The sequence below is a fragment of the Carassius carassius genome, chromosome 30, assembly GCF_963082965.1.
Source record: "Carassius carassius chromosome 30, fCarCar2.1, whole genome shotgun sequence".
NCBI classification, from domain to species: domain Eukaryota; kingdom Metazoa; phylum Chordata; class Actinopteri; order Cypriniformes; family Cyprinidae; genus Carassius; species Carassius carassius.
The window spans coordinates 2,014,182-2,140,032 of record NC_081784.1 but is presented as its reverse complement, the minus strand read 5'-3'; the positions used below and the strand labels follow the sequence as shown (position 1 = coordinate 2,140,032).

Sequence of the window (125,851 nt, the reverse complement as noted above, 5' to 3'; positions counted from 1 at the left end):
TTTTTCTTGTTTTGGAGTGAAATATGAGCTGAACATGTTCATGTCAGATTTAATGAGATTTTCAATGAGCCTTTAACAAATTTAAAAAGTAAAAATTCACGACTGCATGACTGTAATCGAAGCCTAATCTTGAATATATCAACACCGAATCAAGATCCATGTCCGTCAGCGTTAGGATTCCCTCTGTTCAGAGCCTATGCAAAAAAACAAAGCCGTGTAGCTCTGTATTTCCTCTCTGTGTGTGTGATTATGTATACGTGTGTTTCTGTGCACATTTAAGCGTGTTTTAACGCAGTCCGTAGACTCTGGGCCATCAACACTGGATTTCAACCATTTACACCTTGAGCTCAAGACTGTGGATGAAGATGTAGAGATACAGGTTTATATGAGGGTGAATCGCATGAAACCGCTAAAGAAAAGGTCATATTTCACCTCAAAATCAACATGAAAAATAAGATATTATATTTTGTATTAAGTAAATGAAGATTGATATTTTTATCTTTCATGACAACATTATTTTCTTAATAATTTAAGCTCATTTTTTTTTCTCCTCCAGAAGACTGATGCCAGAATTCTGGGGGGAAAATGGCACTTAAAATGTCTTTTAAATTAAATTTTAAATCTCATTTGTTTTCATTAATCTACTGTGAAAACAAAGATTTAAATATGTAAATTGCTAAATGTTTATGTATTATGGTAGTATTTGTTGTACATCTTCTAATTTTTGACCCTGGAGCACAAAACCAGTCTGAAGTCTCTGGGGTATATTTGTAACAATAGCCAAAAATACATTGTATGGGTTAAAATTATCGATTTTTCTTTTATGCCAAAAATCATTAGGATATTAAGCAAAGATCATGTTCCTTGAATATATTTTGTAAATTTCCTACTGTAAATAAATCAAAACCTAATTTTTGATTAGTAATATGCATTGCTAAGAATTCATTTGGACAACTTTAAAGATGATTTTCTCAATATTTAGATTTTTTTTGCACCCCCAGATTCCAGATTTCTGAAAATGTACACTTATGTCTGGTTTTGTAGTCCTGGGTCACATTTGAGGATTTTAATTGTAAAAAAAAAAGTATTTGTAACCATAATACAGTGAAAAAAACACACACACAAAAAAACACTTTGATAAACAAACAAACTCAAAGCTCAAACATAAAAATTCAGTAAAGTTATGGGATTTTTGTGTGTGTGTATGTGTGTGTGTGTGTGTGTGTGTGTGTATACATATACTATTTTGGGGTGAAAAATGATGCACACATGATTTCATGAGAAACTGCATACTGCCACATTTACAAAAAAACAAAAAACAGTGTTTTAAATCTATTTCTTCATGCTGTATTGTTAGTAGAGGATGTATACTGTGTCATTGCTCAGAGTTGTGGAGCAGGATGAAGTATACGGCAGTCAGAATCAGAGTTTGGTCAGCTTTTTGGTTGTTTTTTTCTGGTTTGAGTCTCCGTCTGTAATCTGAAGCAGAAGCCTGTCGCTCTTGACCAGCAGAAGAATCACTCAAACACACCTAGAGCCGTTCATTAAGATTATTTGACAATGAGGAATAAAAGAGTCGCTGTTAATGAGCTGCTCATTTCTTCATTTCATTTGGACCCTCGTTTTGTTCTTTCTGTAAAAAAAATAACTTTAACCTGTCTACAAAACCTGTGTTTGTTCCTCTTGTGCCAAAATAGCCAAGACTGCTTTAGTACTCCTGTCTTGATTTCCTTTTCTGTGCATCAGGTTATGAAGTATTGACTAATAACTAATTAAACTGCCAAGTCTCACCTAACCTGTCAAGAAAACATGACTTTATTTCACCTCAAATACAAAATGGAGAAATAAGGAATTATATCATACTTTAAGAAAATTGGGATTTTTTTTTTTTTTTAGCATTTTATTTTCATGTACATTGCACCCCGAATTATGATAACTATACATTTTAAATAAATCCTACACTTTATAAATATCATGCATATGCATGCACATAAAGATCTATTGGTCTTGATGGATTATTCTTTATTTACATGCAAATACACATGACGGCTAAATTTTTAACATGCATATGAATAATAAATTATATATACATATATAAGACGTCAAAGAAGGGAGCAAATATATATGTAATAATTTAGAAATAATTTATATAATTTAAAACATTCATTGCATGTAAAAAATTAAGCCCTCATATATATATATATATATATATATATATATATATATGTATGATTTATATTGCAATGATTTGGACATGTTTTTATGAGATTTTACCCATGAAATCTGGGAGTTGTGGGGAAATATTGACCCCAAATGTAACATCTAACATCAAGTTACTTTTATCATGAGTGTACAGTATGAGTACAGTATGTGTAATTGCCATTCCATTGTATTTTTGTAAACTGCTATTGTTTATCTGCACTGCCACGTGACCAGCCGCTCGCCGTCCCATGATGCACTGCTTATTCATTCTCAGTTCCCATAGATGGATATTCCTGTGAAACTAAACTCAGAGGTGGAAATGTATCTGTGAGAGCTTAATGCCAACTGTGAAGAGTAGGAAGACGAGGCCTGTGATGCAGATGTGTGTGAATGAATCTGAGAAGTGTTGGTCTCATACTCTTCTCATACTTTGGAGCATGTGGAGACTGCACTGAATGATGTAAATAAATCTGATTTCTGTCCTGATGACTTTCTGCCAAGCCAATCTTTCACCTCGCTGTGAGTTTGTCCCCGTCTGCTACACAGACAAACCCCTCGTTTTTGTATGCTAACCTTTGTTAATAAAATGTTTATAAAATGTATTTTCGCCAAAGATATGCAATTGCATTATATATGGTATTATTGAATAAAAGATGTTGGTTTACTTAAGATGGTTTTGTCCAGATGTGTATCTGAAACTTGATATTGAGGAACATTTTAACACTTCATCATCGCTTCAATAGTGAGAGGCCACCTAAAGGTTAAGTCTGTCTATATATATATACATATATGCTGAATATAGACACAAACATACAAAGTCTTGTAAAGAAGCATTTCAAAAAAAGAACAATATATATACAGTATAACATTTTATACAATTGCATGTAATAAATTTATAAAATTACTTCTAGCTATAAATGTTACAAAATTCTATATATTTTTTTTTTTTTATAAAGAACATTCTGTTTTTAAGGGATTTATTTTATTTCTCTTCTTTATTTTTTTTTTTTTACTACATTCAGCTGCAGATGGAGAGAGAAGGAAAATATCAGTAAAATTCACAGTCCTTGTATGATAGACCAACTTTCAGAGAGAAAACCTTTGAGAGGAACCGAGGAAAAGTGATAACACAGTGAACAGACAGACTTTCTCAGAAGCTTTTCATCATATTCTCAATCATCCGACTTGTCCTCGGCTGCTTCAGTGGCACATCTGCTTCAGTTCTTCATCTGTACATCTGTGTCCTTCATCATCATCATCATCATCATCATCACTCTGTTCTTCTCTCACAGCTTTATCTGCATCATAGCATCAGTTTCTTCTTCTCCATTCTTCTCCTGTTCCTCAGCAGAGCCACTAGATGGAGCTGTTTGCTTGATTTTTCCATGATCTTTTCATTGATTTCAGGTTTTCCTGTTTGAAATTAGACACAACAATGGAAGCCTTACTGTTCTTGGCAAACAAACTGATGTCTTGTGGTCCTTAAAATGGAGAACATTTTAGTTGCATTCACATTAAAACTTGAACGAATGAATGAATGAAATGTCTTCGACATATCTATAAACAATTAATTCTTGTAATAATTACTCAACATTTAATCCCATCTTTATTGGAAACATTTACTTAATGATCATCTCATCTCATATTTTATTATTATCTTTTATTCTCTATTATTTTATTCAGTCATTTATTTGTTTTGATCGTTCTTTTTTACATTATCTTTATTTATTCTTCCATTTTTTATTTTGTATTTTATATTCAATCAATCAGTGTGTGTGTGTGTGTGAAGTTATATACACTACTGTTCAAAAGCATCAAATTGATCAAAAGTGATTTCTGTTACAAACAAATGCTGTTCTTTTGCACTTTCTGTTCACCAAAGTATCCTGAAAATTACAATTTATCCCAGTTTCCACAAAGACATGAAGCAGCACAACTGTTTCCAACATTGATAATATTCAGAAATGTTCCTTGAGCAGCAAATCAGCATAATAAAATGATTTCCGAAGAATCTGAAGACTGATGCATCAGCAATTCAGCTTTGCCTCACAGAAATAAATTACATTTTAACAGATATTCACATAGAAAACACTTATTTAAAATTGGAATAATATTTCACTATTTTTTAAATGTTTATATACAGAAATAGATGCAGCCTTGAAAAGATTTATTTCAAAAACAGAAGCATGCAGAAATATAACGATATTTATTAAGATAAAAACAGAACTTATATATTGTTACAATGCTTTAAGTGTATATAAATGTGTATATAACTATGTTAACTTTAAGCACAACTAACTACTTGCAGCTTAAAAATTATGTCACTTTTTAGGAATAAACTACCTGTATTATATTGTTATAATTTATAAAGATTTCATATATTTTGTCAAATATGATTGCTATGAACATTCAGTTGAATATATATATATATATATATTTTTTTTTTTTTAAGCTATCTTTTTTATTGGAAAAAATGCAGCTGAGAAAATGTTGAGTTTGTATGAGAGCCATCTGTCTGAATTTGACCACACAGAATTCCTCATTTGACACATGATCAAGTGTGTCATTATAAGAGATGCCGTCCAGTACTCACACTCACACACACACACACACACACACACACACACACACACTGAGGTCATGAGAGCGCAGACAGTTGTCCTCTTGTTCACCACATACAAATGCTGCAAGAATGCAAGTAGATGACTGTTTTGTGTTCATCTGCTACTCCCATTTGCTCTTTTTACACTGACTATCACTCTATAGACTAATACAATCAGACACAAAAATCATTTCTCAATTATTGATTACAATATATAAGCCTACTGATAAACTGAACATTCACTTAAAAGATCCGACTCATAAGAATCACTAAGAACTCAGAACAACTGCTAACATTAAGTTTAAGGTAAAAATAACTGCCATGAAATTATAGTATCTTACTCCTATGCAATAAATTGTTCTTTCACTACATCTCTTTACCTCTGTCTTTATCCTCTTCTCTTCATTTTGGCACTGTATCTATCGCAGACTATGCTCATTTATAATGTGTCATGTAAATTCGGCCTTCCGTCACAATCAGGAAACTTTCACCGTGTCTAGAACTGGCGCGAGCTGCCAGGCCCGTTTCTACGAGCTGTGTGTTAACAGAAGCAGTGCTGTCTACATTGGATGCGGCGTCGGGAACGCTACACAACAAATTACCAACAACTGATCGTGCGCGCGCTCTGTTTCTGACGCACTTCAAGCACTCGATGGGCGGGGGAAGATTGAAGAGCCGGACTTCTTTTTTTTTTTTTTTTTTGTTGCTTTATTTGGTAGTATTTCCAATTAATGTTTTTTAAATAGTAGCCTATTATAAAAAAAAATATGCAAAAAAAAAAAAATTAACTCGTTCACTCATTCTGGCGCCCCTATGGATGAGTGGCGCCCTTAGCATTTGCCTATACCGCTTATGCCGTGGGCCGGCCCTGCATTTCATATTCATAAACAAAAATTTACTGGCTCTAAAAGTCTGTATTCTTTAAAGTGGACTTAGATAGGAATATGTGGAAACTGTGAGTATATTCTTGTATATTTTTTTTTCTGTTTATTTGGTCTTTGTTTATAATTTTAGTTGAGCTGCTTTAATGTGCTAATATTTGTACTGTTTAATAATAAAAATAAAAACGCATGACTCTTATGAGCCGGTTTTTTTTAGTGAATCGAAATAAATGACTAAGCCGATGAAGTCCGATTCCCGAACACATGACTCGTGAGAACCGGTTCTTTTTTCTGAATTGAACTTTGACCCCAAAGAGCACTAGGACGATCCAGTGTAGGTTCACCCAAGTTCAAATCATATTCACTGTGTTTATTGGCATTCATATTGTTAAAATTGCAATAGTTTATGTCAGGAACACAACTGGACACAGATGCAGGTTACAGTGCGAGACCAATTTATTCAAAAAGTCAAAAGAAAAGCTCCCTCCAAAGAACAAAAACAGGCAGGGAAATGAGGAAAAAGGTCCAACAAAAATAAGAGACTTCAATGTCCTTGCAAAAATGCCCGGCAGGGGGCGCCCAACGGCGCGGCCGCGTAGAGAGCGGTGAGGGGAGGAAGCCACGAGAGAGCCAGTGACGGAGCAAACAAAACTCTTTAGAAGTATGCCGGTGCCCGGTCTACAGTGTTGGGAAGGTTACTTTGGAAATGTAATAGGTTACAGATTACAAGTTACCCTGTTTAAAATGTAATAGTAGTGTAACTTTTTCAATTACTTTATTAAAGTAATGTAACTAATTACTTTTGAGTACTTTTTGATTACTTTTCTAAATTTGTGAAAATTAAAGAATAATAAATAAAAGCATACACATCAACATAAATACAGTTATCTAATAAGCATGTGACGTATTCTGTGTAATAAACTCCTGAAACATTGGTGTTTTTTTTAAACTGCTGTCTCTTTGTATATGATATGATGATAGTTTTCTCAAAATAAGTAAAACGCACATGAAGTGACACAGAGCAGTTCTAGAAATTGTGTTTATGTGCTCGTGTACTCCTATATTGAGGCAGCAGAGGTTGAAAACACTGCGAGCTTCAGTAGGCCTATGTGTAGTAAATGAAACCATGTCTTTGCCATTAATTTACAGGAAGGACGGACTGGGAAAAAAATTCAGACTGGACAATTCAAACTCATACAAACAAATTCATGGAAAAAACTATTTTTTATCTATTTTAAATCTTTAATTTGGGGACATGCAAAATAATCAAAAGTTCTCTCCTGAACTGCACCTTCACTTCCATTCTTCTCTTCAGTCTCTTTATTTATCTCTCTCATGACTTTAATACTCAAGATTGAACAAAACTATACTTTACAATACAATACTCTACAATACTACAATATCTTTATAGAAAAATCCTAATACTGTACACGAGTCATATTTTTCCCTTACAAAAGTTAACCATGCTTTTATTAGCCTATATAAAAGTAAAATAACCTTGTTTCATTTTTTTTGCAAATGGATTTGTATTTATTTTTAAATAAATACATTTGTAAAAAATTTTTAAATTTTTGTTTATCACAGTTAAACAATATTAACCATTTTCTCTGGATTTATAGTTAAATATTAAAATGTTAATTTTCGTAAGGGTTGTGTTGTTGTCTGTCGTAGCTCCCCGTAAATCTATAAAAAAAAATTGAATTTTTTTCAGCTAAATTACTACTGTAACATTACAACAGATAATAATTATGTCCTTTATATAGTATTTTGAGTGATGACTGATGAGCAACGTGCTGCTGCTTGATTAAATAAATAAAAAAACAAAGACAAAAAAGCATCTTTACAGATGAAACTGACCTGAAACCCTGAACAGGAGTTCTGCTTCTCTGCTCCAGCTGTGCGCTTCCACAGTCCACTCTCTCTCTCATTGATTATTCTGAGTCTGATCCAAACCGTTTGGCGGAGGCGCAGAGAGCGTGCGAGTCATGACTTACAATTCATGATTTATTAGAGATCAAATGGCGGATTCGCAAATGATCGCTTTAGTACATTCGGCAGGCAATTATACAATAATGATATTAAATAGTGGGGCAAAATCGGCTGCCAGGACACCGGGAATTGTCCCGGTTCTCCCGGTGTCCAGTCCGTGCCTGATTTCCACAGACACGCAGAATGTGCAAGTCATATATTGCATTTTTGGGGCTTAATATTCACAGACACTAGTCCATGTCATGTTTTGATTCAAGTGTACTGACCTACTTTTGATTTAGTCATCCAAAATGTGGCATATTGCGTCCGCGTTAGGCATTCCGTTTTTATGACTGGATTCTACGAACCAGACTGTATTTCCGCATCCCGGAAATTATTAGGGCGGTATGTCTTAGAATAGTCAGTGAAATTTGGGAAATAAATCAGTTAAATCTGAATGTGTGTAAATATTCAAATGTAATCCCCTTTGTAATCGTTAAAAATTTCATAAGTAACTGTAATTTAATTACTCATTTTTTCGTAGTAACTGTAACTAATTACAGTTACAATAATTTTGTAATTAAATTACGTAACGCCGTTACATGTAACTAGTTACTCCCCAACACTGCCGGTCTAGGAAATGAGGGAGGGGAAAAATAGAAAAAACAAAACAAAACCAGTAGCAGCAAACAATGGCACGACAGAACAAGGCTTGACAGGATCAGACAGAAAGACTACACCGGGACTATTGACGAACAACGATCTGGCACCGATAGGCGCGACAGACGAGAATAAATAGAGTAAGAGATGAACAGACATTGAATTCAGGTGAGCGGAGTCAAACCATAGACTGTAAAAAAAGATGGACGACTCGCCTTCGCTCTCTTCCATTGGCCAAAACTGAAGCCGCCAGTGTCCCGATATGGTGCTGACATCTTGGACTTGCGCCTGCGCAGATAGCGATCTAGGGACCAGTTCTGCGCAGTAGCTATGCGCAGTAGCAAGCAGGAAGTAAAGCCTTAAAGCCGCGAAATCAACGGCCCCGCCCCTGTGCCCCGCCCTCACTCTCCCTCGCAGAATGCACATACCCTAATCTGCACTGTTTTGGAAGTGGAGTCCTGCTCCTGTGAACTCTGCTCCGTTCCACTCCAATCTCATTAAAATAAGGTAAATACAATCTCCTCAGTCCTCCGAAGATCATGAAAAAAGCCTGTTGACGCTTCAGTGCCTCCTCTGATTCAGAGAGCTGTCAAACACAGCTGTCAATCACGACGTCACACCACCGTTTTTAGAGCATTAAATAACTATCTAAAAACAACTTATTTTAAAAACGAACACTTGAATTTACATTAGCGTGATACAAACTACAGTAAATGACAAAAAACAGCTTCGGAAAAAAGATATTTGAAGGGTAATTTAATTGTTTAGTTGGTCTCGCGTCCCATTGAATAACATGGGGAGGCGGGGTTTATGACCTATACTAGGACCAGTCACCAGGGGGCGACCGAGACGTTTTGGCTTCACTTTTCAGGGCTTGTGCGGCACGCTTGAGTCAAACGGAAGCGGAAACAGTAGTGATGAGGGGGAGGGAGGAACGCCACAGATAGGTGCAAGACGAACGATCAAAACCAAAACAAAACACCATGTGCACACGAGCTGCAGACATATACAGAAACACACGCACACACCGAAGAACGGGGTGATCAGACAGCGGACATGACAGTTTATTCATTTAGCGTATTTGTGGGATGCGTGCCCAATGCTTTATACAGACTAGAGCTGTGTTGGCTTGCAATTCAGATTATTGTTGTCAGCATTTACATGTTTAAGAGTAGCATTTCTGAGACTGAAATGTTGCATTTGCTGAATAGAAGTGATCTAGAGTGTGTAGACATGAAATATTTGTTTCTACAGATCAAGTGGTAAACAGTAAATAAGAAATTGCTGCATTTATTGACTCTAACTGGTCTATTAGTAGAGGAACAGGCCTTAAGTTGTACATCCCAACATTTAAGATATCATTTTTATCATTTTAGCATCTCATTTTAGGAATAAGGCTCTTATCTGAAACCATGGTTTGACATGATTTAATATATTAATCTAACTTTCCCTAACAAGCTTCAGTCAGACCAAGAAAGACAGAAGGATGAAGTCATGACACTTGATCTTATTCCAGGGCTAGATGATTGGATCATACATTTTCCCCTAATTAAGGGGTAATTAAATGAACAGTGCTCCTTTTCTGCACACAGTCATTTGTGGCGAGCCCACATCAAATGAATGACTGCCTTTTTCTGACAAGTTACCATTGAATTCTTTAATTTCTTTAAAGTAAATGCAGTAAAAAGTTCTGCTTTGAAAACACTTGTTTATTTGATTTTACCTTTTATACATAAAGAGGTTAATCCTAAGGTATAATACTAATAAAGTATCTCGCTTAGTGTTTGTTCCAGTGTTATTTCAACATTATAGGTTGAATTAACCTTTATTCTTTATTTTAGTTTGTATGTGCTTTTGTAATTTATATCTATACATTTTAAATGTCGCTTAATATAGTTTTATGGGTTTATTTGAGTTTTTATTTCTTTTTATTTAGTAAATGTATTGCTTCAGCTTCAACTTATTTAAGTTTTTTGCCAAGGCAGAATTCAATTTTTTTTTTCTTTATGAAATATTTATTTTATTTCAGCTGTATTTTTATTAACAAAAATATTTTAATAGGTTAAGGTTTCTAATAAGTTTTTGGTGAATAAAATGCCAAAATTTGGTTTAAATAATGCTACATTGTCATTCACTCATTTATGCAAAAAATCAAACAACATGCTTATTCTTAATCATTCAATAAAATATATAAAAGAATAAGGGAGCATATATTTTATTGTGTTTTAAATAAGTAAAAATAATCTTACTGACCAATAAGCAAAATCTAGGATAGTGGCAAATTTAATCTTTATTAAATTACAACTAATTAGTATTTGAGGTGAAAGTAATTAGTCTTTGAATATGTCATAAATAGTGTTTTGTCGTACATCTGCCTGACAAGATTGTCACACTGAATGACATTTTAGTGTGTGTCTTCTGTAAATCAGGGGGAAATGTATGATATTTATTTTTTTGCTCAGGAAAATAAAAACAAACTTGCAATTAAATGAAACAGAAAACTTTTACATATTTTTGGGGAACAACAACAACACTTTAAAGCGGTATTACACTTATTGTTTTTATGCTTAAACACTTTTTAACCACTTTGACCCATTTGTAGTTATTTAATATTCATTTCATTTAAGTTTATATAACATTTTATAAACAGTATGAAGTCTTAAACTGTAGAGCATTGCTGTATACCAGTGAAAAACATTTATAAAATGATAAAAAGTATTTGGTGCACATTTAGATTTAGCTGCATGTGTTGTGCTGTAAAGCGAGCCATCAGCTGTGTGCAGATGAATGTGGGCCGATTCGAGCAGCTGCTCACTGACTTCAGCAGAACAGCAAATGCTGAGACATGTGTCCCCAAGGCTCACAAACATTCATCTATTACTGTGTGACGAAACACATTTGCTTTCACAACATGTAGGATCTCGTCCACAAGTGACTTTTAAACGCGCTGAAAATGACAATTGTCATCTCTTGTTCTATAAAGAATCTTTAACATTCCTTCCACTAAAGGTTCTTCAGATTATTGAAATGTTCTAAATGTTCTAAATGAAAGGTTCTTTGAGGAACCAAAACAGTGTCTATGAAATTTTCCCACATATTTTATTGTCCACCACTTTGTAAATAGTATCATAAACTGTATAAGAAAAGTATTAATGCTTACGGGGTTCTTGCCTTAAATGTTTTGTAATTCAAATTTGCAGACACAAAATATGGCGCAACAAGAGTAACATGCTACAATATATTTGTACCTTGTATAATATTTTTACATAATATTTTTACCTTGTTTTATTTATTTTATTCTATTTTATATTATTATTTTATTATTTTAAAGCAACCATAATTGCCTGGCAAGTAGCAGCATCACATAGTGGAAACATATTCTATAATTGCATTTGTTTTTGTTTTTTTTGCATTCATTTTTACTGGGTAATTCATATTTTATTATTTATTTATTTATTATTTAATTTAAAAGCAACCACATAGCAATGGCATGGCAATTAGGAGCATCAACATGGTGGCAACATACAAATCACATTTAAAAAAAAAAATTTTACATTTATGTTTGGTGGGTAATATTTTGGATTTTATTTATTCAATTTATTTTATTACTTTTTATTTTACTTTAAATTTGCATAAACTGCATTTCATTGGCAGGAAGTATTGCTGCATGCTCTATTGTTGTGCATCTGCTAAATAAACCTCAAGATCCTTCTTATCCAACACACTTTCAACATACACAGCCGATGTATGTGCACAAACATGAGCTCATCTCTTATCTTGTTATTGCCCTAGAGATGATGTTTCGGGGCTTCAGATGATGCCTGGAAGAGAACATCAGAGAGAAGATGAACACAAATACAGACTCGACAAAGTCCAGTAAAATTAACTCTTATGTTTTTCACAACACACATTGCTTGTAAGCAGCTTTAAAGAACATTTTAATGTTAATGTTATAATCTTTGTGCCCTATAGTCGCATTTAGCGAATAATATAGTTTACATTTTGCAACAGTAAATGCAGTTATGAACACATAGAAACAGACTAATAGGATTGCTAAGGATGCTTTTGGCCAGTGTGTCTCAGTATCTAGAGAAAGGCAAGAATTCCCTCATTGCATCAGCAGATGTTCTGGCTCTCTGATTATAGCTTAAACATTTCCTGCGATTAAATATCATACCTGTTGGGTGAGACTCAGAGTTTGTGCTTCCACTGCTGTGTCCTTGTGTTTAACCTAACCTATTGACGTTTCTTATAGACCTCCTGCGTAATGAAGGCGGCGGCCACCTGACCGACGGCGATGACATCATGGGTCAAAGGTTAAAGCCTCCATCACAATAAGTGAAGGGGGTGTACAGTAAGTGGGAAGCTCAGCTCCAGTATTACAAACATCAGTGCAGAACGAGACTGAATGATGAACACTGTTGGGAACGTTACTTTAAAAAAGTAATTAGTTATAGTTACTCACTACTTGTTCCAAAAAGTAACTGAGTTAGTAACTGAATTACTCTATAATAAAAGTAACTCGTTTCCAGGGAAAGTAACTATTTGCGTTACTGTAAAAAAAAAAAAAAAGTTGCTATATGTCAAAGAATTTTTTTTTAGCAGTTTTCACAAGTCAGTTGAAATAAGTAGAACAGACAGGTGTTCGTACATAACTTTCGAGATTTATTGCACGTCAACAGACAGCAAGAGTTTTATCCTGCACTCTTTGTAAGAAAAGTGTTTTTGGCCACTAGCTTTGTAGATGCGTGTGTCACACATTACATGCACGTTCTTGCCTTTGACTACAATTAATTTAAAGTAGTGTTTATATCTCCACCTTGAAAATGCCAACTTTTCATCGGATTGCTCCTGACTCGCAATTTCTCCTGCTGCTGCGAATCTTTGTGTAGATGTTGCGTGTGTGTGACTGTGTGTGTTTGGCGCCGCTGGCGCGTGTGTGTAAAAACACTGGCTCTGATTGGCTACCATGAAACACATGACTCTGCCTTAGCCAATCATAATCGCTTATCTCGTTATTAACCCACCTGCTCACTCGCTGTGTGAGCCAGGGGTGCGTTCGGATTGCATATTAAATCAATGCATAGTAACGCACCGCATTTCACGTTCAGTAACGTTAACGGCGTTGTAACGACAGGAAAAGTAATTAGTTAGATTACCCCGTTACTGAAAAAATAACGTCGTTACCTAACGCCGTTCTTTTAAACGCCGTTATTCCAAACACTGATGATGAATGACCTCATGTCGGTCCATTTCCTTCTTGCTTGATTGCCACCCGAGGCTAAAATTGAATTTTAAAAGGAATTCAAAATATCTATAAAAATTATAATAGTGTCTCAAAGTAGAATGAAAAAAAAAAACAGAAACTGAAATAAAACAAGATTTAAATACGTTTTTATTTCAGCTAGTTGCCAAGGAAACATCTTAATGTTAATTTTAATGTAGCGTAAATTGATGTACTAAAATAACTAAAAATATACAACAAAAAAACTGAAAATAAATTGCTAAAAAAATGCTAAAGCTGATAAAAACAACAAAATTACTAAAACTTTAAAATTACTTTTAACAATAATGATTACAATTATTATCTCAAAAAACTTAAACCACAAAAAAAAAATTACTTGATATATATACACGGAGATAATTTTAATCATTATATATATATATATTAGAGACCTGCGCGGGACACAATTTTCAGTCCCGCTCCCGCAGTGTTTAGTATCGCTCCCGCCCGCTCCCGCCCGCATCTGTGATATTATGTCCCGCTCCCGCCCGCAAATGCCCGCAAGACGGCAGGCAGGATCAGGGGCAGCGCTAGGACGTTTTTAGCCCCGAATAATTTTGTTAAATTGTGTCTCTCATAGAGCAAAACAATTAATCAGAAAAAGAAATGTGAATAAGATTACAGCAGCCGTGATTACCTAATCATGTGCATATTACAGTTTTATTTATATTTTTCCATTTTGCATTAAAGCGATGTGCTTTTTTGCAGCGTTGAGCAGCGTTGCGCACTTGATATACTTGATGCTGCTCTGATGCACTACATTACGCAATGCTCTGTTTGTTGTTAGGATGACTAAAAGTTCAGCGGTCTAGCTCATCAATGTCAAAATGATTAAAGAAGCGAACGAATGCCTGGTAAAATGCAAGTAAATAAAAATGTATGTTTTACAATAGAAATGATCAACTACCGACAGTAGCCTATCCGGTGACGCAAATTACTCAACTTTTTAATTTATTTATTAAATTTTGCTTTTTTTAATTGAAAATATGCTATAATTTCCTTGATTCATTTATAATTAAAAATAAAATATTATTTGCAAATAGTTACAATTATTTCACTAACACAACTTAAGCCTTTCTTTTTCTTAATTCCCTTAAAATCGCGTTTATATTAATTAATTCCTTTAAATAAAAATACCCAATTTTAGTTTGTGCTGAAAACCGAATATCCAATGACCTTAGAACTGCCCCTGGGCAGGATGGATGTTCACTTTCTGTCTCACGAAAGGTCTTGTAAAAAAAAAAAAAAATGCGTGCACACATAATTCCTTGGTAACATATTTATTGGTAAGCCTGCATATGACCATACAAAACATTAAATAGGCCTCAGTAACCAACGCCAACAAAGATACACAATCGGCCCAGATTCCAATAGGCTTAATTATGTAGTCTAACTTAAAAACAGGCATGGCCTACACGAACATTTGAAAAACAAAATAACATTTAAAACATTTAAACATAAAAACATTTAAAAACATACAAAACACGAAACGGTCCCGTATTACGAACAGCATAATATTCACAATAGTAGCCTAGGTGAACCGTAACCAAAAACAAAAATATAAAATCTGTTCGATTAGGAAATATTATTATCTATCTAATATATATAATTATATTAGATAACGTTCTGGTCACAATATAGGCTAGCCATGAACATTCGTAAAACATTGAGACTAAAAAACTATTTGGGCTTTGAGTACAGGTGTTAAACTGAAAATAGCCTGGGCTTACCTTTTAATAATAATAATAAAAATAAAAACTCAGCAGGTCGCTACCAGCATAAATGAAAATGATAAAAATAAAGGTAAAAGAATCAGCTGCTGCTTAGGCTATCGGGTTCTTTGAATAACCATGAAGGAAAAGTAGGTTGTTTACTGATGAGGGCTTCAGCACACTGCGTCTTTGCTCCAGTATGCGACCACAAATGCTGAAAGCCCGTTCGGACGGTGCGCTGGAGGGTGGGACACATAGTACATGGCGTGCCAGTTTGGAAAGTTTGGGAAATTCAAAGCAATGTTTCTTCCACCACGGGAGGATATCTTTGGGTTGGTGTGATTCGGATCCATCCAGTTTTACTTTCAAATACGCCTCTATCTCGGAATCTAAAGACTTCTGCGAGTCAGTACACGTAGCACCTACATCTTCCCATTCTTCAAAATCACGAAATGTCACCTTTTTAGGTGGAGGTGGCTCACAATTTTCCTCAGCTTGGACATCAAACCCCAAGTCCTCAATCTGCTCTTTCACAGCTTCAGTCACATATTTTCTTTCATTTTCATCGACCATCTTAAGCTGACGCAGTTTGGGAGTCAGGAATGTTGCTATTTTATAGAGCATGTTAATTCCATTTGGAGCAAGGCTACTCGGTGACAACAGTTCGTCTAGACGTTGTACACAAGCAGATGCGATAACATTGAGTAGGGGGTCAACCTTGGCTACTTCGCAATGCTCTCTTAGCTTCACGGACCAAGGCAGAACAAGCGCCGCACTTAATGCCGTATTGTCTGACTCCAGGTCATTCGTTGCATCTTTGAAGGGTTTGAGAAACGCCACCAGGGATTCAAGAGTGTGTTTATTGATGCAGCCTACTTTGTCATACTGCTTATTTTCCAGCAGTATTGTTGTGACCTCATCATACTGCTGTGAGACAGAATCCAGCATGTCCACAGTCGAATTCCATCGTGTCTCCACTGACTGTTTGAGAGACTTCCCCAGCTTGACTTGCAGGCCAGAATGTTTAAAATAGCTGACCAGTTTCTTCACGTTGGTGATAAGCTGGGCCGCTTCGTGGACTTGGCTCATCACAGCAGGTGAGAGAGCATGTGCGAGAACTGAATTCAGTACATGGGCACTACAATTCAGTCTAGTGAACCCACGTAAGGAGGCCACCATGTTAGCTCCTCTATCCGTGACAAAAACAATTTTTTTTCCCAAAAGCGAACAATCAATTCCAAAGACTCTTAAGTTCTGAAATAATAAAGCACAAATATTTTCACCTGTCTTTGGAGTGCATTCATCAAATGGGGCAGAAAATAGCACTCGAGATTCTAAATTGTAGTCTGAATCGACGTAATGTATGGTGGCTGACAGGAAAGAGGTTTTGCGGTATGTCTCTGTCCAAATATCAGTTGTCACAGCACATCGATATTTAATAATTGTCTCAGTCATGTCATCGACAACAGCCCTTCTAAATCTGTGTGCCCTGTCATCTACATGGCGTGACACAGTTGTTGGATGAGGCAGAATATCTCTCACATCATATCTGCCTATTGTGGTTGCTGTGTCTACCAAATGTTGTGTCAACTGAATGAATCCCTCACCAGCAATGCTGTCATATGGACGGAGGTCAGCAGAAACAAAGTCCACACATTTGTCTATTGTCTTCGCCTTTAGAGCACTTGACACTTTCGGCGTGTTTCCTCTAAACTCCAACAATCTTTGTCCTTTCAAGACTGTACATACATGACGCTTCAGGCCTGATGTTCCAGATTTGTGTCCGTTGTATGTTAACACCTTTTGGCATTTATCGCAGCAGGCAAAAGGTAGTTGATTCCCCTCTCCATCGTGCACAACCGAAAAAGACTGCCAAATGTCTGATTTGAGGTTTCGTGATTTTTTTGTAGTAAATGTGCCTTTCTTTATATTAGTACTTACATCTGAAGCGCTTAGGGCTATATCTGAAGCACTAGAGGTGCTCTGAGTCTGTTCCTCGTCCATGATGTCTATTTTGAACTTGAATGAAGTATTCGAACACGGAGCAGCAGGAAGGAATTGTCTCTAAACAAGTGTGCGCGAGATTACGCCCCCCTCTACCCCAAACGACAACATCCACAAGTTTAGATTGCTTAAAACGTTTTTATTGCTGACAAACAGAATCTCTCTCACAAGTACAAATTATGAACGCTACTTTAACCATTTATATATTTTACTTTACACTAATATTTAATTTGCGGGAGTGCAGCATATCATCCCTCCCGCCCGCACCCGCAAGTGCACCGGATCATCCCGCCCGCGCCCGCAATGACCTTTCAAAATTTGTCCCGCGCCGCACTGTTTTGTGTCGCGACCCTCTAATATATATAACCTCTAATATATATAAACTTTACTTCGCAAATCATCATTTCACATTTTAATTTAGTGTAACTTGATTTACTAAAATAAGCAAAAATAATAAAACTGAAAAAAATAATACAAATAAAAAAGCTACTAAAATGATAAAAAAAAAACAAGAAAAAGACTAAAACCTGGAAAAACGAATTTGAATAAAATATTAATTATAATAAACAACTAAAATAGTATCTCAAAGAAAATTTCGACAATAGTATAGCCCACACAAAGAAATTAATACTTAAAATAAAAACATTTATTAATTAATAAAAAGTCTTGAAATTAAAAATAATCTTTAACTGAAACAAAGCATAAAAACTTGAACCTTTTCTTTTATTCCAGCTAGTTGCCAAGTCAACTCATTTAAATAATAACTGAAAATAACTGAAACTAAAAGTGAAATAAAATTAATAAAAGCTATATAGTTAAAAAACAACAAAACAACAAAAAAAATGACAAAACAACAAAACTATGAAAACTTTAGACAGAAAATGAAAAAGGATAAATAAAGCAGCTCCACAGAAAACAGTTAATAAAAACTATAATAGTCTCTCACTAATACAACACTGTTCTCAGTTGCTGGATAAGGCTTGGGTTCCTGCTACAGATAAGACACTAACTGACTTCTGACTGAGACAAATCTAGTCATGATTGAGTGAAGCAGCACAAGAGCAGAGCTGTATTGACTGGACTGCACAGGCCTGAGTGAACGCTGCTTTGTTTCAGCTGCTGTCTGCGTTCTTCCCCTCTGCTGCTGCTGAATGTAAATGGACACATTGTTCTGCTTTTAAATTTGGATCTGAGCGAACGATCTTGAGAAATGTCTACGCGTCTGACCACAAATCAGAAGTAGAGCATTTCGTCATTTGGCAAGACTGAGACTCACAGATGTTTCATTTCAGTCGTTTAAGATGGTTATCAGCATAGCTGGACACATTTGGAGCATTTTCTAATTTAATATTATTACCATTATTATTAGTAGTAGTATTACCATCATCAAGGAGTGGTACCAACAACACCATCATGGGATTATAAAGATCTATTTTATTTTATTTTATTTTATTTTAATTTAATTAAAGTTATTATTATTATTATTATTATTATTATTATTAGTGGTGCATAAATGACACAGTTAATTTTTAAGTTGTGGTACAACTAATTATTTTTCCAGTTAGTTTTGGTTGGTAAAATAAATTTAATTTCTATTTTATTTAATTTAAAGCAAACTATTGCTGTGGAAAGGTGCTATAAAATAAATAAAATAATAATAATAGTGGTGCATAAATGACACTTTATTTTTAAGTTTTTGTATAAAGATAAAAAAAATAGCAATTTTTAATTGATTAATATTAGTAATATATTGATATAATTTAATATGAACTTATAATAACTTTGTTCTTTACTTTTTTATGTAAAGGACAAATCTGAATTTGTTGTTTATATTTGGACAGTATGGTTGGTGTTCAAGTACGAAGTTGCATGCAGTACAAATAAGCTGGCCTTTTGTAGACCATTCTTAATAATTATTAGTCCAGAAAAATATTTTAAGCATCCAAACCCCTACATGGACGTTTGAGATCTAACTAAATTAACTTACTGAGAATGAAATGCCTTGCATGCAAATTGCTTTACGAAATGCACTCTTGACAAATAATGCAACGACCCATGATGAATCACGTTTGCACTGCTAGTATAGCAGTTGCACTTCTTCTGGAAGGACCACTTTTGATTGCAAAAAGAGAGAAAGAGTAGATTAGGTGGAGTTAAATATTTTATTACATATCTTTATTTATTTATGAAGCTGCTGTGAAGCAATGGAAAGATGCTATAAATGGGACTATTATTATATTATTATTGGTGCATACTTGACACTTCATTTTTAAGTCGTGTTATGGTTGCTACACAAAAATGTAATACTTTTTGCAATTATGATTGATGATTAAATGTGAATATTTTATTCAAATTAATTTCCGCTGGCTTCTCCTTGCATTGATAGCATTGAGTGGTTGTCAGGGTTCAGTGAAACATGACCACACGGCTCCAGGTGTATGCAGACGTCAGCCATGAGGCATGCACTCCTCTCAGATTGTGCGTGTATGTAACTCACTACATATCTCTAGCACATTTCTGAGCATATTAAATCAATGATAAATGGATGAAGTCATAGCTGTTGGGTGCCAGAAGGACCGTTCTGACGGTTAATGTTCCTTAAAACCCAAGACTGAGCACTGAACAATTCATCCTGTTGTGTTTCTCCTTTAAATATGCATGCTTGAGGCGTAAACCAAATGAATGTGCATTATTTACTTTTGCGGGGACAGAATAAAGCAGTTCAGAGATTCCAGTGAAGGTCAAGTGTCTGGGTGTCCCACGACAAAAACACGAGAGGTTTAGCTCACAACTCTGGAATTCAAGACAAACAAGATACTCGCGCCACAAATTTATGACTTCACCGATACTTTGCCAGCGTTTTCGTCTGCCTCTTGGTTGACTTTCGCCTTTGTTTTCAAAAACTTCTCATTCACCAGCATGACGAGTCAAACCAGCCGTCCTCTCTGTGAGGCTGTCACTTTATTCAGCTGATCCTGACCATAGCTGCTTGTTTGTGTCACTGTATTAGTTCAGGAGAACGGCCAAAACCAAACACACTTAGTTCCTTCTTCACTTTGTATGGGAATTGTGTTATGATCAGATTTCAGTCAACACCTCTGCACTGTAAATAAAGTGTAAGTCTTAAATAAAACAAAGATTATTGGAGTACTTTTTTATGGGAAAATGCAATTTTACATTTTCTGCCAACATTCTGCTTACATTTTTTGGTTGTGTTTCAACTTTTAAAAACAGCCCCAATGAGTCTATTATTGACAATGAAGATTATTAATTGTGGCGGCTCATTAATTTGGGGCCATTTTTATTTTTCAATCGTTTGGTTTTGGAAGTATTTAATGAGAAATGTGTGAGTTCGTGTTGAGATATGACTTTTGATAGCAAACTCTCTTCTATAGATCTCTTCTAAACTCCTAGAGGAGATGTTTGAGGCCTTTTCTTTGGAGGAAATTTTTAGCAAAGGTCTCCATTTGCTTCCATTGAATGTCTCTTGGAGAAACAATTGAGATGAGAGAGAGATGTCATGACTGTTGCTCACAAATCTAAGCATTAAAGTTCAGCGCTTAACTTGTACAGACATGAATGATGCCTTTGTTCAGGAGAAGTGCGGTTATTTTTCTAAGCGAATGAATTTTGGGATTTGGCATTGAATCTTTGAAGTCATTCGGTATAAATGAGCAGCAGCTGACCAGCTCAGTTCCAGTCATCAAACAGGTTTTTCTTTCTTTGCGGTCCTAACGTCTGAGCATCTTGAGCTTCTCCATTTATTCAGATCATCCGAGTAAGAGATCAAGCTGATATGAGACTTGCGTTCTGTCAAGTAAAAGACCCCATTGTCTCCATATAACGCTGTAATTTACTCTTAATGAGGCCCTTGATATGTGCTGTGTGTGTGGCACGGATGTGGCTAGACGTATTTAAGGTGCGTGGCACATGTGGTTTGTGCTCGCTTGTGTAAATAAAAGACATTCCGTTGATTTATTCGAACAAATGCACATTAACACACTTCTTCAGCTTTACTGTGCCTGCAAAACTAGTTTCCATACACAAAGTTTGTGAATACTACTAAAACTAATTAACTTTCTGATAGATTGCAAATGTGTGGTCGTTAAATAAATAATAGTTAATAATAATAATATTACTTTGAAAAAACTCATATTAAATTTCCAGAAAGTGGAAAAAACTGTATGAATGACTGTTAAGCATATTTTGTTTTATTATACTATTATTAATAATCATATGCTTTTAAAAAATAATAAAAATGTTTTTATATTATATTAATGTTTTTCACCTGGGAAAATATAAAATTTTAATATTTTATATTATTATTATTATTGTTGATTTTTGTTTAGTTTGTTTGCAAAGGTAATATTGTTATATTTCATACAATTCATTGAAGTATCGTTATGATTCAATTTTATTACTCTTGTGTTTGCCAAGATCTTTGCCTTTGATAGATAAAATGATAGATAAATAAAAAGTTAATAAATATTATTTTGAAAATCTAATGAAAGATGTAATGTAAATTATTAATAATAAAAATAACAAGTTTGTTACTTTTTAATTTTCATTGAGAAAATTAAGCATATTTAGGCTTTTTTTTAATTTATGCGTTTTGCAAGTTAATTCAATGCCTCAAATTTCGAAATTTGAGTTGTATTTTGAGCTGTATCTTATTATTCTCACTGTTGTAATTCAGTAAAATCTACACAATATTTCTTAAGTCAGCACATGTTAAATACATCCTCATGATGTATAACTGTCAGGAATCAATCAGGCTCATTCACATCCAAGACACAAAGATCACACTCACCCGAATACTAATCACCTGCACCTGTCATCAATCCCAGCAATTACTGAACACTACAAAGGAACACACCTCACCTCCAGTCCCTGTCAAACCTTGAACTAGGAAAGACCCACTAACCTGTTCTCTGTGCATTCCAGACTTTTTCTAAACAGTTCCAGTCTGTTGCCACAGTGATACTTATCTACTTCCTCGTCTTGAGATCCCGCGTTCTCCTCGGTGTGTTCCTTGGATTGTGTTTCGTGCCAAAGTCCAGCCTGCCACTATCTGCAAGAGAAAAGACGATCATTCATGTTCTCATTACAGTACCTGTTTATGCATCTACGTTTATTCTGCTGTCCAACGAGAGCTTCAATAAATGTTATACTGAATCCTTCTTGGTATCTGAGTATACAGTCCTGACAGAAGGTTTGACCATAACCGCAATGGATTCAGTACAACCCGGTCCAGGGATCAATCCAGCTGGAATTCCTCCTCTCGAGTCTGCCGAGCGCGGAGCGGCAGCGATCCCCACTTCCGCATCTTTCGCTTCTTCTCCGCTGTGCATTTCCAGTCCAATGGTGAAACCAGCGCCCTTCTCTGGTCGGGAAGAAGATTGCAATGGGTTTCTTCTGCAATGCTCACTTGCTTTAGAGGTACAACCTTACCATTTTCCTACTGAACGTTCAAAGATTTCCTTCATCATTTCACTTCTATCTGGCCGAGCACTTCAATGGGCAGAAACCATGTGGAATCAGTCAGGACCGGTTACCGATTCTCTTCAGAATTTCATAGCACACTTCAAAGAAGTTTTTGGTTGTCCAATAGGTGATTCATCAATTTGTGAACAGTTATATCACCTTCAACAAGGCCGAATGTCTATCACAGAATATGCATTGAAGTTTAGAACCCTTGCCGCTGCGAGTGGGTGGAACGAGAGAGCACTCATCACTACTTATCGTCAAGGTTTGAACCCAGCCCTCAGATTGCAACTCGCAATTTATGATGACATCATAGGCCTCGAAAAGTTTATTCAACAATCAATCCGAGTCTCCCGTCGAGTTCAAAATTGTTCGGCTGATCATTACCGATCATATGCTTTCTCATCCAGACCTCCTGAGAACCCAGATTCAAGTGGATTTGAACCTATGGTTGAGCCTATGCAAATTGACCATACCCGTCTCTCTCCATCAGAAAGAACCAGACGCATGACCAATAATCTCTGTCTGTATTGTGGAGACAACACCCATTACATCGGTGTCTGTCCTGTTCGTCCACCTCGTTTCTTGGTGAGTTTGATGACAGTCAGTCCCCTCAGTGTTGCTCCTCTCTCGACCACAGTATCATTGATTTCTGCTGATGTTATCATTTCCCTTACAGCCCTCATCGACTCAGGATCAGCGGGCAATTTCATTTCGGGCGACCTCTGCCGGAAACTCCAACTCCCAAAGACTCTCACCCCAACCCCGTTCACAGCCAAGACAGTGACCGGAAAAGTTTTGAATCCTGGGTATGTGAAACACAGAATCAAACCAATCACATTAAGAGTAGGCTGTTTGCACGAAGAGTCATTCACTCCTTTGGTGCTAGAAAATTCCACTTCTGCAATCATTCTTGGCAGACCCTGGCTTATCCAGCATAATCCCGAGGTTTCATGGATTAACGGAGATATTCTGCGCTGAGGTTCTACCTGTTTCTCGACTTGCTTTCCAAAACTTCCAAGACCTGTCCCTCCTTCGCCAAAAACCATCTCCATTGCAGTGACCTCTATCGAGAGCCCTCGAGAAAAACAGTCCACAGAAATTCCCCCTGTTATGCTTCCTTTGCAGACGTGTTCAATCCTGAGAAAGCCTCGCATCTTCCTCCACACAGACCTTGGGATTGCGCAATTGACTTGGAACCTGGAAAATCGGTGCCCCGCGGTCACATCTATTCGCTCTCCATTCCAGAACAACAAGCCATGGAAGAATATATACAAGAAGCTTTAAATCAGGGGTACATCCGTCCATCAACTTCTCCAGCAGCATCTAGTTTCTTCTTCGTGGCAAAGAAAGACGGGGGTCTACGACCTTGCATCGATTACCGAGCTCTTAACAAGATCACCACAAAGTTTCGGTACCCACTTCCTCTCGTACCCACATCACTCGAACAACTACGAGGTGCTAGTATCTTCACCAAACTAGACCTCAGGAGTGCGTATAATCTCATTCGGATACGAGAGGGGGATGAGTGGAAAACGGCATTCATCACCCCCTCAGGTCACTATGAGTACCTCGTTATGCCTTATGGGCTGGTCAACGCCCCTTCTGTGTTCCAAGATTTCATGAACGAGGTACTCCGTGATTTCCTCAACAAATTTGTGATTGTGTATATAGATGACATTCTAATATTCTCCCAAGATGAATCTGCACATCGACGACATGTCTCCAGAGTTCTCCAACGATTACGAGATTATTCTCTCTTCTTGAAAGCAGAGAAGTGCCTTTTCCATCAAGAATCAGTTACCTTCCTCGGGTATATCGTGAGTAAGCAAGGTGTACAGATGGACGATGGAAAGGTTGCCGCAGTCACTTCATGGCCCACTCCACAAACAGTAAAAGAATTCCAACGATTCCTTGGCTTCGCAAATTTCTATCGCAGATTTATTAACAACTACAGTACCATAACTTTTTCACTCACTTCGCTTCTGAAAGGGAAACCGAAGTCCTTGACCTGGAATCCTGAAGCAGATCATGCATTCCAAACCTTGAAGAACAAATTCATCACCGCTCCTCTTCTACGTCACCCTAATCCAGATCTCGCCTTCATTGTTGAAGTCGATGCCTCCATGACTGGAGTAGGTGCCATACTATCTCAGCACCAGGAGAATGTCCAAAAACCTCTTCCCTGTGCCTTCTTTTCAAAGAAGTTGTCACCAGCTGAACAGAACTATGATGTGGGTAATCGGGAACTCCTCGCTATTAAACTGGCTCTGGAGGAGTGGAGATATTGGCTCGAAGGGGCACAACATCCATTCATGGTACTTACTGATCATAAGAATCTACAATATCTCAAAGAAGCCAAAAGACTAAACCCACGTCAAGCCCGTTGGGCCTTATTCTTCACTCGGTTCCATTTCCACATTTCCTATCGGCCAGGAACCAAGAACATTCGTGCAGATGCCTTGTCCAGACTCCATGCCTTTCCAGACACCGTTGACGAACCTGAACCAGTCCTGCCCGCTACAGTCTTTGTTAACCCTATTATATGGGACATTGATGATCAGATCCAAGAAGCTACGGAACGAGAACCTATACCACCGGAATGCCCTGACACTCTCACGTACGTTACAAACGAATATCGCCTACCTCTCATCGAATCTGCTCATTCGTCAGTTGGTACAGGTCATCCCGGAGCAACACAAACTTACACTCTTCTACAACAATGATATTGGTGGCCAAGCATGAGAGAGGAAGTACAGCGTTTCGTCCAGGGATGTCAAGTTTGTGCTGTATCAAAGACTCCCCGTCACTTACCTTCAGGAAACTATTACCTCTGCCCATTCCCCAACGGCCATGGTCACATCTTGGCATCGATTTTATTACTGACTTACCACCATCAGGAGGCAACACCTGCATTCTCATTATAGTCGACAGATTCTCCAAAGCCTGTAAACTGATCCCCTTACCAGGTCTTCCTACAGCTCTTGAGACAGCCGAGAACCTCTTCAATCAGGTTTTTCATCACTTTGGCATTCCTGAGGACATTGTGTCGGATCGAGGACCCCAATTTATCTCACGGGTATGGAAAGCTTTCTTTTCCCTTCTCGGAGTAACGATAAGCTTGACATCGGGGTACCATCCTCAGGCCAATGGACAGACTGAAAGAAAGGTTCAAGAAATAAATCGTTTCCTCCGCACATTCTGTCAAAATCGTCAAGACACATGGCATCAATTCCTCGCCTGGGCAGAATATGCCCAAGACTCCTTACTTCAGACCACCACAGGATTAACTCCCTTCCAATGCTTCCTTGGTTTCCAGCCACCATTGTTTCCGTGGTCAGGTGAGCCTTCCGAGGTCCCTTCTGTTAATTACTGGTTTCGAGAGAGTGAAAGAGTGTGGAATGATGCCCACCATCATCTCCAGCAGGCTATATGCAGACACAAAAGATTTTCGGATGTCCGACGAAATGACACACCCACATTTGAACCTGGCCAACTTGTCTGGCTCTCAACACGAGACATCCGTTTACGCCAGCCCTGCCGTAAATTAAGCCCACGATATATAGGACCCTTTAAAATTCTCCATCAAGTCAATCCAGTCACATACAGGCTCCACCTCCCTCCTCAATTTAAGATTCACCCAGTGTTCCATGTGTCACTCCTGAAACCTCACTATCCTTCTGTTCTTCCTCCCTCCACAGAGCCTGATCCTGACTACACACCTCCCATACCTACCATCGAAGAAGATCCCATCTACTCCGTCCATGAAATCCTGGACTCCCGACGTCGGGGTGGTCGGTTGGAATACCTTGTAGATTGGGAAGGTTATGGGCCAGAAGAAAGATCTTGGGTTCCTCGAGACGATATCCTAGATCCGGCTCTTCTCACTGAATTCCACCAACAGCATCCACATCGACCAGCTCCACGACCTCGAGGCAGACAACCACGACGTCGGGGTCCTAGGTCCGCTGGCGCGGACCCTGGAGAGGGGGGTAATGTCAGGAATCAAACAGGCTCATTCACATCCAAGACACAAAGATCACACTCACCCGAATACTAATCACCTGCACCTGTCATCAATCCCAGCAATTACTGAACACTACAAAGGAACACACCTCACCTCCAGTCCCTGTCAAACCTTGAACTAGGAAAGACCCACTAACCTGTTCTCTGTGCATTCCAGACTTTTTCTAAACAGTTCCAGTCTGTTGCCACAGTGATACTTATCTACTTCCTCGTCTTGAGATCCCGCGTTCTCCTTGGTGTGTTCCTTGGATTGTGTTTCGTGCCAAAGTCCAGCCTGCCACTATCTGCAAGAGAAAAGACGATCATTCATGTTCTCATTACAGTACCTGTTTATGCATCTACGTTTATTCTGCTGTCCAACGAGAGCTTCAATAAATGTTATACTGAATCCTTCTTGGTATGTGAGTATACAGTCCTGACAATAACAACTGTAAAAGTAAATAGTATATATATATATATGAGCAACAAGCAAGCAAAAAGTTCATTTTCTGTAATCATAAAGCCTCGTGTCCCCAAAACCAAAGCCTGGTGATGAAGTCAAGAAATCAAAGCGAATCCAACCACACATGTTCATGAGTGCAGTAACGCCATGACATCAGCGCTCATCTCAGAGACGGTGGCCTTTATTGACTGCAGTAAAGCTCATGCCAGCATGTCTTTTATCATCATCTTGGGAGGGCATGATATCATCTAGCCTAGCGTCATCTTCCTGCCGCCGGATCATGTTCAGAGACGAGCAAAATATTTATTCAAAGAAGAACCATACACACACCTCGCTATCTTGCTGACCGCGTTTTGCTTTATTTTCTCTATAGTCTTCTCCAAACAAATATTTTCCTTTTTAGTTTCTAAATAGTATGAAGATTAAGCCTAGTTTGAAGACTAATAAAACTTCAAAAGAGAAAATTAGGCCTAACTAGATTTCTTGTTTTTTTTTCTAAATAAAAGAAAAATATTTCTTTAAAGTGATTGCCTTGGTGTTTGTTTGTGTGTTTTGGCTATTTGTTTGGCTGTAACTTATGATTATATATTTTTATGTCAATTTATAGAAATAATTAAGCCTATTTTGATAATTTTATTGACAGCGCTTGTATTTATTTTCATGACAATTATCTATATACAATTGCCCAAATTCAGTGTTGTAATACTGTAAGATTTTGTGCAGCATTTATTAAATTTAAGTCAACATATGTTTAATAATTACTCATGATGTATAAAAACTTTACCATTTAAAAAATTCATCTTTTTTTCATTTGCAGTAATGTCATTAAAGGGTTAGTTCACCCAGATAGCAAAATTATGTCATTAATAACTTACCCTCATGTTGTTTCAAACACGTAAGACCTCCGTTTATCTTCGGAGCACAGTTTAAGATATTTTAGATTTAGTCCGAGAGCTCTCAGTCCCTCCATTGAAGCTGTGTGTACGGTCTACTGTCCATGTCCAGAAAGGTAAGAAGACATCATCAAAGTAGTCCATGTGACATCAGAGGGTCAGTTAGAATATTTTGAAGCATCGAAAATACATTTTGGTCCAAAAATAGCAAAAACGACGACTTTATTCAACATTGTCTTCTCTTCCGTGTCTGTTGTGTGAGAGAGTTTAAAACAAAGCAGTTTGTCATATCCGGTTCGCGAACGAATCATTCAGTTCACCAAATCGAACTGAATCATTTTAAACAGTTCGCATCTCTAATACGCATTAATCCACAAATGACTTAAGCTGTTAACTTTTTATTGTGGCTGACACTCCCTCTGAGTTCAAACAAACCAATATCCCGGAGTAATGCATGCACTCAAAAAGTACACTGACTGAACGGCTGTGAAGAGAGAACTGAAGATGAACACCGAGCCGAGCCAGATAAGAAGAATCGAGGAGCTGATGATACTGCGCATGTGTGATTCAGCGTGAAGCAGACCGACACACAGAGCGTCTGAACCGAACTGATTCTTTTGGTGATTGATTCTGAACTGATTCTGTGCTAATGTTATGAGCGCGGGTAAACCGAAGGCTGGAATCAAGGGCAATCATCGCAAATGACGCCATTACGTTGAGCGCAAAAGAACCGGTGAACCGTTTTCTTCAACCGGTTTATTGAATTGAACTTTCCGAAAGAACTACTGGTGAGCCGAAAACCGATGCAACCGGTTCTTGACTCGTGAACGAGTCAATCTATCGTTCGTTATCTGGCTCGGCTCGGTGTTCATCTTCAGTTCTCTCTTCACAGCAGTTCAGTCAGTGTACTGTTTGAGTGCATGAATTACTCCGGGATATTGGTTTGTTTGAACTCAGAGGGAGTGTCAGCCACAATAAAAAGTTAACAGCTTAAGTCATTTGTGGATTAATGCGTATTAGAGATGCGAACTGTTTAAAATAATTTAGTTCGATTTGGTTAACTGAATGATTCGTTCGCGAACCGGATCTGCTTTGTTTTGAACTCTCTCACACAACAGACACGGAAGAGAATACAATGCTGAATAAAGTCGTCGTTTTTGCTATTTTTGGACCAAAATGTATTTTCGATGCTTCACCAAATTCTAACTGACCATCTGATGTCACATGGAGTACTCTGATGATGTTTTTCTTACCTTTCTGGACATGGACAGTATACTGTACACACAGCTTCAATGGAGGGACTGAGAGCTCTCGGACTAAATCTAAAATATCTTAAACTGTGTTCCGAAGATAAACGGAGGTCTTACGGGTTTGAAACAACATGAGGGTAAGTTATTAATGACATAATTTTGCTATCTTGGTGAACTAACCCTTTAATGGGGATTTTGAATGAGATCTTTTGTGAGCAAATTTTTTTTATTTAGCTTTTTACATCAATCTGAGGTTACATCTGGCCAACTTCTCAGTGTAAAATTAATTTTAAGAATTGTATTTTAACAACCTCATTCCACTGTTCCTTGAACAAGTCATTTATTGTTTATGTGTATGCTGATGAATATCTTTTGGCATGTTGCAGTTCAGTTTTTAACAATCTTACCTAAGAACTGTAATATTAGCACAGCTTTTGAGCTGTGACATCATGTGAAATGAAGATCCAGCATTTCCTAAACTCCACCCATTTCGCTCATGGCCCCTCCTCATGTATAGAAACAATCTGATGTTCAAGCTGCAACACATTAAAGGCTGTGTGTGGATGACTTCATAATGAAACCAGAGCCTTTTACGACAGTCATTAACCATGTCATAACCAGGACCAGTGCAAGCCAACCGACAGATCTGCTAAATGATAACCTAATCCTGAAATATTGGTGAAATGCTAAACTATTCATGTTAAAATGTCCTTTCTAGGTATTTCATGAGGCTTTAAAGAACCTGGATGAAAATTTGATTGCCCTAAGAAAAAGAAAGCTCTGGAGTTTCATTTGTTTCATTGAAACATCAGCTGTTTCTCTAGAAATGCAAAGAGAAATAGAAATCAAATTATTCAAACATGTCAGGTGTGTAAAGTAATGAGGATTTCAGTGACTTTTGACTTGTTGAGATCTATTCTGAAACTATGGAAACATGAAACATTTAATCTCACAATTATGACTTTTCTAATTTAGATCTGCATGATATAAACTTAAAATTGCGAGAAATTATGTCAGAATTGCAGGATATAAATTCACAATTTTAACTGTTATTCTCAGAATTGTGAGACATAACCTCACAATTGAGAGTTTAAAAAAGTGTGGGATATAAACTTGCAGTTCTGGCTTTTTGTATCTCGCAATTGACTTTTTCTCACTGTTTCATGATATAAACTCGCTTTCTGATTTCTTTTTTCAGAATTGCGAGACAAACTCACAGTTGCCAATTCTGAGGGAAAAAAATGATTACTTTTTTACAGTTGTGAGTTTATAAAAGAAGTCAGAATTGTGAGTTTATATCATGCAATTGTGACAAAGTCAGTATCTTGAAATAAAAAGTCGCAATTACCTTGTTAGTTGTTTTATTCAACGCCTGAAATAAGCTTCAACTTGAAACTCTTATTAAGACTTTGAAAGGCTCTGTTTTAACATCCATTCTGTCTCACTGTCTTGGAGGAACAGCCATTAAAGAAAACATATTTTTGCTTAGATATTTTGTAATTTGTGCCCATAATGATTTTCTGCTTCTCCGTTGAGACTTTAATATTGCTTTTTCGCATTTCAGAACGCTTCATCATGTTCTCTTCACTTTTACTGTGAGCGAGTGAGAGATTTATAGCGTTTGTTACGACTCCTCGTAAAACCTGACATCATGTGCTATGGCCGGTTCAAATGGCAGTGCTAACGAGATTTGTACATTTTCTAAAGATTTTCTGAAGATTTACTTATGCAAACTCACTTCGCTGATGCTCTGGGTTGGGTTGCTGTTGCTAGGGTATTGCTATGATGAAATGTGTTTTTGAGTGTTTTTTTCTATGGCATTACTAGGGTGTTCTAAGTAGTTACTTGGTTGTTGCTACTGTATGTGGTTTCTGGGCTGATGGGAATGATTTTAGGGCACTGTGAGGGTATTCTAAATGGTTTCTAGTAGCTAATGCTTGGGCTGTTGCTGGAGTGTTCTGGCTTGATTCTAGGATATATTCTAGGTTAGGTTATTGCTATGTTTCTAGGCTGTTATAGATTAATTTAGGGTATTGGTGTTCTATGTGGTTGCTTGGGTGTTGCTATGTAGTTACTAGGGTGTTCTGGGTTATTTTAGGGCATAAATGGGATGTTCTAAATGGTTGCTTGACTCTAACTGGGTGTTCATACACATTCTGGCCATTAATAACTCATTAATTAGAAAAGCAAATTTAACAAATAAATACAAATGTTTAAATAACCTTCTAACAAAAAATATTGATTAGATATTACAAAAAAAATATTACAGTATATTAATACTTCTTTGTAAATTATTATTTGAAGTAACCATGCATTACTTTGCAGTTAGTTTTTGCAGTTAAACCATGGGTAATTTTCGTAAGGGAACCTGAAAAAAAAACCACTTTCACAGGAATGTGCCTGAAAGTGATAAAAGGGCCTCGTTTTTACCTAAATGATTTATAATTTATTTTAATATATATAAAACATTTATAAGGTGTGCATTGTAGCTGACAACTAAATGAACACATTACAATTGTTTAATGACTGCAAGTCTTTCTCCTCAAATGCTATTGAGCTTTAAATTTGCGTTTGAGCCCATGTGAAAAAGTAGCATAATTTACATATGATTTACAGTTTATTTTAATAAATAGCAAACATTCAATTCAATTGTGCATAATAGCTGACACCTAGATGAACAATTTCAGTTGTTTTTATGACTGTAAGTCATTCTCCTCAAATGCCACTGACGTTACAAAAGTGTATAACAATATCGCATGTAACTTTAAAGACGGTCCCTAAATTTGAGACTTTCGAACGTCCAACGTCAAGCCAACTTTATGCCTGTTTTTTTTTTTACTTTCTTTAGTTTGCCTTTCTCTGCGCCTGATTATATATTACTATATTACCAAACTGCAGGGAGAGGAAGAGTAGATATAAGTCATGATGTGATCCGACCACCTCAGAGAAAACCAGTGTTGAGCTGCTGCAAGAGCTTTTGAAGCACAGCAGCTGTGGTCAAAGAGTTTTCGTGTGTTCTGAGCGGGATCGCGAATCATTTGAGTCAGTTCGGGCTTTCGGAGCGGGTTCGCGAATCATTTGAGTCAGTTTGGAGTTCGGAGCGGGATCGCGAATCATTTGAGTCAGTTCGGGATTTCGGAGCGGGTTCGCGAATCATTTGAGTCAGTTCGGAGTTCGGAGCGGGATCGCGAATCATTTGAGTCAGTTCGGCAGTTTGGATCGGGATAGCCAATCATTTGAGTCAGTTCGGGATTTCGGAGCGGGTTCGCGAATCATTTGAGTCAGTTTGGGGATCGCGAATCATTTGAATCAGTTCGGGAGTTCGGAGTGGGTTCGTGAATCATTTGAATCAGTTTGGGAGTTCGGAGCGGGTTCGCGAATCATTTGAGTCAGTTTGGGAGTTCAAAGCGGGTTCGCGAATAATTTGAGTCATTTTGGGAGTTCGGAGCGTGAATCATTTGAGTCAGTTCGGGAGTTCGGAGCTGGTTCGCGAATCATTTGAGTCAGTTTGGGGTTCGCGAATCAATTGAGTCAGTTTGGGGATCGCGAATCATTTGAGTCAGTTCGGGAGTTCGTAGCGGGTTCGCGAATCATTTGAGTCAGTTCGGGAGTTCGGAGAGGGATCGCGAATCATTTGAATCAGTTTGGGAGTTCGTAGCGGGATCGCGAATCATTTGAATCAGTTCGGGAGTTCGTAGCGGTTTCGCGAATCATTTGAGTCAGTTCTGGAGTTCAAAGCGGGTTCGCGAACCCTATGGTTCTATATAGAACCCCAATGAACCATTTTTTCTAAGAGTGTTGTCCAGTGTTGGGCAGTTATTAGTAACGCGTTACTGTAACGCAATTACTTTTGACAGTAACTAATATTGTAACGCATTACTTTTTAAATAAATTAACTCTGTTACTGTTACCATATGGTGCATTGTACGTTACTTTTTTAAAAAATTAATTAATTTTGACTGAAGTGCAGCCTAACCTGTTTGCAGCAGCGACGCATTGTAGGATTGGTGGATGCCAACCACTGTAAACATGAAGATGCACTGTGGGCGTGTTTCCGTTTATTCAAGTATGTGCGGCAGTCATGGCGAGTCAAGGCGAGAGCAACAAAGTGGAAATTCTCAAAGTGGAAATATGATCATTATTTCAAGACAAAAACCTTTTAGTCAAATGTAAGTGTTTCTAATGCTTGGGCTGTTGCTGGAGTGTTCTGGCTTGATTCTAGGATATATTCTAGGTTAGGTTATTGCTATGTTTCTAGGCTGTTATAGATTAATTTAGGGTATTGGTGTTCTATGTGGTTGCTTGGGTGTTGCTATGTAGTTACTAGGGTGTTCTGGGTTATTTTAGGGCATAAATGGGATGTTCTAAATGGTTGCTTGCCTCACGTTCGAAAGGTAAGCGCTTCTGTTTTGCTTTATTGCATTACCTCGCTCTAACCGAAAGGGTCACCCAGGGGTCTCCTGCCGTCTCCGCTGTCCCGCTCTTATCACCAGGCTCCTCTGTTCTCAGTCAGAGAGGAAGTTTTGACAGCCAGACTTTACAACCTTCTCTCCCTCTGTCTTCACTTTGCACATGCTCTGACAGAAACTCCAATCCGGTGACTTCATCCCTCATTCACGAAAGCTTCCCCTCCTCCTCCTTCTCTCCTTCTCTCTCTCTCCGGCAGCATGCCAGCCGTTTTCCTCTTGCTGCGCTCTCTGGTTGTCAGTCTCTTCAGTAGCAGATTAGCAGCCTCTGCCGCGCAGCTCCTTCACAGACGCCTGACGGTGGCTGCTGGGCACCTCGGCACCATCCTGCGCCACATTTGGGATCAGTTCCCAGGAGTCCAAGGAGGCCATCCTGGGCTGCGTCCTGTGCATTCTCAACATGCACAAGAAGGTGGACAACTAACTTCAGGAGGAACGAGTACAGTTAGGACTTTTTATTCCTGATTTAGAAGTGCTGAATGAACCATGTCGGAGAGCATCGTGAGGAAAATCCAGCCGTTCACCATCGGGACCAAACTCTCGACGCCAGCCGTGCCAAAGTGCTCAGACTTTCCCGATGGTTTTCTTCCAAACCGGACGTTTTCGGATAACTGCACACTAAGGCACCTGAACGAACAGGTGTCTCTTTATCTCGGCCACGACAGACACTGCGGACCCGTGGTGAAGCATCGACGCGAAGAGATGTCCGACGACCGGCTGAACCGAAACACAATCTCCTCCTCGAACACTGCATCCAGATCCATCCGTAAGATCACCATCTCCAGTCGAATGGAGGCCACAAAAAACAGACTGACTCCAGGGATGGAGCTGAAGAAAATAAGAGCAAATTCTGAGAATATTAATAACAATAACAACATCACAACCTCCAACACACAGCTGCCTAAAATCGTGGGTGTCAGCTGTGAGAATAAACCCAGCTCACAGTTTAAGGTAAGACACACTTATTTTAATTCATTGGTAAAAATGTTAACTTTTTGAACAAAAAAGAATCAGAATGAAAGTAAATTGAAATATTAATAATCAGGTTGAAGGATTTTTTTTTTTCGTTTTATGTGATGCATTATTGATTTTTAACGAAGGCAAACAAAGAGTATTAAAGTTACTAAACATAAATCACTAGAAAATGTTTTAAATTACATAATTGGTAAGTAAAAAAAATTATCTGTTGCCAGAAAACCTGAAAGGTTGTTCTTGTTATACCTATTATTATTATTAATGATGAAATAATCATACAATTTATTTATAAAGTGCATGAAATACTTAATAAATAAGTGCTTTTATAGACATAATAAATGAATGAACAATGTATGAATGAAAATAATATTTTGATATGTTTTTACTTTGTTTATTAGGTTCAATTTAATATTAAGACATAAAATGCAATATATATATATATATATATATATATATATATATATTTAAATTGTTTTTAAATTGCTTTTGTAGACAATAAATGAATGAACAAATGTATAAATGAAAATAATGTTTTTGATATTTTAACTGTGCTTATTATTCGGTTTAATTTAATATTAAGACAAAAAAAGCAAAAACAAAAATCTTAATATAGATATTTAAATTGATATGTGATTACAAGAATGAAATAATAATTGTCTATGCATCTATTTTGTTTATAAATGCATGCCACAGAGGACTGAAATCTGACTTTTTAAAACTTTACTGTAAAAATGAAAATTAAAAGCCTGTAAAATGTCTCTTTTAAACAGTGATATATGGAGTTAAACATGCTCACATAAACTACTCAGGCCGATAAGTGTTGCATATAAAATGGCATGGTATTCGGGAATCTCTTTTTTGCTGTTGTTTAGCAAAATCTTCTTCCGTAATCAAAACATAACGAGTTGCCATGGAAACGGCGACACACAAATATACTATTGAAGCCCATCTCATCCAGGCCCATGATGTCACCACTCTCTGAGCTTTAATATTAGAGTCCACATGAGTTGATAGACATGCCTTACACAAGCTGGAAAAGGCAGGAGATGAGTGCGGTCGTGTGCTCAGATGATGTGTTTATTATGTAACGCTGCTCTTCCTGGAATCACTGCTCAAGTTCAAGTGATGTCAGAGCTTCGGCTGAAAGGCTCCATTCTGTTAAAATCCTCCTTCAGGATTCAGTGTGTGTTCACTCGGGTTTTGTTTCATGTCAGTGGGTCAGCAGGAGAAAAGCCTCTGTGTATTTATACTTTATAATATGAAGATATACAGTGGGCCCCAAAAGTCTGATACCACTAGTCAAAATGCTTCTATTTTACTCTTTTTCATTACAAATCATCATTTTTGTGTGAAAAGATTCAGGATTTCTTTTTTTCTTTTCTTTAGATATTAATATAATAGAAAAATGTAAAAATATGTATGTAAAAATATGTATATAATGTAAAAATGTCTATTACTATGATTAATAAAATGTATGTAAATGAATTAATAAATTAATATAAAAATATACTTAATGCATGTTATGTTTTTATTGTATGTGAGTGTGTTCAAAGAACAGATAATCAGTTTCAGTCTTTCAATATTGTCTGTCTCAGATAATGGATTATGAATGATGACAGTCTTTGTTTAGGTGTTGCTGTGTAAAGATGGTGAAAAGCAGTGCGCTGGTGACCCAGAGAAATTCACTCCTTCTCCACAGGTAACTTTATGATTTACTAGATTGACCTTTATGGCAATATTCTGAAATGTGAGCTGACAGCACAAGATATAATGTTTTCATTACAATTTTACATGTATGCCTGTAGCAGACACTTTTATCCAAAGTAATGAAAAACAAGCAAACTTTTTAAACAGGCTATCTATACATAATCTTCATAATCTCCTCATTCTTCTTCTTCTTAAAATATTTATACAATACTTTAATATTGTATATATATATATATATATATACAATATTAAAATATTGTATAAATATTTTATAATATATAATATAATATAAATAATATAATATAATATCATATAATATATAATATAAATACCTATGTAATAAGCTTTTTAGTGGCCTAAAAAAAAAAAAAACTTAAATGAAGCCATGAACCAAATAAACTAACCATAATTTTTTTTTTAATTTGAAGCCAGAAATTTAGAAAATTAAAATTATTTTATGGGTAGATTATTATTATTATAAAACTATTCAATTTATTTTAATATAATAATAAAATCTAATAATCTAATATGTACAAAAATGTATTTTATTTAATCTTTAGAAACAGTGTTATTTTAGAATAACTGAGGCACTTTTTTACTTCTTTTTTTTCTAAATCTTTTCAATTTTGTGTTCAATTTTCTTTTTCTTTTTAATTTTAGTTTTATTAAATTTGTTGTGTGCTTTTGTTTTCTTTATTAGTAGTATTTTTTTTTTTAAATATGTCTATAATTTTCTAATTCATTTTTATTTCAATTTTTAAATCATATATATTTTTTTCAGTTAACATGTATTTTATTTCAAGTAGTGAACTTCTTATGGTTTCAGTCTCATTTGTGAATTATGCGCATTGCGGTCCATAACTAGGTATTTGTGTATTAAACAACCTCAGAGCTCAAACGTTTTTGTTAAAAATAAATTTCTCTGAAGACAAAATGAATATGTTTTTGATTTCCTCTATGCAGACTTTTACACAGTAAGCCAGTGGTATTGTTACTACATCATCTTTCTGTCAGTGTATCGGTTTGCAGATCTTGTACTTCTTGTTTCTCGACTGCTGTAGAAATGTCTCGAGCACACGACTGACCCCAGACCTGTGTGCTGCAGAATTTACTTTTGACCGTCAATTCCCTCTGGAGTGGTTTGTGTTCAACCATAGCCAGATGTATATAAGATAATGGGCTCTTGGAATTTAGGAAGTGATGTCAGTGGCGCAGCAGGCCAAGCCTACACGACGTATTATTTTAAGTGTTCAGTTGGGTTTTGCAGAGGAAAAAGCAGCGGTGAAACTTTTACAGCCGTTTTGGGGTAATGTGAGTCTAGGCCCTTAAAAAGCGGACCGCCCTTTGATGAGACGCTGGCTGCGGTCGGGGCCACCTGCACACAGCGCTGCTGTTTGTGAGGCACGATGCCTGCTAAATAAATGTTTACTCGCAACGTTAAGGGAATCGGCATTCAAAACAAACATAAAAAAAAAAATAAAAAAATTCCCAGTAAAAATATCTTATCGTGCGTGAAATGACTTAAGAAGCAACATTTCTTATGATAATTCAGTTTCTTGTAGGTAGGTGTTTTTTCTTAAAACATTGGCAGATTTGGTTTTCTTGTTTAAAGCATTTAAGTTTTCAGTTGATATATAATTTCTGATGATTTCTAAAATGTGATGGAGAAAAAGGCAACGAAGAAGTCTTTTTTTTTAACAAAAGTCAGAACTCCTGTTAATGATGTAGATTGCTGAGGGTGCACTCTTGTCATAAATTAATCTATTACTTTTCCTACATAATTTTTAACAAAAAACATTAGTAAATATATGTTTTGGAGTCTTAGACCTTTCCAATGATATATAGTTTGTCAGGATTAGATTAGATTTAATTGTAATATAGTGAAGTAAATGTAGGCATCCCGTATACGGGACGGGGTGACAGTTAAAGGGTTAAAAAAAGAAAAATTTCTTCTGCGAACAACATGCTCAATGTGATCAATTTAGCATATTGGATTTGTGGGCTTTTTTAAACATTAATAATAATAATAATAATTATATTATTATATATATATAAATTATATAAATAATAATATATACAGAAAATATGCTATATAAATAAATCCTTTTATTTTCTTAAAATGTTGACATTTATTTATAATTATATATGAATATAACATACTCTTATTCTTTAAATATATGTTACTTTGTATCATCGAGATTACATTTTTGTGTTTTCAGTTTTTTATTTGAATTTTCTGTTTTTTATTTATTTATTTTTTAATTTTGTGTGTTTTCCTCATTTTTATTATAATTTTAACATGTATGTATAGGTAATCAACAGTAGTTTTATTTATTTTAGGACATCAAGATACTAAATGAAAATGAGAAATATTGCTTTTTTATTATTATTTCAGGTAACGTTTAAGTAACATTATTTATTTTTTTATATAACCCTTATATGTATATATATATATATATAATTAATATAATACTGATAAACAAATGGTTGCATTAGCATCTCAATTAAATGTATTACTTTTTTTAAAGAATGTTTAATAATGGAAAACAAAACAACAAAACAGTTGATGATTTTCTTTTTTTCTTCTTCTTTTTTTTTATGTAATGTTTTGCAACACAAAAATGTGATCTCATCTTTTATTTATGATTGTGATGATGTGTGGATGTAATTGGCCATCCCTTTCCCAACATTGGCACAGATGTTTCCTGACTTTATTCAGTTCGTCAAATTCTTTGAGTGCTTTAAATGTGTCCTCACCATCTATTATCGTCACCGGTTGTGCTGAGTGTGGCTTTAGGTTATATAAGACGAGTTTGCAGTGGCTTTCTGTTTTGTAAACCATGGTGTTTTCTTTTGGACAGTTTTACACATGGCCACTAGCATCTAGCAGGGGCTTTTTTGCTCCCATATCTTGAATTTGTGGGTCATTTATCTTAATTTGATGGCATTTTTCTTGATTACGGACATATGATATTCTGATTTGAACAGAGTGTAGACACTTCTAACAAGTAGTACTTTGTGTTATCTCAATGCTTTGTCATACGATGTGTTGTTGAGGTTGATTAGTCACATATTTAAGCATGAATGAGGCTGATGAGCTGCTCTTCCTCGCTGTTAGTCATCAATGACATAATCACTGTGGGAATTCACTTTGTGGTTTTGTGTTCCCGCGTTCCAGTGATCTGAAACGACCTTGTTTCTTGCCCGGACTTGTTTCGTAGCTCTTCCATTCTGTAAGCGTCTTACCTTCAATATAAACTCACGATGACATCACACAAGCTTCTCAGGCCCACCAGCACAGTGCTCAGATGTTTTGGCTTGTATACATTACCTGTTTTCCCCATGTATACATTTCATATTTCTTTCCACACAGATCCAGATACTCAAAACCCAAGCGAGAAAGGATGTTGTGGACAGTCCCTCCTGCGAGCACAAAAACTTGTGCTTGTCTTCAAAAGCCTCATCGGTGCAAAGTGACCAGAGTTTTACTCTTCAAAACGCCATCTTCAACAAGGAGATCACTCAGGTATGATCACTATACTCTGTCAATGAAAATCAAGACCGACTGCTTTAAAAGAATAGATCACTGAATAAAAAATTAAATTTTGTGCTACTCTTTTGGATTTTTATGCATTATTACATTAAAGGCATGCAAGGCATTTGCTTAAAACAAGAACAAATCAATATGCCAACAACATGCTCAGTGTAACAAATTTTGCTTGTTGGGTTTGAGACGTGAATTAAATAAATAAATAAATGAAAATATTTTGTGTATTAATATATATATATATTGGGGTGTAACGGTACGCAAAAATCACGGTTCAGTACGTACCTCGGTTTTAAAGTCACGGTTCGGATCATTTTCGGTACAGTAAGGGAAAAAATTGCAAACATTAAACTGCAGGTTGTTTATTACTATAAATATAAATATACAAATACAATTTGTTTACACTTTTTTAAAATACTTTTTAATAAAATATATATAAAATAAAAAAAGAATAAGAAATAAAATACTGCTGCAAAGTTCTCCACTAAATAAAATACTCTCAGTCTCAAACCAATATCATATAATAAAATATAATAAAATATAAATAAATAACTATGATTACAGTGCAGCATTACCAATCCCCGCTTGTAGGCCTGCTCATATTTAAAAAATATATATATAACTTTTCCAAAGTGTAAAGTGCAGCATCAACAGTTTCAGTTTTTAGACCTACTCAGATTTTGTTATTGCGTTGGACCGATCGGAATTAAGAGCAAAGGTTTGTTTAAATGCCGACGGGAGCTGCGTTTGAATCACAATCGTTTTTTTCCTAGTTGTAGTGATGTTCACACTCGCGTGATGCCTTTTTAAAACCTTAGGCCAGTGACACACTGGCATATTGCACCTGTCAAACATAGTCTATTTTGCCATCAATACTGTTGACGGTGTCCTTTATCAGTAGGCTTTATATTTATGCTCAACATGAAGTATAGATATTGTTGTCGTGAAGACAAGATCCTGGTCTGTCGGCGGTCTCCCTCTATGTCACCTACAGTAGCAGGAGCGCGTCAGGCACAATTCTGGTGTGTAAAGACACAGAAAACGTGAAGCAGCCGTCACACAACTGACACGCAGCAGAAACGCCACGCTCACGCCACGCAGCCAGTGTGTCACCGGCCGAGAATCAGCTGCAGGGGGGGGGGGGGATTTGCACTGAACGCGGAGACTTCCGCCACTTAATATGTTCGTTTGGAAACACGAAAATGTACCTATGTTCCGCAAACTAAATATTGCATTCGGTCATTCGGTACACACGTGCACCGTAGCGAAAGCCCTGTACCGAAACGGTCCGGTACGAATACACGTACCATTACACCCCTAATATATATATATATATATATATATATATATATGTAATGTATATATAATGTATACAAATGTATTCATTGTATGCAAAGTTCCGTTTAAATTGTATTTAATATGTTAAGTCATATTAGTATAATTTGCAGGAAAGCAAATAATGCGTTTTTTTTAAATAAAATATTCTATATATTTTATTCTATATAGCATTTTATGGTTTATTAATTGACATTTTCTGCATTTGGCAGAATATTTTATTTAAAAACAAAAATACCCATTATATGCTTTCCCCCCCCTCCTTGAACTGCCACCTTAATGTGGTGGAGGGGTTTGAGTACCCGAATGACCCTAGGAGCTATGTTGTCCGGGGCTATATGCCCCTGGTAGGGTCTCTCAAGGCAAACAGGTCCTAGGCGACGGGTCAGACTAAGAGCGGTTCAGAACCCCCTTATGAGAAGAATAAATCAAAGGACCGTGACGTCGCCCGGTATGGCGCAGCCGGGGCCCCACCCTGGAGCCAGGCCCGGGGTTGGGGCTCGTATGCGAGCGCCTGGTGGCCGGGCCTCCCCCCACGGGGTCCGGCCCGGCTCAACCCTGAAGGATCGACGTGGGGCCGCCTTCCCGTGGGCTCACCACCTACAGGAGGGACCGTAAGGGGCCGGTGCTTAGACAATCGGGTGGCAGTCGAAGGCGGGGGCCTCGACAGCCCGATCCCTGGACACGGAAACTAGCTCTAGGGACGTGGAACGTCACCTCACTGGCGGGGAAGGAGCCCGAGATTGTGCGTGAGGTAGAGAGGTTCCGACTAGCGATAGTCGGACTCACCTCTACGCACAGCTTGGGCTCTGGAACCACACTCCTCGAGAGAGGATGGACTCTTCACCACTCTGGAGTTGCCCATGGTGAGAGGCGGCGGGCTGGTGTGGGTTTACTTATAGCCCCCCAGCTCAGCTGCCATGTGTTGGAGTTTACCCCGGTGAACGAGAGGGTCGCTTCCCTGCGCCTTCGGGTCGGGGATAGGTCTCTCACTGTCGTTTGTGCCTACGGGCCGAACGGCAGTGCAGAGTACCCAGCCTTCTTGGAGTCTCTGGGAGGGGTGCTGGAAAGTGCTCCGACTGGGGACTCCGTCGTTTTACTGGGGGACTTCAACGCCCACGTGGGCAACGACAGTGACACCTGGAGGGGCGTGATTGGGAGGAAAGGCCCCCCTGATCTGAACCCGAGCGGTGTTCAGTTATTGGACTTCTGTGCTAGTTACAGCTTGTCCATAACGAACACCATGTTCAAGCATAAGGGTGTCCATCAGTACACGTGGCACCAGGCCACCCTAGGCCGTAGGTCGATGATCGACTTTGTGGTCGTTTCATCCGACCTCCGGCCGTATGTCTTGGACACTCGGGTGAAGAGAGGGGCAGAGCTGTCAACCGATCACCACCTGGTGGTGAGTTGGATCCGATGGCGGGGGAGGAAGCTGGACAGACTCGGCAGACCCAAACGTACTGTGAGGGTCTGCTGGGAACGTTTGGCCGAGTCTCCTGTCAGAGAGATCTTCAACTCCCACCTCCGGCAGAGCTTCGACCGGATCCCAAGGGAGGCTGGAGATATTGAGATATTGAAGCGGCCGCTCGGAGCTGTGGCCGTAAGGTTTCCGGTGCCTGTCGAGGCGGCAATCCCCGAACCCGGTGGTGGACACCGGAAGTAAGGGATGCCGTCAAGCTGAAGAAGGAGTCCTATCGGGCCTGGTTGGCTTGTGGGACTCCAGAGGCAGCTGACAGGTACCGGCAGGCCAAGCGGACTACAGCCCGGGTGGTTGTGGAGGCAAAAACTCGGGCCTGGGAGGAGTTCGGTGAGGCCATGGAGAAGGACTATCGGTCAGCCTCGAAGAGATTCTGGCAAACCGTCCGGCGCCTCAGGAGAGGGAAGCAGTGCCCTACCAACGCTGTTTACAGTAGAGGTGGGGAGCTGTTGACCTCAACTGGGGATGTCGTTGGACGGTGGAAGGAATACTTCGAGGATCTCCTCAATCCCGCTGTCACGTCTTCCATTGAGGAAGCAGAGGCTGAGGGCTCAGATGTGGACTCGTCCATCACCCAAGCTGAAGTCACCGAGGTAGTCAAGAAACTCCTCGGTGGCAAGGCACCGGGGGTGGATGAGATCCGCCCTGAGTACCTCAAGTATCTGGATGTTGTGGGGCTGTCTTGGCTGACACGCCTCTGCAGCATCGCGTGGCAGTCGGGGACGGTGCCTCTGGGATGGCAGGGAGGGTGTGTTCCAACTACAGGGGGATCACACTTCTCAGCCTCCCTGGGAAAGTCTATGCCAGGGTACTGGAGAGTAGAATCCGGCCGATAGTAGAACCTCGGATTCAGGAGGAACAGTGTGGTTTTCGTCCAGGCCGTGGAACACTGGACCAGCTCTATACCCTCTACAGGGTGCTGGAGGGTTCATGGGAGTTTGCCCAACCAGTCCACATGTGCTTTGTGGATTTGGAGAAGGCATTCGACTATGTCCCTCGCGGCGGCCTGTGGAGGGTGCTCCGGGAGTATGGGGTCCGGGGCCCTTTGCTAAGGGCTATCCGGTCCCTGTACGACCGGAGCAGGAGCTTGGTTCGTATTGCCAGCCGTAAGTCAGACTTGTTCCCGGTGCATGTTGGACTCCAGCAGGGCTGCCCTTTGTCGCCGGTTCTGTTCATGATTTTTATGGACAGAATTTCTAGGCGCAGCCAGGGGCCGGAGGGGGTCAGGTTTGGTGACAACACGATTTCGTCTCTGCTCTTTGCGGATGATGTTGTCGTGTTGGCCTCATCAAGCCAGGACCTTCAGCATGCACTGGGACGGTTTGCAGCCGAGTGTGAAGCGGCTGGGATGAGAATCAGCACCTCCAAATCCGAGGCCATGGTCCTCAGTCGGAAAACGGTGGCTTGCCCACTTCAGGTTGGTGTAGAGTTCCTGCCTCAAGTGGAGGAGTTTAAGTATCTTGGGGTCTTGTTCACGAGTGAGGGAAGGATGGAACGGGAGATTGACAGACGGATCGGTGCAGCTTCTGCAGTAATGCGGTCGATGTACCGGTCTGTTGTGGTGAAGAAAGAGCTGAGCCGCAAGGCGAAGCTCTCGATTTACCGGTCAATCTACGTTCCTACTCTCACCTATGGTCATGAGCTTTGGGTCATGACCGAAAGGACAAGATCCCGGATACAGGCGGCCGAAATGTGCTTTCTCCGCAGGGTGGCTGGGCGATCCCTTAGAGATAGGGTGAGAAGCTCAGTCACCCGGGAGGAGCTCAGAGTAGAGCCGCTGCTCCTCCACATCGAGAGGGGTCAGCTGAGGTGGCTCGGGCATCTGTTCCGGATGCCTCCTGGACGCCTTCCCGGGAAGGTGTTCCGGGCGCGTCCCACTGGGAGGAGACCCCGGGGGAGACCTAGGACACGCTGGAGAGACTATGTCTCCCGGCTGGCCTGGGAACGCCTCGGTGTCCCCCCAGAAGAGCTGGAGGAAGTGTCTAGGGAGAGGGAAGTCTGGGGTTCTCTGCTTAGACTGCTGCCCCCCCAACCCGGCCCCGGATAAGCGGTAGAAGATGGATGGATGGATATGCTTTCCTTTAGATGATATGTACTTTTTGTAGCATTTTACAGATATGAAAATAGGATGGAAATTATATGAAATATTGTATTTTTGCATAAAGAAAATAATTTAAGCCCATTCATATTTTTACATTCTGACAGTTAATTCGAACAATAACAAATACTGCAATAATTATTTTCAATCTGCATAAATTTCTAATTAAATAGTTTAAGTTATACTAGCAATTGAAATAATACAATTTACAAAAACATACAGAACTAACAAATATTGCTACTTATTATGCAATCACATAATAATTGCTGTTAATAGTGTTCATCGTCTGGCTGACTATGTCTTGTATTAATTACTCTGAAAAATCTTGTCATATGCACACAAACTGACAGTCACCACTTATAAGCTACTACTACTAAATATTGTAGAAACATAATTTTCTGTAAAGTTGCTTTGCAATGATTTGAATCGTAAAAAGTGCTATACAAATAAAATTGAATTGGATTTAAATAATATATCATTACTTTTTTTTTTTTAGCATTTTATGGAAATCAAAATTGGAGGGAAAATGAAAAAAGGGAGTGGGGGGCAAAGCTTGCTTCCTTTTTTTTGTGCAGCATTTCTTATTTCCTTCTTTCTTCTTGATTTGGTATGAAATCAATCCTGTACGTTCATTCATTCACCACTGATTTTGCTTCAACTCCTCGGCTGAAATGTAGTCTTTGTTTTAATATTTCTAGCATCACTAGAATGACATTGTCCTTGTGTCTCTTGGATAGGTCGCTAAACTGAATCCGTTGAATGGTTGCATCAATAATGTAGAAAATGACTTTTGGATTTTACAGACAAAAAAAATAAAACATGCATTAGAGATGAAGGACGAAACAGAACATCCTGGCCCTTCTGACCTCGTTCAAGCCCCTCTGTTTCTTTTCTGTCGCTCTTTGTGTCTGGAGTTGGAGAGCGGAAGCACAGGGGAGTGGGAGGGAAGGGAACAACCACAAGAGAAGCAATTATTTTGGGATGAGGTCATTGTTTGGCCCTGTCTATTCACGCCTCGGGCCTTCTGAGACTAAACTGAGCCGCTCGAGCGCTCGTGTTATCTCATCGCCACGCTCGCTCTGACACACAAGGACATTTTTCGCTGATATTTGCTTCAGAAGCCCGTGTAACCTGTGAGATTTACTGAGCTGAAGTGAAGTGGGCAGCACAGTGTTTAAGATGACAGGCGAGCATCGGGACCTGTAAGACGTCGTTAATGTTAATAGGCTGTAGAAACGCTGCCATTCGTTTAGGAAATGGCCTTTGGATGAATATTCGTGTTGGGCAAAGCCTCCATCTCTTATGGGCGATTCGGTTGACTGAATGCACTGATGAATCTGTGTTAGCGTAGAGTTATAGAGGAAATTGGCCTGCGTTTAAGAAAGGTCAATTAAAGTCAACTGATCCTCCATCGCTCTGCCCATTAAAACCCTTTAGGGATTCACATAAAAATGGGTTAATTCTATGTTTTTGTGATATTCTGGTCTGGTCTTTAGATATGGCTTACGTATTTCCTTAAATATACAGTAAAATACCGTTTTGATTTTTTAAAATACATTCATCGGCAAGATTCATTGAATTGATCAAAAGTGACAGCAAAGACATTTATAATTTTACAAATGAATTCTGTTCTTTTGAACTTTCTATACATCAAAAAATCATGTAAAAATGGTTTGATCATTAATAAAAAATATGTTTCTTAATGTTTCAAGCCAATATGCATATTAGAATGATTTCTGAAAGATCATGTGACACTGAAGACTGAAGTAATGATGCTGAAAATACAGCTGTGCATCACAGAAATAAATTACATTGTAATATATATTCAAATAGAAGTAGTTATTTTAAATTGTAATAATGTTTTAAATTTTTTTCACTGTAGAGTTTATGAAATAAATGCAAAGACTTCTTTCAAAAACAAAAAAAATCTTACTGACCCCAAACTTTTCGATGCTGGTGTCTCATCAGCAAGACACAACCACAGGTATGAGGAAGAGTTTTCACTTTAAATCAATCATTTCCAAACTGAATAACCTGTTAGATATCAGTTTCCCAGTGCAGGTTCTCCTTTTACTAATTTATTTAGAGAAGGAAGTTGGAAAACCTGCATGACTTGCCGTATCATTTCACCAAAACATTCTGTATGATTTACAGAATGTGTTTTTTTTTTTTTAAACAGACTATTGTTTTAAAGGGAAGCGGAAGAAACAAAGTATGAAGTCATGGGTTTCTCGTCACGGTGGGGTAGAAATGAGACGATAGAGATGTTTACTCAGGCCGCGGATATTGAAATACCTTTGAGCCTGTGGGAAGCCATTAAAAATAATGGCTGATCTTTTATTAGAAGTGACATCATATTATTTTTATCTGCGCTGTGAGATCTTGCCAAGCATTGTGGCGGCCTTGTTGTTCTTGTCCACTTGTGATGTGTATCTCTTGTGTGTTTTTGATGTGAGAAAGTCTGTGCTTTATACTGAACCTCTGAGACCACGATAAAAATGATTTGATTAGAAAGTCATGGCAGAATATGTATTTTCATGACTTATATTTAAATAAATATTTGACCAATTTCAGCTTCATTTTTTAATGTCTCACTCAGGTTATAAAAACTGAAACTAAAACTTAAGCCATAAACAAACAAAAAAATAATAATAGGTTACTTGAAATAAACATTAACTGAAATAAAATAAAGTAAAATATATATTTTTCTTGTTATTTCATCTCTTTGTTAAGGCAAAAATACTAATTTTAAGTCAGTTTAACTTGATGTATTAAAATAACTCAAATTCAAAAATGAAATAAAAATTAATAAAATATATATATTAATGTTTTTTAAAAAAGAGGGAAAACTAATAAAAAGAAGAACACACAACAAAATAACTAAAACTTTAACTACACTTAAAACTAAAAAGATAAAAAATAAAAACTGATTCTAAATATTTTACATTAGTTTAACTTGATATATAAATATAGCTTATACAGATAAAAGTTAATAAACAAATTAAATTGACAAAACACTATTTAAAATTTAAATAAACAGGAAATTAAAATGCAAAATATGAAAAGAAAAAATAAATTGAAATAAAAACTGATTCTAAATATTTACCATTAGTTTAACTTGATGTACTAAAATAACTAAAAGGGGGAAAAATGAATGAAAAGCTATTAAAAATGTTACTAGAAAACTACTAAAACTTTAAATTAAATTACAATTAAAATGTAAATATACAAACTGATGCAAAATGTAAATAAAAACTACAGTAGTATCTCTAATACTAAACTAACACTGCATTTTATGAGATTCAAACCAGACAAGGTTTTTAAAAATGAGTTGAAATTACTTCTACAGCCAATTTGATTATACATACTAAGCTGAAGGAGAATTAAATAATTTACAGTGCACATGAATTAACTTGATTTTATAAGTAAAAAAATTGTCAAGTGAAAATAATAACAGACGGTCTCCTCAGAAATTAATCACGTCTGTCTGTCTGGGAAGAATTATGAGGCGATGTTTAATATTTTAATATGATTAATAGCAAAAGTGATGGTTTCTGCAGCCAGCAGCACTAATAATTATCCTAAACTGTCTCCTTATATTTAGCCTGATATTTTGGTTCTTTTGGCTTTGTGTTTAGTCTTGCAGAAATGACAGCTTCACTTTACAATCCTTTGGTTTGTGCTGATGTGGGTGGGCTTCTTGAGGACTGCCAGTGGTCATACATTGTGTTCATACCAAATAAACATGTCTAGGGCCTATCTGGACTCGGCCAGCTGGTTTCTATTCACACAGTGCAAACACGGCCAGAAACTGGGCTTTCAGAAGCCTTATGCAACACACTGTGAGCTCCAGCCAAAAGAAACCTTCACTGCTCATAACGTGATATCTGAGAAACGGTGAGCAATCTCCCGATGATGTTTCTGAAGTGTTTCTGTAAGTCGAGACAAAAGTGATCGCTGTTTTCTTCAAAAACAAGAAGTCACAGAGGAACTTCACTTTCCTCGGTGTGAAATAATAGACAGCGGCTGTAACTTCGCACATTTGTTGCTTTTAAAATCTATTTGCTTAATATTGGGTTTCCAGAGTGCTCTCAGAAAGCTAAGCAAGTGTAAAATGGGCCTTAAGTGACCCTACATGTGTTCATGTTTCAAGCATTAACAATAAAATCCAAAGAAAAAGACAAGAAAGGATGAAACTAGCATCTCCTTTGATGTGATGCAGCCTGAATGGTTTAGAAATTGGTCATTTTGCATAGAATTGCATAGAATTTGGCCAGGTTTCTTTAGAGGTAATGAAATTCACTTCCACCGACTTCAAATCTTTGTCCTGAATTAATTAATTATTTTATTCTATTTTGTTGCATTTTATTATATAGCATTTATTACATTTATTGATATTTACTCTTTTAGTTAAGGAAATTAAATTAAATTAAATTAAATTAAATTAAATTAAATGTTGCAAAAAAAATATTTTCGTTTAGTAATTATATCTTGTTTTCCATTACAAATATCTAAACATTCTTGACACATAAAAAGAAAAATAATCTTCTTTTTTCTCATCGCGGATGTTTTTTCTTGTTTTAAGCAAAACTATCAAAACAACAAAAACAAGACTTAATATCTCATTAACATATCTTAATTATAATAATTAATATCTCAGTTATCTCAGTATTTTGCTTTTCAAGTAAATGTGTCTTGATTCAAGGATGTTTAGATAGTTGTGATAGAAAACAACACAAAAACTATTCTATTCTATTAGAAGTTTTACAAAAATAAAATATAGAATGTATATTCACCAACATTAAAAAATTTGAGGTTGGTAAGATTTTTTTTCAAGTTTTTGATGTATATTTTGTTCACCAAGACTGCATTCATTAGGTCAAATACATAGTAAAAACTAAAATATTGTGAAATCATTATAGTTTGATATAGCTGTTTTCTAATTGTAATATATTTTAAGATATAATTTATTTCTGTGATGCACAGCTGTATTTTCAGCATCATTCCTCCAGTCTTCAGTGTCACATGATCTTCAGAAATCATTCTATACTGATTTTATGCTTAATCAACTTTTCATATTATTATGAACCATTGAACCATTTTGCTGCTTAATATTTTTCGTCACACTGCAAAAAATAAAAAATTATATATATATATTCTTAAGTCAAGATACATTTACTTGGAGAAAAAAAAAAAAAAAAAAAAAAAAAGGTATCAACATTCTGCGATTTCCTTGTTTAAAGCATAAACTCACTTAATTTTTCAGAAAACAAGATTTAAAATCAGGATTGATTTCATCCCAAATCAAAAAGAATGAATTTTCAAGTTTTAACATTTTGTCTCCAAAGTGCATTTACAAAAATTTTAGAATAAGAAGATAATTTTTTGAAAATGAAGTGAGCAGGATTCTCTGATGAATAGAATGTTCAAAAGAACATCATTTATTTAAATATTATTCTTTTGTAATATTCTAAATGTCTTTATGTTCCACGTACAAGGTTCCACTTCTATTAGTAAGAAGGTAAAGATGTAGATTTTGTAGTGAGTGCTGTGTTCGTGTCCCGCAGGCTGAGATGTGGATCAGAGCGAAGCTGCGAGACCTGAAGGACACCAGTAACGTCCACAGATGTCCTCTGACTGACTGGGAGGAACTTTCTCAAACCCTCCAGAGAGATTTGAAGGACTTTGAGAGCACTGTCAATCAACTCAACGAGGTGAGGACAAACCGTCTTCATTAGGAGAGGAAAAGATTGATGAATCACCGTCAGGTTTCAACAGGTCCCCCGTTCTCCCTTTTGCAAATAAACTGCAAAACATTTACAAATTGTTATGGTAACAATCATAATTTCTTTTTAATGTCGGCTTGTCAAAACACATTACAAAAAGCTTTTTGTGAGACGACCAAAATCACATCAAATCTCAAGTCGTTCCATTCTTTTTTTCCCAGGACAGATACTAAATTTGTCCTTGTCCCTTCATTTTGAAATAGGACATTGCAAATAATTAACCACTGCTGACACACGTCCCTGGTGGGTTGCAAAACAGGATCTCCTGTTAGTCAGAGAACGAGGATGCGCTGATGTGATTAAGCTGTTGTTGTAGCGGACCATAGGTCTTTTTTAGCTCATGTAACGCTGCTGAATGTTTGTGCAGATGGGAGATCAATTAATGTGCAAGCTTAACCCGACATCTGACCTGGTGAAGAAACAGCTGGCTCAGATCCGCGATCAATGGAACGCGCTTAAACAGACGGCAGCCAATCAAATCAAGGCAGTGGGCGGGGCTAAGGCTCTCCAGGAGTTTAATAAGAAGGTGGACCGTCTGGAGGCGTGGATCAAAGAGAAGGTTAAATACACCACTAAACCTAGTTATAATAATCATCAGAGCCTTTTGATGGGGTTGCTTTTGGGTTTGCTAAATCAATAATGTTAATGGATCTTAGAGGGTTATACAGAGAACATGGATATTCTGTATTAGGATGAACCTCATGAAACCTGTCACATTCACTTTTCAATCCATAGTAAAAAAAATAAGTCATTTATATTTTAAAGAAAAAAGTAAGCAAAATAAGAATATTTTTAGGCACAATATTATTATTATTATTATTATTTTTGTTAGGTTTTTTTTGCATTGACATCTCCATGACATATTTTCCTGAAAACACATTTTCAATAAAATTCTGATTTATTGCACATGCTTTAATGCGTCCACATGCTTCACTTTTGAGCTTTTTTAAAATTTATTATATTTTTAAAATGATTCTAATTAATGTAATACAGTAAAACATTAAACATAAAAATTCTACACTGTATTCAATAAAATGTGTAATTGCAATTTAAATAAAAAAATATCATTCGTCTTTTTTAAGGCAGTACAACAAGCATGATGTGCATATGTGTGTGTGTGTGTGTGTGTGTTGTTGTTTTTTTAAATATGGCCTAGATATGTTATTGACAGGTTTCAGGAATTAACCTGCTAACTATTAATAAGTGAGTGTGCAAAATAAATAAAAACATTGGGTTAAATGTAATTCTACATTTATCAGTATTTTACTATTATTTTACCATAGATTTCAGAGCTAACTGTCAATCTTTTCAATGATAAAAATAGATGATAAATACAAATAAATGTATTGAATATATGAATATATTTATATAAATATTTTTCATGATAAATGCCAGTTTTAGTTGAAAATAACACCAAAAACATCAGAATTTGTTTCTGAATTATAGAAAGATGTAACAAAATTAATTGTCAAATAATCTAACATTAATTGTCATTTGGTAGTTAAAAGTATTTATGTGTTTATATATAGTATTTTATATTAATTTTGAATGGTTTTTTATTATATTAATTTTTTGTATTTACAGTATGCTTTGAAATACAATTTATAAAATGTTTGGTTTGCAACACAACGTAGAATGACTCATATTGACTCAATATATTTGTTTCCTTGTGGGATTTCGGTCACATTATTCTTTCTTATTATTTTCCTTCACTCGTTAATCTTCGGCCTGCTTTGCATCTGCATCCCAGAAGCCGAGGTGTTATTTAACGAGTCTGTTTTACGTCTCACCATGGTAGCCAGGTTCATTTAAAACAACAGTAGCTGCATTCAAACAAAACACTCGCTGAGCTACAACAAATCATGGCTGTGAAGCTTTTATATGTGTCAGCAGGAGCAGGAACAATCGCTGGCCAACATCCTTGGGGAAAACACTGACAAGATGCAGCTTACCAGGAAGATACTGGATTTGAAACAGGTGGGTGATTCTAGACAGCAAACACTGAAATTGCTGCTAAATTCTCAGCAGGCATTAATTATCGCCTCTGGTAAAAAAAGAAATAGACTTTTTTAAAAGTATCACTTTTATCGTCCAGTTTACCTGTACTGTATGTTAGCAAGTGCTTCTGATTTGCAATGCAGTTCAAAAGGCTAAGACCTTCCGCTTACACACATACAGATAGATTCATTGTACTTTCTCACAGATGTTACTGCTTTACTAGCATCCCTAACGCCAATCGAAACAGCCACTTGTACTTTTAGTGTTGGGGATATTAGCCAAAAATGTGATCCAAGCACCTGGATGAAGAAATGTGGCTTGGTTACATGTAATATCATTAGAGCTCAGGTAACCTTATGTGTCTGACTTTCTTTCAGGATGAGGAGCTGTATCATAATCTTCATGAGGAGATCAATCACATGGCCCTCAGACTGGAAAAACAGGGAAAGACGGATGAAAAAACCATCTCAACCCGCAGGAAACACATCAACAAAATGTGAGTGCACGCAAAAAAAATACAGTGGAGATCAGAATTAGAGGACAACCTTAAATTTTCTTACATTTCAAGGTCACTGCTTAGTCTAAGAGAAGTTTGTCGTTCCAAATCTGTGATTTCTGGAGTATTGCAGCTTTACAATGACACTAGTTCATTCAAGTCCCTCAAAAAGGCTGATCGAGCACGTGAGACAAATGAAAGAGAGGACAGGATAATGCAGAGGCTCTGGATGGGGAATGGGTTCAGCACTGCAGCTGGAATTGCTCATCAGTTCAGCACTGAACAGGATCTGGATCTGAGTCGGTTGTTTAAGAGAAGTCAGACTGAAAGCACACTCTGCAGAGATCAAGCCTCTCATCAGCAGAACCAATCAAAAGACTCGACTCTCCTTTACTGTTGTGTGGAGAGAGGAGAACTGCTCTAAAGTTCACTTTAGTGACGAGAGTACGTTTCGTTTATTTGGGAAACATTATGATCAGCATTACACTGAAGCTGAGTGTGTGAAGAAGTCAGAGAAAGCTGGAGGAGGAGCTGTGATGGTTTGAGGGATGTTCTCTGTATCAGGAGTTTGGTCTCTTATACAGACACATGGCAGGTGCATGTAAATATTCATCAGAACCTCCTTCAGCAACATACGGTTCCTTCCCTGCAAACATCTCCCAATCAGCCAAACACAATGTTCCTGTCACACTGTAAAACGGGTAAAGCAGTTCTTGAAGCTGAAAACACTGAAATAATGAAAAGTCCTGCTCTAAACCCGACTGAAAATCTCTGGAAAATCAATGGTGACAAAGTTGTGTCTTAGAAACCCACTACAGTCACGAACTCTAGAAGAGACCTGAAGAAGAGCGGAGCAAGATCCCAGCAGCGCAGTGTGAGAAACTAGAGATGTGCTGAAGTCAATTCCTACTGATTTCTGACAGCTGCGACCTCCAAAATATTACTCACAATCATCTTTCCTGTCTCAGTGGTTACTGTTCTCTGATTTTAATCACTGTGTTTTCCACAAAAAAAATTTTTTTGTTGAAATGCCTTGGTTAGTTAGTCAAACATGTTAGTAGAACAGTGATACACCTTCAGCTAATATTCCTTTAAATTCTGAGTGATGAAGATACGAGTATTTATAAATTGTTCTCTAATTTTGATCTACACTATGTTTGTGTGTGTGTGTGTGTGTGTGTGTGTGTGTGACCCTGGAGCACAAAAGCAGTCTTAAGTCTCTGGGGTATATTATAAAACATTGTATGGGTCAAAATTACAGATTTTTCTTTTATGCCAGAAATCATTAGCATATTAAGTAAAGATCATGTTCCATGAAGATATTTTGTACATTTCATATTTCTACATATTTATTTTTTTAATATTTTTTTTATTTATAAACTACCTAGATGGCTGAAGGCCCAGTCGCACTTGAAAGAATATCAGGAGAATCTCCAGCTCGCCCTCGAAGTCTCGTCCTTCTACCAGCAGGCCGATAACATCATCTGCACCATCAACAACATGGTAGACATTTGCTTCATTGTGCTATTTCTGTTCAAACCCCACAGGAAAGCCAGTATCTGTGACCTTTGAGACTAATATAAACCGACTGTCTCTGTTTGTTTACATGCTGATGTAATCTAAGAATGTTATTCATGGTGTGCTCTCCTTTTTTAACTTCTCCTCCAGAGAAAAAGCGTCTCTGCAAGCAGCGGAGTGGGAATCGCCAGAGATGAGGAAATTCGGGATGTTGCCAGTCAAATCATGGTGTGCGATCCAAAACTCACATCCCTTTATAGTCACACGCTTGACCCTAAATGCATTAGTTCACAGTCCAGCTCCGTGTCAAACACTATCCTGACGCCCGTGTTTGCTTACATGTCGTTCTGTGTGGTTTCAGATGCTGGATGTGAGCGTTTCTCAGCTCTCCAACCTGCCCTCGGCGCTGGCGGCCCGCGTCACACAGAAGCAGAGCGAGGTGAAAGACTGCTGGACCGTTCTCCAGAAGACTCTCAGGTAACTCAGACCAGCAGAGTTATAAACCACACAAGCCCTACGGTGTCCTCTCAGGGACAAGAGCCATTTCCCTCCATCATGGGGTTTCCACAGAGCCGAAGGCGCTTTCCATAATCCTGTTTTTGTTGCATTTGTATTCCCCACCAGCAACCGCATGGGACACAGCCAGGAAACCACTTCCAAATGATAATTAGATGCATATAAAAGTTGTGTGCTTATTTTCATAATGCCTCCAATTGCTGAACTGAATTTTTCCTTCTGTTTAGTGTAACATTTTGAAACACTTAAACAATATTGAATTTTGTTGGAAACGATGGTTAAACTGTTAGTTTTTTTTGCAGTTTGCTCAATGAATACAAGATTGAGCTTGTTTTGTGTTTTATTGCTCCATCATCTAAAGCATCCATATTGATTTCATCACTGTTTGAGGTTTAAAAGATAGCGATTTGTGCCCAGTTGGTCATATAAATTATGTAATTACAGGAATCTATCCCTTATTTTAACTTTTTAAGAGTTGGCAATACAGATGTTTAATCAAGATGAATGCATTTCTAATGGTAAAATAATACATTTTTGAATTATTTAAATGATATATTAAATTCATGTGATTATTGATATACGTAATTATCAAATAGAATAAAAAAAGAATGTAAATGATGATATAATATGATATCATTTGTTTCTTTATTCTCATGTGCATATTTACTCTAAGACATGATGTAGTGTGTTTTAGTCACATGTCTAAGTGGCTTTGTTTTGAAAACATTGCTTTAAATTGGAAGTTACTAATTCCAGATGTGTAATCCGCTATCATGGGTCACTCACAGTCACTGTAATAAATCTCTATTGAGTGTCAACAAATGTGAATGCAGCGTGGACATGATTAGAGCCAGTGCTGAAGCTTCGCCTCCGGTCCTGTTGGCAGCTTGATTTGATGGCTGAGTGTTTGTGTTTGTATAGGAACGAAAAGGCAGCTCAACTCCCCTCCAACCCCTTGTTAACCAGAGATGGCAGTGACCCTGAAACCCAGAGCAGCGTGGGAACAGACCCTCACAGAATTATGGAAAAGGAGGTTAAAGAGGAACAAAATCGTCTGAAGGGGATTACGGTATGAAGCTTTCATTCTGCTGTAATTCTACAATTATATTATTGTAGTCTCGTATGCTGGAAATGTTTAATTGACGTTGTTTATTGACATAAATGGCCTTTTCACATTTTTTGTGTGCAAATTGATGCATCAAGCTGATGTTATGCAAATTCATTGATTTTGATAGTATGTAAAAAAACAATCACACAAGCGTTAAGGAAGTGACTGTGATGTGTTTCTATTCAAACGGTTGACATCTGCTTCGTTGTTTTACTGCAGTTGATTTCTTTACACAGTGTTAAAAACTATTTCTGATAATAGTGGTGATAATTGTTTCTAAGCCCGTATTATACACATTTAAATATCCTGTGCAAATGAATAAAAAGTTGTTCAATGTTGCTGCTTGTTTTAAAAGATGTTTTTAGCAGTATTATTTTAGTATTAATTATACACCTTTGTAGTATTTATTACTATTTTGTATGTTTTGTTTTTATATTTTCATTTTAATTTCATATTTTATATTAAATTATATATTTTATGCACTTAAAATAAATAAATAAATACTTAATTTATTTATTTATTATTATATACTTTAATATATAACAATGTTTTTCCTTATTTATTACTTATTAGTGGTATTAGCGTCATGTTGGCAACTGAGAGGTGTTTTAGCAGTATTTATTATTTATTTGGTATTTATTTTGCTATTTTAAATGAGCTATTATTTTATGTTTTCATTTTAATCTAAGGTTTTATAAATTTAGTTACGTGCTTTTATAATTTTTATAATATTTTAATATATTTTTTGTATTTTAAATACATTAAATTATTATATTTAGCTTTAACTTGTTGTATTTCAGTTAGTTGCCAAAGCACTATTTGTAATGTTTGTCTTAGTTTATCTAATCTTTATATTTTATTTTATTTTAGCGTTACTTCAATTAACGAAAACTATTTATTTTTTTGACGTGAGTCATGTGAAAGGACCTCAAGCATTTCTGGAGCTAAATGCTGAAATGCCCAATCATCGCTCGCCATAATTACTCCTCTTTCAGCCAGATTAGTGAAATACAGTTGCTGTTCTTTATGATGATGGTGCAGTTTGCTGCTTTACTTTGACTGACCTACTGGTTATTTAGGAGGGTAGTATATGAGGCTTCTCTTTCTCTGTGTGTTGTTGGTTTGGATGGGACGTATATGACATCCTCTCTATCTAACAAACTACAGTGGTCTGTGGGACATGGCTTCAGGAAAGCGTTTGGAGATGTTATTGATACTGGCAGGACAGATCTAGAGGTTTCCATGAGGTATGACACACTTCAATTGTTCTGCGAGGGCAAAAACAGCCACCAGGACAAACAGCATTCTCTCAAAACTCCTAAATCTAGACATTTCCATATCCATTGACATTATGACTTAAATAACATCTCTTGGAAGTATACCTGCAGAAAATAGAAGAAACACTTATTGGATTAATGAAAAAGCAACATAAACCATTTGTTATATATTAAGCCATTAGCTCTAAAGAAGAGCACCATTGTGTGTAGTATGATTATCTTGGATTTATTTCTGGAAATTGTTATGCTGGTTCTCTTTTTTTTTTTTTTGAAGGCAAGTAATACTTTTATTCTGCAAGGACGTAATAAATGCATCAAAAGTGACTGTAAAGGAATTTATGTTACCATAGGTTTCTATTTCAATTGAATGCTGTTCTTTTCAATTTTCTATTTATTAAATAATCATGAAAAAGAAAATGTATCATCGTTTCCACAAAAATATGAAGCAGCACATGACTAATATTAATTAATAAAGTTAAATATTACTGTCTGAAATACGATAGAATCATCGCTCTCACCTCAATGGCTGGGTAAGATCCCAGCCGCCTATTTGAGGTGATGGCCAACACTCGTACATTACAAGTCCCACCTACTGAGCTTTGTGGTGTGGGCCCAAGGTGCTTTCTTCGGGTCATCAGGTGGGTACCCTCCTTCAACTGTGTTTCACCAATTAACCCACAACACCTCCAGAGGGCTTGACAGCTAACCCCAGCGTCCTGGGGCAGCCCCCTCAGCCCCTTGAACTCCACAGCCAGTGCTCTTTTATATTCCCTCACTAGCCGGTGGGCTGTTACATGGCTCACAGCGCTTCAGCCACAGCCATCTTGATGCGGTCTCTGCTCTTTTTGTAATATTCGCCACAAGCCTTCTCCTGCTGGGACCTCTTATTCCAAGTCTGGACAAGGCACTCCAAAGTGACTGCCCAGGAAATCCTCGGCAGCCTACTTCCACTGGCAAGTTCCATGCCCGCCATCCCACCTGCTGGCACTGTTGGGTGAGTGGTTGGTACTTCCCAAGCTTTGTCTCATGGGCCTCTTCTATCCTCTCCTCCCATGGCACAGTCAGTTCCAGCAACACCACCTGTTTTGTTGCTCTGGACCACAGAACTATGTCTGGTCTGAGAGTTGAGGTAATAATCTCTTCTGGAAACTTGAGCTGTCTCCGGAGGTCAACTCTCATGTCCCAGTCAATAGCGGATGTCAGGATTCCTGAGCCAGTCGATGTTGCTCTGGAGCTCTCCCTCGCTCTAACAAACCTGATCATATGGGGTACTATCGTCCTCACGATGTTGTGGGTCTTCCTTCTCTCTTCCTCCAGACCTGTAGCCAGCTCGGCAAGTATCTGGTCATGTCTCCATCTGAACTTTCCATCAGCCAGGCTAGCTTGACATGATGACAACACATGTTCAAGGCTTGCCAGTTTCCCACACAATGTACAGTTTGGGCTCTCAACCAGCCCCCAACGATGGAGATTCACTGGTGTTGGTAGGACATCAGGAGGAATTTTATCCTATTCTCTTCCATGCACCATATATCCCTCCACACCAATGATCTTCCTTGGACACTGCCCCAACATGTCCACCTGCCCTGATTTTTCATGCCTGCTGCCCTTGCTTGCCTACCCTCCTCCTCCACCATACGGAGCTCTTCCTGAACTAAGCTGTGGCGACCTTTAGAATTAGCGTCCCTCCGCCTAGCTCTAGTTATAACTCCTAGGCCCAACCTGCCTTGGTTGACCGTCCCCACGATGTCTTTGTGGCATAGTCTTGCCTCTGCATCTGCCACAGCCCTGCTTGCTGACCATTTCCGTCCTGTGTGGATGGTGATATCTGCCTTGCGGACCAATTGATCTTTACTGTCGTGAAGCATTATCAGCTGCCGGGCTTTGGCCACCTTAAACTCTTCAACCACAGATGGTAATGGCAACTGTAAGTTGCTTCCCGAGCTGTACAGGCTGATTGAATAAAGGCTTTTGGGGACTGACAGCCATCTGCGAAGGAAGGTGTTGATCCTCCTTTCCAAGGCTTCAACTGTTGTTAATGGCACTTCATACATAAGCAGTGGCCAAAGAAATCTTGTAAGCACACCATGCTGGTAGCCCCAGAGTTTAAATCTTCCAGGTAGCCCACTCCTATCCAAGGCTCGTATCCAAGTTTCCGCCTGCCCAAGCATCTCCTTCACACTCTCTCGGTCATTCAATTCCACTCTAAACCATTTTCCCAAGCTCTTAATGGGTCTCTCACTGACAGTGGGGATGAGATCTTCTCCAATCCTGAAGCGAAACTGTTCATGCACGCGTCCTTTTCTCAGCACAATGCTCCTCGACTTTGCTGGCTTAAACTCCATCCTGGCGCCTGCAATAATCTTGCATAGGTCTTCCAGAATCCACGACCTTCTGGAAATGATCTTGCAGTTATAGTCAGGTCATCCATGAATGCCTTAACTGGAGCCTGCTGAATCCCGCTTGCCAGAACTGCACCTCTTCTAGGCTTTTCCACTGTCTGAACCAAGAGGTTCATTGCAGCTGCAAACAAGATTGGGTCCCAGTGCTGAGCCATCCCTTGCCCTTCTGAGGAAGTCATTGACCTCCTTCCATGAGGGTTCTTGATCAGCAAACTTGATAGTTGGTTCTCCAAGTTTCATCAAGGTGTCTCCGATCTCAAGTTCGGTGCCCCTTCCTGGATCGCTATGTGTACTTGAGAGGTACTTCTCTACCTCTTCCCTTGATGCCTGAAGTTTACCAGATCTTTTGTCCCCCAGGAGCTTAGTCAAGTAGGCGAACGGGTTCCTGGTGAACTGCTCCCTCTGCTTTGCCCACTGTCTTCGATCTCTCCTGTAGTACTCTGCTCGGCGTAAGGTTTTTATACGCTCTCTCAGGTTGTCCCGGTTTTTTCTTCAAAGCTGGTTTTTCCCCCTCTTCAGCTCACCTGAAAGCTTTCCTGAGCCTCCGGAGATCAGCACGAAATTGTTTAATCTCATTAATCCTTTAATTACTTATTATATGATGATATACGTTTTTATAATATTTATCAGCATCATATTAATGTATAATATTGCTATATATTTCACAATTTTTTTCCCTCATAATTGCTTGATACAATCTCGCAATTCTGACTTTTTATTAATTGCGTGATATTAACTTGCAATTGTGAGATATAAACTTGTCCCCGCCACCCCAAAATTGGACTTTTAACTTGCGATTGCGAGTTTATACCTCGCAATTCTGACATTATAACTTGCAACTGCGAGTTTATATCTTGCAATTCTGTGAAAAAAAGTCAATTGTGAGATAAAAAGTCGCAAAAAACTTTTTCATTATTATTCAGTGTTGGAAACATGCTTCCATAGGTCAAGCTGGTGTACAGCTAGTCGAATAAAGTGCCCAAAACCCAAACCAAAACCAACTTCCCTGGATTCATTAAAGATTGTTTCAGCTCAAGGTCTAAACCTGTGTATTTTTACACACTGAGGCATCGCATCCATCTGTTGGTGAGTGTGTGTATATGTGTGTGTTAATAACCAGACTTCTTGTTTAGTGACGTGACGTAAACATGACGAAGAGGCCTGTATTTCTGCCTAATGGCTCCCAGATGGCTCGCCACAAGCTTCATATGTGCTTCGAGAGTGTTTGGCTGACATCACTCCACAACTTTACACTAAAAGAGGCTGAGAGAGCTGATGAAATACAGTGCTGGGAACGAGCAGATGAAGCCATTTGAGAGCTTTTTTTTGTGACATAATTCACTGTACCTTAGTTTTCATCAGTGCCGGCCCGCGGCATAGGCGGTATAGGCAAATGCTAAGGGTGCCACTCATCCATAGGGGCGCCAGAATGAGTGAACGAGTGAATTTTTTTATTTTTTTTTTTACATTTTTTTTTATAATAGGCTACTATTTAAAAACCATTATTTCGAAATACTACCAAATAAAGCAAAAAAAAAAAAGTCCGGCTCTTCAATCTTCCCCCGCCCATCGAGTGCTTGAAGTGCGTCAGAAACAGAGCGTGCGCACGATCAGTTGTTGGTAATTTGTTGTGTAGTGTTCCCGACGCCGCATCCAATGTAGACAGCACTGCTTCTGTTAACACACAGCTCGTAGAAACGGGCCTGGCAGCTCGCGCCAGTTCTAGACACGGTGAAAGTTTCCTGATTGTGACGGAAGGCCGAATTTACATGACACATTATAAATGAGCATAGTCTGCGATAGATACAGTGCCAAAAAGAAGAGAAGAGGATAAAGACAGAGGTAAAGAGATGTAGTGAAAGAACAATTTATTGCATAGGAGTAAGATACTATAATTTTGTGGCAGTTATTTTTACCTTAAACTTAATGTTAGCAGTTGTTCTGAGTCCCCAGACTGTGATTTTGTACAATCATGTCAGTTTTAAGACGCATTTTTTATTATCACCTTTTTATTAATGTTTTACTCTACAGTTGTGCAGTTTTGGGGGGATACAGTACAGAGCAAAAGTTTGGAAACATTACTATTTTTAATGTTTTTGAAAGAAGTTTCTTCTGCTCATCAAGCCTGCATTTATTTGATCAAAAATACAGAAAAAAATGTAATATTGTGATATATTATTACAATTTAAAATAATTTGTTTTCAATTTATTATACTTTAAATTATTATTTATTTCTGTGATGCAAAGCTGAATTTTCAGCATCATTACTCCATTCTTCAGTGTCACATGTGACATCCGGACTATCACATGATCCTTTAGAAATCATTCTAATATGATGATTTATTATGAGTGTTGGAAACAGTTCTGCTGTAATGTGTGTGTGTGTGTATGTATATATATATATATATATATATATATATATATATATATATATATATATATATATATAATGCTAAATCATGAACAAAATGACATGGTGAAATGGGCTGTGATGCATGGGGCGCCAGGTAAAATCTTGCCTAGGGCAGCACATTGGTCAGGGCCGGCACTGGTTTTCATCATGCAGCAAAAGCGCAGGAGTTTGGATTAAAGCCTGGACTGATTTGAAGCAGGCATGTGGAGGAGAGACATCGGAGCATGTAATTGTTATTCAAAGGCTTGATGCTCACGAAAAGCCTGATAACGTGCCGTTGTGTGATTAAACTTGAAGCTTGCACTCTTTGAGTGGCGTGTTTATACGTGCTATTAGGCCTTGTAAATTTGCTGTGCTGTCCTAATGGCACTTTCTCATGCGACTGTTTCTTTCTTTCTCTCCAGCATAACGCGTTTCTCTCTCCCAGACTTTGACTCATTCATCCTGAGCTCATAATCAGAGAATGGCCAGGTCAGATTCATATGCCACCATAAAAGCAGAAATGAGCCGACTGGGTGCCTTGCATGAAAAACGGTTTTGTCCGTGTGAAAGACAGCACTGTTGCAGTTTTGCTTGATTTTGCAGTTATTATTTTCACTTTCTTTGTCCTGGTCAAAACATTGTTGTTGTTTTTTAAAGCATTCATAGAATCATTTTATATTTGCATTATAAATGGGATGGGCAATTTTAATTTAATTTGATTTAATAATTACATTATTAATTTGACCTATTCTGTATATCAAACCATATGATAAGTTGTTTTAAGGAAAAACTTGTAATTTAAATCATTATCCACTGAAAGTATTTCTTTCAGATCCCATTTGCCTTCATTTGAAGACGCATCACACCGGTCAGTTAACAAAACTTTTTGCAGGTTAAAAATTAGTTTTTAAGTATAGTACCATTTCAGAAATGCAGTAAAAACATTAATAATGTAAAATATTATTATAATTTAAAATGGCTGTTTTTTATGTAAATGTATATTAAAATATAATTTATTTCTGTGATGCACAGCTGTATTTTCAGCATCATTCCTCCAGTCTTCACTGTCACATGATCTTCAGAAATCATTCTAATATGATGATTGGCTGCTCAAAAAACATTTATTATTATTATCAATGTTGAAAACAGTTATGCTGCTTCATATTTTTGTAGAAACCGTAATTTTCCAGAATTATAATTTAATAAATAATTATAATAATAATAATAATAATAATACATTCTCTTAATTAGAAATCAGACCTAAAATATTTTTTTAATAATAATATTTTATGTTAATATTATTATGTTTTAAATTTGCATACATTATATTTTAATATTTTTTATATTAACTAATATTTATAATGTAATTAAAATAGCAATATTATAAAATGTATATGATAATGATAAATATTGTAAAATAAATTTCATCGATAATAATTGATATTTAATATTAATAATTAAAATTAGCCATAAGAATAATGAAAATGGCTATTAGTGAAATGATACTTATTTTAATATGATTAATATTAAATAGAAATGAGACTTTTAAAATACAATGAGTTAATTAAAAAAATCTAAATTAAATTTACATAAACTGTATTAATATAAATTGTGTGTGTATATATATGTTTTTAACATTATAAATGTCACTTTTATCAATTTAGGGCATCCCTCCTGAATAAAATAAAGAATTTATTTAAAACAAATATTTGTAATAAATATAAATTATTTTTGCATCACATATAATAATATAGAAGTCTAGAATAAATGATAGCTTAGCATCAATAAAAATAATGCTGATTATTTTTCCTCAATACTTACGAGTGCTGTGTATTAAGTTTAGAGTATTATGTTGTCCACAGCTGATGTAATGTTCATGAAAAAGTAGAGAACTTCTAATCGAGACATAACGGCGTTTATACAGAATAATTATTTTCCCATGTTGGCTTCCTCATGTGAACAGCGCTGCTCACTGTAGCTTTCCAAAAAAAAAAAAAGTGACTGCCTTTCTGTCTGGGATTGCATCCACACTGTCCGCACCTCCAGCCCCGTTTACCAGCCAGTGTGTGACGCACCAGTATCACGACAGACCACCGTGTTTTAAACCAGCATACAAGGCTCCATTGTAGGTGCTTAAACACATCAGTGTCTGCTGGATGAACACGCACCTTCTGTTTTCCTCCACAGGTCGGGAGAGACGCCGAGCACTATGGGAAGCCCTCAGACAGCCGGGATGCAGGAGAGATCGCAGCGCGTGCCTGTGCCAGCGATGTCACCCTCAAACTCCACACTGAAAGGTGACATTTTCACTTCGGAAAATGTTTGCATGCATGCAAATTAAAGATGCATGCTAAATAGCAGTCCTGTGTGGTGCTTTACAGTGGGAACGTGCCGAGGCCCGAGTCCAGCAGCCACACATCGCTCCACACACAACTCCAGAAGTTCACTGTTTCTGCAGACAAGGTGCCTATTTATAACTCCACCGTTACACAAGACTTACACCATCGCTTGTGCTGTGAAAAGCTCTTCGCTGCTTTACCGCGGTTCTTCTGAGAGTTCGGACTGCTCCAGAATAAACTCCTGAGAGGTTGATTGATGGGTCTTTGCTAATTGCATGAGGATCAGCTTGTGTGTGTGACTTCCAGGAATTGTTCTGGCTTGAAGACGCAGCCGGCGGCTTCTGAACCCAGTCTGTGCCGAGCAGCCAGCGGTTCAGAGGTCAGCCAGGTCTTAGTCTCGCGTAGCCAGACCTTCAGACTGAAGGCCGAAGGTCTGGAATTCATGGTAGCTTTCAGTTGGCCAAGACCCGCCCATGAAGCTGTTTGATTGACATGTCAAACAACCAATCACTGTTCATTTCGTTCATCATCACATTTCTAGGAGTGAAAATGTCGCCATAATAACAGAACGGTGTGTAAACCTCTCGGACGTACTGTAAGCTATCTGAAACGTTCTGTGCCTCAAACTTTAAATATTTCACATACTTTTGAAACTCCAGTGTTTAGTTGATCCTGATAAGCATTCATTGTCACAGTTGTAAACACTACGGCTTTCTTCTTTTGTGAGGGAGTTTGTCTTTGTTTCCGAATGCTAAAAAACACGACACACACACATCTCCCAGAAATCCTGTAGAAATCGACCAATCCGATGACGACTTCAATACTCCTGAAGTGTTTCCACTTTTGTGTCCCATATGCATCAGACGTTTAGCCAACGGTCCCTGGGCGTGACATCTGAGGCTCAGACTTAAATTTAGAATCTCTCGTCTTTTTCTATTAGAAATATGTATTCCTGTTTTTTTAAATCATGTAATCTAATAAATGTTATAATTTTGTTACTCATATATGATAGTTAAACATTATTAATTATCAATAATAATAATACAAATCTTATTAAAATAATATTTTAATATTAATCAGACTTAAAATAACATTAATATTTTTTATTTGCTTCAAATATTTTTATATAAATTGTTTATATTAACTAATATAGCTAATTGATTTAAAACAACACAACATTTATATTATACTGATAAATATTATAAAAGCGAATATCTTTCTCGAAATTGAATGATTATTAATTTTTATTACTAAAATTATACTTAATTTAATATTATTCATATTAATTAGAAATCAGACTTTTCAAATATGAATATTATTTAATTGATAAATTTGAAATAAATTAGAATCGGGTTTATGTATATAAATTATATGTGTAGAAACTAGTATAGATAGATTGATAATAGCAATATTATAAAAATGCATGTTATACTGATATATATTAGAATGTATTTTAATACATTAATAGACAATAATCAATAAAAATACTATTTTTAAAATTACACTTTGTTTAGTATTATAATGCTTCGTTTGTTATTATTATTATATGCTAAAACCTAGAATAAATATTATCAGCATTCATTCAATAGCTTAAATATAATTAAACATAGTTCTAGTGAAAATATTTATGTTATTTGCATGTTTCATATTTGTGTTGTTTGTATTTTGTTTATTAGAGTGTTGTGTTAGTGCTAATGTCAAACTGTTCTCTTTGTATTCTCCACAGACTCTCTCCTGGCTCAAAGACAGCGTTGCGAAGGCCACTCAGATCTGCAGTTTGGCCGGGCCGAATGGTTTCGAAGCAGCCAAGAGGTGTCAGGCCTCACTGGAACAGGATATCCTGTCCAACAGAGCCAGGATAGAGCTGGTCAAGAAGGTCAGTGTTCACTGGCTTTACGGTTTGGTAATGAAATTTCTGGAAATTAACCACATCAACTCTGGGGACCCACCGGTGGGTCCAATATTGCATATGCCTAATTCTCAAAAAATCAAAATAACAGCTGAAGTGGTTAAACTTGACTTCAGTTGTTGTGTAAAAAAATTAAATAAATAAAGTTTAGAAGCAGCTATTTTTTCCAACAAGTAGAAATGTAGTGCAGCTATTCTTTACTGCATGCTACATTTTATTAAGAATAAATCCTCAAATTTTAATTTTTTTTTTAATTTTCTAGTTTAAATCATAATTAAATTAAAGCAATGAAGTTGTGTATTTTATGATTTTTCTTTCTGCTTATCAGTGAGATATTGTGTGAGTTTGATAAATTGAAGCAAATGGTTGGTGGATGGTTCGTTTCAGTGAGCTGATTCAAAAGAGTGAGTCATTTGATATGTTTTGATTTAATTACATAAAATAGTGTTTTTAATTTTATTTTGTGGTGGTTTTGGCCATATTTTGTTGTAGTATTTTGTCTTAATGTATGTCTTCGGGATTGATGCTGTAGCCTAAACTGAAAAGTGTTTTTGTATATTAAATGCTGCTACTGATAAATATTATAAAATTAATTATAATGAACAAATTTTATAATCATTATTAATGCTCATTAATAATAAAATAACTTTTTCAAATCATACTTTGTTTAATATTCATTAGACTTAATACAAATATATTTTTTATTGAATTAGCATTAATTTTATTTATATCAATTATATTTATATTAACTAATATATACGGTACACACATACATGCAAATATAATTTATTATAACAATGATATAAAATGTATATTATTCTGATAAATATTATAAAAAAATTATATCATGTAAATAAAACATATAATTCTTAACCATAATGAAAATTACTATTATTAAAATTACACTTATTTATATTAATTGGAAATTAGACTTAAAATAAATATTATACAAATTAGATATTCAATTCAATTCAATTCAAGTTTATTTGTATAGCGCTTTTTACAATACAAATCGTTACAAAGCAACTTTACAGAAAATTATGTTTCTACAATATTTAGTAGTAGCTAGTAGTTTGTGCACGTTTGACAGGATTTTAGAAAAATAAAAATAATAATAATAATACAAGACGTAGTCAGCTAGATGATGAACTATCAATATTTTAATTAATAGTAATTATATGATGCAGTCACACATGTAGCAATAATTATTTAGTTCTGTTGTTGATTCAAGGTTAGGATCATCTGGGGTCCTCTGAGGGTCAGCATCATCTCTTCTCAGGTGTTCTGGATCCAGACTGGAGTTAGATGTAAATCCCGTGGCAAAACATAGAAACAAAATAGAGACATCATTAGCATAGCTGCTGATCCAACAAAGTAAAATTAGTTTAACCCAAGCTAAAGAATAAAAATGCAGATGCAACTACACTCACAATTTAAGAGATACATTATTCGTATGCTTGGCGAAAGAGATGCGTTTTTAATCTAGATTTAAACAGAGGGAGTGTGTCTGAACCCGAACATTATCAGGAAGGCTATTCCAGAGTTTGGGAGTCAAATGTGAAAAAGCTCTACCTCCTTTAGTGGACTTTGCTATCCTAGGAACTACCAAAAGTCCAGCGTTTTGTGACCTTAGGGTGCGTGATGGGTTGTAGCGTGGTAGAAGGCTAGTTAGGTACGCAGGAGCTAAACCATTTAGGGCCTTATAGGTAAGTAATGATAATTTGTAACAGATACGGAACTTAATAGGTAGCCAGTGCAGAGACTGTAAAATTGGGGTAATATGATCATATTTTCTTGACCTGGTAAGGACTCTAGCTGCTGCATTTTGGACTACTTGTAGCTTGTTTATTGACGAAGCAGGACAACCACCTAGAAGTGCATTACAATAGTCCAGTCTAGAGGTCATAAATGCATGAACTAGCTTTTCTGCATCAGAAACAGATAACATGTTTCGTAGCTTGGCAATGTTTCTAAGATGGAAGAATGCAGTTTTTGTAACATTGGAAATATGATTTTCAAAAGACAAATTGCTGTCTAATATAACACTCAGATTTCTGACTGTAGAGGAAGTAACAGTACATCCGTCTAGTTGCAGATTGTAATCTACAAGATTCTGTGTGGTGTTTTTTGGTCCAATAATTAATATCTCTGTCTTATCCGAATTTAATTGGAGAAAATTATTTGTCATCCAATCTTTTACATTTTTAACACACTCTGTTAGCTTAGATAATTGGGAAGTTTCATCTGGTCTCGTTGAGATATATAGCTGAGTATCATCAGCATAACAGTGGAAGCTAATTCCGTATTTTCTAATAATATTACCAAGGGGCAACATGTATATTGAAAATAGAAGGGGACCTAGGACGGATCCTTGTGGCACTCCATATTTTACTGATGATAAATGAGATGACACCCCATTTAAGTAAACAAAATGGTAGCGATCGGACAGGTAGGATCTAAACCATCTTAGAGCTTGCCCTTGAATACCTGTATAGTTTTGTAATCGATCTTTGAGTATGTCATGATCTATGGTGTGGAACGCAGCACTAAGATCAAGTAAGACTAGAAATGAGATGCAGCCTTGATCTGACGCAAGAAGCAGGTCATTTGTAATTTTAACAAGTGCAGTTTCTGTGCTATGGTGGGGCCTGAAACCTGACTGAAATTCTTCATACAGATCATTTTTATGCAGGAAGGTGCTCAATTGAGCAGACACAACTTTTTCTAAAATTTTAGACATAAATGGAAGATTTGAAATAGGCCTATAATTTGCCAGTACACTAGGAACTAGTTTTGGTTTCTTAATAAGAGGCTTGATAACCGCCAGCTTGAATGGTTTTGGGACGTGACCTAAAGATAACGACGAGTTAATGATATTGAGAAGCGGTTCTTCAGCTACAGGTAACAGCTCTTTTAGTAATTTAGTGGGTACAGGATCTAATAAACATGTTGTTGGTTTAGATACAGTGATAAGTTTATTTAGCTCTTCATGTCCTATATTTGTAAAGCACTGCAGTTTATCTTTGGGTGCGATGGATGAAACTGAAGTGTTAGACGCTGTAGAATCTACATTCGCTATTGTATTTCTAATGTTATCTATTTTATCAGTGAAGAAATTCATAAAGTCATTACTATTTAACGTTGGTGGAATATTTGAATCAGGTGGCGTCTGGTAATTTGTTAATTTAGCCACTGTGCTAAATAAAAACCTTGGATTGTTTTGGTTATTTTCAATGAGTTTGTGGATATGCTCTGCCCTAGCAGTTTTTAGAGCCTGTCTATAGCTGGACATACTGTTTTTCCATGCAATTTTAAAAACTTCCAAGTTAGTTTTTCTCCATTTGCGTTCAAGACTACGAGTTACTTTCTTGAGAGAGTGAGTTACTGTTATACCATGGCACAGTACGTTTTTCTCTAACCTTTTTCAATTTGATGGGGGCAACAGCTTCTAATGTATTAGAGAAAATAGTGCCCATGTTGTCAGTAATTTCGTCTAATTCATGTGTATTTTTGCGTACAAATAGCAGTTGAGATAGATCAGGCAGGTTATTTGCGAATCTTTCTTTGGTGGCTGGAACAATAGTTCTGCCCAGACGGTAACGCTGAGACATATACAACCCGAATTCCGGAAAAGTTGGGACGTTTTTTAAATTTTAATAAAATGAAAACTAAAGGAATTTCAAATCACATGAGCCAATATTTTATTCACAATAGAACATAGATAACGTAGCAAATGTTTAAACTGAGAAATTTTACACTTTTATCCACTTAATAGCTCATTTAAAATTTAATGCCTGCTACAGGTCTCAAAAAAGTTGGCACGGGGGCAACAAATGGCTAAAAAAGCAAGCAGTTTTGAAAAGATTCAGCTGGGAGAACATCTAGTGATTAATTAAGTTAATTGATATCAGGTCTGTAACATGATTAGCTATAAAAGCTTTGTCTTAGAGAAGCAGAGTCTCTCAGAAGTAAAGATGGGCAGAGGCTCTCCAATCTGTGAAAGACTGCGTAAAAAAATTGTGGAAAACTTTAAAAACAATGTTCCTCAACGTCAAATTGCAAAGGCTTTGCAAATCTCATCATCTACAGTGCATAACATCATCAAAAGATTCAGAGAAACTGGAGAAATCTCTGTGCGTAAGGGACAAGGCCGGAGACCTTTATTGGATGCCCGTGGTCTTCGGGCTCTCAGACGACACTGCATCACTCATCGGCATGATTGTGTCAATGACATTACTAAATGGGCCCAGGAATACTTTCAGAAACCACTGTCGGTAAACACAATCCGCCGTGCCATCAGCAGATGCCAACTAAAGCTCTATCATGCAAAAAGGAAGCCATATGTGAACATGGTCCAGAAGCGCCATCGTGTCCTGTGGGCCAAGGCTCATTTAAAATGGACTATTTCAAAGTGGAATAGTATTTTATGGTCAGACGAGTCCAAATTTGACATTCTTGTTGGAAATGACGGACGCCGTGTCCTCCGGGCTAAAGAGGAGGGAGACCTTCCAGCATGTTATCAGCGTTCAGTTCAAAAGCCAGCATCTCTGATGGTATGGGGGTGCATAAGTGCATACGGTATGGGCAGCTTGCATGTTTTGGAAGGCTCTGTGAATGCTGAAAGGTATATAAAGGTTTTAGAGCAACATATGCTTCCCTCCAAACAACGTCTATTTCAGGGAAGGCCTTGTTTATTTCAGCAGGACAATGCAAAACCACATACTGCAGCTATAACAACAGCATGGCTTCGTCGTAGAAGAGTCCGGGTGCTAACCTGGCCTGCCTGCAGTCCAGATCTTTCACCTATAGAGAACATTTGGCGCATCATTAAACGAAAAATACGTCAAAGACGAGCACGAACTCTTCAGCAGCTGGAAATCTATATAAGGCAAGAATGGGACCAAATTCCAACAGCAAAACTCCAGCAACTCATAGCCTCAATGCCCAGACGTCTTCAAACTGTTTTGAAAAGAAAAGGAGATGCTACACCATGGTAAACATGCCCCGTCCCAACTATTTTGAGACCTGTAGCAGAAATCAAAATTGAAATGAGCTCATTTTGTGCATAAAATTTAAACTTTCTCAGTTTAAACATTTGCTATGTTATCTATGTTCTATTGTGAATAAAATATTGGCTCATGTGATTTGAAAGTCTTTTAGTTTTCATTTTATTAAAATTTAAAAAACGTCCCAACTTTTCCGGAATTCGGGTTGTAGTTAATATCAGTGATACGCAGCATGCACGATACAAGGAAATGGTCTGTAATATCATCACTTTGAGGTACGATGTCTATAGCAGTAAGATCGATTCCATGCGATATAATTAGATCTAGTGTATGATTAAAACGATGAGTGGGCCCGGTGACATTTTGCTTGACTCCAAAGGAGTTTATTAGGTCAGTAAACGCAAGTCCTAATGTATCATTTGCATTATCAACGTGAATATTAAAATCTCCCATGATTAGCGCCTTATCAACTGTAACTAGAAGGTCTGAGAGGAAATCTGCAAATTCTTTTAGGAATTCTGTATACGGCCCTGGTGGTCTATACACAGTAGCCAGAGCAAGAGATACATTAGATTTCTTTTGCATGTCTGACAGTGTAACATTTAGCAGAAGTATTTCAAAAGAGTTAAACCTGTATCCTGTTTTCTGGGTAACATTGAGAATATCACTATATATTGTTGCAACACCTCCGCCACGACCAGTCTGACGGGGCTCATGCTTATAACAGTAGTTTGGTGGAGTAGACTCATTTAGACCAAAATAATCATTTGGATTTAGCCAGGTTTCAGTCAAGCAGAGTACATCAAAAATATTTTCTGTGATCATTTCATTTACGAAAACTGCTTTGGGTGTGAGTGATCTAATATTTATGAGCCCAAACTTTACAATTTTTTTTGTTCATTTACTTTACATTTTTCTGGTTTAATTACGATAAGATTTTTTCTAGATCCTACATTATATTTTGACCTCACTATTCGGGGAACAGACACAGTCTTAATAGTTTTTACAGCGCAAGTACTTTTATCATTTAAGCGGGTGGAACAAAACTCATCATAATAGTTATTAGAGAATTGTCTTACTAGTCACATGGAGCGAAGTGTCCTGGAGATGTTGTCAGAGCAAGTAAAAGCAAGTAACAGTGAGTACAGCAGTGGTAATGTGTGTGAATAGAGTATTAGCAATGTAAGCGCAGTTAGCTGCAACCACGCCGCTGATGCTAACGGCCTAAAAGCTAATAGCGGACCTGGGAGATCAAAATAAAACTAGTGATAGCGAGGCGCTCTGATTGTTTTTGTTGTAGAATACAATAGAGGATATATTCACACGTTATATAAACGGAGACGATGATGTATAAAATTGATTTTTGAGTTAAAAATAGTCAATGAAAAGAATATAGTGACGGAGCTCAAACGCAGTACAGCCGCCAACAACAAACAGGAAGTGACGTCCTTGAAAAAAACTTGAAAAATTGAAAAAAACTTGAATTGAATTGAATAGATATTCATATTACAGTACATAAAAAAAATGCATATTATACATTTAACAAAAATGTATGCATGAATTATTTAAAATGGTAACTCAGACCTCTTGTTTCCATCCAGGAGGGTTACAGTCTGGTGAGGGCTCAGCATCCGGGAAGCATCAGGATCCAGGAGTTTCTGAGTCAGCTGGAGGTTCTGTGGGACGAGCTGAAGAGAAGACATGAGAGAAACGGACTGGTCCTGAAGCTCTCAGACGAGCTCAACTACAGGGTACATATATCTGGTGTTTCCCTGAATGTTTGGAATGGTATATCGCCTTGTGTTGATAAAAGAAAATATTGTGCAGTATATATACTCTGCAAAATATGCCATTTATTATGCCTAGAAATGCCCACATACAGTACAGCTACAGTAGAGCACACAGTGTGTAGTACTGTATCACACAATGCAGTGCACAGTGCATGCAACATCAAGAGTCAATTTCCAGTGTCAATCAAAACATGATTTGATTTCTTTTTTTTTTCTCTCTTTTCTTTTTTTTTTTTTTTTTTTGATTGCACTCACAAAGGAATTACACAAAACTGGAGTAAAATGTAAAAACAGTATTAGTTTAAAAGATGGATTAAGCATTCAACATAACAAGGTTGTGTGACAAAAATGTAGCAGACTACTGTTTGAAATATTGATCATTGCATTTTGCGTCCTATTTCACATAAATAGTAGAAACTGTACAGTGCATGAAGAAAATGTATGCAAAAAAAAGAAGATCTATTTTAATGTGATTTTCATCACAAAAATGCTATATGTGTGTGTATGTGACTAGATTACATATTTCATTTATGAGGATTTGATTATCAAATATAAGACTTTTTTTTGTTTTGTTGCATTTAATATTTATGTTTTGAAAATGTAAAGGGGAATGCAGAAAAATCTAATAAAATGTGTTGCTGCATTACATTGGTTTTAGATGGAAAATGCGCTTAATTATCTTGAAAATAATGTCACAATGCAAAAGTTGTAAGATGACATATAATGACATATATAATACAAATAGCGCAAGGGTAGGCAAATAAAAATGAAAGTAACATAAAAAGGGCAAATTTGCATTCTTTTAATCTCTTTTACTCATTATTTTATTGGACTGCCAAAAGACAAAATATTCACAAAATCTCATTTCAAATCCAGAGTAAACTAATTTTTGCCAAATGCATTCAGTTTGTTAATTGTTCAGTATCGAATCATAAAATATAATATCTCACAATTCAATGATCTGCTCTGTCTCATGAGTGTATTTGTGGGTTGTGCACTGTATAAACTGTGACAGACTGTCCCAGCAGCTGTGTTTAATTGATCATTGTGAGTTGTTTGGCTGTGATTGGCAGGTAGTGTGGATGCTGCAGTCTCTGGCCAGTCTGGAGGCGTGGTTAGAAGTTGTGGAGCTGTCCATCAGACTGTCTGGAGACCCAGAGTCCGTGAGTGTGGCAGAGCAAGAGAGCTGCCAGCTGGAGCAGGGGCTGGAGGACAGACGTCTGGAGCTGCAGACCCTCAGACAGGAAGTAGATCATCTGAGCAGCCAAAGACATCTTCACACTCAGCTGCTTCCTGCACGGCTGAAGGACGTGGAGAAGAAGTATGTGCCACCAGTTCGACTCGGATAGATGTTGTTTGCGCTGCGGTGTTCTGATGTATGAGCATGTTTGTTTCTTTCAGGTTCAGCAGTGTGCAAATGGCACTGACCCAGCAGAGCTCAGAGCTGAAGGACACACGGATGCTCACAGAATTCCTGGAGAAGATGGAGCTCGAGGAAGATCACTACAGCACCCTGGGACAGGTTAGCTACGGGTTGAGTTTTTCCACTTCATTTACGTTCATGCATTTGACGGGTGCATTTATGCAAAGTGACTCGCAGCCAAGGTTTCGTGCATTTTCTGGGAATCAAACATATGTATTTGTTAGCACTGGAGATAAAGTATGCCATAAGAAGATCGTGTGGTTTAGTGATAACCAGAATGGTTGCTGGTTCCAAACCAGCATAGAACAACAATCCACGAGCTGCACTGTAAAAAATTTATTTATCTATGGTTCCATCCATTTCAGTTCCCATAATATGTATTTATGTTTGATTAGTATTATTATTGTTATAAATGAGACTTTTAAAATAATATAAATTATAATTAATAAATAAATGTTTATTTAAATTAATCATAATATATAAACTTGATATACATATTAATTAATATTATATTATTTAATGTAATTAACATATAACTATTCACTGTATATTTATAAAACTTACGAACTTAAATGATAATGTTATTATTATATTACACTGATAAATCAATTTTTAAAAAGTAATAATTTAATAATGAAATAATCAGTAAGCATGTGCTGTGTATTGTTATTATTATTAGAGTATCATGTTGATGGTTTAGCAATTTGCTAATGTCAAACTATTGGAATCAATCCGTCAATCAAGTAGTTGTAATTTCTGTAATTTCTACCCATTTTTATGAGTTTTCAGAGTTTTCAGCTCAAAGCCAGAACAATTCAGATTTTATTTCATAATGACATTCAAAATAAGTTTAAATGATTGTATTATACGAGATGAAAGCGATTATGGAGTGATATGAGACATCAAACTAGCACAGCTGTGTTGGAAAGAAACACAAATATTTGATCAGCATGGCAGGATCGACCAATCAGAATCAAGTATTCCAGAGAGCTGCATAATCAGGTTAGTTTGGTCTCCTGGTTTATTCATTGTTAAAATGTGTTCCTCCAGCCGCTGTGCAGTGAGCTTGACTCTGAACCGTCTCTTCTGTGCTTGCCGGTGAGAGGACATGATGAGCCCCTGATGGAAGCCATTGGGAACCCTGTGAAGGAGCTCAGAGAAGCCGTTGAGATGCTCAATGACACAGAGCGGGAGCGGGGCCGCTCGCAGTCACATGACCAGAGCATCCAGGAGCTGCTCGCCAGGGTGAGTAGAGTCACATTAACGTTTGTTTGTGTTGAGGCAGACCTGGCAAGAAAACACATTTGTTAATATAAGCATTCACTATTCTCCGTCCTATTCGTCTCTTCCTTGTTTCCCAGCATGCCATGGTGTCGGCGCGCATGGAGCAGTGTCTGCAGCGCTGTGCTGAACTCGCCGTAGATGTGCTGGAGATGGAGAGTGAGATGGCAGTGAGATGTGAGCCGGAGCGCTGCGGTCTGGAGGACCTGCAGGAGTACCAGGACCAGCTGGAGGTACAGGTTCTGGACTGCTAGAGAAGAATGTCGTTAGAGTTTAGGGTGAATGTCACAAAACCTAAGCTCATACAGACCAGTAAATTATTAGGCAGTGCTACCTTATTTTTATGACAGTTAAAGCTATTTTCTCCTAACAATCTTGCTGCTGTAATGCAAAAAAAAAGAATAATAAAGAATAATAAAAAAAGAAAAATAATTAAATTCAATTGAAAATTATTTATAAATAATTGTATTGTATTGTTGTTGTTCGGCCCTCAATGTATCTTTTTTATTTAATACAAATTATTTTTACAGCATTTTCAGGAAAATACTCACATTACAATAATTACAAATATAAATATATGATATAATTCTATAAGATTGTGCATTGTTTTATTATTTTGTAAGAAATTGAACAATTGTTTATTATTATTATTATTATTATTATTATTATATTATTATTATTGTGATTATCTTGCTGTGATTATTTTCATGACAGTTAAGTAACAAAAAAAACATCTTAATAATAATAATTATTATTTTTATTATTATTATTAATATTATTATTATTGCATTTATTTCCATGACAATTAAGTTATAAAAATAAGAATTAATTACAAGAAATAAAAAAGATATAATTATATTTATTCATAATAATAATTATTAATATTATCATCATTATTAATCAGTAGTAGTAGTAGTCGTAGTAGTATTGAAAAAAATAAAATAAAATTCATGGTCGTAAAAACAGACCTGATTTTATTCATGCAGATTTTTGTTGTGAAATGTTACCTGGACATGCTTTCATGTGATTCACCCTTTTGTGTGGTTGTTGTTTTATTTTTTTATTTTTTTTTAAAAGTAAGACAGCAACCCAGTGTTTTTGCAACACAATAACACGTCCGAAGCATTAACCAGTGAAAGCGCTCTAAGAACAGGAAGCATCTTGTTTGCCGGGACTCTGTGACCTCCTGGTGTTGAACTAATGGAAACGTCTTTCTCCCACCTCTTGTGATGAATTTGTTTTAGCACATTGTTTCTAGAATCTGTTTCCTGTTGTGGTTGAAGCTGGACATCCACTGAGGATCAGTCTGACCCTTGTTTTGTTCGATAATGAAGTGAGCCCACACATGCCTTTATTATCTACACAGGACTCCATTGTGTGCAGGTTTTTGGCGTTTATGATGTGTATTTGTATGTGTCGGTTGATTCATTTGAGACCGCAGCATTGTGGGGGTGCGTTACAATGCAAAATACCTCGATGGCGTGCAAACGCAAACACATCTTTCAGGAAACCCCAAAGCGCAAGAAATGAAAAAAAAAATAGTTTGACGCTCATGCACAAAGCATCTGACAATCTCTGTTTTGCAGGCGCAGAACTGAAACACAGAGCGGCTTGATTCTTAACGTTTTTGATTACCTTCAGAAACTCTGTCAGCGATGCCAGCAATGCATATGTAAAGCATTTGGTTAACAGATTTAAAGCACTGAAAGTGTAAAACCGTACAAGTTTGCACAGTTGGTAAAAGGTTAATGCTGCAAATAGCACTAGTTGGATGTTAGTATGCAACTGCGAACTTAAGCCTAGACGTGTTTTCTTCCTCCAGGCTGAATACGGGGTCTTGAAGGAAGAGGTGGAGGCCTTGGTGAGCCTGGCGAGCCGTTTGTCAGACATGTGTCCAGAGAGGATGAACGCTGTAGGGAATGAGATTCAGACCAGCCTGAACGCCTGGGACGAGCTCGGCACAAGTGTGGCTGAAAACAAGAAGAGACTCCTGCAGTTCGGACACCTGCGCCATTTCTTTAGGAACTATCTGGCAATGATGTAAGTCAGTGATAAAATGATTAAATGAGACCTAATTTTATATCTCTTTTTGTTAAAGATTGACATCACAAGAACATGTACAAATCATACCCCCCCCCCCCCCATTTTATTTTTTTAAATAAATAAAATAAAACCTTTTTTTAGGACCATTGGACTTTTTTTTGCATTCTAATATTTTCATGACATATACTGTGACACAGGGGCGTCACTAGGCCCTTTTAGGTGGGCTTCAGCCCCCCTAAAAAAATATTTGATTAATACATTTTTGATCGCTTCAGTCCCCTTTAAAAAAACTCATTTGAAACGGCGGCAAGCTGCGTCAAGTTTCGGCTCCACCCCTTTATCAGAGTCTGCTTGGATTTAGCGGATTTTTCAATCTGCAGGGGAACATCAGAGAGCACTAGGTGTGTCGTGTGTGCGTGCATTTATCGATAGATTGCTAATGCTATGATATTACATCTGCATCGGTGCAGTTCTTTGTCATAAATGCATTGCAGTTTACATAATGTAATGTTACTGGAGCATTGAGAGCACAGGGGACGGCTCGGTTTCTCATCCAATACCAATACGTTTCGCTGCGTTCACCTTCAGCGCTTGTGTGATAGTTGTTTTTTATTCCTACAAAAATGAAGTGATTAACACCCATGAAAACATACTTTAGATTCAGAAAACGATCATGATTTATTTTCATTTACTTTTTAAAATTACAGACATATTATTATGTATTTTGACTTTACATTATGCAGCCATGCACAAAAATGATTAAAGACACACATCATTGTCTGAAAGCACTAGATGGCCCAGAGAGAGAATGTGGAGTTATTTTGTTTTGTATTATTAAATCTAGTTTTGTATTAAGTAATAATGAATCAGGAGGAGTGTCATGATACATAAATTAGAGTAAGCGTAGAGTAAAGGGATTTTTGATTTTCTTGATTTATACTATTTATACTAGATTTGTACTTGATTGATAGAAGTGGCAAATTGATAATTCATGTTGTTATTTTTAATAAATAGAAATAAATATAGAACAGATTAATCATATTGCCAATAGACAATTACATTAATACACGGTTTGTCTATATTCTTAATGAATATTAGCTGGTTAGTTAAAATACTTAAAATTACATCAATTTTCATGGGGTGACTTTATGAATATCCAACCGTATTGTTGATTATAAAGGCTAAAAAGCTAAAAAACTAAAATAATTTATATTTCATTGTAGATGGATATACAAAATTTTGCAGGAGTAGGTCTGCAAATGAGCAACAGTCAGGTGAGAACAGAACGTAGACAGCCTCTCACACACACAATACCACTGTGTTCCCAAGATTAATTTCAGTCATTGAACCCTGACATTGTTTTAATTGTCTGCCAATTTCCCTGTACATTTTAAAAGAAAAAGCAGTGGTATCATCCAAGGGAAAAAATTGCTATCTGAGGTTTGTATGTGAGCATAGAAATGCAAACAGTAAAATGTTGTGTTTGTACTGGAAACATGTGTGCGTGTGTTTGTACAGTGAATGAATCAGGAGGTCTTCATTGTAAAAAAAAAAATCGACATTCCCTATTTTCTAGTGGTCACATCCAATAATTATTTATGGCTCAGTCAGTACTCCTACTCCCATATATGAAATACAGGGAATACAATGGAATAGTGGATTGCAGTAAGGTTATTAGCATACCACCCTACCCTAATAGTCAAATAATATTTTTTTAATCATACCCTTATTGGGGACTGAGCCCCCCTAAAATCAAAATCCTAGAATATAGAAAGTAGTAGATAATTTAAAATAAAAAACAACTAAATTTACTGTACGTAATACATATATATATGTATATGTATTTGTATTTATATATATACATAAATACATACATGCTTACCATATATAAAAGTCATTTTAATTCCTTTGTAATTTTTTATCATAAATTGTAATTTATAAATATAATTTTTTTTCATTATTTTTGTGACAATTAAGCAGGTTTCTGTTTCAGTTTGTTTTACTGTAATGTGACCAGACAATGCAATAGTGCAAGTAAAAAAAAAAATAATTCAATAATATATTTTTATTTAAACCAGCATAAATTAAAACTAGACCAAATACTACCATAAATAGTAAATACTTAATATGTATTTATTTATTTTTATCTCGTTACATGAAGCTTTTTAAATTAGAAAAATACAGTATAATAGACACATTACAGTAATGCAAATTTGAAGGAAACTTGCTTAATTGTCATGAAAATAATGGCATAAATAAAATAAAAATCATGAAGGTCCTTGAAGGTGAAATGTGAGCTGCACATGTTTCGGTGTGTAATTCACCAAGAATGTTCTATGAATATAATTTGCAGAGCTAGTGTTTGATTTATTGATGGGAGATGTCTGTTCACATTGTGTTCTCTTGATGTGTTTGGACAAACGTCTGGAAAGCGTCATCTTGAGCTTGTGTATTGGCCTGAAGTGCTTATCTTCACCTCTCTGCTGTTCATCTTCTCTCCCACAGCTCTTGGACAGAAGACACCCGCTCCTGCATTTTCTCTGAAAGTGCTCTGCGTCAAAGCCGAGAGAACCAGGAGCCTCTGGTTGAGGTTCTGGATCGGCAGATAGAGCAGAAGTTCGAGGAGTTTGATCAGCTCGCTGTGGCTGGACAAAAACTCTTTGACGATGAGCATCACCTCAACAAGATGGTAGAGAGTCACAAATAAGCTTTCTTTACCCAAGAATGAACATTTCCCCTTGATTTACTCCCCCTCAAGCCATCCTAAGTGTATATGAATTCATTCTTTCAGATGAAAACAAACATATTATATTAAATATAAAAAAATTTAAAGTTATATTAAAACATTTTCTTGCTCTTCCATGTTTTATAATGGCTGTAAATGGGTGTTGATCTTCAATAGTCCAAAAGAAGTGCAATAAAGTGCATTCATCCTTCATAAAAAGTGTCCCACTTGGCTCCGAAGGGTTAATAAAGGCCTCATAAAGCAAATCCATGGGTTTTTGTAAGAAAAAATTCCATATTTAAAACTTAATTAAACAGTAAACTCTAGCTATTATTATTTATTATTATAATACATTTTAATTGTTAATTTATAACTATTATAAATTAAAATAATTCATCCCTACCCGGAGCCCTGTGGAGCATTTTTTTATGGTGTATGGATGCACTTTTATTGGGCCTCTATTGGACTATTGAAAAATAACACCCATTCACTGCCATTATAAATCTTATACATTATAAAGGACATTTTTTTATATACTGTACCTTTCAAAGAAAGTCATATACACCTAGGATGCCTTGAGGGTAAATGAGAGTGGTTTCAATTTTCATTTTTGGGTGAACTATCCCTTTAATATCTGCTTAAGTTGCTTCTGGGATGACAGAACGTTAAAATGGCTTGTTTATTATGTGTTGTGCAGATCAGAGAGAGGATGGAGGAGCTGAGGAGCATGCTGGGATGGATCCTGGTCCACTGGAGGGCTCAGAAGGATCAGCTGTTGAACAGACAGAAGGCTGAAGAAGCTCAGACAGACGCTATTTACTCCGAAGCCATGGGCTGCAGCCCGCAAACACAGGTAAAACCCATTCATTTGTGAATATATCCCTCTTTGAATCAATCAAGTTAATCAGTCAATCAATCAAGCATGGTGCACAAATTAAAAACTGATTGAACTGTATAATTCACTTCATCACTCCTGTTGTACATACAATTGTAAAGAAACATGTCGAGGTTACATTTCACTCCAAATTGATCAGTAGTTGATTGATCAAATTGATGATGGGAAATGTGCTTATTTATCTTAAACAATATCTGTATCAATCAATAAATATCTTAAAGTAAATACTGTAAAGCAGTGATTTTTCAATTTACATCAGCATATACCAAATGTAAAAGTAGAAATACTTCACCATTTTATGAATGACTTTTTTGTTCTTTTTTTTTTTTGTTTTTTTGGCATCAGTATATATTAAATGCAGCAAATGCTACTAAATGTATAAATGCTTCACTATATAATAATTTAGAATTTTTGCATTAAAATGTCATTGCAAACAATCTTAATGGTCCTGAAATCCTTGACCATTTTCATGAGATCAACCCAAAATAAAAATAAAAAATGAATAATCAATAAATAAATGTTTTTTTTTTTTTCATAAAAGATTTTTATAATTTTGCTTATTCTCAGTCTAATCATTTTTGTATTGCATTATTATTTTTTTGTTTTAAAGTTATAAAATACTGCAAATGCAGTGATTTTTTAAATTTAAATCAGCATGTATTAAATGAATGCTACTAAATGTAGAAACAATCACAATGCAAACAAGCTTTACTATTTTATTAATATAGAATAAAATATAGAGTATAATACAGTTTTTTGTTTTTGCTTTTTTTAGTAATGGGAAATTGATGTGCTTAATTGTCAAATGATGTCACAATGCAAGCAATCTTAAAAGTCCTTTTGTGTTTTTCAGTGTTTTTGTCTTTATGCAAAATATATTTTTTTCTTTCTATCTTTTGTTATGAAAAGTGACCTGAAAATCCTTGACAGTTTTTCGTAAGATCGACCCAAAGATGCAGTCTCATTTTTCAGGTGGAAACCTCACCTGAGGCTTCTCAGAAGAAAACAGAAAGCCTCACAAGTGCTCCCCCTGGTGACATGGAGGACCGTTTGCAGCACAGTTATGGATACGAGGTGATGAAGAGTGTCAGACCTAAAGGAAGCGATGATAGTGGTCATTTAGAGAGGCCAGACTCGCCGTACCTGGTGTTAAAGGAACCCAGTCCTTCAGCTTTAGGAGGCACTGTCAATCTCATCCTCAGCTTCAGTAACTCTGGAGACACACAAATCCAGGTACAAGAGCCTGGGAGGGAAGGTGGCATGCCTGTGCTCGAACCTGTGCACAGGGTGAGAATGATTAAAAATCACAGTCACACTACTCTGTGTTATATCCCTCTCAGCCTCCTTACATTTTGCTTCTCTTTCCTCAAAAACACCCTTCTCTGTTTTGTTCTACCTTCCCCTTCAGCCTGCTGATTCTCACTCTTCTGCCTGTAAAAGTTTTTGGAAGCGCTGCCAGGGGCTTTTTGGTAGTTTAAAGCGAAAGAAAAAGATTTATCGACACAGTGCAGAAGAGGTAAATAAAGTTGGTCAGTGGCCCTGCACGAGTAAACAGAAACATGGTACTTGTGTGCAGTGCTGGGTAGTAACTGATTACATGTAATCTGGATTCCAAAAATTAAGTACTTGTAGCTAGATTATATTACCTTTTAAAATACTCATAATCAGACTACAGTTACTTACTATTGATTACATAGCAATCACACACTGGCGGTAAATTATTCATAAATATTTCCATCATTTAAATTTTCCTTTCTAAAGTTTTGTTGACATTTACACAAAGTCCAGTCATTAGTCAGATGGGTATAATTGCACAGAAAACTGAGGCCGCATATTTGACCACTGGATTTTCAAAAATCTTGTGTTTTCTCAACATCCCAACATTGTATCAACTACTGATTAAACAAATTATAATTTTTTTCAATCATCACTGATTTATTTAACCATGTATTAATATGTCTTTGGAAGGCTTTTGTCTTTCAAACACCATTATTTTACAATTATTTATGTAAATTTAACATTTTTATGATGTAATTAATTATTAGTTCCTTCACAAACTCCAGCTTGGGAAACTTTGACATAATGTAACATAATAAAAAAACAAATAAAACATATTTTCTTTCTCTTCATATTTTTATATCAATATTTGACAAGATTATTCTATTTGAAAAAAATGTGATAAACAAGTTAGGTCAAAAGTATGGAAGTCCGTTTTCCCTACTCTGACATTTTTCTCAGAATTGTGAGATATAAACTCACAACTGCGAGAGATTAAGTCAGAATTGCATTTGTATATTGCAATTCTGAGTTTTTTCTTATAAATGCATGTTTTAAACTCGCAATTGCAAGTTATAAATTTAGAATTCTGTGTTATAAATTCACAATTGTAATAAAGTCAAAAATGTATGTTTGTATCTTGCAACTTTTTTTCCTCCTAATTGGGTGATATAAATTCTCAATTGCAAATAAAAAATAAATGAAGTCAGAATTGGGTTTTTGTCACATTTGCAAGTATATATCATTCAATTCATAGAAAAAAAAGTCAGAAATTGCGAGTTTATATCTCTCTGTTGAGATATAACGTCTGAATTGTGAGATAAAAAAGTGGCAATTACCTTTTCTTTTCTTTTTTATTTAGTGGTGTCAACAGGCTTCCATAGAAAAGTGATCTAAAAGTAATCAAAAAGTAGTCTGATTATAATACCTAAAATATAAAACTAACATTTTTGTCATGCAATTTGGAATCAGTAAGTACAATTTGTAAGTAATCTTCCCAGCACTACTTGTGTGTGTCTGCATGAGGACTGTAGTGTGATGGACTGACTAACATCATGATCTCGAAACATCTCATTATATTTTTTTTGGTCACTTAAGCATTGCAGTAAATCTCATAATCATTGTCTAATCATATGCTATTCTCAAAAGTTGCCTTGGCCTGATCATTTATTTGCACCGTGGTTGGAAAGAGAAAGAGACGGAAGAGGGGTCACTGTGGTTAAGTGGAGATTACTAACAGGTATGGGCAGGTAATGAATAAATGACAGAGGAAATAGCCACTTCCAATGATCTCATTTTGAGATGCCAGTAAACCAGGATGAGAAAATCTTCAAAATACATATATAAAGCCTCATTCAAACACTCTGGTTGTTTACAAAATTGTCTTTGGGAACATTTTGTAAGTAATTGCAGCAAAAATAAAAAGCGTGTGTTTCTTGGAACGGTTACAGAAGTTTAAAAATATAGTAACATTTAGTAGCCTTAAATGGTTTTGCAATATTCTTGGGTCTTTTATTATGCCATTAGGGTCTGTGAAGTGGAGTATTAGATGTGAAGTCAGAATTAGAAGTTATTTTGGAAATTTTGGCCATTGCTGTAGGTTTTTCAGCTCTCATGTAATCCAGTAGATTCTTTGGAAAACATCAGGAATATTAGCGCTTGTGGGAAAGTGTCTGCTGTCATATTGTATCATTTCAAATGCATTATGATATCTGTCAGCAGGATTTTTTATTTTGTGCCCCTTTAGCTTTTAGCATATATTGAGTCACCGCTTACAAACGAGACCCTAGAGATCAGAGTGTAATCACACAAAGTCAAAGTCAAAGTCAAAGCATTCTTTTGCGCCCATACACTAGCTTTGCATGAGGAACAGAGCAAACGTCTAGTCTTTTTTCTAGTGTTGCCCCCCTAATAGCCTAGAAGAGGCTTAGTCAACCTAAAGGTTTTTAGTCAGTCACAAAAAAAAACTGTACGTGAAGAACAGATTGTTAATGGCAGGTCCTTGAGTTAATTACAGTAAATCCATGAAGGAAATCCAAACATCCATCTAACATTCATCAACCTCAAATATGGCTTTTGAAAGTGAAACATGCAAGTAGTAGCACATTAACTTAGATAAATGTGCACTTTTAGTCACTTATCAAAGTGTTTGTGTGGAGTGTAGAAGCTGTTAGCTCACTTTTTGCATTTCTCCTGAAAACATCTTAAAAATTGCTGTTATTTTTGCTCATGCAGATAAGAGCAATACATCATTTGAAACTGTAAAGGGTCTACTTTTATTTTCTGTACACTCAGAAAAACTTCTGTACTTCTGTACAGTATCAACAAAATGTTGTGCTTTTGTAAAATAAAGAAAACAATCAAGATGGTTTTTTTTTTTGCTGCTCCATGAACTAGAGCGCATCACAAAAATGAACTGAAACTCAGCATATAGGCTACTGACTCACAAACATGAGAAATATATCTATAGAAAGATTGAAACATCTACTTTTGAATGAACCAATTCAAAACAAATACTCTCTGATTATGTAATCCTTATGAAAGGTGCTTTTCTCTCTAAAGGCACACCATTGTACTGTGGAGATGGCGATTATTTGACTACTGCCTTTAGTGAATTACTACATGTCAAATCTTTAGTTAAGGGCAACTCTACGTTTTACTCTTTAAGCTCTTGCTCCATCATGACAAGTCAGAAAGCAGCAAAGGCCAGGGGTCTTTATTAGATCTGAAGATTTGCTGCAAATAGGTTGTTTTAACCAGTTATGCATGTAGGAAAACAATGACAAAGAAAGCAGATGATAAGAGAGGTGAAAAGATTCATGCAGTGGGGTTTTTTACTCTTATGTAAGCTCTCATTCATGAAAGCCATGCGGTGCTGAGATGTGACCTCACCCTTTGCTCCCCATGATCGCTGAGTTTTGAAATCGCTCCCAGCAGGAGTAAGGGGTGCTGAAGAATTTGGTGTGAACTTTCTAGAAGGCCCTTCTGACTGCTCTGTGTGATTTATGGTCTGGGGCTGCCAAAGCAACACAAGATTAGTCACAGGGTGAAAGGTCAAGCCATTACAGCTGTGTATGACGACATGTTTAAGGGCAGATGGTTCTTATTAAGCACAGAGTAGAAAAAAAATCAAAGTTTGCTTGTGTAGCATTGCTATTGTTCTTTTGTTAGTGTTGTTCTCATGTACAGTAAATCTAATGTTTTTGCTTAATTAGTGGTGTTTGCTTTGGTTTGGTGTGGCTTTTGATGTAAGCAACCACTCAGAATCACGTAGCAACACCCTTACAACCATCTAGAATATTAATCACATAGCAACTCCTTAGCAACCACCCAGACCACCTCCGCGATCCCATAGCTGTACACTAAAAAAACACTCAGAACACCTTAGCAGCTGCATAGTTACACCCTGGCAACTACTCAGAACATCCTAGTAACAGCATAGCAACTCCCTAGCAACCCTCTAGAACACCTTTGCAATTACAAAGCAACACACTGAAAGACATTCACAATAGCTTGACAACTGCACAGTAATGCCCTGAAAACTGTCCATAATACCTTAGCAATCCCATAGCAATTTCCTAGCAATCAAATAGAAACATCTTAGCATAGCAACACACTAAAACCATTTAAAACACAACCATACAGTATGCCCTGGCAACTACCCAGAGTCCCATAGCAACACCCTGGCAACCACCTGGAACAGCTTAGAGATCTCGTTGCCCTGACAAGTATACAGAACACCTTAGCAAAAGCATAGCAACACCCTAGCAAACACCTAGAGCAAATTGAGCAATAATATAGCAACACTCTGAACACCTTACCAACTGCTTAGTGACATGCTGGCAACTAGGCAAAAACACATTGGCAACAACATAGCAACAACCTAGCAACCACTTAGAACATCTTACCAACAGCATAGCAACACACAGAAACACAGAACACCTTAGCAACTGCATAGTTATGCCCTGGCAATGACCCAGAACACCCATAGTAACACAATAAACATCCCTTACAATACATTGGTAACCACATAGTTTGTAGCAACAGCATAGCAGCACCATGGCAAACATCCACAACATCCTGGCAGTGTAGTGGCAAGTTTTGCATAATTTTTCTTCACACAATGCAAGAAATGTTTATTTTTTTCCCATAACAAATGTGAATTCCTGCTGCTTAACGAAACAGTGAAGGAAAAGATGTTTCAGCATTTTAAATGTTTTTATCATTGCAGAGCAATGTCATCATTCTGTAACAACGTGTTTCTATGTTTTTGCTTAGGAATGCTTTGCTTGAGCCAGAGACTCACAGAAGTGCTATGTTCAGATACTAAAACACTTATTTTCATAAATGGTTATAACAAATAATAGTGTTTCAGTGTTTGAATTGTGGATTACACTGGCCATAAAAAGTATTTGGACACTTAAGTCACACTTAAATATGAATGTCATTACATAAGAAGACAAAATGCCAAACCAAGCCACATTTATTATCAAGATTACATAAGCACACTTGCAAGGTCCAAAATGAAGACACTTTGTGGTTGTGAAATGGTTGATAGTTAATGTGATGAACTACACCTGTGTGTAATGTATTTGAGGATAACTGACTTCATGCATGCGTTAATTCAGTTCAATTCAAGTTTATTTCTATAGCTCTTTGCACGATGCAAATCATTCCAAAGCAACTTTACATTAATTTACGTTTCTACAATATATTTAGTAGTAGCTTATCAGTGGTGACTGTCAGTTACCACTGTACACTTAGCAGAAATGTACGGAAAAATCCATTAAAGATGTAATCCAACAGATGATGAACACTATTCATTAAAAATTACAGCAATGCTTGTTTGCAGATGCTACTTTATTGTATATTTTGTCTTGCAATGCAATGACATTCGTTCATTTTTATGAGCAACCTACCTGCCAAAATGCTTTTTAGGAACATTGTTCATCAGATAATTAGCATGATAAATGAACCTTGTATTGAAGTGTGATACTTATGCATGCTAACAGCTTTATGCATGGAAGAAAATAGGCGATAACACTCTAAAACAATCTTATCCTTGTGTTTTAGGTAAGTACCTACTTGCATGTTACAGAAAAAAACACAGCAGTGTATGAGAGTATGGCGCCTCCCCAAGACGAATCCCAGAGGCCCTCTTCCTCCTCTCCCAGGACGTCCCTGTATGCTTCCTCCTCCCCTTGCACCTCCCCATACTCCTCGTCCTCCATCGAAGACACCATTCAGCAGACCAACAACCTCCTGGAAAAGAACAGCAATATCTCAATCTTTAGCAGCCTAAACAGGAAGTGCAAGAAGGCGAAGAAGAAGAAAGATGACCGTAAACACACCTTCCAGAAGATCATGGGAGAGGAGCTGTCAGAGGAGGCTGGGCTGCCACCTGTATCTGAACCGTTGACATACGATACACATACTTGGCCCCTGAAGGAAAGGAAGAAGTGGAAAAATGCAAGGAGACCAAACAGCATTAGGACTCAGGTCTTGGACTACATAAAGAACCCTTCAGTGAAAGACATAGATACAGAATGTCCTGGAGAGGTTCGATCTCCAGTTCACAGCACTTTAGAGGTTGCCACCCAAGGACATGTGAAGAACCACTGCAGATTTCTGTCCTTGGGCTCTGTGTTAAGCTTTGACCTGCCCAAGGATATGAGCCTCATCCCTAGCATTCAAGATGTTATCACAATCGGCCCTGCTGAGCAAAAAAAGACAGACTCTTATCACCAGGACTCTCAGGTTGATCGCCCGACAGCTCTGAGCACCTTTAAAACATCCCGCTCACCTCCAACACAAAAAGTAGAGTTCAAACAAATTTCCACAGATGAAGTAACCCTCAAGATTGATTGTAAAGACTCCAAAAAGATCAGCATTGACACTGTATCATTTACTGAAGATGAATTTCCTTCTCCACCTTCTCCAGTTGTTGAGGACATCTCATTTGAGGAGAATCGTCCCTCATTACTCAGTGATCTGACCAATATCCAACAAAAACACCTGTCTGGAATCAGTATTGTGCCAAAAGAAGGGATGGTTAGTAGGGACGCTAATGAAACTCAACTTGACAGCAAAGAGAACTACTATGTAAGCCCACCAGAAGATGCTAGCCAAGGGATAGCCAACCACAGCTCAACTATGGCAGAGATTCATGTATGTCCTAGTGTCCATACCATGGTTCACAATCTTAATGGACACAAGTACCATAGGCCAGGGAACTCCTCCAGCACTCCCAGCCATGCATCTCATGTGGTGTTGAACTTCAGAGCTAATGGAAGAGAGGACTCGTTGGACTCTGGTCACTCCAGCTCTGGAAGCTTCCAGTTATGTGCTGAGGGTCCATTCGTGGACTCCTCAGATTGTCTAGTGCCTCAGAGGACCATTGGGATGGTACCACTCCTGGATGCAGGAGTCTCCAACAAGAAGTTCTCCAAGGACAAGAGCATTACCTCATCCATTGATGTTGAAGATCCAGTTCATCCTGACCATCAACAGTTTGAGCAGGAAGAAGAGGAGCTGGAGGACATCTGGAACCACACGAACAGCTACCAAGAGAGTCTAAACTCTGACATCATTTATAATGTCTACCAAGCCACTTCTTCGCCAGACCAGCTCAGGGAACCCTCACCCAAAGAACAAGCAGTGTTTTTCAGGAAGTTGGTCATGTCCTCCGCACCCAACCTTCTTGTGGCAGAGTTCAGACTGCCACCATCCATCCAGACTATGGTGGGTTCTAGGAAGCAGCAGAACCCAAGGGAAGAGAGGCAAATTCTGGATGAAGGGGATAGGAGGTCTTGGGCTGCGTTCACACATCAGGAAAATGTTTACAAACATGTTGCTAATAATGAAACTGCTTCAGATATTGTGAAAATACCCAAAATAGAGGACCAGCAAAAGTTTATCTACCATTATAAAGAGGAGGAGGAGGAGGAAACAGAGTTTCTGAAGGTGAGGTCTACAAGTTGGCTGTCAAAATCAGTTTGTTGTCATTAAGGACTGTTTAAGTCAGGGGTGTCCAACCCTGCTCCTGGAGGGGCACTGTCCTCTAGAGTTTAGCTCCAACCCCAATTAAACATACCTGAACTAGCTAATCAAGGTCTTACTAGGCATACTAGAAACTTCCAGGCATGTGTTTTGAGGCAAGTTGAAGCTTAACTTCAATCAAACACACCTTAACCAAGAAACTTAAGGTCCCAACATTTACTAGAAACTTCCATGGAGGTGTGTTGGGTCCAGTTGGATCTAAACTCTGCAGGACGGTGGCCCTCCAGGATTGGACACCCCTGATTTAAGTAGGTGACTTATGCCTTCAACACGCTGCCATAAACATAATAATGATATTTATGAGATGTCCGCTCATGGGCGCCAACACAGTATTGTATTTAGTGGGAGGCTTAGAAAGCCATGTGGGGATGAATCATGGTGGATACCTTACATTTCCCATCGTTTTCTATGGGAGCATATATGCTCTTCACTGTGTAGCATTTGCATTAAATGGCTGAAGGGTTTTATAAGGAAATCTGTGCCTTCAAATTAAGTTGTGGCCAGCAGTTCATTTAATTTTGCCCATTGCTGTAGTTCTGATCAGTGCACATGCAATCTGTTTTTGTCATGGTAATTAACGCATTGCTATGTGTTCTCTCTCTGCAGGACCAGTCCATGAGCCTCCTGTCTTTTCATATGGGATTGGATGGGACCAATGACAATTATATCCAGGTACACAAAGTATAATTGCAGACCATACCAGAACAGAGAGTATATGCTTTAACGTTTTTCAGAATATTGAGAAATAAAATACATTATTGTATCTCATCATATCAAGGTTTTTGACCTTTCTTTTTCAGAGTGGAAGACAAGAACTGGAACTGCCGTCTATGGAGGGTACACTGGAGAGGAAACGCAAACTACTACTGGGTGGAAAGAAGGTAAATATCACAATTACAGATATTTGCTTGACCCAAACCAAAACAATTGAGCATTTTGTGTCTCATGCCTCATGATTTTACCTGCAGGCTACTGTGGTAAATGTCAGACTATGTTGTTTAGTGCATTTTCGATAGGTCTTTATGTAACCACTAAAATTTTCTATTTCAGGCACCATGCAGGGCATGGAATTCCTATCATGCTGTGCTTTACAAACAAACAATATGTTTCTATCAGGACAAGAAAGATACACTTAAGGTAACCTTGAAGACTTCATGTTCTGGCTTTGCAAACAAGCAAAAAACTTTGTGTTCCTTTATTGTAAACAGACATCATTAGTTGCATTGCAGTGGCAGTGCTCAGTGGTTCATGTAGGTTGTCTATAAACCGGAAGGTTGGTGGTTCAATCCCCAGTTCCACCTGACCAAATGTCGAGGTGTCCTTGAGCAAGACACCTAACCCCAGCTGCTCCCGACGAGCTGGATGGCGCCTTGAATGGCTGACATCGCAGTCGGTGTGTGAATGGGTGAATGTGAGGCAACTTGTAAAGCGCTTTGGATGGCCATGTGCTCTATATATATAAATGCAGTCCATTTACCATTTTGCAAGGTTGAACTGTGATTAAATTGTGATTGAATTACGTTTATGGCAGTTTTAAAGCATCTAAGGGTAAGATTTTGCCAAAATGACTCTATATTTGTACACCATAGAGCTGTGTGACCAGCCCTCCTCTGAACCTAATTGGAGCGGTGTGTGAACCATCGCCAGAGTACACCAAAAAACCCAATTGCTTTTGCTTAAGGTAAATGACCAACAACTAAAGGACGTCTCATGTTTGTTTTAGTTAGAGATGAAAGAAGTTGTTTGAATCGTTTTCACCTGCACAGGTTCAGTTGAAGGACTTTTAACCATTTTCTCACAGATTGCGTGACGGATCTAAGTATCTCCTCAGTGCCTCATCCCGATTTATGATGAAGAAGTGGATCCTCAGAATCCAAGAACACATTGGTAGTATACTATTAACTGTCTCCGTTGTTAACAAGTTTTCCATGCTGCATTATACGACCACAGTCATGTTCACATGAAATCCTATCTCTACAGCGTCTAGCGATTCCGTAGTGAACAGATCAACATGTCATGGGTCTTCAGCTTCAGCGACGCTCCCTAGACATTCTCCTGCTATCACCGGATGTCAGTGTGGAGATAAATGTCACTGCCCCATGAGAAATTATGTCACCGCCACCGTTTTAGCACAGAGTCAGCCCGCCTCAGACCGAACCAAAGAGATCATGGTCCACACCAATGACAGACTGCAGATCCATCACAGGCATCAGGATCTTTTGCTCCCCTCATTCTCAGATGCAGGTCATTGTGGTAAGAAACTGTGAGATTAATACAGTTCCCTGAACTAAGAAAACAATAAGGGTAGTTTTTTCCTGAAACTAGCTATTTTTTTACTAACAATTTATTTTCTTTAATTTTCTTTATTTTATTTGGGGAGTTTTTAGCATTGGTTCGGTTCTCATAAATAAAATGATTGGGGAAAAATATATTAAAGGCTTCTGAAATTTGTATTATTTACATTTTATGAATATAGTATCATGAATATTTTATTACTATTTATATCCAATAAATGTAGTTTTGGTGGAAATTATATATATATATATATATATATATATATATATATTTATTTATTGCAGTAGTTTTAATATTTAATGCTGCTGTTCATTACTATCATGACAAATTTATAAACATAAGGCTCATTTAAATAAATTACTCAAGCTTATAGTCGTATTTTATAAACCCTTATAGCTATGAGTATTTAATTTATAATAATTGTGTATAAATATGTGGTTAACTATTTAAATTGCTTTAAATTGCACTACAATAAATAAAGTAAATAACTAAATAAAAATAAATAAAATAAATATCATTTTCTTAATCAGTATTTTGCCTTGTTGTCCAGTAAAGAAATCTTTAAATATATAATTTATCTTAAGTATGCTATTTTTAGTGAATTTGAAAGTATACTTGAGATAAATTTAGCTCAAAGTGGTTTCCACAACACTGTCAACTAATGCAAATAATAAATAAATAATATGCAAGACAAAAGTTTGAACATCCAAAAGAGCGCAGGAGAGGACTCTGGTACTGAGCAGAGCTTCATGCAGACATTATGAGGCATGGTCACATCTGTTTGCTGTCCGCAGCTTTCTATTTCGGGAGAAGCATTTCTATTCAGCTCTCTGGATTTTGTCATTTCCACCTTGGTCACATAATTTCTCACCTCCAGTACTTTGTTACTCACTTGTACTGTCTGCCCTTGTACCACAGAGGTTGAATGATTCATTTTGTTTCCTCTCTGTAGAGGATGAGTTTGACTCTAATGGCGAATCTCGGAGACAGAAAGTGTCCTCTATGTCCACCGTTCAGGGCTGGACCCACGAAAAGAGACGCTCACACTCCTTTACCTCAGGTATTAAAGCCTATTAAATCTGTTTTTGATTTTTCCAAACTTTTTTTTTTTTTCGTTTTATTTGTTCTGGAGTTTTTTTTAATGATTAAATTAAATCTGAGTAATCAAACAGCATGAAAGCATGAAACTTGTATAACTGAACAATAAGTTTAAGAAAAATCATTTGTTAGGGCCATATGTAGTGTTTTATTTTGTTCCCCCAAATTCCACTCAATTAACCCCCTACATTCCATTTTTTCCCAAACTTTTGTAGATTTTTTGGATTCCATTGTAATTTAATTTTAGTAATCAAAGAGCATTTAATTAATTGAAATCATGAAATGTATAAAAAATCAAGAATTTATTGGAAGTTAAAAAAAATTGATGGGCCTGTGAAATAATTTTTATAATTGGGTTTTATTTTTCTTAAATTCCATTTTCAGTTTGAATGTTTTTGGAATCAATTTTAATGGTTTAAGTTTTAATAATCAAAAAGCATGACTAATCAGTTGAATTCATAAAACTTTAGCAACTTTATAGTTTAAAAACTGCTTTAATCAAATGGAGGCATAAAACTGTAAAAATTTTATCAGGTTGCAAATTAAACAATGCTTTTGGGTTTTTTGGCAGTAGAGGTTTACTGTTCAAACTAAGACATGGAAGAAATTTTTTTATTTCTTTAAAAAGTTTTGGTAATTTTATTATCATTAGTAGCAGTAGTATTGCTGTTGCAATTCGATTAAGAGTACAGTCCTACTTTTGATTTATTCATCAAACATTTTCTGCACATTCCGCATTATGCATTAAAATTACATTTTTATGACTGGATTCTGATATTCTGTCAGGACTCAAAGGGCCCAACAAATAGATGTTTAATCAATGTAATGTTACTGAATGCTGATACCTCTGTTTCTGCAGCCACATATCAGAGGATCAAGCCTGCAGCGCCCCCTTCAGGCAAAAGCCAGGACAGCAGCTCCAGCTACTCCGTGACTTTATTCATCAGAGATGGTGAGATGCCATCAGTCTGTAAAAGCTCAGTGACTGCTCCAACAAATGGCATCTGGCAGCAGTCCGTCAAAGACCCTGACTGACATGTGCAGGACACAAGTTCAAAACATTTTTTGTTTTACATTTATTTATGGATATGATAGCAAGAACCATTTTTGTGTACTTTTAAATGATATCTTGTATGATTGTGTTGCCGCAAGGTGTTTAAAATTCACTCCTTCAACTTCTCACTTTATCAGCTGTTTTCACATCGGCCTCAAATGGATGGTTTAGTCAGAAATGAAAATCAAGTAATTTACTCACCCTTATGTTGTTCCAAACCCTGGAGCACAAAAGCAGTCTTAAGTCTTTGGGGTATATTTGTAGCAATAGACAAAAAAATATTGCATGGGTAAAATTGATAGATTTTTCTTTTATGCCAAAAATCATTAGGATATTAAGTAAAGACCTTGTTCCATGAAGATATTTAGTAAATTTACAACTGTAAATATATAAAAACTTAGTAATATGCATGGCTAAAAATTCATTTGGACAACTTTAAAGGTGATTTTCTCAATATTTAGATTTTTTTTTTTTTGCATCCTCAAATTCCAGATTTTCCAATAAATGCATCTCAGTCAAAAATTGTCCTCCTAATAAACCATACATCAACCGAAAGATGATTTATTCAGCTTTATGTATAAATTGCAGTTTCTCATATGACTCTTTCTTTAATGGAACATGCATTTAGCAGCACTTTTATCCAATTCAAATTACAAAGAGAACAAAATCAGTTTTATGACAGATCCAACAATATGCACAATATGCAATGCCATTAGACAAATAGATTAGGAAGCGTGCTAGAGAAGAGGAGAACTGCAGAGAAGGAAAAAGCTGAAATAGTTCAAGAACAATGAAGTCTGTAAAGCTTCAAAAGCACTCAACAAAATGTATCATAACAATTATGCATATGACTTGTCTGCTATATTTCAATTGATTTGAAGTCATAAAACAGCTTTGTGTGTGAGAAATGGACCCAAATTTATGCCATTACTCTCCAACCAAACATTTGAATCAAACCTGACTGACAGCTGTGGGCCAAAAGTAAATGCATTATATCCCAACTATATTATATTGGTATATTTAAATATATATTAAATTGCATTATATAATGTATTATTCTACTAAATTCAACTATATTAAAATGCATTCAATAAAAAAAGTTAAATAATCAAAATGTATGTTTCATGAAAATTCACTTTTATTGTTTTTACTTTTCAATGCAAAAAAAAAGCACAACAATGTTTAAAAAAATGCTTAAACAAAAATATTTATTATAGATTTTTATGTTTTTTTCCATCCTCTTGTGATATGGCTTGGGCTAAATCAAAGGTCATCACGGGCCAAATTTGGGCATTTCTGCTCTTTGTAAATTTTCCCTTGTCTCTTTTTTGTCATTTTGGATTTCAACTGACCCCGTCCCCATTTTTATTTAATTAACTCGTTCAGATGTATTTAATTAAGCTTGCAACAAAACTCTAATGCAAAGTGGTCCTTATGAGAAGGATTTGGCAGAATATAATTCAAAATGTCAAGAACACAAAGAATAGGAACATCATGAGGGTGAGTAATGACCTATTCACACTAAAAATGATTGCTATATTATATTATTTCAAAACGTTTTAGTCATAGCCATCATCATTGGTGTGAACTTTCATTTATGGATGAACTCTTCCTTCAATCTTGACATTTTCCCATGCTGAGTTTTCATAATTTGCCAGATTTCTTCATGTGTATAAATAAGTGCAGCTTGTTGTGGATGTGATGACAGCCGTAAAATACTGCCGTAATGAATCTACTGATATGAGACTTTTGAAAGCTAATGTGTTCTGTGTTCCCACCACATTCCTCTTGAGGTGGTCTGACATGTTTTCAGTTCATGTATGTCCTGTTTTTGGCATGGATTGGAATTTCTGTTGATGATTATCTTTGAGTTTCAGTATGTCCACCCATTGTTTCGTTTCTCTGAGGTTTTGGCACATATTATTTGTCAGCTTGTCATGTTATTCTGCATCGGCTGATTTGAGTTCTGTGTGGTCTTACAGGTTTCGTTCAACCAAAAATGAAAGCTCTGTCATTATTTATTTACTTGAGGGTGAGTAAATGTTGACAGTAATTTACATTTTTGGACAACTGTCCCTTTAACGTGTGTGTTTCCAGACTAAACATTTGTTTCACTTACTCTGTATTTAAACTAATGCAGTGTGTCGGGACATTTTTTTTACTGTCTCGTCATGCATGATGCTTTGAGATTGGTTACATGAATGTTTATGACCATTTTTACACAGTTTAAACATGTAATGCATTATTTTAGATTTTTACAGTGGGAAATATGTTAGAGAATGAAAATAATTTCTTTATAAGCATTGTAAGAAAAAAAAAGAAAGAGTATTTGCATTATGGCATTTATTTTATTTTATTTTATTTTTAAAATATGTGGTAAAGCAGAAACACCGCACTGGTTATCGCATCATTTTATTGAGTGATACACATCCATAAACTACCATGCAATTATGAGTGTCCAAAATTAATAAATTGGATTAATAAATACTGCAGAGTAAGTATAGCTGGAATTTGCACACAGCATCATATTGCATTTATACCCAGCAAACACACAACGTTCCCTTAACATTTCCAGTTGGTTACTTTTGGTCTCTGTCTCTAGATATGGTTATTTGTACTTTTTCAAATTACTTTGATTTTTTTTATGCTTTGTGTAACCTATATTGCAACAAGGGTTTGCTATCGTTTGCATTTGTTTGCTGTATCTAAAGCAATAGCTACATACTGGGACTATTTTTCCCCCCATACTTGACTAAAATATTAAATATTTTATTCCATATACAGGGGCTATGTTAGAGACCAGAATATTGCAGGGACTTTGGTCGGTATGCAAACACCTAGTAACTGCATTTTAAGTTAATTAATGTTTATTTTTATAGCACTTTTCACGATACACATTATTGCATAGCAGCTTCACAGAACATGATACTTCCTACATTATAGTTAGTTTATCAGTGGTGACGAGATGATGAGTTCTAGGAGTTCCATATTTTCTAATAATATTACTAAGGCATATATATTTAAAACAGCAAAGGGCCTAAGACAGATCCTTGTGGCACTCCATACTTTACTGGCATTAAATGAGATGATTCTCCGTTTAAATAATATTCTAATGGTCTGACAGCCATATAGTTTTGTAATCGATCTATGAGTATGTCATGATCTAGTGTCGAATGCAGCACTAAGACCAAGTAAAAGTAGAACTGAGATGCAGTCTGATGCAAGAAGCATATAATTTGTAATTTTAAGCGCAGTTTCTGTGCTATGATGGGACCTGAAACCTGACTGAAATATATCCAAAAACTAACCTTCCCAGAACATTCTGCTGTGTACATTTAATTTCAGAAATCTATTTTAGAAATAAATGGAAAACTACATTATGAGTTGAAAGTGGTCTTGTTTGACTTGCATTTGGTTGCAGGTTTTGTGATATGTGTAGTGATGTATAATGGTCAGATTTGAGTGACGATATCTGAAAGTAAAATGTTAGTTTTTATACTATGCTTTGTAAAAAGAGCATATAGGCAACGAAAGGCCTTCGGTCCTGGGATAAATCAATGACCACAGCTTCTCGCATAGTGAAGAAATTAGCTGTTTGTTTGTTTGATGCCTGTATTAACGATCCACCAGGCACAATTCAACACACCCCCTTCTTTCCCTCTCAGATGGGGATTTCAAAAGCGCTGATATGGAAACTACAGATAAGCATTTTAAGAAGGTCTCCACAATAATCATTAAAATAGCACGGAGGAGATCTGAGCCTTCCAAATCCTCAGAGGTCGATGCTGCGCTCATGTGTTTGCATATGAAAAGCTGTCATGACTGGAAGCTGGATGCGAAAGAAAAGAGGATCCGTGGTAAATCCGAGCGTCCCGGAGCCGGAGAACAGCAGGGGGTGAAAGTGCTCAAACAATGGCTTTCAGCACATGGTCAATGTCGGATTAGAATGCATTAAGTACTAAAAAGTGCTAAGTGCAAAGGGACAGAGCTTTTTAATGGCCCATAACAGTGTGGTGTGTAAAACGCTGTAGCATCATCCGGTATCGGCCCTGTATATATGCAATATGATATTCAAAATTCTAGTCAAGTATGGAAAACAAACCCCAGTCAGATATTTAGCTATTGCTTCTGATAGAGCAAACAAATGCAAATATTTAATATAGAACACACAGAGCATTAAATGGCATTAAAAAGTACCCAGATAGCACATGAATTTATGCAAGATGTCTATTAAAGATCTCTTCATCTGGAAAGCATCTGCTGTGAATGATTATCTGATAGACCTCTTTAAGATGTCAGTTTTAGGAAACATATTGCAGATGAGCAAACACTAAAAAATACATCTTGCAGATGTCAAATAGACATCTCAGTGATGTACCTGTGCTATCAGGACACAAACTGTAAATGGCTAAATCTACCAGAATAACACAGAGACTATGCAACCTAGCAATTTGTATATTTGTTTCCATTTTTATTATGTTACCATGCGGTTGGCCTAAGTCTCTGCCATATTCAGGTTTGCTTTAAAATGTGTGCTTTTTAAAATGGCTTTTAAAGCTTTTTTAATGCTTTGTGTGACTTGTATTATGGCACATACATTTGTTGGAATGTGACTGGATTTTTTTTCCCGTACTTGACTAGAATATTAAATATGGTATTGTGTATATATACAAGAGACAAGAAATTTGCAGAGACAATGTTAAAATAGTCATGCTGCTTAATATGTTGGTGGAAACTGATAACATTTTTACAGACTTTTTTGATGAATACAAAGTTCAAGAGACATGCATTTACTGTCATTTGATCGGTTTATTTTGACCTGCTGAATAAATATTAATAAAAAAGAAAAAAAAATCTTGGCCTTAAACTTCTGTTTGGTCGTGTGTGTGTGTGTGTGTGTGTGTCTTTATAGTCATACCTGGTTTTCATTAAATGTTTGTGTATGACTGTATGCCTGAAATCGGTGAGACAGGACATTAATTTAATCTACTTCTCAGTCAATGACTCATTATTTCAGTGAGTCAGTCATTTACATGAGTGAAGTTCAGCATCGCTGCTATTCTGAAATCTCTCAAGGACCTTCACAAAAGACATTAATCCATGGAAAGTAAAAGCCTCCCACAGGAAGCAAAAAACAGATGAGATCTCCTTAAAGATTAAATACAGAAAATTAGGATAATTTTGCTTTATCTGATGCGCTATACTACTTATAGCTCTCTATTGATTTTAATTTCTCCATATGAGAAAAAGTTGATATTCAAATGACATGTATTGGGGTCCAAAAGCCACTAATAAAAACGTCTCTTTCTGACGTTCTGCTGTCGCTTTTACTCCATGATATTGATGAATGAGCAGAGCATGTTTAAAAAGACCATTGACTGGAGTCAGGAGTCAGTTACGCAGATGAAAGCTAACGATCAAGGTCTTTCTCTGTCGGTCATCAGAATGACTGAATTGGAGAGCGTCTGGTCAAAGGCCGGGCAGAGGGGCGCGTGTCACCTCACTGCATTTGTCACAGAGGTCGTGACCTGCTCCTGTAGCCCGCTCTGCTGTAAACATTTGATCACGCCACAGGTCAAACTCACTTGACACAAGAAATATATATATATTTTTTTATGTTCAATAACAAATAAATATTCTTTCAGGCATTCTATTGTATTCAGGCAAATATTCATTCCAATGAATTCCATGCTGATTTGCTGCTCAAGAAACATTTCTGATTATTATATATGCATTTTTGTGGAAACAAAACACACTACCATTCAAAAGATTCACATACAAAATATTTAATGTTTTTTAAATCTTCTATTCATCATCATCATCATTAAAAAAAAAAAAAAAATTCATAATCATCAGAAATTAAAACATCATAAAATTTTTCAGTTGTATATCCATGATGCATTCCTAGTGGATTCTGCAAAGCATGTCAGTGTTGAGTTAAATCTCGTTATGCACGGGCAAAAATGTAAGGCTTGCTAACCCTCAACAGATTCTTCTTGTAATTTAAATGTTCTTTTCTCTGAGCTCGAGCTGAAGGGTTTGACCGGGTGTCATGGGAAACTCTCTTTCCAAATGTGTCCCTGAGGGCCGTTTCTGACCATCCCTCTTGTTATTGTCACCACTAGCCAGTTCCTCAGAGGTCACGACCTCTCAGTACCCACTGATTCATATGAGGAGGCTAGAATCATATATGAAGTCCCAGGGTAATAAGGATGTTTTTGTCAGATGGAAAAGCCTGAGAGCACTGAATGCTGAAAAACAAAAGCTCTTCAATTGCATATTCATGAATTTAGCAGATATTTTTAAAGACATCACATTCAAGATGTATCGTCATGTTCTGTTTTCTATAGGAAATCACTTCCTTGCCTCTTGGATTGTAAAACCCATAAATGATGTTTAAAGTAATGCACTTACAAGATAACTCCATATGAGTTGGATTTACAGCAGAAATGTGAAGCTTGAATTTTGCATTTCAATTGATTTTTGCATACAGTATATGGTCAATGATCAATAAAAAAATTACTGAATTACAGATAATTAGAATTTCAGTAACTAACTGCAAATAATTCAATATCCAAACAATATTTATAAAAATAATAATAATAATAATAATTTAAGATGTCTCCAAATGAAGATCATTCTAAAGCATTACATTATTGCGGCAGAGGAATGTCAAAATATTGTTTGTTTTTTGTATATAATTATTTTATTTTGCATTATAATTAACACTGATTAAAAAACAAGTTTTGTTTACAGTTATACACGTAATGGACACTGCGTTTTATTTTATTATTTTTTTTTTTTTTGAGTTTGAATATTTACTTTCATTGCAAATAAGAACATTTTCCTTCTTCATGTGTTTATGACAGAGTCCTGGATAGCTTGACAAGATCAGTAGACGATTTCATTATGCTAGTGTTATTTTATCATGTAATGTTTACGTCATAAGAGTGCATGTGAATGTTTGTCCCACTGCAATGTTTTACAACACAGATGTCCATTGTAAGTGCATTGCTGTAAAAACAAAAGGACGATTCAAAAGGATTTTCTGTGGTAAATGGTGTTTTACCTGGATAATTCCTGTAACATATTAAGAGACCTTCCCATAAGTTATACAAAAGAAGCATGCAAATGGTTAACCTGCAGTCTGGCTTTCCTTCATCACACTCATTTATTCACAAAGCTTGTTTTTGAAAAGATGTTCAAATGTACAGGTGTCTGGCATCATGTGTTCGGGTCTCCAGTGATCTGTGCTTTTATATCTCTTTACTGTAGTCTTCCTCAGCCTCTTTGATCTGTGTGGCTTGGAAGGTGAAACCCTATGTGTGTTCTGAAGGGATGTGACGTATGCGTGTCCTCCAGTCATTTTGGCTCACAGCGCTTTTGAAGGAAATTTCTATTTTTGTCGTTGGTCCTGTACATTTATTCTGTTATTTCATACAAGTCACAACAGACAGTATTTTAGTTAAGGGTTAAATGTGTACATTTGATGTTAATATAATGGAATTTAAAAAAATCAGAAAATTTTTTTGTTAGTATTTGAGCTGTCAAATAATTACAACCGCAACTGGATAAATTGTAATGTTGATTAGCTAATTGCAAATAAGTCAGAATGCAAACAAAGGGTTAAATGTATAAGTCTGAGAGATATATTATGGAGCACCGCACATGACATGCAGGAATAAATTGTAGTATAAATCGTGTGCACGATTTGGTAATTCATTCCCTCAATGTACTTAAACGTGCACACGATTACTATTGCGCTGCCTTGATTTACTAATTTTTTCCCTCGATTTGAGATCCCAACGTGTGTGCACATTTTAGTACATTGAGGGAATGTAAATTGTGCACACAATTTATTTATTTTTTCTTGCATGTCGTGTGCGGGGCTGCCGCGTATCTTTCTGAGCAACCAAGCCATTAAAAAATGTAACTGAATCAATTGTAATTTGATAAATAGCAAATAATTCATTATGCAAAGGGTTAAAAGAATAAATCTGATATAAATTTGATAAACAGTTTTGTCTGTATTTGAGCAGATAAAAAATGACTGAATTATAATTTAATTAACTAATTGCAATTGTAAATATATTCATATAAAGGGTTAAACGTGTAAATCTGATATAAATAATATTCTGATAAGCAGCTTTGTATTCGAGCAATCAAACAATTAAAAAAATGACTGAGTTTTGATAACTGCAAATATGCAAACAAAGGGTTAAATGTGTATAACTGATATAAATATAAATCTGTTAAGTATTTTTTTGTTTGTATTTGACCGTCAATAAATAAAAAATTTACTGAATTAATAATAATTCAAAATTCAATATAACAATTCAGTATAATAAAACATTGCAATTAATATTTACAGAAGAAGATCATTCAAAAGCATTACATTTTTGTGGCAGATAAATAGATCACTAAAATGACAGGCTTTTATTGTTTTTGTTTGCATATCATTATTTTATATGCATTATTATTAACATTGTACATGAAACAAGATAAAAACAGTTTAGCTTTAAAAACAAGACCTCTGAATTCTGTTCCATCCTTGTCACCAAAAGATTGTGCTCTTTCATTTCCAAAGTCTATCTTTTATGCATTTAATAAGTTAATGTCTCTCTCTTTATTCTCCAAATGCTGCTTTTGTCCAGTGTGCACTTCTCATTTGTTGTATTCAGAGTTGTCGGTTATTTGGTAGCATGCCTGTCTGTTGTGATTCATCTCAATGTGTGAGTGTGAGGAAGCTTGTTGTACATTATAATGTATTAAAAATGTGCTCTTGTAAACCCCCCCGGGCCTCATTCAGACGTTTGCAGGGAGGGGTTAGACATTTTCTGTCTGCCCTTCATGAATGCATGTCAGCGATATGGAAATGAAAGCCGATTCGAAGGCATCCAAACATGCTTATTCAGTAAGGCTTTGTGTTGACGGCTCTGTCTATGAGTGACACACACACCATCTGTATGTGTTGGCACAGGATGGAGGAGCTCTTATGGGCAGACGCTCATGGTTATGATCAAGACTCTTCTGCAAGCTCAGATAAAGTAGACTTATGGAAATTGCTTCTGTCCATTTTCAGTGAGGCTAAAATCATGTTTAGTGAGCACAGGGGAAGGCAACTGAAAGCTATTTTAGAGGAAAACGAATAAAAAACTAGATACAAAATGGTTAGGTGTAATGATGCTCTGGTGTTAAAAGCTATTAGTCCATATAAAAGAGAATGAGTCAACATTTATGCAGAATCGTCAGTATGCTATTATTTCAATATTTACGTCAAATATAATTAAATTACTATTCTATGCAGTCACCTACCAGATCATTCAAAAAGAGTAAACTCTTACTTATATTGAAGGAGGGAACTGTTTTAAAAACAATAACACCATAGCAACTGTATAACAACACCCTGGAAACCACCCAAAACATTTTAGCAATCACATACTGCAGCATCCTAGCAATGCAATAACTCTGAATACCCTTGTGATAGCATATCAATATACCAACATCGACTTAACAATTGTATAGCAATGACCTAGCCACCACCCAGAGCACCCTAACTGCATGCTACAGGCTACAAAGCACCCTTACACAAATCCATAGTATTATGGTGGTGGGTTTGCAGGGGCAAATAGGGTTGCAAAGAGGCAGAAAATTTCAAGTTAACTTCTGGGGGAAAAAATCTGCCCCTTTGTGTAAATATGTTTTTATTTATATGTGTAAATGAAGTATAGTCTTTATAAGTGAATATCTACATGTGAAACAACATTTCTATATTCATGGTTAAACAGATTTCCCAAGGCACATGTCATGTACTGATTGTTTATGAAAGATGACGTGAGGTCAGTTAAAGGGACAAATGCATATAGTGTCAGTGATTTCTGTTTGTGAGATATGTGACAGGAGTTGGCATGGCCTCCATCTGTGCCATTATGTAATCCATCTGTGCTGCCACTGCGGGCGATTGGCACCGCCTTTAAGAAAACTGCAACAGAGTGACCCTCACCAGTCCCCAGACGGCCACAGCCCTACCCACAATCCCCTTCTCAATCTGTCTGGCCCTCTGAAGACCTTCGCTTTCAAATGACCTGGAACAAAAACTCACTGTAATTCAGAAACATTACAAACCTGTTTTGATGTTCGGTGATATTTAAGGAGGAACACTGGACACGACGATGGCTTTGTTCTTTAAAACCCATGTTTTAAAACTTGATAGCAAAATGGGCTGTGAATGTAATTTGACTTAAACATGTTTTGAAATCTCATACATGCTGGTTTAAGACCATACGAGCAATAACTAAGAATATGATGATTATACACACACTAAAACAAAGGGTTCAGCAAATGATTCATCTATCAGAGAGCTGCATTTGTTCCACAGCCTGATAGTGGACGTCAATGCAGAGCTGAAACTGGCACACAATCGTCTGTAATGCATTTGGAAGGAGCACTTTACCAGCTGACCCTGTTCATCTCTAAACCCCAGTCCTGCAGGAACTCCAACTACAATTTCAGACAAAAGCACAATCCAGTTTCTCTGATGACGTCTGATCCCAGCACATCTAAGAGGGAATATTCACTAATGAATGCAAATGCAATGAAGATTAATTTTTTAATTTGATTTCACAAAAGAGAATAATCCTCCTCATAGTGAATGTTTCTCAATTACACTATAGCTTTAACTGGCACTACATACAACACACGTTACTCATATTTTAATGTGAGATCAAACATTTTTAAGTGTAAACAGATGTTGTGGTTAGATTATTAGCATTGGATCAGTCATCTGTGAGCTTTAATTTTATTTTACTTTTTTTTTTGCATGCTCTGATAAAATTGAATGCATCAATGTCAATATTTTTAAAGGAATGATCAAAAACAATTCTGCCATCATTTACTCATTACTTATTATTACAAATACACACACACACACACACACACACACACACACACACACACACATATATATATAAAATAACATATCATACAACAGTTAAACAGTACATAATTTTTTTGCACATTCAGGCACACGTTTCCATGTTTATGGTGAGAATAAAACATCTGGAAGCCTGAAAGTGTTGTCTCAACACTCTCAAATCTGAATTTATTTTCCTGTTTAATGGGAAACGTACATACAGGAAGTTCTCGAGGAAAGGTCGTGGCCTCTCTGTCCCACTGAACACAATTAAGGTCTGACGAGTGTTCGCAGGGCATCACCCCGTTCATCTCAGTCGCTCCTCCAGGACGTCTTCATCCACAGTCTCTCACGCTCGCTCCCAATCAATAATGCAGAGCTCCATCCGTTACGAGAGAGAGGTTTAATCACACACATACATTACACACGTGTGACACACTGCACTATACTGAACGAATGCAGCTCCCGGAGGGCAAAGGTGAAAATTTATTCAAAAATATATTAAAAGTAATGTACGCTCCTTCTTGTTTACTTCAGGCACTGTTGTACAGCAGACACAATCAATGTCATCAAAGATCACGTCTCTGTTTTCCTTTGTGATCTGTGGGAGGACAAACAGCATAACTTCACTGGAATCTTACAGTTTCTGAAGAAAATAAGTGGAAAAGATGAGCAATAGTAAAATAAGGGCTGATTTCCACAGAGTTCCCAGCTCATGTTTAGTTTCCATGATTTTCTCGGTTGTTCGTGATTACTGGATAAGACTTTTAAACATTATTTTCTATAGTTCGAACTCAAAAAGAGCAAGTTCTAGTGGATCAATAAACAGAAAAATATAAAAAAAGGACAATTTTGAAAAGCATAAAAATATGAGTAATAAACAAAGACATTTTAACAATTGTTAAAAATATTTATTAATTAAATGCTTATGCATGCATACAGTTTAAAAACTCTCCAGGTTTTCTGTGACTGTTGACACTATATTCACATTAAGCTAAACCTGAAACATGGAAACAAAGTTGAATGATGACAGAATTCAAATTGTGGTTGGTTTTGAGAATATACAGTATAATCGTGGAACAGGGAAAAGTTTAGTTTAAGTTTGCTATACTGATTGTCTGTGGAATTTTGCTGAGCTTCGGACAGCAATAAACTAGAATTGTTGCCATTTTTAAGTCCCTTTTTTTTCAAAACTCATGCAGTTATGAACACTGATTAAGTGCTGGAATGCATAGAATTTAGTGAATAACGCGAGTTTGAATTCTGTGGAGCTTCTGTCGATGTGGGCACAGAATCTAAACAGACCAAACAATGAGGGAATCTGTGTTATCATACTTCATATCGGCACAAACACATGCAAACCACACACCGAATGTTTCCACACGTCTGGATTCATCACATGCTGGTCTAGACACACGTCCTGTGTGACTCACTGATGAACGCTCAAATGTAGCCACACTTCCACTTTCCTGTGTGTAGAAGACCAGCATTCATCGTGTATATTTTAGGGAACTTATGGGGATGAAGATGAGATTTGATTGACAAAATATTTAGGATGTATTTATTTGAATTGCATATAAAATTCCCATCCATTCTGAATTACGCAGTTTTAGCATAAACTAATAAACTTAATTTGTTGTATATTTATGCAGCCATGCATAAATGAAACATACAATTTCTATAGTTTATTAACTACCTGAGATAGTTTGTGCATCTATTCAAAATGTGGTCGTTTATAAATTGCATTGAATCAGCGTAAATCTGTTAATTGTTAATAAGTGAATATTTAGTGTGTGTAAATATATATAAAAATATATTTTATATATCATAAATATAAAAATATAAATATAGTATATTAGATTGTAATTCTATACTAATATTCTATAATAATCGTATAATAATAATAATAACAAACAATACTTATTGCATTAGACTACAAAATATCAAAGTGTCATTATTAAATATTTGCATCTATTTGTTTATTTGAATCATATTTTCAGAAAGCATTTATTCAAATTGCATAGAATTAATAAAAATCTGTTAATTGTGAAAATAATTAAATGTATTCAGTAAAACAAAACATGGTAAAAATACAGCTAGCAACATTGAAATTATACAATTTTATTAAACATAAAAAAAATGTTTTTTTTGTGTACTGAAATTACATTTAGTTTATTAGTATTATCACAGACGTCTAACTAGTTTCATTTATAAGACTGGCAATTAAAAAATTTGACAATTAAAAAAATAGTTTTTAACTATTAAAATGTAAAGATTTCCTGATATTTCCAGGATTTCCATAGCTTGTATGAACTATAATTATAACTAAAACTGAAGCAATATAATATTATACATGTTTGTATTATATGTATATATGTATATTATACAACATTCCTGTTATGTCTAAAGATTTAAGCGTTTATACATGGCATCTTTTTTCTGTAAGAAAAGCATGAGGCATGCATTTAAAACAATATTAATTCAATCTAATCCACATTGTCGTTTCATCCCTACAAAAAGACAACTGTGTGTTTATTGCTGTTACATATTATTGTTTATTTGCTGTTTCACAAATTATGAAATATGATTTAACAATAACATTTCTTAAATGCATATCAATAGCTGCATTTGTCCATACAGAATGACCACACACACACACAAAAAAAACATGGTATTCATATCTACTGATAAATCAGGTGTTCACTAGTTTCTGGCGTTAACTCATTTTCACTATTAGATTAACAAATCACAGCGTATAGCCTGGTAGTTTGTTGATCACCAGTTGGGAAATGTGACGGTATTTCTTGTCCAGTCCCAGAGAGCCCAGTTCATCCCGTTCCTCATCACTCTCTGAAGATGAAATGGACTGTAGCATCGGGTTATTAGCGGCTGAATCAGAGTCCTCTGACACCCGGCTAAATGTCATGGCCTTATCACTGGTGTCACTGTCAAAGCTCTCCGATTTTCCAAATGTGCTGCGCACAGATGGAGTCTTCTGTCCACTGCTCTGCGATCCAGGCCTGTGACGTCTGGACTCATCCTCATCTGAAGACAGACTCAGAGCGGAGGTCTGAAGACGCGGTCGGATGATGTGTGTGCTTTTGAGAGCACGTTGGGGAGAGCTCTCCGCTTTGGCAGGAACAGGCAGACCTTTGTTTGGATGAGAGGTGCTTGAAGTGCTCGAGCCGCTGTGTCTTGTACGTCTGCTTGGTTCTGGACTGCTGAACGGGTCGGGTGAGTATCCCTCAGTTGTGTTCAGGCTCGTGAAGTCATCCTGATACTCTTCTTGTCCATAGGAGCCGTTACTCAAGCTCGTCCTTGCTCTGCTATCTCCTCTCTGGAAGCTAAAGTTTGAATCTTGAATAGTTGAAGCTGAATGCTGGTCAATGCGCTCTGAATCCTTACTTGGGATATTAGCTTTCTTGTCTTTCTCAGTCAAATGACGCTCCTCATTTTTTATGTGTTTTCCGATACTTGATCTTGTCTGTGATTTTATTGGAGTTTCAGTTGGTGTGGGGTGCATATCAAAACTGCTTATTAATGTTTTCACAGTTTCATCTGAACAAACACTTCTTCTAGCCGTCTTAGGAACACGTTTATGGTCAGATGATGATGGCTGGTTCTGTTTTGCATCCTGGTATTCGATGCATTCATGCATTTTGGTACCTCGTTTGACCAGTTTGAGTCGGAGACGAAAAGTGTTTGTCAAGCCGTATTTAAGCGTCTTCTTAGGTTGCACTTTTTCTTTGCTTCTCTTTGCACTCTTTACTGCTTTCATCTTGCATTGATCAAGTCTCTGTTTAGGGTTTGTTTTCTGATTCTCAGCTCCTGATGGTTCCTGTGCTGAAGTGTACAGCCACGCAAGGTTAGGATGAACTGATAAAACCTGCTGCTGCTGCGCCGTCTGGACGTTCAGCTGTGAGAGTTCAACTAGTAAAGCGTTCAGCAGGGGTAACTGTCTGATAACATCCCCAAATGAAGCTGAGTCTGTCTCTTTATGCTGCTGCGACTTTGGAGTTGAAGTTAACTTGCTCGATCCGTCTGCCTTTACAGCCATCATCTCAGCAAAATCACACCTATCAGATGATTCAACTTCATTATTTCCATCTTCTGGATCCTCTATATCAAGGCTCTCCATTGCTTCAAATAACCCCGTGAAGCCTGAAATAGGAAACAGAAGTTATGTTTTGAAATGGAACAGTTTGCATATGTTTTTTGTTGAGTATCATAATTGATGCATCATCTGGCTCATATATACTGTATATAGTGAGAATATGGAGAAAAAAAAACAGCTCGATTTTCTTCAGAGGCCCCCAAAAATAAATAAATATGAAATTTGGTGCTGATATTTATGACTAAAAAGATGAAATTCTGATGCTTTCAATATAAACCAATGAGATCTTACTACTTAACATGAAATACAATGATATAAATATCAGAAGTCACTTTATATCTCTCAATAATATGAGTGAGATTATATTTAAATGCTTAGTTTTATGATCAAAGCTATGTGGTTGCAAAACATTGGAGTGAGAGATGAACAAATAAACACATCTGGGTACAACACTTTAGAATAATGGTCCATTAGTTAATGTTAGTTAACTACTTAGTTAACATGATCTAAGCGAGAACAACCCTTCTACAGCATTTATTAATCTTAGTGGACGTTAATTTCAACATTTTACAAATGTTGTGCTTGTTAACATTAGTTAATGCACTGTGAATTAGCATGAACTAATAACGAATAACTGTATTTCCATTAACTAACAATAACAAAGATTAATAAATACTGTAATAAATGTATTGTTCATTGTTTGTTCATGTTAATTAATCAATTAACTATCATTAACTAATGGGGCATTATTCTAAAGTGTTACCCATATATGAAACATGATTTTTCTACTCTGGATAATCAAGCAAATCTAATTTGCTTCAGTCCAGTATAAGTGTTCATCTTAAAACATTACTAATGATGTTCAAGTTATAAAAAATACATCAAAATAAGGTTTCACAGTAAAAAGACGTTAAAGGTTTACATATGCACAATTAAAATACCCTTTACTTGCTAATACAGTCTAAACTATAAATCAGACGACAGTTGCATGAAGTAGATTGTGTGCGAAGGGTTTTTCAACCAACATTTCCTCTGTGGTTGGTTCTTCATGCTGGAGGAGTAAAACAGAGGTGGAGGGCAGAATGTGGTGTATTCCTGTGCATCTTTAGACCAGGAGACCCTCTGTTGTGCCGGTTCAGTCTGAGTAAAAGCTGGAACCCCTGGCTGCTTTGCTTCGGAGATCATTATATCGCTAGACTGTCCGTCAAGGTTTACGTGTTGTAAAAGGACACTTCCAGGATGCTTCTCAGATACTTTTGGTGGCATCTCTTCGTTTTCATTGCCTTTTGAGTGTTTTTCTCCTTTTCCAAGGGCCCCTCCGACTACATAGACTCTGTTTTCTGGGATGTGAGGAATCAAATGAGCTCCTAGACTTACAATCTTATAAGCCAGAGAGATAGCACCAATGCTTTTGCCCATTAGATTGCATATTGGTGTGGTCAATCTCTCTCCATAAGCGGATGGGTGGCCAATACCGTGTTTTTCAACATCCAGTTTAATTTTCTCCATCACTTTGGCGAGGGATATCAACGAGCTTCCTATAAGTCTGGGAATCTCATCTTTTACATCCAACACCATTGTGTAGAGAGGAGTGTTCGTGAGATGAGCGTCTAAAGAGTGCAAACTGATTTTAAAGAGACACGATTTGCCTTTATGGAAGGAATACTTGAGATGTTCTCCATCGTCTGGTTGAGATGTAGCCTCAGGTGATAGACACAGATCTAAATGTCCTGATTTAGATGGAAGATGCTCTTGTTTTGATTGGTATATCAGCAGTGTGGGGAAATCTAAGAAGCGAACAGCCACCGCAGGATCCAAAACATTGACACGTGATCCGTCAACGTGAACGAAATCGATCAAAAGTTCCAATGAGAAGAGAGATTCTTGCGTCGATGACATGTTCCTTGGCGTGAGAGTAGCCTAACACAAAACGATTTCATACATAAATAATAATTTTTAGAGGAGAGATTGTTTATACTGTATATTAAACGTAACGGAGATAAACAGAACTCAGAAGCCGAGTGTGCGTGAGAGCGTCGCATCGCCTAGCAACAAAACCGACTCGGGATTTATACGTCACGGACACCGTGGTTTTCTGGGAAATGAAGTTTATTAGTTTTTTTTTCCTTTCAAAAAAGATTTGAAGCCGTATTGTAGAGTTTTGTTTGGAGGTAAAATGCTATATATATATGCAGGCATTTTTAATTAAATGCATCATCATTTATTTTAATTATTAATTTTTATATAAGATCATTATTTTTTATATATTTTTTTATCTTAGCAAACATAATGTTTACAAATTTCCACAAAAACAGTCAATAAGTCAATTCACTAAATATTTTTAAATGTTCAATTAAAGCATTAAACGCTCAGTTTGTTTATTCCAGAATCCTAATTTGTATTAAAGACTAAAAATGATTTCCCTCAGTCTTCCAGCTGGGGCCACTATTACTCCAGGTTCAGATCATAGTTGTTGTTTTATGTCTTATATCTTATATTAATAGGCTACACAAAGACCAAACAATCTTATTCTAAATGGCCTGATGTGAAAATTGTGAAGTTTTCAGAAACACCTTCAATGACAAATCTATTAACCGCTGTGTATATGTACATTCCTGCGTGGGCGGAGTTTAGCAACAGCTCGACCAATCACCTGTCGCGGTGGGCGGAGCCAAAGACCGGCTAGATGTGATCCGACCAGACGCCAGTATTTGGATTGAGTGAGTGGTAAGTGAAGGTACCAGCTGCTCGAAGAGCATCAGTGTCTCTCTGTGGAATATAATAATAATTCAGTGCCTCTGTATTTTAAAGGAATGAGGCTGACGTTCATCTGCACATTATGGGAGTTTCTTTGACTCTGAATGCCGAAGGTAAGGTTAACTTTTTTGGTTAGTAGCCTAATACAAGACAGAGTTGTAACTGTGTTGCGGTTTTTGTAACAATAGCGTCTGTAGAAAACCTGTAGTTTCATTTAGTTTAGTAAAGATGTTTTAGGGTTGGTAATATAAACCCTTGGATTGTGTCCTTGAAACAATACTGAGACCTCAGGTGAAAATATCACACAAGCACAGAGTCATATGCATGCATCAGACACATGCACTTTGTCATTTTGCATCTTTATTGTATTTATTACAGGCTTTTCCTTATCATCTGGAGTTATCAGGTTCAAATGTAGCTTAGATGTGCTTTAAATAACACAAAGGCAGTCGAGATAAAGTTGATTTAAACACAGGCTGTCAGATATCCACTAGAGGGCTCTTCAATGTTCTTATGGATCAACAATCTACTTCTATTGTCAAATTTTCTATTGTAGTGATCACCCATACCACATTTTCCCAACACATTAGTCTAATCTGCAAGGCAGAGTTAAGAGTTTGGTGATCTGAAACTAAACACCGGTTCATCTTACAGTAATCTGCAGTTCCTTTGGCAGATTTACTGAAATGTGAATATTTACTGTTTGATGGCAGAGTGACAAATATCAGATTGTATATTACTTGCTATGTGATGATACTTTATTTCGGACGATATTTAAGTATATTTTTAAGTACCGTAGGCTGTGGTCTATCACATTTTTGGTCCATTCTGTTGTGGAAACCACAGATAACACCAACATATTTGTTTTTGGACATGCATGGTAATTTCATGATATTCTTTGACCCACTTTGTAAATACCATGGTATGTGAATATGGCAAGCATTCAGTACCATAGTATATATCAAAATACAATATCTGATGCTATGGTATTTTTTCTGTAAGGGAATGAACAGCCTGTTCTTCTTTACAGTTAATAATGAGTGATTTTTTTTCACCCTGCTCTAAACAAAGAAATCATCAGAAGTGCTTTAGTATTGGTGTGGATATTAATGCAGGCTTCTTTATGCTGTGTCACTCATAGGACTTCAGTAGAGTGTTTTCTCTGTCTTCTGAACAGCCAGCACGTATCAGATTATGGTCTGGTAATTGCATGTTTGATTAGACAAGTTGCACAGCCACGTCCTTGTGTCAAGGTTAATAAACACATTTTCTTTATAGCCATGTCACGTGACGGACACAGACAGGAGAAAATCCTTCTGATGTTCAGTTCTTTGGTGAACAAAACTGCATGCCTGTCTCTGAGGATGAATCCACCTGGAAAGCCTTTATACTATGTAGACTAGGAAATGCAGTGTTCTTTAAGGCTAAGTGTGCTATAAAAACTGAGTCAACTATATGGGAACTTTTAGTCTGATAATTTCTCCAAAAAGTGATTTGGTTGCAGATGGTGGGAAAAATGCATTGTTAAAGTTATGATGAAATGGAAATAGTGATGTAGACTGAGTGAAATGGATTATTGAAAAAATGTAGGATTGGGATTTGGTAAAATCCAACAGTTATTGACAGAATTTTGAGATGTGGGCATTGCATATTAAATATTTGCTTATGCATGGAAGAATTGTGCTCAATAAGATCAACATGTATTTAGAAAATAGATGGGATGCATTTTGATTTAATGCGACATTAATTGCTAATAACTAACAGCAGCTAACCAGCTAGGCATGCATGCATGTATAAATAAACTTATTAAATCCCAGATCTGCTTTTGTTGACATCAAAGGTTGTACATACCAATCAAACTCTACAGCGTGTCTTGATCTGTGTTGTTTTAGAAGCCAAGCAAACTGTACAGATGCCACATCTAGGCTATAAGTGAGATTTGTTTCTCAAAATACTGATCAGGTGAAAGACCGTGTCATTAGTCAGTGTGCGTTTTAAATAGTCTTATAACAGACTGTTAAACTAACTAAGTCATGACATTGTCATTTAATCAGCAATGAATCTGAATAATGACACTGCTTTGAAATTGAAATTGAAAGTGCTTTAAAATTAATTCAGCATGATTGTTTTGTTTTCCTGTTTATTACTGTGTGTGAAGTTGCTTTGAAACAATCTGTATTGTGTAAAGCACTATATAGAAAGATGCCTCAACTTAACTTAATTAAGGAAATTGTGCATTTTCATTGTGATTGGCATGTTTAAGTTTCCGTGTTGCTTCCTTGCGTTCGCCTGAGAGAAACGAGAAGTTTTTCTTCCCATCGCTGGGTTTAGATGACACAGTGGCTGCAGACGGATGTTTATCTTGCGTTGCACTCCTGAATGCGCTCATAACATAATGACAGGAAATTAAAGCTCAGTTTGGAGTCCTCTCTTGAAAATAACATCTGTCAGGACAGGTGGACAAATGTGAACCAAGTTTCGCCATTTAGTATGTGTTATGATGGGTTATTTGTATTGTTTTGGTGTGTCGGAAATGGAAATGTTTCATTCTACTGTTGTACCAGTCTGATTGAATATGACAGGGTTGTGAGACATCAGACATATGAATCTTAGCTTTGCATCTAATCCATCAGACAGGAATAGAAGGATGCCAAGACAACTGTTTATCGCTGTTATTGCCATCATATTACAGGGATATTTCATGTTTAACCTGAAGAGAGAAGATGGACTCCAGATGAAATGGATTAGTAAAGGCCATCTGCTCTTCATGTTTACTGGCAACTTATTCAACCACTAATGACCTCTCATAAGGCAATAGTCACTATTACTAATGCTTGTAGTGGTTTGAGTAGGAAACTTCAGTATGTGATTCATTCAAGATGTTTGGGCTCCCAACATGAATGATTGCTCAAATCATGTGTCTTGTTGTTGAGATATGATAGATTTTTGTTGCTTGGAGGATGATAAAATCGACAGATTGGAATCATATCTACAGACAAGAAACTCACAGAAACTTTTGGTTTGGGTGCATTTGAGAAAATGTTTAATTTGATTTGATTTTTATTGCCTATCATGGATCTTTAGCCATGCACATTTGTAGTCAGTCACCCATCTGGTTCATTCTCTCTCGTATTTGTTAATGACCAACAGTTGTGATTGGCATTATCAGAGCAGATCTCTGCCAGCTGCTGGGTGATGCCACAACAGGCCTGTTCGTGTAGTCAAACCGTACTTGGGTAACTGTTGTCTTTTGGCGGAAATGCGAGTATCATGACAACATGGCTCTCAAACATGCTGTTGGGTCATTCTGTGTAAATTCAACCAAATTTCAGAAACTTCCCAGACTAAAGTTTTTTTTTTTTTTGGTCACACTTTATTTTAGAGTCCACTTCTCACTATTAACTAACCATTAAATATGACTTTTGCCTCAATTAACTCCTTATTTGCTGCTTATTAATAGTTTGTAAGGTAGTTGTTAAGTTTAGGGTATTGGGTAGGATTATGGATGTCATGCATTATATGTACTTTATAAGCACTAATAAACAGCCAATATGTTAATAATAGACATGCTAATAAGCAACTAGTTATTAGTGAGAATTGGACCCTATACTAAAGTGTTACCAATTGTACACATTTTCAGCGGTAGAAAACCAAATGTTGGTCACTTTGCATACAGCTAATACTTTTTAATTTTAAAGAGGAGTATGTGAAGAACAAATAATGTTGAAACTAGAAATATATCTTGTTTCACTCTATCAGAACAACTGCACAGAGCATTCCTGCCTGAATGCCATGATTATTCTTTTTCCAAAGTTTACATGCCTGCAACTCAAGAAGTCTTGGATATTTATTAATATCCTTTTAGGTTCTGGTTCTCAACAAACTTTTCTTTTGGTACATTAATTAATACGGCCCTTTATGCTTCGGTTCCAGAGATATGAGGGTCTCAATGTGACCACATGTGCAAATTGTTGAAATTTGCCCATTTTGCATACAGCTAATACTTTTTTGTGTTTGACGTGTTTGACTCATGACTTGTATGATAGGATGGCTGTGGCTGTTTTTTGTATTCTGTATCATGATCTTTGGCTCAAGCGCTTGACATTGTTCTTAGCTGTGAAGACATGAATATACATATGAAATCTGAGCAGGTATATCTCCATCATTCAGTCGTCAGTGTGCACGTGTCCACCCCGACAGCATCTCATGCTTCAGCTGGGTGAAGGAGACGCCCTGATTGAGTTTCTTACAGATGTTCTTGTGTTGCACACTGTCGTGCGTTTCTAAACAAGAGATGATTTACTGGCCCAGGGAATATCTGCTGCTGCTAATCTTGGCTTTGTCGTTGACATTGTTTTACCCTTTTGTCTGTTGTTGTGTATGGATTCAGTTCCACAATGCATCTTTTGAGTGCTGGTACAAATGATTAAGATTGAGAAATTAACACTTTTATTCATCAAGGATGCATTACAATGATTCAAAGTGACAGTAATGACATTTTAAACAGATGTCAAATTTCAAAAAAAAATTTTTTAATTCAAAATTATTTTGAACTTTCTATTCATCAAGGAATCCTGAAAGAAATATATTTTTTCATAAAAAATATAAAGTTTCATAAAAAATATAAGGCTACACAGCTGTTTTTAAAATTCATAATAAATCCAGTAAATCTGTATATTAGAATGATTTCTGAAGGATCATGTGACACTGACGACTGAAGAAATGATGCTGAAAAATGAGCTTTGCATCCCATTAATAAATACATTTTACAATACATTACAACAGAAAACAGTTATTTAAAATGTTAATTTTTTTTTCACAATTGGTACTGTTGTTACTGTATTTTTTATCAAATAAACGAAGCCTAGGTGAGCAAAAGAGGCAATCGTACAGAAACTAAACTTTTGAACAGTAATGTGGTGAATACAACAGTGCTATAGTGCTAATAGTTTATCAGAATGCAGAATGCTTTTCTTAAAAATTCCACTGTATTTTTAACTGTATTATCAAATAAATGCAGCGTAAGAGTTTTCTAAGTTACTTAAAACATTTCTTTAAAATGAAATATGCTGCAAAAAGTCAGTGGATCTGCATGCTGCGAAGATATTTTTAAGCATAACCAGAGGTGATTGTGTGTGTGTGTGTTTTGCAGCCATGCATATTCATGTCACAGGCCCATTGTACGCATGCTATGTTTTGCAGATGAAATATAAGTTGGTTATCTCCTTGGTCTGTTACTCATCCCTTTCTGTTTGTGCCATCATGGCTTTACTGAAACGTCTATATGAGAGTTTGGCAGTAAATGAAGCTGAAGTGGGTAATTTGTGCACTATAAGCACCCAATTAAATTGCACAAACAATGTTTTCCCCCTTTCATTGTTCAACATACTGAACTCATTTCATTGGTGTCATAAATTGACATGTCAGGCCACACCGAGCCAAACATCACAGTCAGTGTTTCATTACAAAAGGAAGTATTTCAAGACTGAACAATCACATTGCAAATCCATTGTTGTCAGAGATGTTGGCATTTCTCAGCCACACAAGTGACGTCTTGCAGTATTCATGCATCAGGGACCGAAGTGGAAGGAGCAGCTCATTTTTCATGTACCGGTACTGCTTTTTTCAATCACTTTTTGTAGGCTCAGTGGGATTTGTGTCATATAGCCTGTTTCGTTTCCTCATGTATGTTTATGTGCCTGTATGTATCAGGGATGTGCTTTGTGGTCGATTTAACTGCTGTAATCCAAGCACCATCTATATGCCTCATGTGAACAGCCGTTGGTTGATGGATTGATGCTTTCTGATGGTGGAAGCCCATTATCAACACATTTTCTTCCAGAGTGTGCTTTGTGTTAATGGATGCAATTCTCCTGGATTGTTCTCTAATACCAAACCAGTCAAGACTAGGAAGAACATGGGTTTTGAACACAACATGGACAGAATGTCCAATTTAACTGATGTGCGTCTGAGAGAATTTAGGTTTGGTACTATCAAGTCAAGTCACCTTTAGTTATATAGCGCTTTAAACAAAATACATTGTGTCAAAGCAACTGAACAACATTCATTAGGAAAACAGTGTTTTACTATGTGGTACTATGTGATTTAGAATATTATTATTTTTCAATGTAAAGCTGTTTCTGCCCTGATGCCAGACTTATAAATAAAAGCATCTGTTTTTTCTCTGGTTTTGATGTCAAAACATAAACTGACATGCACAAAGCAGCAAGAACCACGGTAATCGTATTTACATGCAGAGAGAAATTGTGCTAAAGGTCAAAACATTAAGTTGTATATAACCTTTCCTTGATTAAAGTGTGTGATTTAAGGTATTTATATGATTTTTCAGGTAAAATGGTAAAATGTAATTTTATTTATATAGCATTTAATAATATTTTGAATTAGCTTTTACTTGTATATTTGAATTTTAGTTTAAGTCATTATGTTATGTACTTCTGCCACATTTTATTTTTTAATTGTTATATTTAGCTTTCATTTATTTCTATTTAGCTTTAAAATCTCAGCTTAAACCTGTTTTATTTCCATTCTATTTACATATTTTCTCTGCTTTAAGTTTACAATAACAACGCTAAAATAAACATTCATATTGCATGCATTAAGTTAAGATGTTATGACCCACGTATCATCTGAAGTATGAGCTGCACACGTGGTTCAGTGAAATGTAGGGTAAGACCGACATATGACTTACATGCATTTAATCCTGCACTGTTTATCCCAGAGTGCTCCTTGTGGAGGGGAAAGTGGATTTTATCGCTTAGATGAGTCTGTAGTGTTTGACCCTTGTGCGGATAACAGTTCTTGTTCATAAACAGTTTGAGTCCTGAGTTGAAATTGAAACAGATGAGTTGAAATCATCACATCCCACAAAACATGATGATGATACTGTAAATGCTCAGGTTACTTTATTTATATGGTTCGACATAAATACTTTTCCCCCCCGTGGAATTAAATTTGCATTGAAGCTTAATATCCTTTAGAGTGGTTGAAAGCTTTGATTAAATATTCGAAATTATAGACAACTAGTTTTGTATTGTAGTTTGTGTCGTTTTGTGTTTGTGTTAAATTAGCCAAAAAAGTTTTACATCTCAATAAAGCCACGTCAGTTCTCTAGGCTGTGTTTTTTTTTACTGTGAATATACCATGGTAAACCTTGGATGAAATCACAGTAACTTGCAGACTCTCATGTCTGATTGTTTTTGGCAGCAATAGCAAAATGAAAACACACCAGTGTTCAATAACTAATTTTAAATCAATAACTTGACTTGTTGTGTCTTGGGTCTTTTCTTCATTTTAAGATTTTCTCACTCAGTGAAAATCGTCCAGGTTACATACTAAAGTTTAATACTTGCCTTAATGGAAAAAAAGAACATGAACCCTGTGTTTGAGCAATAGTAATATTGATGGTTAGGGCTGAAACAACTAGTCAACATTATTGACAAGGTTGACATTAAAAATCAGTCTAATTCAAACACTTCAGTGTGGGAAAACAGCAGTTAAGAAAGCATCTGATTATAGCGATGTGGATGTGTGCAGCACTTCTGCAATCGGCATTTCTGTAAGTCACATGAAGTTTAATTATATTACACTTTCTGCAAAAGACTGCTTTAAAACAAGCAGCTTTACCGTATTAAACATGAAAGTGTCACTTTCAGTTAGAATTACATTTGATTTTCTGCTATATAGCAGCTCTGTAGGTATATGAAAATGTGTTGAAGGTGTATAACTCAATATTTAAGCGAATTGCAAAATCTGAATAATTGATTAAACCCTAAATAATTATGTGTGAAATAAACATCAAAATCATTTGTTGCAGCCTTAGTGACGGTATTTTTGATAATGAGCGAATAATGTGTTTATAGGGTTGGGTATTGTTTTGAATATATTTCAAAATTCATAAATTTAGGAATAAATGATTCAATGTCTCCCTTAAGATTTACTTGTTTAATTATTGGATGAATTAGTGCTTTTGAATGAATCTCTTGAATGAATGATTCATCAGCTCCTTTTCGCCACCTACTGGCTTAACAACATAATCAATCTTTATTTAAAGTTCCGGTTTTTCCCGCTTTTTTGAAGCTTTGATTGGGTTTACAGTGTGCAATATAACGTGTGTTCTTGTTTCGCGTGTAAAAAAACACAGTATTTTTCACACAGTTCACCTATCTGTATACCACTGTTTTCACTGTCATAAAAACGGGCTGATGACTTCCTTGTTCTATAAAGTCCCTCCTTCACAAACACTTAACGAGTTCTGATTGGGTCAGCGGTTCCTGTGTTGTGATTCGACAGCAGCTCAGCGCGCGCTACCCTCCTGGAAACACGATTGGACTAGTTTTGAGAAGCAAGTGTGCAGGAGCATGTGCTGGAGATGTACTTATAATCACAGGAGCGTTTTTACTGACGAGATGCGCATGAAAATCGCATTCAATTTTTTTGCACAGCCCTAACATCTAGTTAAAAAGCTAAACAGCGTTGCCCTTTGTGTAATAAGTTACAGGAAACGCACCAACTTAAATAATAAAATACACTTACCAGTTGTGGTTCATAAACAACGCCTTCTCCAGACAAAGAGGGAACTGCTCCATCTTTCAGGAATAATCTTTGTGCGAATCCTTCATTTTTTTGAGATTGAGGAAGCTGTCCTCAGCAAAATGTGCTGCACATAGTTTTACTTGTGGATTATAATTTTCGGGAACCGAGTTAAACATAAATTGTAACCATTAATCTCCAAGTACAGCGTCCCTGGGAAGGACAAACAAAGATGATTGGACTACGAGATGAAAATAACAGCGTTTCGACGACATGGCCACAAACACAAACGCAGCTCTTCCTCTTCTCCGTCGGAGCGCAACAAGGCCACGCCCCCTTTTTGTGAATTAATGTGGGCGGAGTTTAGTCAAAAAACTGTTTTAGTGACGTCATTACTGCAGGAACTAGAGGGATGTAGTCCAAACGGGTCGTTTTTTGTAGGCGAATTCTGTTAAATAAAATATCTCGCTTGGCATTGAACTTTGAGCTTTAGAATTTTACAGATGTTGTTTATACTCTAACAACAACATTACACACTAACTAAAGTTTAAAACATGGGATCACGAAGAACGGGACCTTTAAAATGTATTTAAATTACTTTTAAAAGGTGATTTACTCTGTTTTAATCGCTGCCTTACACATCAGCGTTTATATCCAAACTATAAACTTTTGTGTTGTGAAAGTTTCAAGCACTTTTAGTGAAAGTAGTTTCAATCGTACAAGTAAATCCTACACCAAATTTCTATCGTCATAATAATCTAAAAAGATTATTACTTTTTTTTTATTTAGCCTATTATTTACTAGAAATAGTCTTCGACATCCAGATGTAATTTATTTCCGAGTGGTCATGTCCGTTTGAGTGAGGATTGAGAGTCATTGGACTGGACGGTGAGAGTCTGTTGACTCAGTAGAGACAGTGAAAGTGGATTAGTCGTGAATCGTGCTGACGCTGGACTCAGGGGCCATGAGGGTTAAACTTGCTCGCTTTTCTCCAGTGGTTCCAGACAATTGGGACACTGACCCCAGCGCTCTGGAGCTCGTATCTGAGATGAGAGGGATTTCGAGCACATACCTCTGGCCTATTGTGCCGGATGAGACGGGAGGCATGCGGCCGCTTGTGGACTTCTCTAGACTCAGCCTTTTTCCTGTTCCTATTTTCACAGTTGCTGAGCGAGATGGTCAAGTGCAGTTTGCACAGTTGGTAAGGCTGCAGAAGAGAGACATACGCCTGTTGGTACAAAAGAGAGCAGGGGTTCGTGGGTAATATGTTCCGGTCCGTATTACCTTAAGCGACTCAGCCATTCATTTTTGTTCTCTTGTTGCTTTTGAGTTTAAGTTTGGCCTTAAATTTCCTTATTGTTGTTTAAAAGGGTCTAAACTAATTTTTGAAGAAAACTTTATGGAGTAATTTTTTTCTTTCTTGTAAATAAGCATCATATAAGGAGTTTTCACAATTATTCTAAGTGGTATTTTTAGCATGTTGCTTGGGTGTTTCTGTTCTGGGCGGTTGCAAGGTTACTTACTGGTCAAAGCCTGTAATATGCTGGATTCTAGATCTTGTTTATCCATTTAGTTTATAAAGTTTGGCCTTGTCAACTTTGATTCTTAGTCTTTAAAATTGGCTCAGTTACTTTTTATGGAAAAATGTTTCAGTCAGTTTGTGATAATGTTATTTTTTTCGCCATTGTAAATAAACTTCTTAGGAAAGAAAAATGTTTTCAAAGCAAAATCATATCTAAACATTTAAATTACAATATTTAATAGTGTTATTGTTAAATTTTTTCTAACATTGTATTTAATATTTAAATATTTAATTTAATTGAATATTTAATTCAAATTTTGTTATGCATTTCATGCATTTCCTAGGAATTTAATCTATGACCTTGACATTGCAAGAAACGGAAACATATGTAATAAAACATTTTTTTAGAGTATAGAATAAAGCCTGAAGCCTAAAGTTTGATCAATGAAAAAAAAGGTTGCATCCCAAGAACCCTTATATGCATCAAAACCTCAAAAACAAGCTGACATCATTCTGTGTGTAATAATGAAAACTCATCAGCTCTTATGTTAGTTGGGGTAGATTTGTATTTATTATGAACTCCTTAAAATGCTGTTTTTATGGGTGAGGAGTTTTAATAATTGTGTCAAATGGAGCGTAACCTTGACAGATGTGTGGTCACGGTAATATGGTTTGTGTTAGTATGAGCCTCATGGGAGTTGATGCTGGATGGATTGATGCTCTAACCTCCTTCATCTGACCTTCCTTGGGCAAAACAATATTAGAAATCAGATTCTTCCTTCATGCAATACACGTGGGCTAGATGACAATATTACAGCAGGTTTAATGCAGTAAGTATGTCAAAATGAGCTTTGGAAACTGCTGTCAGTGTAATGAATCAATAAAGATCAATTTTATTTAGAATGCTCTATGAATCAGTTTAAATTATAACATTTTTAGTGTATATATAACAATTAAGTTCAGTTTTCTGTAAACAAGTTTTTGAATTTGATTTGATCAACATGTTAATCAAAGATGACTGATTGGTATTAATGAAGCTTATTATATTAATTCTTCTTTCAAAGGGTTGCTAAACTTGCTGTATATCATTTTATCACTTCTGATTTACAAAGCATGCATATTGACCCGGTTATTGGACATGTACCATGATAATGCTATGTTTTGAAACCATAGTATTACTAAAAAATAATTATTATTTTTTGGACATGCACCATTGGATTATTGGAAATATCTTCTAAACAACATGGTGCATGTATATGTAAATCTTTCAATGTCATTGCATCTCTTTTGTAACCTGATACAGATACAATCACTGTACCATAGTATTTCTGTAAGACTTTTTTCAAGTGAAACAAAAGCTCAGTACATGCTTATGCAGGAACAATAGACCTGTAAAACGAAAATGCTGACGTGACGTTCTTTTGACTATTTTTGGGAATAAAGCAATTTATTCTAAGAATGGCTTCATTACTTTAACATGCATCACAAAAGGACAAGCACAGAATCATGGGAATAGACATTACCGGCTAAAGAAACATAATATGATGTTGAACATATCTATAGTCATAGTAAAACCCAGTTAGGCTTTTCTTACTTTGCACATGTTTATGTGTAGGTGTCATGGACAATTGAGTCAGTTGTTCAGTGTGTTTAACTAGAATTTTAGTACTTTAGGCTAAACTGACAACTTTTGCATGCTACTATTTCTGCAGTATGTAGTGTGCATGCACAAACTTATGTATGCATGGATTTACGTGGTTGATTTGATACATTCACGCAGTGCAGTGCACTCAATATTACCTTTCATTTGCATTGTAACATATAGTTTGAGCCAAAAGTAATAAGAGTTACTGTATCTCCAGGCTGTCGATCGATTTTGAACAGGATGGAACACAACAAATCTAACAAAGTGAGTAAAGAAAATGGTACCTTGTGTCAACAAAGTCAGTATATTTTTGTCTAATACAATAATATTGAGTAGCATTTCTGGGAAAAAGAATATATTCAAATGACTCGAACACGCAATGATGGTCCAGAGTGTTGTGTTGTATTGCATCCTTTTTAACATGCTATTTTTAAAACCGTATATTGTGTGGTCTGCATTCCCAAAATAACCAGTTACAACCAGTAAATCCCCCAATGCTGTCAACTTCTTGAGGAGCCCTCATTTGGGTACCTGATTTTGCCATAGAGTACTCAAGTGTTTAATATATTAGTTACTGTAATGGTCACATGGTCAGGCAGCTTCACTTGTTGAGCTCTCAGTAAAATGTTTCTGTTCAGGGCCATCGATGTCTCACGTTTGTTTTCAGTGCTGGGCTTGTCCTCAAAAGCGTTGTTTCCCTTTTCCTGTTTAACTAATGAAGGCCAATTAAGCTTAATTAGAGAGTCCCTTATCAAGCAGTTCTGTGTTTAACCTTCTCTGTCAGCGCAGCAGCCAGTTTGTGTCTCTGTCGCAGGTCAGAGCTCATTTAGTGATGCGTGAAAGCTATGATTTAACGAATTCGGTTGCATCGTGCAATGACATTTCAGACCATTTCAATGCATTTCTCCTGCAGTGTTAGTTCTGCCCTCTTCCAAGCTTATCTAATCATTTCTCTTGCCCAAGAAACTTCCTGTAACAGCATATAATTGCGGATGACCATTTCATGAATACAAGTCGTTTGATAAAGTCAGCGATTGTCTCATTCCAGCGGCCATGTGGTCTGTCCTGATTGCTGGAAACAACATCGTGTTGAATAGAAGCGACTAAATCCAACCTGATTCATGTTTCTTTTACTAGCAGAGATCT

General features: G+C 36.6%; 3 protein-coding genes and 1 long non-coding RNA gene across 6 annotated transcripts in view; 2 read left to right on the top strand and 2 right to left on the bottom strand.

Annotated features, from left to right (window-relative positions):
* Window positions 1-34,137: 34,137 nt before the first annotated feature.
* On the top strand, window positions 34,138-95,186 carry LOC132110279 (uncharacterized). Its single transcript, XM_059516850.1, has 32 exons — window positions 34,138-34,825; window positions 39,930-40,082; window positions 50,584-50,730; window positions 51,170-51,361; window positions 52,696-52,779; window positions 53,178-53,296; window positions 54,685-54,799; window positions 54,965-55,042; window positions 55,176-55,291; window positions 56,252-56,399; window positions 64,700-64,809; window positions 64,894-64,975; window positions 66,578-66,727; window positions 73,368-73,517; window positions 74,630-74,877; window positions 74,958-75,078; window positions 76,030-76,224; window positions 76,341-76,493; window positions 78,083-78,300; window positions 80,809-80,992; window positions 81,726-81,881; window positions 82,896-83,210; window positions 83,332-83,439; window positions 88,773-90,662; window positions 91,365-91,430; window positions 91,559-91,639; window positions 91,809-91,895; window positions 92,348-92,439; window positions 92,560-92,645; window positions 92,739-93,011; window positions 94,006-94,113; window positions 95,011-95,186. The coding sequence occupies exons 1-32, from the start codon at window positions 34,361-34,363 to the stop codon at window positions 95,184-95,186; spliced, it is 6,666 nt and encodes a 2,221-aa protein (XP_059372833.1). The 5' UTR covers window positions 34,138-34,360.
* LOC132111077 (uncharacterized) lies at window positions 53,459-54,294 on the bottom strand. Its single transcript, XR_009424724.1, has 3 exons — window positions 53,745-54,294; window positions 53,581-53,711; window positions 53,459-53,550 (listed from the first exon to the last, which is right to left on the bottom strand). It is a non-coding gene; the product is annotated as an uncharacterized LOC132111077 (long non-coding RNA).
* A 13,451-nt stretch (window positions 95,187-108,637) lies between the features above and the next one.
* Window positions 108,638-112,269, bottom strand: map10 (microtubule associated protein 10). Its single transcript, XM_059516959.1, has 2 exons — window positions 111,257-112,269; window positions 108,638-110,278 (listed from the first exon to the last, which is right to left on the bottom strand). The coding sequence occupies exons 1-2, from the start codon at window positions 112,128-112,130 to the stop codon at window positions 108,864-108,866; spliced, it is 2,289 nt and encodes a 762-aa protein (XP_059372942.1). The 5' UTR covers window positions 112,131-112,269; the 3' UTR covers window positions 108,638-108,863.
* Window positions 112,270-112,961: 692 nt separating this feature from the next.
* The window catches only part of LOC132110391 (signal-induced proliferation-associated 1-like protein 2), a 118,953-nt gene continuing 106,063 nt past the window's right edge, over window positions 112,962-125,851 (top strand). For all 3 annotated transcript variants that reach the window (XM_059516957.1, XM_059516955.1, XM_059516958.1), the window contains exon 1: window positions 112,962-113,101. The gene's annotated coding sequence lies outside the window, so the exon portion shown is untranslated. The remainder of the gene's footprint in view (window positions 113,102-125,851) is intronic.

Bases quoted from the DNA above. Each gene is read 5' to 3' on its own strand.
- LOC132110279 (XM_059516850.1), top strand. From the start codon at position 34,361: ATGTCGGAGAGCATCGTGAGGAAAATCCAGCCGTTCACCATCGGGACC. The intron at 81,882-82,895 runs GTAAAACCCATT...CTCATTTTTCAG, and splicing joins GCTGCAGCCCGCAAACACAG to GTGGAAACCTCACCTGAGGC. The intron at 92,440-92,559 runs GTAAATGACCAA...ATTTTCTCACAG, and splicing joins CCCAATTGCTTTTGCTTAAG to ATTGCGTGACGGATCTAAGT.
- map10 (XM_059516959.1), bottom strand. From the start codon at position 112,130: ATGTCATCGACGCAAGAATCTCTCTTCTCATTGGAACTTTTGATCGAT. The intron at 110,279-111,256 runs GTTGGTTGAAAA...TTCCTATTTCAG, and splicing joins GAACCAACCACAGAGGAAAT to GCTTCACGGGGTTATTTGAA.